This window comes from Podarcis pityusensis (genome assembly GCF_964106645.2).
Source record: "Podarcis pityusensis genome assembly, chromosome: 11".
Classification (NCBI taxonomy): Eukaryota; Metazoa; Chordata; class Lepidosauria; order Squamata; family Lacertidae; genus Podarcis; species Podarcis pityusensis.
In genome coordinates, this window is record NC_138036.1 from 38,509,961 (window position 1) to 38,654,139 (window position 144,179).

General features: G+C 42.2%; 1 protein-coding gene across 1 annotated transcript; it reads right to left on the reverse strand.

Annotated features, from left to right (window-relative positions):
* Nucleotides 1–21,448: 21,448 nt before the first annotated feature.
* On the reverse strand, nt 21,449–103,635 carry ST8SIA4 (ST8 alpha-N-acetyl-neuraminide alpha-2,8-sialyltransferase 4). The gene is made up of 5 exons (XM_080973029.1): nt 103,246–103,635; nt 92,129–92,260; nt 78,147–78,404; nt 67,348–67,641; nt 21,449–22,891 (listed from the first exon to the last, which is right to left on the reverse strand). The coding sequence occupies exons 1-5, from the start codon at nt 103,356–103,358 to the stop codon at nt 22,612–22,614; spliced, it is 1,077 nt and encodes a 358-aa protein (XP_080829155.1). The 5' UTR covers nt 103,359–103,635; the 3' UTR covers nt 21,449–22,611.
* Between the last annotated feature and the right edge of the window lie 40,544 nt (nt 103,636–144,179).

The window sequence follows — 144,179 nt, forward strand, 5'->3', positions numbered from 1 at the left end:
TGTCCCTGTTGACATTTCTTGATGTTTTAACACTTAGATATTTTCAAAATGACAGCCGAGTTGTAACACAAAGTCAGGAATGAAAATACCATGCTTTCAAAATGCATAAACAAGTCCTAATGTTTGTTGTATTATGAATATTTTATGTAGCATTTCCTAGGTGGAAGAAGCGGTTTGTGTTCTGTATCCCTACAATCGCTTGAGATTGCAGGTCATTAGCATTTTTGTTTTATAGAAGAGGAATATAAAAACTGGAGGGTAGTAAATTGTAAACACAATATCAGTTTGTCTAGGCTTGAAATGGCATTCGAATATAAACGTCCTGTTCTATACTCAAAAATGGGACGCCTTGAGGTCTTTAATATGGCAACATATATTCTTTTATATCCAACTCTTTAGATAATTGAAAAATATTCTGATCATTGAGTAGATTCAAAATGGGAAATCATCATTAAAGCACATGCAGTGTGATCCTCAGACTTACTTTGTTGGGGACAAAGTATACATGAGGTTGTTCACACAATTTGTAAAGGGTTCCAGTGATATGCTTGCCTCTAATAGGCAGGGTGGGACCCTGATTTGAACTGGGGCTATAGTGTGGAGAAAATGGTTAAAGCCCTTTTAGTGCTGCCAGCCCACCAGGTTCCTGATCCAGATATGGCCTCCTGTCTACATTATTATACTTTTAAGCAACAACAACAACAACAACACTTTATTACTTATACCCCGCCCATCTGGCTGGGCCTCCCCAACCAATCTGGGAGGCTTCCAACAGGATATTAAAAACACAATAAAACATCAAACATTTAAAACTTCCCTAAACAGGGCTGCCTTCAGGTGTCTCCTAAAAGTCAGATAGTTGTTTATTTCCTTGACATCCGGTGGGAGGGCGTTCCACGGGGCAAGCGCCACTACCAAAACAAAACAACAACACCAAAACTATCGTACCTGCTTAATAAATGAGTTTTTAGATCTTTCTACCCAATTCTATGCTGTAAAACCCATGGCAAGAAATTACAGTGGAAATCACTGCAAAGAATTAAGTGCTTTTTTAAAATCCCTCCTCCAAGATGTCTACTTTGCTCTCTTTCAGTCCCCATGTAAAGGCTGTTTTCTTTCCCCTTGTTTTCTCTGTTGAAGCTGATATTCTGTTTTATGTTACTGCCGGTGGTTTTATGACTGCTTTTGTTACATGGCATTTTGTGATTTGTTTTAGGGATTTATATTTTTGCTGTAAACAGTCCTGGACAATTAATTGAAAAGGTGGTACATAACTGTACTAAACAAATAGTAAATACACAGATAAACACATTTTCATAACAATGACGCTAGATAATGGGTGCTGGGATCTCTCATTTCATGCCAGAAAGTCAGTAATCTGAACCTTGAAGCCACTACCTGAGCCAAGCAGCAGTCAGAACAAATTGTTATGTCCCCCATTTCAGGTCCAACATCACAACTTGTTGTATTGGTGCATCATGAAGTAACCCAAGAAGTTCCATTCACACAATACTCTAGATCCCCAATGTGGACTAGAACTTTCATCATCTCCTGATAGCATGGCCAGTGGCTGGGGATGATGGGGTTGTAGTCCTAAAAGTTATGTACTGAAGTTCTCACCCTGGGCCAGCAGGGGGATACTGTAGATAGTTATGCAAATGAAGGATCGAAAGTGGCGTTCAGTGATTGGATAGTTTGTATACAAATGAAGGATCGAGTGTGACGTTCAGTGATTGGATAGTTTTAGAAAGTTACTACAGTTACATGTTCTGGAGCTCTATATAAGCAGGCTGACTGAGCCCTTCAGCTCAGCTCAGTTCTGGCCTCTGAATAAACGAGAGCTGTTTGAAGAATCACTGTGTCGTCTGATATGTTCGCCCACAACTTAACACTAAACATCTGGAAACCACCCCATTGGCTACCCCTGCAATATTGTGAAAGTACCCATCTTCATACATCTTTACAGTGCATTTCAAATCTTTAAAATCTTTCACATAGATGATTTCTGTAATCATTTACCAGATGCAGGATAAGGCTACAACACAAAGAGGTTTTTCTTAGGGCCACCTGGTAAATGCAGAGGATCGGATACCATTTGCTGTGTCAGCCATCGCAAAATGAGGTGTTACACTATCATCTCCATCAACACAGACACTCAGGTCCAAGTAGATGCTTAAACATTTATGCATCTCTTCTTTTAAAATGCTGTTGGTGTGCCCCAAAACTCATATGCTGGAGCTGCCCTGTGTCTTCTATAAAAACAAGCACTCTACAAACATCTCTGAGTTTGTATTGCATGTGGGGAACCTTCCCTGTTCCTAGAAGAAACCAGGGGAGCATCTATGTATGCGTAGATGCAGATGTACACAAGAGCTGCCAAGTTGTGGTCCTTGTTTCTTTCCCCACAGTGCTTCCCCAATTCCTCCTCCTCCTCCTCCTCCTCCTCCTCCTCCTCCTCTTCTTCTTCTTCTTTGATCACCCGTAGCCGAGTAAGATTGTCTTCCATAAATACGGTTTTAATAATGAGTCTGTAAGGGACTGTGGAGGCCAATTATGGATCCACACATCCTTCCACAGTGGGGACATTGGTTTCCGGGTGGCAGTTGATCACAGTGTGGATTTGCCAAGCATGTCTTCCATTTAGCACGTTTCTCCCTTGCGTCTTGAGTTTGAGTGTCTTCAAAGCCCATGACACTTTTGGTAAAGGCCGTTTTCCAATGGGAGTGCTGGCAGTCGTGTTTCCCAATTGTTGGTACTTATACTATATTTTTTTAGATTTGCCTTGAGACAATCTTTAAACCTCTTTTGTTGACCAAGAGGTTCCCTGCTTATAACATAGCACACTTCCAAATGCCACTAAAACACACACACATGCATATGCACACATAGTTTCCTGTAAAAAGTAATAATACGTCAACCAAAATAAACCTACTGCCTTTGGAGCCATATTTTGTACTGCCAAGCTGTAATCTCTTCCCCCAAAGTGCATTCCTTTTATTCAGCAGGTCACTGAATAAAAAAGAGAGACATCTTCAGACTTCAGTTGTCTTCCCACACATTGTGCTGTGAATTGCGGCAGATAGAATGGCAAGCCAGAAGCTCACACTCGCCCTGGTTGTCCAAGCCCTGCAACTTTGGCGTGCTATTATGTGACAACGGCTGAAAAAGCTATTTTTATATCAAACTACATTTCAGGATCACTCCATAGTAGGCTAAGATTGTAATCAGCAGTCTTATTGTTGCTTCAGCTGGAGCACACATATGTCTCCCCAAGATGCCATGTCTTTCTCACAGTCCCCTATGATACAACTCACAGCCGACAGTGCAATTATAGACTGAGAGCCAGAAATGCAATCATATGTTCAAGCCGCTGATTAAAAAGTGGATATTGTTTTGTTAGGAAGGCATCAGCTGCAGAGCTTCAGACGGGATATGGCTGCTTGCCTTTGAAAGGGTCTGATTCAGTTAAACGCAGATATCTTTCTGGAATACTAACTAAGGAACTGAGGCAGAACAGATTTATTGCTGATGGGGTCCTACAGACAGCAACATAAACGATGGGGCAGTAAAAGTAAATGAAAATACAATCAAAGTACTCTCATTTGAAGGCCACGTTATGTTAAGGTCTTATTAACACATGTTTTAATGTTGCATGAAACTTCCCCAAGCATCTTGTTGAAATAGTGTAGATCCTAGTGAAGCTGAAGAAAAGGCTCCTCACTTATTTCATAGATTTCTGATTCTGGGATTGCTGGTGAGCATATTTCATTCTGTATTTTTTTATCATCACAGTGGTAGGCCGAGACATTTTGCTGCCTGAAGTAGAGACCTAATGCTATACTTTCTAATTAGGGTTAGCACGTCTTTTTTATATAGTGCTAACCCTAACTAGAAACCAGTTATTCCAGATTTCCACCGAAAGTTTTTTTTTATGTCAGACTTTAAACTTTAATAGTATCACAAGTGTAGTCTGTTGTTGTTTTAAGAGCCAATTATACCACAAGTTGTGTCTCCTATTTATTTACTTTCACATAGTGTACAGCCTCTCAAGAGAGCTGTAAGAGTAATGAAGGCATAGCTTTTTCATATTGTTGTTGTTTAGTCATTTAGTCGTGTCCGACTCTTCGTGACCCCATGGACCAGAGCACGCCAGGCACTCCTGTCTTTCACTGCCTCCCGCAGTTTGGACAGACTCATGTTTGTAGCTTCGAGAACACTGTCCAACCATCTCGTCCTCTGTCGTCCCCTTCTCCTTGTGCCCTCAATCTTTCCCAACATCAGGGTCTTTTCCAGGGAATCTTCTCTTCTCATGAGGTGGCCAAAGTATTGGAACCTCAGCTTCCAGTGAGCACTCAGGGCTGATTTCCTTCAGAATGGATACGTTTGATCTTCTTGCAGTCCATGGGACTCTCAAGAGTCTCCTCCAGCACCATAATTCAAAAGCATCAATTCTTCGGCTATCAGCCTTCTTTATGGTCCAGCTCTCACTTCCATACATCACTACAGGGAAAACCATGGCTTTAACTATATGGACCTGTGTTGGCAAGGTGATATCTCTGCTTTTTAAGATGCTGTCTAGGTTTGCCATTGCCTTTCTCCCAAGGAGCAGGCGTCTTTTAATTTCGTGACTGCTGTCACCATCTGCAGTGATCATGGAGCCCAAGAAAGTAAAATCTCTCACTGCCTCCATTTCTTCCCCTTCTATTTGCCATGAGGTGATGGGCCCAGTGGCCATGATCTTCGTTTTTTTGATGTTGAGCTTCAGACCATATTTTGCGCTCTCCTCTTTCACCCTCATTAAAAGGTTATTTAATTCCTCTTCACTTTCTGCCATCAAGGTTGTATCATCTGAATATCTGAGGTTGTTGATATTTCTTCCGGCGATCTTAATTCCGGCTTGGGATTCATCCAGCCCAGCCTTTCGCATGATGAATTCTGCATATAAGTTAAATAAGCAGGGAGACAATATACAGCCTTGCCGTACTCCTTTCCCAATTATGAACCAATCAGTTGTTCCATATCCAGTTCTAACTGTAGCCTCTTGTACCACATAGAGATTTCTCAGGAGACAGATGAGGTGATCAGGCACTCCCATTTCTTTAAGAACTTGCCATAGTTTGCTGCGGTCAACACAGTCAAAGGCTTTTGCATAGTCAATGAAGGAGAAGTAGATGTCTTTCTGGAACTCTCTAGCTTCCTCCATAATCCAGCGCATGTTTGCAATTTGTTCTCTGGTTCCTCTGCCCCTTCGAAATCCAGCTTGCACTTTTGGGAGTTCTCGGTCCACATACTGCTTAAGCCTGCCTTGTAGAATTTTAAGCATAACCATGCTAGCGTGTGAAATGAGTGCAATTGTGCGGTAGTTAGGGCATTCTTTGACACTGCCCTTCTTGGGGATTGGGATGTAGACTGATCTTCTCCAATCCTCTGGCCATGCTGAGTTTTCCAGATTTGCTGGCATATTAAGTGTAGCACCTTAACAGCATCATCTTTTAAAATTTTAAATAGTTCAGCTGGAATATCATCACTTCCACTGGCCTTGTTATTAACAGTGCTTTCTAAGGCCCATTTGACTTCACTCTCCAGGATGTCTGGCTCAAGGTCAGCAACCACACTGCCTGGGGTATACGAGACATCAATTTATTTCTGGTATAGTTCCTCTGTGTATTCTTGCCACCTCTTCTTGATGTTTTCTGCTTCTGTTAGGACCTTTCCACTTTTGTCTTTTATTATGGTAATCTTTGTACGAAATGTTCCTTTCATATCTCCAATTTTCTTGAACAGATCTCTGGTTTTTCCCATTCTATTGTTTTCCTCTATTTCTTTGCATTGCTCGTTTAAGAAGGCCTTCTTGTCTCTCCTTGCTATTTTTTGGAAATCTGCATTCAATTTCCTGTATCTTTCACTATCTTCCTCGCATTTTGCTTGCCTTCTCTCCCCCGCTATTTGTAAGGCCTCGTTGGGCAGCCACTTTGCTTTCTTGCATTTCCTTTTCGTTGGGATGGTTTTAGTTGCTGCCTCCTGTATAATGTTACGAGCCTCCATCCATAGTTCTTCAGGCACTCTGTCCAGCAAATCTAAATCCTTAAACCTGTTCCTCACTTCCACTGTGTATTCATAAGGGATTTGACTTAGATTGTATCTTACCGGCCCAGTGGTTTTTCCTACTTTCTTCAGTTTAAGCTTGAATTTTGCTATAAGAAGCTGATGATCTGAGCCACAGTCAGCTCCAGGTCTTGTTTTTGCTGACTGTATAGAGCTTCTTCATCTTTCGCTGCAGAGAATATAATCAATCTGATTTCGATGCTGCCCATCTGGTCATGTCCATGTGTAGAGTTGTCTCTTGTGTTGTTGGAAAAGAGTGTTTGTGATGACCAGCTTGTTCTCTTGGCAGAACTCTATTAGCCTTTGCCCTGCTTCGTTTTGAACTCCAAGGCCAAACTTGCCAGTTGTTCCTTTTATCTCTTGACTCCCTACTTTAGAATTCCAATCCCCTATAATGAGAAGAACATCCTTCTTTGGTGTCATTTCTATAAGGTGTTGTAAGTCTTCATAGAATTGGTCAATTTCAGTTTCTTCAGCACCAGTGGTTGGTGCATAAACTTGGATTACTGTGATGTTAAAAGGTCTGCCTTGGATTCATATTGAGATCATTCTATCATTTTTGAGATTGCATCCCAGTACAGCTTTCACCACTCTTTTGTTGACTATGAGGGCCACTCCATTTCTTTAACAGGATTCTTGCCCACAGTAGTAGATATAATGGTCATCCGAACTGAATTCGCCCATTCCCATCCATTTTAGTTCACTGATGCCCAGGATGTCAATATTTATTCTTGCCATCTCATTTTTGACCACATCCAAGTTACCCAGGTTCATGGTTCTTACATTCCAGGTTCCTATGCAATATTTTTCTTTACAGCATTAGACTTTCCTTTCGCTTCCAGGCATATCCGCAACTGAGCGTCCTTTCGGCTTTGGCCCAGCCGCTTCATCAGCTCTGAATCTACTTGTACTTGTCCTCCGCTCTTCCTCATTTCATATATAGATATTAAAAAATCATGTTAACAAAAAAATAGCCTGCTGGATCAGGCCAATGACCCATCTAGTCCTGCATCCTGTTCTCACAGTGGCCAATCAGATGTCAATGGGAAACTAGGGAGCTGCACTCAAGCACTCTGTCACGGCTAAAAATTGGCCGCTGTTTCTTTAATGCTAAAAGAACTAAGTCAGCATGAGTCAATGACTCATGCAGCCTTTCACCAAATTGTACCTGTATATGTAGAATGGTCAATGTTAGTGTTAGTGGGTTGGTTGGATGGTAGAAAGCTGGTTGTGTATGGTGTGTGTAAAAGTTGTTGGTCGTGGTTGGAGAAGAAGACTTTTTAAGAATAAAAGCGGCAATGCTCTGCAAGAAGATGGATCCTCCTAACAAAGGGTCCATGTTGTGCTCGGCCCTGAAACACTTCCCTAAGCGGCTTGTGGGTGGGGCTTGCCCCGCTCCAAGCCGGTGGTGCCACAGTTATGCCAATGGCCTTTAGCCAATCAGCATCGTGGCAAGGTTCGGGGTTGGGGGTATCTATTTGGCAGCGTGATGTAGGGACCTCCTTTTGCTTTGCGCTGCCGAACACCCGCCGTGTTTGGGTCATGTTTGACCTTGCTTTGGATTTTGGTTGGTCACCTGTTTTGGAATGGGGGCCAGATAGAATTTTTTCCCAATGTGGCAGATTGGCTTTGGCCACTTGGTTTTTGCCTACCTCTTAGCAATCGTCACAACTTTGTAAGGTTTGGCGGTTAGACATTGGTTTAGGGGAATGTGGGGAGGGGAGGTGCGGCCATCACCTGCCCCTCCAATGAATAGGGTATTCCGTTAAAGGAATCTGGGGGTCTGGATCTCATCCGAAGCCCGGAGAGGGGCTAGGGCCATGCCAGGATCCCCGGGAACCCCAGGGGTGAGCACCAGTATTGACTGACGGAGGTCCCCCTGCTGGTTGTTTACCCTTCCAGGCTTCCTGCAGGGTGGGGCAGGAGCCAGATATAGTTTGATACCAATGCCTAAGCCAATACCAGTCACATTTGTGTATTTTAATAAAGTTGTGGCCAAAATTTGCCCATTAACATTTAAACTAAATTCTATCTCCACTGTGTCTTTATTTCCATTTGGGATGGGTTTTGGGGCTCGAAGCACAATACTCTTTCTCAAAGACTCTTTTGTGCCAACTAAGGTCTGAGGACTAGGCAAAGGAGTAAAAAGGAGGTCAGAACCTTTTCTTTTTCAAACACTGACACACTCTCCCCTTCTGTGATTTCCAGCAACTTGTTGCCTCCAGCTGTGGAGGTAAAGCATAATCATCATGCCGAATAGCCATTGTCAGTCCTCTCCTCCGTCAAATTGTGCAGTCCTCTTTTAAACCCATCCAAGTTAGTGGTCATCACTGCCTCCTGGAGGAATGAGAAACATAGTTCAACGATGTGCTGCATTAAAGAAATCCTGTATTTTATCTGTCCTAAATCTTCTGACATTCAGTTTCATTGGATGTCCGTGAGTTCCATTATTATGAGAGAAGGAGAAAAAAGTTTCCTCTCCAGTTTCTCCATGGCATGCATGTTATAAACTATGTTGGAAGCCACTCAGAGTAGCTGGGGCAACCCAGTCAGATGGGCAGGGTACAGTGCCGGATTTACGTATAAGTTAAACAAGCCACAGCTTAGGGCCCCACTCTCTTGGGCCCCCCCAAAAAAATTTAAAGGGGAAAAAACTGGATGCACATTTCCAAAATATAAGATAAAATAAAATAAAACTTACATACAGCAACAGTGTTTTGTGTTGTCTACACTCCTATGATGTAAGTCTGCTAGCCTGCTCCCTAAAATATCACTGGTTTGTTGTTGACAAAGGACAGCTGGACATATAAAGGGCCCCATTACCTTCAGTAGCTTAGGGCCTCATCAAACCTAAATCTGGCCCTGGCAGGGTAATGATGATGATGATGATGATAGATGTCCCTATTTTCATTGGAGAAATGCTGGAGGGTATGAAAGAGGGTTCTGAACTGAATCTTGTCATTGATGCACACCTCTAGTACCTAGCAGATAACTGGCATTACAGTAATTGTTTCAAAAATCACAATAGTGGTATTTTCAGGTATTTACATTTATATTTTAACCTTTCAAAACAAGAAATGTTCTGAGGTGAGGAAAGTGGCATTCTGGAAAGGAGTTTACTTTCTTATTTATGGCCCATTTCACACTAAGGCCAAAAATGCATTGGTTGAAACAGTAGCAGTGGTTTTTATACTGAGCTTTTTCACAGCAGTGTGGCGGAATGCAGGAATTTCATTCTTTCAAGGAAACTACTCGAGAATATCTATCCAGGTTCCTATAAGGAACAAGGGAAAATGCACATGGCTGGCAACCTCCTGTGGAGAGATGGCTCCAGCATGGAATGTGGGAGGCAGGGAGGTGCTGAGTGCAAAAGCACTTCGTATGGTGAAAACCCTCCTACACTGCCATTAAGAAACAGAAATTCTCCATTTAATTGGAGCTTTAATTGGCTGTAAAGTACCAGTGCATGATGGGAAAAGGTTGCAACAACATACTGCGGAATATACCAGCTACATGGATCAAACGTTTGAATTGAGATAAGATTTTCTTCGGCATGAGAGTTGGTTGGGGAGTGGGAAGCCGCCCATGGTTTGTTTATTTTAAACTTCTTTATATATCTATGATTCAACAACCCTCTCTGGAATATAAGATAAAAATATATTTACAAGTGAGGAAGGGACATTGGAGTAATATTGATATTAACAAGCAAAAGTGGAAACTGTGTGTGATCTGAAATGAAGAAAGGTGGGGGAGGGGAAGCTCAAGTATGACTATGTTGGAAAGACAGAGTAACTTCCCTCACCTTCGTTTATGAACAACAGACAAGGAAAAAGAGACTGAGATTTGTGTGTGCTACTGATGGAATGTAATCTAAGATAAATTTTAATTGGGCCATAAATTTATTGCTGGAAAGAAAAAAAATGGGGGATGTCATGAGAGTGCTGCAGAAATTCTGGGGGTTGGAAAGAAGTATTAAATCTTCAGTGTGTTCGAAAACTGCCCACCTTTTCCTAGGCTGAGGGGAAAATTGTAAAGATCTGCCATTCTGTCTACTAGCGAGACAGAATGGTTTCTAGCAGACTGCTGCCTGTTCTGAGACGTTGAAGCAAGGGATGGAGAGATAAGACGATAAGACCTCTGAGAAACTTCGAGATTCAGCTCCATCCCAAACCACAATGGAAGAAAACAGCTAGGAAGTGAAAAGGACAACACCATATATGGACAGAAGGAATCTCCATGGACATAACAGTTTTCACACACAGGGCAGAATAAAGATAATAGTTTGAGTTCCTCACTTAAAGCTTTAAAAATATATATACTGTAACATCATGAATGGAAATCATTAATTATGTAGCTGTTGACTAAGGGATTATTATTATAACTGAAATGTAACTGACATTAATTAAGATTATGGAACGCAGTAATATAAGATTGGAAATGCACCCAAATTACCATGTGGGGGGCGACTTTAACTAAAATGTGCTAATTGGAAGTTGACTGGCATTTTGATAATTGTATAATTTGGGAATTAATTGTTATTGTTATAATTTGGCTATTATTGGGGCTATATCGGAAAACTAATCATATACATATAAAATAAAAACCCCCACAAAACTTTCCACATGAATCCAGTTATTTTCATTCTTCTTCTCTTTCATTGTTGGCATTGCTCCTCATTCTCAGGCTACAAGATGATATGGAAATGTGGAGAACTTAGCTTAAAAACTGGAAAAATGGAAAACTGAGAGAAACCAAGATTGACATATTTGATCATCCTTAGTTAGGACCAATACAACTAACAGGAATGTGCTTCTCCCAGCCAGTAGCAGTAAGGACATTTCTTGTATTTTTGCCCTGACTGCAAGGTTGGCTCAAGACATATTGCTGCTGAAGAGATTTGCTGCAGCAAATGAATTCATTGTTTCCAAGTCAAGGTATATAGCGCCCAAGCCAATCAAGATATTATGACAGCTGAGGCAGGAGAAGAAAATGTTACACAAGGGCTTACTCCTCTCCCTGCAAGACAATACATGAAAGAACTAATTAGCTAGCCTTTCTCATCAACCTGTTTGCCAATGATGTAGCATTGATTATTACTAAATATGAAATCTCACTTTTGGCAGTGATGCAGGAACTAAAACTGTATGGCTCTGTTTTGGGCTTTATCGTAAATGTATCTAACTCTGATCTGCTAGGTATTCACACCTGACAGGAATTAAGAGCTAAATTACACAACATTACTGGACTTAGCACTGAGAAAACATATACAAAATATCTGGGTACACTGATTCAAAGAAACTTACTTTTACTTGAAAAGTTTAAACCTATTATTAAAGACTTTAAATTTAAAATGTGCTTGTAGTGGGGGGAAATCACACCCCAGGCAACCTAGTCATTAACTCCCCTGGAAATATAATATATACCACAGCTCATTGGCCAATTTTTCTTCCAAACCTTTAAATGCTCTGAAACTCCACTGGGAGAGACATTTGAACGATACTATAAATGAGGCTTCCTGGAATAGAATCTGGGAGAAGTTTTCTCTTAGATCTTCTTCAGATAAAGTGAGGTAAAACACACTAAAACTCACTCATAGATGGTTTATGCACCCATTTATGCACCCATTGAATAAAATCAATGACGCTCTCCCAAAAACTTGCTGTAGAAACTCTAAAAATGTAGCTTTGTTTGCCTACATGTGGCGAATTTGTCTTCTCATTTTGGAAAAAATGTTTTTTGTGAAATAAGTACCGTAAGTAAACAACAGGTAGCTCTCAGTCCCAATATTCCTTTATTATTTATGTTTGAAGGAGATGCTGAATAATTTTCATCTAAAAAGCTTATATTACAATTCACAATAGCTGCTCACTTGGCCATTGCCAGGAACTGAAAAACTCTAAATGTTGACTTATATAAAATGTGGCTGAATCAAATCGGGGACATGGCACTAATGGATAAATTGACTGGAAACTAGGTGAACAAAGAATAGAGAAAAGAGAGACGTTCCAGAACACATGATTTGATTTTTATTTTATTTATTTTTTAAAAAAATTCATATGCTTATACAAAGAGCATGACTGTCAACCACCTGCAACTCACAGCAAATTATGGACATATACTTTTATTTAACATCTCTTAGTAGGATGACTTTCAAATGATATCTTTTCTGTATCTCTTGTATGAATCTGTTCTTCCAAGTGGGGCAGAGAGGAGTTTATTGAATCTTATTGTTCTGTATAATATCTATAAAAGATAGAGTTTTTTAATATAAAAAATAGCTAGCCTTTCACGACACCCCAAATTAGCTCCTCACTGTGTCTGATGGTGGGCCCAGTCTTGCCCGAGATTTACAAAGCAGCCACAAAAATATGATTTGCATTATTTGATGGTTGTTGGTTGTAACTTTGTGGCGTTGCAGTATATTTTCTTGGCTGCATATTTTCTCTTGGGCATTATTTTATTACTTTTTGGCAGTATTCCTTTTGTCAAGCTCTGCTGTCACCAACAATGTGAACTTAAGATGGCGGTTTAGCATGCTGTGCACTCTGCGTAATAGCCCAGACCTACAGGAGCTCCTGAGAGAGAATATCACGGGCTTATTTTAATGAGGAAAAAAGATTTGCTATTAGCTATGCATTAGGAGCAAATTTGTGAACTGATAACCCTTGAGAGCAAAGAAAAACACAGAATGGTAAGAATTAATGTTAAAATAATTGTAATTTTATACCTGAATGGAGATAAACAGGTTCCACATTAATACTCTTATCTCATTCATGGACAGTGATGGATGGCTTTGTAATTTTTCCCCTCCAAACTAGCCAGCTACAATGAGATAATTTCTTTGAAAAAGCATTATGCACCGGAGAAGCTGTAGGTGGTGGGGGCCTCTGATTGAATCATGTATTTTAGAGGGGAAAGGCTACATTAATTCTCTAATTTTGTCAAATTAAGAGGTAGCTGAGGCAAGCTGTCTTTTTATGGTGTTCATGCATTTATCAGCCTAATGGATAGTTAAACATTTGCTATATAAAGCTTTGGTGTAAACAGATGTTTTGGAGTTATGAAAGGGACCTTGCACAGGCCAAATCAACTGTTGATTCTGGATTAAGATTTGGAATATCAGAGAAACATATATTTTTCAGGGTGATTCTTTAATCCTTGTTTTTGGCAGAATGAACTCACCCCTAAGCAGTGTCCATCCATACAATGATGAACACAGATAACACATCTCTTCCCCTGCTTTATGATATAAATCAGGCTTCCTCAACCTCGGCCCTCCAGATGTTTTTGGCCTACAACTCCCACAATCCCCAGCTAGCAGGACCAGTGGTCAGGGATGATGGGAATTGTAGTCTCAAAACATCTGGAGGGCCGAGGTTGAGGAAGCCTAGTATAAATTAACATATTGGTGTGGTGCATTAACCAAGGAGAGCAGAATTACTGTTTTCTCTGTGTTGTGGATCCCTTGGTAGTCCCATAAAAATAAGAGTAAACTTCTAAAACAAAAAAAAAATCTTTCCGATATACCATTGCTAGTAATTTAAGTGGTCCATCTGCTGTGTTCTTTCTGGCAAGCATTGAAAGCAAGATGATATCCAGAATAAGGTCAGGTGGTAAAGTGTTCCACAAAAAAACTTGGTAATGGACTCAACCAACACTTTTGCATGTGATGATTTCAGATTCTCAAGGGCTCACCTTGGACCAACCAGGCAAAAGTCTTCAAGCATACCTACCAACCATGTGTTCTGGTCTCCTAAGTGCTTAACAGCAAGAAAGTGAAGGAGGCAATCAATCAATCAATCAAATGCTGAGAATAGAAGCAAAAGGGAAAATTGAAGGTCAGGAAGATGATTCAGTATTCCAGTTGTTTTTCTGATCCCTCACATAAACAGAGGTATCAAACCAGAAAGGACAAAGAGGGCTTTTTCTAAGCATGTGGAAGGGTGCTTTCTAAGAAGCAATATGAAGGAGTCGTTTAGAAGACACTTTTGGTTTTACAATCTGAAGCCAGTATAGATACCCTGCTTGTTTATATTGGAAAGCATGGACGGATCATGATGGTAAGTGTGTGTGTGTGTGTGTGTGTGTGTGTGTGTGTGTGTGTTCACAGTGTCACTTGTCTCCTTGCAAGTAATGCTTCTCACACTTTTGCCTTCAGTGTGAAGACTAGCACAATGAATGTGAAGTCATGTGTACCATTTGATTGCAATGATGGCAATTATTTGGTAAAGACTTACACAGCTGTGCTCAGTGCAGAAAGCCCAAACTATGCAACTGCTTGCCCATATTTTCCTAATAGCAAATCACCATTATGCAATGGTGGCTGGTGTCCATTGAGATCAGTAGGGTCAAAGGCAGAGAAGTCAATAGTAGGTGGCACCAAAGCCAATGAATACTGGATAAATATGTTAATTTCATTGTATATTAGGCCTTAGAATTCTACAGAAGTGTTACAAAATCTAACAGGATTATTATTATTATTATCTATTAAATTTGTATATTGCCCTATAGCCGTAAATCTCAGGCCAGTTCACAACATTAAATCACAATATGAAAAACACAATATACATAATGGAAATAAAAGCAAAAATGAATCCATGATGCCCCCTCCCATAAAGCGTCTTCTCATTAAAAGAGAGCGCGTTTTGCGGATGGGGCCAAGCAAGACACCCTGTAGTTGCTAGGCAGGTTAGGATTGAGGGGCCTGGCAAGGATTAGTTGTTTGTGTTGCTGGGGTAAAATTGATGTTGCCAATTTGGGGGTGGGAACAGAGATTATTTAAACAGTGCTCACAGTGATCTGCTTTCTCTTTCGCTGTGGGCACCGGATCACCCGCCTGCCCTCCCTTGTTTTGGGCTTGTGCTTTGACCTTGCTATGCCTGTCATGGGGTCGTCTGCTTTGGGGCAGGGGCCCGGTAGGAATTTTGCCATCTGGCTGATTAGTGAGTGCCATTTGGTTTTTTGCCTACTGCGTAGCAAGTCGTCACAACTTGTAAGGTTGGCGGTTAGGCATTGGTTTAAATTGGTTGGAGGAGGGGTATGGATTGGCTGGGCCTGGCCCTCCAATGCTGCGGCTGCAAGGGAATTCCGTTAAAGGAATTCAGGGGCTTACCATCCTTTCATCCAAACCCCTGGAATTGGGTTTGGGCCACGTAAGCCCCTGGGAGAATGTGGGGAGAAGCTGAGGGTCTGTGTCGCAGCTCCAGTTATCCCCAATCTTGTTTCCCCTCACTGGCTTTCGCTGGAATCCAGGAGTCAGTGCTGTCCCCAGGCGGGGGGGGGGGGGGAGGACAGATAGTCATAACCAATGCCTAAGTAACCACTCACATCTTGTATGTTTAATAAAGTTGTGGCCAAAATTATGCCAAAAACCTTAAACATAAATTATGTGTGAGTTATTGGGGTAGGGGTGTTTTGGGGGCCCTCAGCGCGCAACACATTTAAAAGGCATCAAGTGTCAATCAGCCCTAAAGGCCTTGTTAAAAATGAATGTCTTTGCCTAGTGCCTAAAGGTGTATAATGAAGGTGCCAGCCAAAACTTCCTGGGGAGAGCATTCCACAAATGGGGAGCCACTGCAGAAAAGGCCAGTTCTTGTGTTTCCACCCTCCGGACCTCTCATGGAGGAGGCACATGAAAAAGGGTCTCAGAGGATGGGAAGGTTCATACGGAGAGAGGTGATCCTGATATGTGTTAATTTTCTATTTATGGCTTTTGGTGAAACGAAATTATTGTGTACAAAAACCTCAACAAAAGAAGTACTGGAAAAAAGTTTTAATTTATTTTACAGGTTGTACAAGTAACAAAGAATTAACAACAACTCCTGTACACAAAATAATAATAATAAAAGCATCAGACAAGATGATCCTGACAGAAGACATCTCAACAGTGCACACAAATGGGAGCTGAGTATGCCTGATAGCAGTAGTACTGTCCAGGAAGGCTGGTTTTGGCAAACTTGCTTCCTTTAGTATATACAGTTAAAACAATTGTGCTTTTGCCTATCCAGGGTAACAGTGCTCTTAAAAAGAAAAAAGAAAGGGAAGGGGGGGGTGAAATTGCACCAAGATCCAGAGATATGTGTCCACCATCTCAATCTAATAGGAGAAACAGATAATGAGTGTCTGTTTCATAGACCTCAATTTCTAATCCAGATACTGGAACCTTTTAGCCCAGGAAACACACATGCAAATACTTGTTTGTAACTGTCCCCTCCCATTGGATCGGAGCACATATTTTTAAATTATAATGAAACTTTCCAGTCTTTTAAAAAGTCAATTGCTCCATTCTTCACCCTGCAACACGTCATTTACAAAAAAAGAAAAAGGACCAGAGCTTTAGCAGTTGAGATACTGGAATATATACGGAAAGGCTAATTGTGAAATATATTAGGGGTGTGCCTCAGAACCAGAACCCCAAGTTGAAGAAGGGTGCCTTGGAGAGATTTTGAGCTTTTCAGAAGCAAAGCAGGCTCTGTTCAAGGTGTCATGAATAAAAATAGGCACCCCTGAAGCATTTCACGGCGCCTCAGCAATCCAAATGTCAAAAAATGCTGCAGACAAGCATCTGAGAAAAGCAAAAGTAATATCTCTAAGTGATGGGGAAATGGACAGCAGACACCATGGTGGGAAGGGGGCAGAGGAAGAGCTCTGCTATGAATGTCAAATCAAGATTATAATCAGAGGGAATGATTTTATCCCAAAAGTGAAAACCGTTTTGTTCATCTGCCCCCCAAAATAAATGTCACAGGTGCTTAACACAAAAGCCCCAGACCTATTCACCTGGAATTTGGTCGGTTTTTTTACCCAAAGGCAGCTTTCATATCTACAAATTTCAGAACTATTGCCCTCAAGACACTAGCTTGGGAGATTAAGGGATTCCTTTTTTACCTATCCTAAAACTTTAAGAGACATTCTTCTGAAATTTGGCAGGAGTAATACATTGAGAAGGGGCAATAGCGTCTGTAAATTTCTTCCAATTCTGCCCTCCAAATGAAATAATATAGATATCTCCAGCACAAAAGCTCGAAAACCAATGTGCTGGTAATTTTGAAGGGTCTATCCACTCTGGAGGGACTTTCATCCACTGTCAAAATGAGTTATAGCTGTTTTTAAATTTCCCAATAGTGAATTCAGATGGTGGGGTGGAGATGGTGGACTGGAGCACCAGGTATTTGGGTGGTCCTTGACTTGATGGTCCCTGAACTGTTTTCTGAAGGGCAAAACTGGGGTCTGAATGGAAACTTGTCGTCAGTGCACACACCACTATTGATTGTCTGAATAGGTGTTATCTCATTGGATAACAACCTATCTAAGCATTGTAGGATCTAAGAAGCTGCATAACTTCCACACTTGCTGAAGGCAGTGGGTAACCAGTATTGAAAGTTGCCACAAAGCAGACTAATTTGAATCCTCGCTTTTATGATCTTTCAAGGTATCAAATGTGCACATGCAAACATAATACTAGCTGGCAATTGCATTCATTTTCGTTTAGCTCCATTACATTGTATTTCTTTTTCGTGGGACGTTATTCTGGCATTGTTGAAGAGAGAGACTCCAAACTCAATTGAAACGTTGAGTAGTCTTCACATTTTAGAAAGGGAGTAAGAAGGAGAATCTCCTCAAAGGATAAACATGAATATATTATACATTTATCTTCATTAATCTGAGGAGCTCCAGAGCTCCAAACAAAAGGAAAAACACAAATTATAAAACACCGCTTTATGAATTACAAGTCTTCACAAGTAAAATTATCTGAATGAAAACAAATTCCCTTTCTTACTGTGCATTTCTAAAGAGACTGTTCCTACAGTTTTGCATTAAGGGATCAGATTTTAACTACTGGGTATGTGTTGGAGATAGTGCTGGTCAATTATGATTCTCTATCACAGTAGCTATTTGTGGTAGGAAACAAGCAACAAATATACGTTATGGAAAAATTATGAAAACAAAGTAGCCATTTATTCCTTACCTGTATTTGAACACTTTTAATTTTTTGCAATGTGATGAGCAAATGTAAATCCCACTAACTGTAACCTTGCCCAAGTTTCTGTAGGCTACCTATTTGACTCTTTAAGTTCAGGGACAGCCTTTTCCATCCTGGTGCTCTCCAAGTTTTTTGGACTATAATTCCCATCAGAGCCAAGCAACAAGGTCATGCTGGTTGAGGCTGATGGGGGTTGTCGTCCAAAACATTGGGAGGGTGTTGGGTTGTGGATGGCTACTCTAGGGCTTGATCTCAACGGGGAATGTAGATCTTAAATGGTAATAGTTTTTACTACTCAAGAGAAGAGATATATAGTAAAAGCTCAAGGCAAAGACACAGGGCAGGATGTGAGAAGTTTTTGCCAACATCCCATTGGTGAAATGCAGGGTTCCTGCCATTCAGGGAAAATTCCAGAATCTGTGCTCATGTAACTAAGAGCAGAGTTCTGACAAAGAAAAAAGAAGCTCATGGTCTCTGCATAATATGCAAACAATGAAGGGGCTGGAGGACCAAAAATGGCATCGCGCATAAAAAAAGACAGTTGTGACATCCGGATTTAAAATTACTGTCATTTTAGATTTTCAATGAAACAACACCTAAATGAAATGCTGAGCCAAACACTGCAACATTGTATTTTAAGCAGACCATTCCATCATTTACATCTTTCCTAGCATCTTTTAAATCATCCTTATTCTTCATCTAAGTGGCTTTTTTTCACACTCCCAAGTCTATGCACTTCTACTGAGAAGTAAGTCCAATTGTGCTCAGCGGTGTTTACTCTCAACTAAACTTGCACAGCATTGCAGCCTCATGGTGCAAATCCCATACATGTCCCCTTGAATTCTTCCAAGGTGCATAGGACTGCAGCCTCATTCCATTACATGAAAACCTTGCTTCTTCTTTTTTATGTAATATGATAGGCTTTCATCCACTTTCAATTCTATCTTTTCCTGTTGTGTTTATATTGAAAAACTGATATTTCCCTGAGATGCAAAACATAAAAGTGGTTTTGTTAACCAGTTTATTAGCCCTTTATAGACATGTGGAAATAGTCTAGATAAGGGGAGGAAAACATGACACAAAAGAATTAAGTAACAGGATTGAAGTTATGCCTGAGGATGAAAAAGGCACTAGTCTCAACTTCTTTAAGGTGATCGTGTGAAATCTAACACCTTTTATGGAAAATTAGTCTAGCTAGACTGCTCTAACATTACTATATTTCAAAAGGAAACATGCCAACATTACTATTATGGTCATTAAACAGCCTAAGGAACTTTTATTTTGGACTATTTTTGTGTGTGTGTCATCCTAAACACCATACGTTTTCCAGTAATATCTTCGGAGTTTACAGAACCAATCCTTAAGCCTACACTTTCCTCAAAAAATGTTCTTTCTCTCTGCTATGGGCTTCCTTTTGTAAGGAAAAGAATAGTAAAAATTAACGATAACAATGGCGAAGCTCACTGCCTATGCTGCAAAAATCAACAAGCAGTATTTTACTATTCATAGTTTCCTGGTGGGCAGGGGAAATCACATTCCTTTATGGGTTTATCCGTTTCATCCAATGTATGAATATCCTGATGAGAAAAGAGGCAGAATGCCACTGAATATGCACTCTAGGAAAAGGAAAAGAGAAGGCTTTTCCCTTCAGGTCTTGCTTGTGGACATCTGGTTGGCCACTGCAGCAAAAAGGATGCTGGACTAGGTAAGACTTGTTGGCCTGGTAGGTTCCTGCAGGAGCAAGATTATTCCATGCATTTGGGAATGGCATAATCAGCCCACCCTTCCTTCTACACAGCATTGTATCACTCTCTTCAGGCACTGGTCTGAACACATAAGGGTTAAAAGAGTAGTGAGATGCAGGCATGCACATAGGCTACACTCCCTTTGTCTTGAGGTCCCTCACAGACTATTATGCACTGAGCACTAAAACCTGTGCAGGTCCTGTCTGTTCCTTTAAACACACTAAATGTGTGAAGGTCATACGAGTGTGTGTGAAAAGGCCTCGAATATCTGAAAAGGGCTAAAATGAAGATTTATTCTGAATTTGTTTTTCTTCTGTTTTTTTCTTCTTCTGCTTCTATATGGCAGAAATCTGCAGGTGAAACCACATGAGAGAACCACTGGTTGTTTCCCCAGCATGCATTTCTGAAGTCACTCCATCAATTGTGCTTTGATACTCTAGATTTACAGCCATTCTGTTTACAACCCTTTTTGTTCATACAAAACCATTAATAATTCTCATTGTCTGCTGTCTCAGAACAAAAAACACAGCCCCATATAGAAAGTGGAGCTTCAAAGAAGTGAAAAGGCAAGGGAACTTGTCAGTGGTATTTTCACATATTGCTCATCAGGATGCTATAGAACAGGAATAATGCACATATTGTCCAGCACTATGAAGAATCTGCATTTTAAAAGTGGTTTTGTAAACTAAAAACAAAATCCACTATGCCAACTAAACTATACAGACTTTGACATTTCAATGATATTTATAACTTACATTAATTCTGATTAAATATCTTGATTCAAGAATATTATGGTCATAGTCTGATTATTATTTTTTTAAGGGAAAGCATCTGTTTCAGATTTTCAAGGCATATATAAAAAGCAAAGTCAAGTTAAGGAATTTGTCCTTCAAACAAAATCTAGACACCAAGTTAGCAGTAAACAAATAAACAAAAAAATGACTGAAAACAGTTTCTAAAGCAGCACAGCAACAAGTACTAAATTTTACACGTTTTCATCATTTGAAGGAAAACAAATCTACATCAATTACAAAATCAGCATAATCTTTGGTACCAAATGTAAGGGCACCTGCTTGTTAACAATATCATCTTCATAACAAAAATCTTGCCTTAAAGACAGCTCAAAACATCAGATTGTTTAAAAGTGCTAACTTGCAATTTAGCTTCTGTTAAGTTTGTACTTTAGGCCAGACTAAATGTTACGATAAACACACTTTCAGGAAAAAAAGTATGTTTAAACTACTTCTGTTTTGAAGAAAAAGCAACTTTGGGATCTGGAACACACACCTAGATTAGGACAGTATCCTGTGGAAAATTCCTTGCCCTTGCTGCAATTTGTCTCCTAAAGATAACAATGTACACTCTATACAAGTTTGTACACACCGTGTATTTCTTTTGGTGTTTTCCTAAATACATTCAGGAGCCATCAGCAGCTAGAGAGAAGAGGTTAGCAGAAAAATTACCGTATTTTTGGCTCTATAAGACTGACTTTTTCCCTCCTAAAAAGTAAGGGGAAATGTGTGTGCGTCTTATGGAGCGAATGCAGGCTCTGCAGCTATCACAGAAGCCAGAACAGCAAGAGGGATTGCTGCTTTCACTGCACAGCGATCCCTCTTGCTGTTCTGGCTTCTGAGATTCAGAATATTTTTTTTCTTGTTTTCCTCCTCCAAAAACTAGGTGCGTCTTGTGGTCTGGTGCATCTTATAGAGCGAAAAATATTGTAGTTTGGAGCCCCGATGTGGAATGTGTCACCAGTCCAGATTGTGACTACACAGCTGCTTTTTGTTCAGAAGTTTGAGCACACTTTTGTTGTGTGTTTATTGTAACATGCAGTTCACCCTAAAAGAAGCACCTAAAAGCAGTTGGGAGATCCTAAGCTTTTTTCAACAAGTTATACCATCCAGAACAACCTAGTGAGATGACCCTCCCCGCTCCCATTTCCCATACACGTCCCGACATCACCTTCCCCAGCAGAACATGTTCCTAGCAGTGGCTGGTGCTGAGATATAGGGCTGCGGGGGCAAAACCTGATGACTGGCTCTATGTGTTACTGCAGCAGCAAGTTGTCACGTGGAGGCAACTTCAGCTGCAATGAGTAAGCTGAGCAATAAGATGCAATGAAGATTTTGTTTAAAAAATAAGATCTTCTAAGACCACTTCTTGAAGATTACTTAAAATGTTCATAGTATTATCTTGTCAAAATCCCTTAAGGGGCTCCAATACGTAAACACCATAGAAAATGAATGACAATTTTAAAAACAGGGAGGAAAAAGAGAAAGGTTATAATACAAAGCCAGGGATGGCCCCGGCTGAAGGTATTTTGCTTGATGTTTGTGATGTTATCCACTGCTCTGCCAATTCCGCCTTGATTGTTGCTGCCAAATGCAAAGTATTTCCTTCAGGGCAGACCCCACCTCTTGGGTATTTCGTTATACAGCTGCCAGACTTTGTGTTGGCAAATGAGCAGCAAATGGACTATTTGCTTCTTTAACAGGTGATGAATGCATCGTTGGATCTTGTAAACACTACTGATTTTATACATTCAAGCTTTGCTCTTAGAGAAAGTGGCACTTACTCGAACCATTGCACTCAAGATTTAGCACTTCAACAGGTAAAAATGTTCGCTGGTACGGGAGTTCCGGTGCACTTCCTTGTTCTCCAATGGCTTGGTACAGCGCACAGGGATAAATCCACTGTTTTGATCCCACTGCTCTTCCATAAAATCTGCATGGCGAAGCCCATATCCGGCACTTCTCCTAGTCCTCGACTTGTGCTTTATTACTGCGCACACCGCCCCGTCGTCAATTTAAGTGCTCCTCTGTTATGTAACATACTTAAAGTTTTAAACTCTAATGGCATCCTATGTGGGCTGGCATTAGAAAAAAATCGATACTTTAAGTCATCATAATAGTGATATTTGACTGGCTTTCCATTTATATCCTTCGGGAAGGGCCAGAATCCATAGAGATGAATTTCATCGCAGAACCTCGTAGCAAGTGTGTACATGAGGAGTCCTGTGCTAGGTCGCTTGATGAAAACCTTGTTGGTCAGCCAATAACTGTAAGGGAAGTGAAAAACAAGAGATGCACATTTGATTATTCGGATATCTTGTTTGCACTTCAGCATGCACAACTCTCTCACTCTCTCTCTCTCTCTCTTTTCAAAATAAAATAAAATTATAACAACATTGAATGCATTTTGATAATTACAAATGTTATAATCACCATGGAGATGAAAGTCCCATCCTATTTCTGTGGCCCATCCCATCCCATTTCTGCATTAATCTGCTTTTTAATTTTTTAAAATAATTAAACCTATTAATGATGTATTGTTAAACATAGTTCCTTTTAGGAAACATGCTTGCAAATGTGTTTTCTATTAGAGTAAACTTTGTGTTTGTTTGTTTTTTAAAAAGGAGCATTTTGATACAGTTTTTGAGCTGAGAACTGCATTGGAACATTTGAGAAGTGAGAAAGCTGGTAGATAACAAAAGTTCAATCCAAATAGTAGCTGAGGAGGTGCAGAACAGGCCAATTCATATTGAAATCTAGAAAGACTGAATTACTCGCACATCACTAGTGGAGAAGTCCAGGAGGAGTATACGCTTGGCAGGTACACAGTTCAAGTATAAAGGCCACTTACCTCCCAAGCATATTACTATTTTAGCTTCTTCAATGATTGGCATTCTATTTCTTTTCCTGGGGGTGAGGCATAACACCTCCATATTTTTCTCTCACACGCACAACCCAACAAACCATCAGAATCAATTATGACTATACAGTGGTACCTCGGGTTATAGACGCTTCAGGTTACAGACTCCGCTAACCCAGAAATAGTACCTCGGGTTAAGAACTTTGCTTCAGGATGAGAACAAAAATTGTGCTCCGGCGGCGCGGCGGCAGCAGGAGGCCCCATTAGCTAAAGTGGTACCTCAGGTTAAGAACGGACCTCCAGAACTAATCAAGTTCTTAACCTGTGGTACCACTGTACATCTTGCTAAGTATGGATATGAGATCAATGGATCAACTGGGCTAACTTACAAGATCAGCAACAGTTCATACCCAACGGTTGCATGAGCTGAAGATACCTTGTCGTTTTGTCCCTTGCAGTCCTGTGTGGCCCTGAAAACATTCTTCCCAGGGCTGCAGGACCTTCCTGAACAAGCTATGTGGCAGAGGGCTGCAGTGTGAAGGGGGAATTGCCCATAATCAGGGGCAGAAATGTTGCACCAGTAAAGTGGGCACTTGTGATACAATATATACCTTGTGCATTATTGCTATCATCATCATTATTTGGGTGAATGGTATTTTCAAAGCAGTGAGTAAACACAGAGATTGAATTTGAGCCTTCTGTTGCTCAGCGGAGGAAAAGTGGAGGGGCAGAAAGAATCTGGAGTGAGCCTCCTTCCAGCTCAAGTGACCAGCTGACAGTGGCAACTGTCAATCAGGTGCTGTGTATGTATGCGATGAACCAGTTGCGACTTTTGAGATATGTGACTGGCTCTAGCATCTCTTTATAGCAACCATGCCTCCAGCCCCAAATTGAATCAGAGCCACCTTGTGGGAATTCCTCGCAGATGACCACAGTACAACAACAGTCAGGTTGTCTATCCACAGCAGTGACCAGAGGAGGAATGATGGCTAGATACACCAGGGTGCATCTGCAGCAGCACAACTGGATGTCTTCATCTGCCTCAACTGCAACAAAACATGTCTCTTCCACAGGGCTAGATTTAGGTTTGATGAGGCCCTAAGCTACTGAAAGTAATGGAGTCCTTTATATGTCCAGCTGTCCTTTGTCAACAACAAATTGTCATTTTTTGGTGTGTTGAACGTATGCTATATGGTAATTTACGGACCTAATAGGTTCATACACAACACAAAACACTGCAACCTCCAACAGTTTGACTTCACCCCAAAGGTGTACCCCTCCATTGTCTCCCAAGACAGACCAAAGCCAACTGGGTGAAGAAGGGTGTTAACCCTTCCCCCCACTGTTTTCATGTGCAAATAATTTCTCCTCCTACTCATTTTGGAGAAATGTACAGTCGTACCTCATGTTATGTTTGCTTCATGATATGTTTTTTCAGGTTGCGTCCCATGGTGACCCGGAAGTACTGGAAAGGGTTACTTCTGGGTTTCACCACTCGCGCATGAGCAGATGCGCAAAATGATGTCACGCGCATGTGCAGAAGCGGCGAGTCACAACCCGTGTGTGCGCAGACGCGCCGCTGTGAGTTGCGTTCTGCTCATGTTGCGAATGGGCCTCCGGAATGAATCCTGTTCGCAACCAGAGGTACCACTGTATGTGGATGCAGTATGGGTTCCCCAATAAGGCAAATAGCAGCTTGGAGGAAGAGGGGCATAAAGGTGGCAAGGAGATTGGATTTACCCACCCATCCTGTTGTGCTGCAATGCAGTCCATCATTACCCTCCACCATGCTACTTAGAAAAACAACAACTCTTAAGGGAAGGGTGATCAGTTCACAAATCTGTAATTCCTTGCTTAGTTTAGAATGATCAGTCCAGAACTCAGAACCAGCGTTTTGCTCATGCCATTCCCACTCTATGAAGGCTTAAGCACATGGAAATGTATTTGTGCAAAATAGAAATGATCAAACAGTATTATCTCTTTTGTTAATGCTGCGCCTCAGCCCTTCTCTGGTTTTCAGCAAAATCTCCTTCTGAATATAGCTGAATTTAGCAACAATTTTTTTATTTTTATTTTTTAAAATCTGTTTTGCCAGGCTTAGCTTTGGCTGTCATCAGTCACATGTTGGGCAGGTTTTTCCCCCTCTTCCAAAGCCTACATTAGTTGTGATTTGAAACCTCTAAAAAGCAAATGTTGAAGCAACAGTAGCAGACCTGGGGAGGGGATGGAATATGTGAAGCATTTGCTAATTTTAGAGTTATTTTCCTGTCTGTTAAGAGGGGGAGGAGGGAGGGAGAATCCTGACTCGCAGCAAATCCTTCAGTAGATAATTAAGGGCCACTTTTCTGGTATGCTATGAATAAACCTAAAAGAAATGTAGTCTGAAAACAGACACTGAGCCAAAACACTTGTCTTACCGAAGTTTGATTTTTATTCAAGCTTCTTACCATTTCACAAGTTCAACCAGGAGCTCTTTTGTTGTTGTTAGAAGCAGAATATGAGACACATAAAGCTATACATATTTTGGTTCCAGACTAGGCTCTGGACGCTTCCAGCCAGGAATTTATTCTGCAATCTCAGCAGCTCATGTATACAGGTTTTGTGGCATCATTGTCATCAAAATGCCAGGCACAACTCTTTTTTTTAATCCGGATTTTCCCTTACTGTGAAAAATCCAATTTGTAAAAAAAAGAAAAATCTATTATGTTGCCATAGTCACTGCTGGTGTGGGAACTCATTACTGGGGGGGGGGGGGCCCACCTCATTTTGGGGGCAGGATATGTGTGTGGCGATGTTTTGAGGGGTGTTCTCTAGAACTGTCCCCTACTCCCATTTGTTCACCATCAAATCACAGCCTATCCATTTGGTTTAGTTAGCCCCCAATACTAAATGATGTGAGTGTGACTCCGAATTGTGTATTTGACACCTACTTCCACCGATTGCTGCAATGTAATGGCACCTCCGAATTTCAACAACCAAGTTCAAAGGAGGATTTCCACACAGTAAATGTGGGTAACTGATGGTTGCCTCAAGGTCTGTAATCACAGTACATACACTGGCCTTAAAAAAGTTATTATATGGGGGTTTTCTGGAAGACTAATTTTGTCACCCCCTGTTTTTGTGGGGAAAATGTGTGATTGTCTGTCAACTGTTACGGGGTCCTTCAAGGCATTCTTGGGGACTTTTATACTGCCTCTCTGCTCCCCCAAAATTAAACAGCAGATAAATATAGCCAGATATCAAGCGTGTACAAAACCTCCATAGAAATGGGTCTTGAAGGGCCAAAACTTCAAGCCTCCGCTTTGTCCATTGTGAAAAATGATACCTACAAGGTGGTAATAGTTGCCTGTTTCTGGTGATCTTTTTTTTTTTTTAAGTACACATGCACAGGTACAGAAATAACATGTGCACTGGTACCTTGGTTCCCAAACGGTTTAGTTGACGAACAAATAGGCTCCCGAATGCCGCAAACCCAGAAGTAAGTGTTCGGGTTTGTTCCGGCTGTCGGCATTGTTTCTGGGGCCAATCAGCCAATCAGAAGCTGCACCTTGGTTTTCGAAGGTTTTGCAAGTCGAATGGACTTTCAGAACGGATTGAGTTCGAGAACTGTATACATGTCCAGAATGGGAGAAGGTGGAGGAGCAACAAAGTAACAGAGTAAAGACAAACAGTCAAGCTCCCCCTACTGGTGCAGATGGCAAACAGCAAAATAGCAGTGAACGCCAAGGAATGAGAAGAATGGACTGTGTGGATGCAAACACACCAGATGTACACACGGGGGGGGGGGAGGGAAATAGATCTGAACAATCCATTTGCTATATAAAGCTCATGTCAGGAAGCACTCCTCCAACACTGGGAGGAAACTCTGTTGGCAATTGTTCCTTGGTCCTACTAAAAGAGTTGAATAAAAGCACAGCGGCAGAAATAATGAAATAACAGCTGCATATATTTGAGACATTGTCACTTCGCCACTGTGTGCAGAAACACTACAAGTGTTAGAGAAATAGATTGCAGGCTTCTATAAATGTCCTGCTTGGACAGACGTTCTGATCATCATGTGCCTATAGTACAGAGCTCCTTCTTTGGCTGTTGGGGATGGAACAATGGTCCCTCTTTCAACAGGCATTGTGTGGGGCAGGAGAACCTCATGCCAGCACTGGCTGCCTACTGTACTGAACCTGCATTCAACCCTGAGCAAGGAAATAAAGAGCAGCAAGGAAATGGAACTCTGGATCCCAAGCAATTCTCAAGCAGAAGTTGCTTTGGGAAAGATCAGCTTTAGCCAGCAGAAACCAGAATCTTGTGATGGCTGTAGTTTTTTTTGTAACATGAACAGTCTCAGCTTTCCAGGAATGCAGTAGAATATGTTTCTATGGCTCAAATAACCCTGGCATTCATATCACAGGGAAAGAAGAAATAACCCAACCTCATTTTGCATCGTAGTCAAACAATTTACAAAAGTGGAGTTGGTCCCATGGAGCTGAAGCAACTTTAAAATGAAAGGTGAAGATGGCACACTCACACGCACTGTCCCATATACAGAAGTTTGGGTTTATCAGCTGGAAGTTGGTATCAGCTTCCTTCTACATGAATCTCATAGAGCATCTGGGATTTGCCAGATGCACTGCTCTGCCTTGGGCTAGCTTCCTTGGTTAGGCTGGTGCCAATGCCCAGTTTTCTTTGCTTGGACCCATGCCTAGAGTGAACATCTGCTGAGTTTTTTATTCTGGACTAGATTTCTAGTGCCTACTGCAAATTCAGATTTGCTATGCTGGCATATGCTTAGCACAACCAGTTCCAGCTTTTATTGGGTGCTTGCGAAAGAAAATCCTTGTCAGTAGGCCCTCCTAGTCAACATTTTGCCCACAGAGCTTCCAAAAACAAGACAATGCCTTTGAGAATGTACAAAATGTTTTCTCGCTTGCTTAAAAAAGTTATAGGACTGCCAAGTGCCAACCAACACCAACCCAATAACCTAGCAATAAATCCTGGCTCATGGTGTCCACATGGGGAGACACAAAGACCTAACTGGAGAAAGTATAGAGTGGAAGAAAGTGAGGCTGAGAAAGTCTCTGTCTTTGGCTACCATCAGCCTTATGGCTCAGCTTCAGGATTTTCCAAGTGGCAGCTGCTTCTAGAAACACCTTGTTCTTGTCAGGGAGTGGTGGTTGCAGCTCGGGGCGGCCTGCCCCTGGGCCGAAGCAGCCTTCTGGGCCCTGCACAGCTGGCAGATGATGTCATTTCCTCCTTGGCTGCGGGGGCTGTCAGAGCCCACCCATGGCTTGAGCCAATTGTTGGTGGGCCAAGGGGGCGTGGCCTGGGAAGCAGACCAGAGGGGAGACTTCCCCCCTCTGTTTTCAGTCTTTTCTACAACTCCTGATTGTGGGTGATTTTTAATAACTATGAAGAAATATCGGTTTGATTATTTTTAAAATAAAATTATGAATTGTTATTTGGGACATCATTGAAATGCCCTTATGAGATCAGAAATGTGTTGCCATTGAAATGTGCATTGTTCATGTTTATTTACTGGTGTAACTGACCATTTATCTTGTATATTGTGAGCTGCCATGAACACAATTTCCTTATAAAAAGGGGGTGAGACTTTTAGGGCTTGCGCAAGGGGACTTTCCTTTCTTCTCCTACTCTTTGTAGTCCTTCATGCCTCCTCAAAGGTGCTCTGGAAGGTGCCCCAACCCTCCAGGGCAGATTTGTGGCTGCATGGGAAGGAGAGAATGGAAATGTGTTCCACAAATGGAATGGTATTCAACTAAAACAGACTTAGAACAGACCCACTGAAATTGATGGGTCTAATGTAATCACATTCACTCATTAAAATATATGAGTGGGTGGCACACATGATGAACGAAATTTGCATTTTCTTGAAATGAATGCAGATGCATGCTGGCTCATCGCATCTGCTGCCAGCTTGGTTCACACTACCCTTTTCTCCACTTGGCTATGTACCTGTATACAGAACTGCATGAAGAAATTCAGTAGTTTTAGTTGACCCTTAGAAAATAAAAGAGGAAATGAACAAACAAAAGACACATTTCCCACATTCTGCACAAGTCTTGATGTGGTGATATTAAGCCAAAAGGCAGAAGCAAAAATAACGGCTGGCTACTTTATAAATGAGAAAGGAGCTCAGGCTCAATCTCAATTTCTATAAATCTAGGACACCTTGAAATTCACAGTGAAATTTTGCAGCTTCTAACCATCTCAGAGAGAATCCAAGTGCATCCAAGTAACAAAAATGACTTGAGGCATTTAACCTGCAGTTTAGAACTTAAATCCCTTTCCAGAGGCTGAATTTGTAATTAATCAGTCAATAACACATCTCATCCCAGTAAATCCCTGGCTTCCAGTTTCTGCTTAAATGATTTTAAAACTGACCTGTGGGTTTATTTGGCTTCTATGATTTGTTCCTAGATCATGCAACTGAACCGGTTAGTGAACAGCATTGCTGCCTAAGAGATCAGTCAAATCTGATTATTGGAAAATTGCTTAACCAGAAAAGTAATTGTTTGATTAATAGTCTGCTTGCACTGTTTCTGTCCTATGGGTGAGTAAATTCAGGTAATTCTTGGTCATTAAGAAATCCTGACATGGCAGTGTTTCTTTGAAGACACAGATTCTACTTATAGAAATCCTTCCCACCACAATTACCAAGACAATGACCCAACAGGAATTGGGGGTTGGGAGGGGGAAAGAAGCAGTTTGAGGCCTCAGTGGACATAAATTTTAACAGGCACGGAACAAGCACTTTAGAATTATCTGATAAAATGTCCCATTTAAAATCTCCTGTGCATGTGACCCAGCAATTGTTTTATCTGCACATTAGCTACTGACATGCACACACATAAGAAGCTGTCCACCATGCAGTTCCCAATCCTTGCTGACCATCTGTTAACAAGATGCATGAGAGTATATCTGGATGAGAACAATCTGGATTGTGTTGGGGAGGGAAGTAAAGGGCGCACATTATGCATGCCTTTAAATGGCTCCACAGCTGTTCATTACACATGTGTTATTTTCTCATAATGAAAGCAGTATTTTTGGAGCAGATCCTTTGAGAAAAATGATGGAAATGGTGTCATCTGTGAAAACTATGATTAGTAACAAAACTAAGTTTTCCAAGTCTTAAACATGGACACCACATTGAATCCATCTGTGTAAATGCAGTGGTGTGAAGGAGGAAGTGGGGCCACCTCACTTGCAAGAACTTGCAGGTCCACCTCAAGCAGATCTACTCTAGGCCCGCCATTTTTTGCCAGTTGTTATTGCCCATATGGCTGATATGATGAAGGATCAGGTTGGTGTGGCTGAAGCCATTGTGAGCTGTCTTCTATCTGTGAAACTTAGGGGAAACATAGCCACTTGTACACAAAGAGCTTTCCTTGTTGGTTGGCAACCACCATAAACATAGGCCACCTCGTACATCCTTGGATTACTGTACAAGCTGGGGAATGTCGGGGCATTATTGGAAGGCACTGGGTCTGGTCCCTGCCTTAAACATAAGACTATCAAGGAACAAAAGGAAGAATATAAACATAATAAATAAAAAAGAAAACTATCAGGAAAAGATAAAACAATCCAGCCTATTCATACAAAATAAGTAACAGCATTTGCTCAGCAATGATTTCACACTGATCTCACACCATTTCTATTTTTCTGGGTCTGGCAGTTTGAAGACCCTGATAACACATCAATTCATCAATCACCACAGAATGTACTTGTCATTTTGTCACAATTTGTTAATCTATTCAATGGACCTCAAGTAGTGCATTAAGTAATATAATTGACATCTGTCACTGCACAAGCCTCATTTTGTCTTTGATCTCATTTTCCCCAGGGGAAAAGACGTTTTTGGAAGAGTTTTCTTTATGTTATCCAAAGCTTGCTTACTCAAGATTAAGAGTGATATCCAACAAAGTTTTACTGAGAGCAGACCCACTGAAATTAATGGACCTAACTTAGTCATGTTCATTTATTTCAGTGGGTCTATTCTAGGTAAGCTACTAACATGGGTTTGAAACTACGGGAGGCAGTGGAAGACAGGAGTGCCTGGCGTGCTCTGGTCCATGGGGTCACAAAGAGTCGGACACGACTAAACAACAACAATTCTAGGCAAAGTTTAGTTCAGTGTTTCTCAAACTCGGGTCATCAGCTGTTGGACTAAAACTCCCATTATCCCTATCTAGCAGTACCAGTGGTCATGGTTGATGGGAGTTGTAGTCCAACAACAACTGGAGACCCAAGTTGAAGAAGCATTGGCTTTAGTTGAATACAACCCCTTGTCCCCTTAACTTCAAGTAAGTGTGCTCAGGATTGCACTGAAGGAATTTGTAGTGTTGCAGGCATGTCAAAGCAGGCATTCCTTCCACTTCAGGACTATTCTGCTGGCTAACAATGGAGGACTGGCAACCACAGATTACTGCTGCTCAGGCCTAGTGGAGATTTGTATCACCTTATCCCTTCACCAACAATAAATACTGGGAAAGTTAGGGTTCCTGCTGCTGATCCAAAGACATGGCAGAATTATCTCACCTTTGAAGAAGATGCCTGTTGCAGCACTATTTGAGTCACTACTCTGAGCCAGCCTCCTTTTAATAACACTGCCCAAAAGTATCCTTTTGAGGCCTTAAGGCTTCTTTATGTGCCTTCAATTTTAAAGCCTGTTTGAGCAATCAGAAGTTTATGAAAATAACTGAGACAAACCAACAATACACAATGAAAATACGTACTTCTCTTCCAGGAGGAATTCCCATTCCCATTGTCAACTTCACTTACATTCTGACATGAGTCTAAGGTGATTCTTTGAAAGGTGAGATAGTTTGCCAAACTGCTACACACCACCGCAGGGCCAAGGGTGGGCGGCCAGAAAGATTCTCTGCCCTGTGTTTAAGCACTGGGAAGCAAATCACTCAGCACCATGCAGGTGCATAGATGCTCACTTGGTAGGTGTCCTTGCTGATGTCAAGGAAAGTAAAGGACTTCTTCCAGGGATGCTAAGTACCTGTCTCTACTCTGTCCTCTGAGCACTTATGGTAAGTGCAGAAATTCTCATCTGGCTTTAATTGTCTCAAAGGGCTGGCTTGAGATCCCAATTAAGGAAACGTCTCAATGTTGCACATGCCTTCACTGAATGCAACTTGTGTATTTTTGCATATAAATAACACGTGAACAATACAAAGGAAGAAACAGACTCCACTGTGCCATACAGAATATCCGGAACCAGAAGAAGGGAATGAATAAGTGCGATCCACCATTAATGTGCCCGACACTATATGCAAGAATAAGGTCAAAACCTAACTTATAATGACCCCGGAGCAGCCCCACCAAACGGAGTGGGATCTATTTCCCAGAATAGGACTGTAAGGAAGACAAGGTTAAATATGCAGCCTGGACTATTTATCATCTGAAGTCTTATTCTTAGGAACTGATAGCACCGATTTATCCAGAGCATAGAAGATTGAAAATATCAGGCTCTAATGCCACAGGGTGGCTGAATGCGCCACATGTTGATGTTATTTCTGGGAAACACAAATGTCTCAGCGTGTCAAACAACTGCCATATGATATTTAAAAGAAGATGAAAAAGATACCAACAGTCCTCTACTAGTTTTCAAAACTATCTAGTTCCAGCATCTCAAAAGGATGCCAAATTCATGTAAATTGAACTGATGCTGTGCCTTCAATATATACAAATCTGTGTATATAACCATATGATCCGTATATGATCAAGTAATCATTATGTACAACTTAGCAAAGGTAAAGGTACCCCTGACCATTAGGTCCAGTCGCGGACTACTCTAGGGTTATAGCGCTCATCTCGCTCTATAGGCCAAGGGAGCCGGCATTTGTCTGCAGACAGATTCCAGGTCATGTGGCCAGCATGACTAAGCCACTTCTGGCAAACCAGAGCAACACACGGAAACGCCATTTACCTTCCTGCTGGAGCGGTACCTATTTATCTACTTGCACTTTGGCACGCTTTCGAACTGCTAGGTGGGCAGGAGCAGGGACTGAGCAATGGGAGCTCACCCCGTCGCGAGGATTCAAACTGCCGACCTTCTGATTGGCAAGCCCTAGGCTGTGTGGTTTAGACCACACGCCAATCACCAACCACAATTTAGAACTGATGTATAATAGATGCCCATTTTATATGCAAACAGTTTGTTTTATGAAAAAAATTAGGTACTCCACCTCAGACTTGACTATGGTTGACTCTAGAATTTTGTATCAGTCTTTCTCAAATCTTCAGAAATATAAGCAAGCCGATCATTCATTATCTAAGGGGAGAACTGAACCTGGTTGATGCGGTGGCACTGTGGTCTAAACCACTGAGCCTAGGGTTTGCCGATCAGAAGGTCAGCAGTTTGAATCCCCGCGACGGGGTGAGCTCCCATTGCTCGGTCCTAGCTCCTGCCCACCTAGCAGTTCGAAAGTGTGTCAAAGTGCAAGTAGATAAATAGGTACTGTTCCAGCGAGAAGGAAAACGGCGTTTCCGTGTGCTGCTCTGGTTTGCCAGAAGCGGCTTAGTCATGCTGGCCACATGACCCGGAAGCTGTCTGTGGACAAACGCCGGCTCCCTCAGCCAATAAAGCGAGATAAGCGCCGCAACCCCAGAATCATCCACGACTTGACCTAACGGTCAGGAGTACCTTTACCTTTTACCTCTCTCTGTAATGCATGCTGTGACATCACCACTTGTTCTATATCACTGCCTGCTTTTGCCTGGGGGTATGGAAAAGCATGTAAAATCACACCACAGAGTGCCTAAATATTTTGAAGAGGAAGGCAGATAACTCAGTTTGAGCACTCATGTTTCAAGCGTAATGCCTAGTTCCTCCCTAAAATGACAAATGAACCCATAATATTCCTCTGAACAGAAAAGATTAATGGGAAAGAATGCATTATCAATACAGCCTGCAGCAGTTAACAGGGAAGCAAGGAAAATGCAAACAAATACCAAGGAGAAAGTTTAGACACTTTTCTTCCCCTTAAAGAAAAAATATCCTGAGTCCAAGCTCTGTTGGTGAGATTTCATATGCAAAACACCAAATGACTGATGTGAATTTGAATTATGTTAGATGGGTGCTGGTGAAGTAAAATAGATATTGCTCACACTGCCATTATTGACTAGATTTGTTCTGACTAATCTAGAGCAATGCTTTGCAATATGATTCACCTTAAGGACTATTCAGATACTGCAAAATCTGGCATGGCACATGAGAGAAGAGAAAATTTTGAGCTGTGCTGAGGTTTTGACCGATTTTTTCCTCCTAGCAATTTGCATGGGGAAGTCCTAAACATACATCACCCTAAATAGAGGGGAATATAAATTTGTTAGAAATTCTCCAAATTGCGTTTACCTGTTTTAATGTTTTAAGGTGGGCGAGATGGGTGAATTTTTGTGTGTGTGTGTTATATCTGGCTCTGCAGAGAAGCTCATACTTTCTGGAACGCATTCCTCACAAGAGGATCTGTGGAAAAGTGGAAAAGCTTCCCTTGGTAGGAATGCAAAGATATTTGTTTAAGTTTAAAACAGGAGGTAAGGAATCCTAAAATTTAAGAGTAAGCACAGTCCTTTGTGTAGCCAAAATAGCACCATCTACACATAACAGGCAGCTATGAGCAGGTTTGGGGAAGCAGCCAATTTTAGAGAAATGCTGGTTAAATATTGAATGCCCAGAATGTACATTTATGCAACATAATCCAGAGAGACAATGCATCATGCCACACCATTTCTGATTCAAGAAGTAGACATTCCTGAAACATAATTTTCCACCTTATTACACTGAAGTCCCATGCTTGCATTGTTACTTCCTATTTAACAACTGACATGTAAGAGTCAGATTAGATGTTATTGGCAGTTGTAGATGAGGAACATGTAGATTGGTCAGCTGTGTATTGGAAGGGTAAATAAATTTAAGGAACTGTGGGGGAGATGCTTGTAAAAGCAAATATTCACAGTCATAAGAAATCAGCTCAGCACAACAGTATTTAAGGAGTGTCAAAACGTAGAAGGTCTGCCATGGACTTTCTAGCAATCCCCAACCCATGTCAACCTGGTCCTCTTCAGAGGATTATGTTTGATGAGAAATGTTGAACAATCAATCAATCAATCAATCAATATGGGGTCCAAATAACCGTGATACTAGTCCTGTGTGATCAATGGCACTATGGGCTTGCATTTCTCTTAACAGCAGCACTTCTGTCACATGGCGAACCATTTTTGAACCAAAGGTGACTTTCAAAAGTTATTTGTGACGTGCCATGCAGATCTCTTCAATAGGAAAAAAAATCAATGCCTAAAGCAGCTTTTGGATCCCAGCCTAAGTATATTTCAAATATTGCAGAAGGTTTTATAAACCAGTGCATTCCTTAAAAGCTGATTCATCCTTTCCTCAAATCCCTCCCCAAATCCCACTTTTGTTGTGAATCCGTTGGCACAGCCCCTCCCTCCCCAGTTCCCATGCCCTACTATAACTAAGCCTAAGCACATGCAGTTGAAATAAACACATCTGCTTTCTGCTGTTTATCCATGCCTCCCTTTCTTGTTTATTCCTGCTTCTTTTGATTTCTCTTTGTTAAATTATAGCAGGGGCGGGAAACCCTTTTCAGCACATGAGCCACATCCCCCCCCCCCCCCGGGCAACTTTCTGGGCACTTGTCAGTGGTGCCAGAGGCAACAGTGTGCAGAGCCATGAATATAACTTTGACCTTTGTACAGTAGACGGGTTTCTGCACACAATCACAGACCCCTCCCCACCCTCTATCTAAGCAAGCAAGGATAATTGTCAGAGTTCAAGGAAACATTCCAGCCAGCCAATGATGCTCAAGGAGGACATGAAGCAAAGTGAAAGGTGTGGCCAGGAGAAAGACAGTGTGTTCAGGGAGGGAGTGTGGCCAGACAGAGATGCCTGAAGGTTTGGATCTGGCCACGGGCCTGAGGTTCCCCTGGTTTCTAGATTGTTAGGCCCTGACTGCAGGTTCCATTCTTGTAAAACAACAATGCACAGTCATGGTACAATATAAAGCAGTGTTTCCTAAACTTGGGTCTCCAGCTGTTTTGGACTACAACTCCCATCATCCCTAGCTAGCAAGACCAGTGGTCAGGGATGATGGGAAGTGTAGTACAGAAACAGCTGGAAACCCAAGTTTGATAAACACGGATAAAAAGGAAGGAGAATAATCAACATACCCATACTTGTGTTTTCAAAATGACCCCAAAGTGATTTTTGTTGAAAGTAGCAATTTGTGAGTAGCAGAAGCAGTTTAGCTAGATATACAAATAACTATCCACACAATGAAACTGTCTATACATCTGAAATTTGATTGTGTTTAGACATGTGGAAGAGCTCTGTGTGCCTGGAATTTGCTCCCGGTTTTTTTTTTAACCAGCTTCTCAGTACAGTGGTACCTTGGGTTACAGGCGCTTCAGGTTACAGACATTTCAGGTTACAGACTCCGCTAACCCAGAAATAGTACCTCAGGTGAAGAACTTTGCTTCAGTATGAGAACAGAAATCGCGTGGCGGCGGCATGGCGGCAACAGGAGGCCCCATTAGCTAAAGTGGTATCTCAGGATAAGAACAGTTTCAGGTTAAGAACGGACCTCCGGAACGAATTAAGTTCTTAACCTGAGGTACCACTTTATCGTATCTGGACTTACTGGCTTGGTGGACCCAGTTCCAAAAAGTCCACCACCACACACTCCATATATGCAGCTCACTATCATGGTCTTTGGTTCAGGTCCAGATGTGTCACCCAAGTGACGGTTTCAGCAGCCAGTGTGTGCCAAACTGCACCACATGAATGTGTCAGAATAATGTCAACATATGAGCATTAGCTAAAGAGCATTCTCAAGTAGGTAACATAAAATAAGACAAACAGCTGTTTTATGCAAGGTAAAAACACACTGTAATAAAGGGAGAGAAGAGTCAAACATTCAATCTTCCTTTAATGACAAGTTCCACTCAGTGAATCAATACTACCTCCTCCTCCTCCTTCCCACTTTGACCTCAGTCAATGCTAAGTGTTTCTGCTAAATATTGCAGGAACAACAAGATTCCTGTTTGTAAAGCAGATATTGAATGAAAAGGCCATTAGTATGGCCTTTAATTTTATGTCCCCTGTTCTCCTACAGAACAAGAAGCTTCAGCTACTGCAGCTTTACAGCCAATTAGAACATGTAGCACAATCCTATGTCTGCTTAGGAGGAAGTCAGTCCTTACTAGAAAGTAAACCCCTTTGGAATCAATGGGTTTATTTTTGAATAAGTGTGCTTATCAGAACTGTGGCCTAAGCAGAGCTGGGCCAAGGTATTTTGCTGCAAGTCAATATGGCATTTCTCTCTGTTCCACATGACTAAGGCAACTGGACTGGCAGCTGAATCTTAACTGAACACTGGCGGTTAGGTATGGGCCAATCAATTTCAGTTTCTCAGTTTCCCACCCTTAAATTCAGATTTCCACATTTCCACTTCAGTTTGCAATCTTTTTTGGAGGGAACCGCCCCCCCCCCCCAGTCCTAATGAAAACGTGGCAGCATTTAATGCAGATTTCTCCTAATATACTCATTTTTGTATGCAGTTTTGTCTAATATGCACAAATGTGCAAAACATTTATATAATGCATTTTATATGTTATTTCATTTTTTAAAAAAAACACACACAAATTTTATATAGGTCATTTTCACTAATATATGCATTCATATGCACTCTTTAATATATGCATTTTTGTACACATTACATAGCTGAAGAATACCGCATTGCAATATTCAGAGAAGAGCACATTTCAAAAGAAGGCTGTGCTTCAGAAAATGTAAATTAGGCAGATTTGTCTATAAATGCACACTGATTTGAATTTCACCCTTATTCCTCCTTGTGGTTGTGTAATGTAAGCAAGTCACATAAAGTCAGCTAGATACTTTCTTCTCTGTATTTATTTATATTGCTGTGCTGCGATACACTGGATTTTAGTTTTGTTTATTGGGTTCTTTGTGAGGAAGAGCATGTTAGCAATAATTCAAAATAAATAAATAGCAAGATAAATGAGCTGTGTTGTAAGACAATCATATGTATGGACAATTCTAAGTTCTCCACTAACACGTGAATGTTCCTTTTTATTCTAGTGACATAGCACAATACTAACTCCACTTAATTCACTGTTAGGACAAGATTTCAATTTTCATGGTTCCTTCTGAAATTATTTTTAGATACATGTACCTTAAGGTTGCCTTCTAGTATGCATGAACATGTCATTTCACAATGGTTAGATGTGCCTCTATTTCTCTGCCAAGCACTAAGAGTCATCAGTTATGCCTTTTAGACAGCAATCTAATAGCAATTAAGAGATGAGTTGGGAAACAGTTCAGCAATGATCTACACCAATCATTTTCACACTTTCTAGCGTAATGGACAGGAGACAAAAATAGACTTATTCCTATCCCAGAAATTTCTTCTCCAGCATATTGTTTCACTTAGTTTAAAACTACTTTTGTAAACTCTTGCTGGCTTAGGAGCTTGCCTGGTAATCTTTGCTTCAACAAACAAAACAATGCTGTATTGTTTTTAACACTTAATTGGGAGCTGCCCTGAGTGGCTGGGGAAACTCAGCCAGATGGGCAGGGTATAAATAATAAATTATTATTATTATTATTATTATTATTATTATTATTATTATTAATAACTGGAGTGTTGTTAATGATCTTGCAGAGATATTAAGAGGGGAAAGTGAGAATAGGAGTTGAAATAATTTTGATTCGAGCAGACTCATTCACTCTGGTTGACTCACGCTGCAACCTCTGACCTAGAAACCTACTGTACTTTTTACTGCTGAACTCTCAGCCCAACAGTTTAAAATATGATTAGACTTCTATTCGTCTGAATTTTGTCTGCTCTAGTCTTATTTCCAGAAACAGTCAAGAAAGGCTTCAGGCAGAAGAAGTTTGGTTAAGCTGGTAATGTTGATATTGCTGGTTAAGTGTTCTGTTTCTGGAAGCTCTTTGTTTCTAAAAGGCTGAAATGTAAGCAGAAGCTTACCAGGTGGAGTAGAGCTCCAGTGTTACATTCCTGGCAGGTGGATTGTTGTGGATCATCAGTAAGGTTCACGTTGCTTAATAATATAATCAGGAAATATTAGGTTATAGGACTATAGGTCATATCCTGTAACTTAAATAATCTAGTGTTAAAGAATGCTTACAGGAGACCCTTTTAGGCCAGACATAAAACTAGCAAAGCTCATATTCGAGCCAGTTAAGACAATATATGTCAGGATGGTTTTGACACCTGCCCCCTCATATCACCTTGGCTTCTTCCCTTCCTTTGGGGCAATCGCAGAGGTAATCTGGGAAAGACTTTTTAAAGAAAGGCTTACTCTTTAAGAATGGGACGCGGGTGGTGCTGTGGTCTAAACCACAGAGCCTAGGGCTTGCCGATCAGAAGGTTGGCGGTTCAAATCCCTGCGGTGGGGTGAGCTCCTGTTGCTCGGTCCCTGCTCCTGCCCACCTAGCAGTTCGAAAGCATGTTAAAGTGCAAGTAGATAAATAGTTACCGCTCCGGCGGAAAGGTCAACGGCGTTCCTGTGCGCTGCTCTGGTTCACCAGAAGCGGCTTAGTCATGCTGGCCACATGACCCGGAAAAACTGTCTGCGGACAAACATTGGCTCCCTCGGCCTTCACAGTGAGATGAGCGCCGCAACCCCAGAGTCGTCCACGACTGGACCTAATGGTCAGGGGTACCTTTACCTTTACCTTACTCTTTAAGAATGCTTAAAAAGCTGTTGAAATGTGTTTCCACTATTACACCTACCACTAATGCATTTTTTTAAATATATGTTCTATGCTCTCATTTCATATCTTGTTACCCTGTAAATATGGTCCAATGTTTTAAAGCAAACTACACTTTTATAAAGTCCCTTCTCTCAAGTGATTTGATTCATATTAGTACAGCTGTACTTTCTTTATTGGTAATTCCACACGCAATACTTGAGAGTGTGAGAATTTGCTTGTAAAAAGAACATTGCAACAGTATGTTCAGGGATCCAGTTCTACATAGACTTGTCTGCTTAATGGCCCATGGAAATCTAGATTGTCAGGTTGCATGAGCATATTCTAAGATATACAGTGAGCTCGTGGAATGCACAGACAAGAGCTTCTTCCCCAGCTTGCAAAGAACAAAAATGTTCTCAAGAACTCAGCCAATGCTTATTCCAAGGAACCTCAGGGTTCCCCCAAACACGGTATGAAAACTGCATGACAAAGAGTGTAATTCATGTGTCATGTCAAGTAACTGTCATATGGCAAGACAAAGCATTTATGTATACTCAGTACACTTCAGGATGTCAAAATAAAAAAAAATCCTTCCAGTAGCACCTTTAAGACCAACTAAGTTAGTTCTTGGTATGAGCTTTCGTGTGCAAGCACACTTCTTCAGATACACTGAAACAGAAGTTGCCAGATCCTTCTATATAGTGAGAAGGTGGGGAGGGGTATCACTATATAGAAGGATCTGGCAACTTCTGTTTCAGTGTATCTGAAGAAGTGTGCTTGCACACGAAAGCTCATACCAAGAACTAACTTAGTTGGTCTTAAAGGTGCTACTGGAAGGATTTTTTTTATTTTGACTATGGCAGACCAACACGGCTACCTATCTGTAACTTCAGGATGTGTGAGACCAAAAGCATCAATAGCTATGGAGACACTGCTACAAGTTGTTTCATAGCTGACGACAGGGAAGTACCAGAGGCATTTGTGTTACTTGGCTGTTGGATTACAACCTTTATGTTACAATGTACTATTTTAAAAATATATATATATATATATATCTTACATTGTGAACACCGAAAGGAACTAAATATCTGGACACATAAAATGGCAACAAAACAAACCGAGAGACAATAAATATGTTTGCGATCATCATGACAAAGTTATTAACTGGTGGGTTCCACATGTGTGTGAGAAAGATGCACATATGTCTACGTAAATGTTTGTTTCAGCATGGTAGCAGGCCAAAATTAAATACATTTTAATAGGTAAAATTTTAAATTCATATGACCACTTTTCTTATCTATATGGGGGGGGGAGGCAGACAAATGTTTCCCCCCACTCTCGTAGGTATTTCCCTCTCCTTAGTTGTGTCAGCAGCACTACTGAAGCATCTGACTGAATGAGCAACATCCGACAGACCTTAAGGGCACGATAAATCACTCTGACTTGCATCCCCAGGACAAAAATAAAGTGTTCTTATTTTTCAAGAAAGAGGTTGAAATGTGAAATAAATGGGATATGCACAAGAGCACAACTGCATTTCTGCACATCTCTCATTATTTTAGCTGCTTTGCAGTGGACTGTTCCCTAAATAAATCCCTGGTACAAGGATGGTTTCATTTATTCAGTCATTTTAAAAACAACAACACTGGGTTGTAGCCAACACTGTCCTGTCATCCTCATAAGGACTTTCCACATTTCACCTTTCTCCTGCAGTCCTCTATGCCACCTCTCATGACATTCTAGAGGGCACCCCAACTCTCTCTTTTATGGGGGTGTAAGGGAATCAGCAAAAATTGTATCCCTCCCCCTTCCATTTTTGGGAATCATCAACTGGATCAATGAGCTGTCCACAAATGGATGGACAGCAATGGATATAATTCCCTAAAAATAAATGGATGACTTCAACAATGTAATTACACTGTATCTCAGTCTCATCACTCAAAATACTGGTCCATGTAAGCACATCTCAGAAGAAGATGGTGGAGAGACAGACTCACAGAGGAAACATATGTCCACCCTTTGCCCCTGAACCCCTTTGACAGAATGGGCAGGAGAGATACTATTTGGAAGCTGAGAGGTAGAGAAAGATGAGACCATTGGGGAAACCTAATGCCTTTCATTTGGCAGAGAGCTACTCTCTCCATGGAAATTTCCTTGCTTTCATTTGCTTTGGGGAGTTATCAGTGCCTTTGCAACATCCGTCATTGCAAATGTATGTGCCCTCTTTAAAAAGATAACCTTCTGTCAAGATGCGGGCATAGAATTTGGCAGCCTTAAAAAAGTAGTATTTTTTTCCTAATTAAAAAAAACCAAAAACCTGGTTGTTACTAATTCCCTCAACACCTTTGCTTTCCGTATTTACCTGAAACTTGCCTATTCTTATTAAAAATAAATATTTCAAGCATTGTAAAGACCTATGAAATTAAATGACACAAGCTGAAAAAAATTAGCAAGGAGCAGCACTTAAATTATTTCTCCACATACAGAAAAACATTTTTCTTTGGAGAATATGGCAATTAGGATTAAGGACTCAGGAATAGCATTGTAAATAATAAGAGTGTGGAAACACTCCCCCCCCCCCCAACAAAAGTGGAACTCCTTACATTGGCTATTCATCTGTAACTATGGTGCCTTAGCAACATAATTTGTTTCCCTCCCCTTTCCCTACAGAATGCATTAATTACAATGCTGAAACAGAATTATTTTTCATCATATATTTCAGAAAGAAGCACATTATCAAGCATTTTTATAGGGCAGTCTCAGCAACAACAGCATCCTCATTATTACATTTATATCCCACCTTTCCTGCAGGGAACTCCAGGTAGCATACATGGTTCTACCTCTCTGAGGTCAGCCTGAGATATCATGACTGCCCCAAGGTCACTCAGTGACCTTCAGGGCTGGGTAAGGATTTTAACCCTGGTCTGACACTCTTAACAAATACACAATACTGAGGGCATGTGGCCCTCAGCCCAATTTCAATAAATATTTTGCAGATTTCCCCTACACTTTTTTGTTTCCTACATTTTTTTGTTTTAATTGAGATGACTGGAAGAGAAACAGGTTTGCTTTGGGCAAGTATGGTAGCCAAGTTACCCCAAAAGGGGGAGCCAACTGTAGAGAATATTATTACACATATACATATTTGTTTCCATCTTAAGGGAGATGGATCGATGTGTGGTTACAATGGCACTGCTTTGAATGTGATTACCCATAATATTTCATTACCCACAAACTTCATCACGTGCACTGCACATTCTTCTTACTAGAACTAATAAAGCATTTTAAGAATAGTCATACTTTCGATTTCAGACATTATTGCTTCACACACCAACATTGCAGATGATCAAATCCAAGCACATACAATGTGAGTACAGAAGTGCCCTTAGTTTGAGGGCTCAAGCAGCAGTGTTGATTTAAAACAACAACATGGGTACAGTCATTTGCAAAATTCACTTGGACTTGTGTGAAGTCTCATGTTCACATGTAAAGCAATGTGCAAACACTATTACATGTTGCAGAGAGTAAGACTGCCTTTTCCAAGCCATAACCACATCACTCTCCCGACCCACTTGGGTTGGGCTAGGCCTGAATAGGGGAACATGTTCTCTGTATGTAGGTTCCTCACATGGTCTGAAAGCCCAAAAATATAGATTCCCGCCCCCCGCAACATGTGGAATGTGGTGGGCATATTGGTGAGGACTTTTATGACAAGGGAGGGGGCAGCAAGCGAAGCCCTGCTCTCTCCTTCACACAACGGTAACTGTGTGAAGTGCTAGTACTCAAATAGGCCTTTGAATGCCTTGAGAACGATGGATTCCTTTGAAGCTGTTCTGCCTATCTTTGCAAGTGCTTCAACAAGTGAATTCCCCTGAAAACGCTATGAAACTCATCTGGTTTCAGTGGCTTCAGACATTAATGACCAAGCCACACTTTGCGTATTTTCAAATATTAACATTTAAAGGGAGGCAAGTGCTTATAACATGCCTTTAATAGATAATATCATTAATGTCCAAGGCCACTGAGTTCTTGTTGCTCCCTCAGAGCAGTTATGTTTGCAGAACACAGCTTTTCAGAAATGCCTTTGGAGCTTCAAGTATGGCTCAGTGCCTCAAGCCATACCAGAATGCTCTCTGTGCCTGGAATTTTGTCACTCCTCATTATCTGCACACCCGCCCAAGCCTTCAGTAGTCACTGCTTTTCTGAAGTTCTCCTGCTTTGATAAATGTATTGTGACGGTCTCTCTGAGAATACTAGGATTATTGTTAAGTTAGGGAAGAGACTTTGATGACAGTAGGCACACGAATAAATTTTGAGAGTAGGCTAGAAACTGGTTCATGCCAATATTATATTGGAGAATATAACACACACACACACACACACAACTGTATGTGTGTGCACACACAAAAATTAAGCTACCCATCAATTTACTATAACTTCATGCATAGCAACTCAGTACCATTGTTGTTAGGCTAAATGTATTGCGACTTCTGGGTGGCATGAGTGCCAAACCCACTTATCTTTGCTTTGCAGTTCTCCGTACAAAAATAATAAAAATGAGAGCACAGTTCTTACCAGTACACTGTATGCATTTCTTTATGCACAATGGACTCGCTCTCTATACCAAAATATACTCTGCTCTTGCCAAGAACTGATGCTTGTGTAACAAAACAAAACAAAGAAGGTAAAACTTTACTTTCATAAAGAACTTCCATTAGTTTGTGGGAACATCACAGTGGGTTTTAAGGAGGCCCTTTGAAGTACTGCAGAACAAAGTTGCCTTCTAAGAATATTTTTTTTGGGGGGGGGGAGTTTCATATTTCTTTAAAGCATATCGGCTCCTTTAAGAACATCTGCAGGCAAGAGATAGTTCAATCAGCCTCCTGTCATATGATTTGCCAATGTGTACCAATGCCAAACAGCATATACTGTATGCTCTCTAGATTCTTGTAGTATAGCTGGCAGGAGTGTTCAAATGAAATTTAAATTACTTAAGTAAAGCTTAAATAAAGTGGTGCCATTCTATCAATGCATTAGGAAAGGAGGTGGGTTGATCAACTATTCAGAAACCGGTTTCTGCAAAGGTCGATGTCATAAATTAACCTTTCATCATATTTCCAGGCAATTTTATATAGATAAATAAATCGTCATCGCATACTTGAATACAGAAACATCCTTTTTGCAACATACACTGGCAGATTTCTTATGAAATAGATGATAATTGCTCTATCCACAGCCTGGTTTTTCAAAATAAGGGGGGGGGGGACTGCTTGCCATTCTTGGTGGCAGCGGCAATTATGGAATGGTGCGGGCTCTGGGAACGTGGGGTGGATGGGTATCAAAACCCTCCTGCACCATCTTAAGTAGGTGACCATCACTGTCTCTTGTGGGAGGAAATTCCATAGTGACTACCCCCACTTGCCCTCCATGGACTGTCTGGAGGAGCTGGGGGCACCCACAGCCCCCGGTATGAGACAAACCTCTCCGGGCATCCTCCAGTGTTGCGCTCCCCCGGGATCGCCATCAATCTTCATCCCAGTGCGCCCAGTGACATAGGTCGGCTGATCCTGTGCACGCTATTAATCAGCAGAGATAGCAGTAATGACTGGAAGTGTGAATCTGAGCATCCTAAGGATTTACTCTACGATATTTACAGGACAAATCATAATGGCATCTGTTCTCTTCTTCAGCAACAGAGAGAGCGAGAGAAAGAAAGAAAGAGTGCAACAGCACAACATGACAAAAGAGATAAGACGTAACTTCTGTCCTCAGAACTTTCCCAGCTCAGGGAACACAGACATGTGACACACCAGCCACAATGTTAGCAACGGAGAAGTGATTTGCTAACATGGACACCCTCTGTTGCTAAGAATACAACAATTGGGTACAATTGCTGGGTACAATTACCCAAAGGATTAAGTGAATGCTGGAACTGCTGTGGACAAATTTGCCTTTTGAGGAAAGGAAAAGCTGCAAAGTGGCACCACGCCATATGTACGGTGGGAGTTTAAGATTTTTAAATATATATGTACCTTGCTGACTGAACACATTATTGCAAAGTATAACAGAACAGAACCACACACCTTTGCAACACCTCAATCAATCCATACTGCTAGGTTGCAGATCTGAGGTCAGAGCCTGTAAACGGCACAGACTTGTGATTTTGAAGTAGATAAACACACATCAGGGACCTCCAGGCTTGTTTGAACTACCAATCTAAATCACAATTGCCAGATGTTAAAAGACTAGTGCTCTGTCTCGATTTCAGGGTGTCAGTGCTGTAATTCAGATGAGTTAAGAGTTGTGGAACTAACAAGCATGAGGCCAATCTTCTTGGAAGCATAAACGCTAAATGAAAGGCAAGTATTACACAAATATCTCTCAAGCCTATTTCAACCGATTATTTGCTCTGAAAACATGAGGCACTCACGAGTACAATGTGGGTATCCAATGTCCCTAAGAAACACAAAGCTTGTCTCATTCAGCTCTCCATCAAGGAGTGTTTTACACACACACAGGCATGCACAAACACATTACAGGGAAGTTCACATTGTGCACTGGAACGATAACACAAAAGAGGAAATGATAGCCCCGACATATGTGGCGCCGGACAAATACAAATGGCATTTGAAAAGTTGGTACTTTGATGAAGAAGTAAAGAAGTAAAGAAGTAAAGAAGAAGTAAAGTCGGTCATGATACATTGGGCCAAAGATTTTGGTTATAATATACAGTTAAAAGACTGGGAGAAATTGTGAAAACAAGGAATAAAATTTACAGCATGCAATGCTTTGAAAGAAAATGTGATGAAAATGATGTACAGATGGTGTATAACACCAGTGAAATTAGCTAAAATGTACAAAACAAGTAATAAATGTTGGAAACGTAAGGAAAAAGAAGGTACTTTCTATCATTTGTGGTGGGAATGTAAGAAGGTAAAAAGCTTCTGGGAAATGATATATAATGAGATGAAAAAGATGTTGAAATCGACATTTATAAAAAATAATAATCCAGAAGCATTTCTACTTGTAGGCAAGGATATTAATAGACAAGATAACAAACTGTTTTTATATGCGACAACGGCAGCAAGAGTATTATTGGCACAGAAATGGAAGCAGGAAGAACTACCGATGAAAGAGGAGTGGCAGATGAAATTAAAGGACTATGCAGAACTGGATAAGATGACAGGGAGAATTTGAAACCGGCGGACCAGAAATTCTTGAAAGATTGGAGCAAATATGTGAACTATTTGAGAACAATTGTAATCAATTGACTATGCTTGTAGGATTACAAGAAGTTTTGTAAGGAGAACTATATGAAATTTTGCAGGGGGGAAATTAGGAGAATGGATTTTAAGTTATGGACTATTAAAAGTAATAGTGAAAATAATGAAATGTAAGACTAAGTGATGAAGGCTGAAAATCATTAGACGTTGATGGAAGTCCTAGGCTTATAGCCAAACTGTTGTTTGGAGTGGTGCCCTGAACCCAAGATGTTAAGGGCCTTAAAAATAATAAAGGAACTTATCCAAATTAAAAAATAATAATAATAGGTCCCACACACAACTACCAGTGTTGCTCTAAAAATGGTATAACTTACACATATATTAAGTGCAAAAGAACTTTCTTGGGGTTGCATTACTTGAGGGGGATATGCATATACGGGAATCGCATTTCTGAATACAGTGGTGCCTCGCAAGACGAAAAGAATCCGTTCCGTGAGTCTCTTCGTCTTGCGGGTTTTTTCGTCTTGCGAAGCAAGCCCATTAGCGGATTAGTGCTACAGTACTGTATTAGCGGCTTAGCGGGCTTAGTGGATCAGCTGATAAGCGGCTTAACGATAAGCTGATAAGCGGCTTAACGATCAGCTGATAAGCGGCTTAACGATCAGCTGATAAGCGGCTTAACGATCAGCTGATAAGCGGCTTAGCATCAGCTGTTAAGCGGCTTAGCCATCAGCTGATAAGCGGTTTAGCGGCTTGGGAAAAAGGGGGGGGGAGGGAAAAAACCCCGCAGGAACATTTTCGTCTTGCGAAGCAAGCACATAGAAAATTCGTTTTGCGAAGCACCTCCAAAACGGAAAACCCTTTCGTCTAGCGGGTTTTCCGTCTTGCGAGGCATTCGTCTTGCGGGGCACCACTGTACTTCCCCTCATGAAAAGTTCCCTGAATTGACTTGTTCATTGAAGTATTGATAATCTGCACTTTCATTACCAGTACAAGAAGGCAGTACGCAACATACAGGTAATAAAACCAGTAAAAGCAAGAGTAAAAACATAAATACAAGCATCGATAAAACATCAGTAAATAATGGTCAATTAAAAAGAAAAAGAAATCATACTCCAAATACCTGTCAACACAATAGTTTTCAAAAGAAGGCAGGGACAATTCCCAAAGAACCTCTACAAGTAGGGAGTTCAGACCCTCCAAGTGTCCCTATTTTTCAGGAATAGTCCCAGATTTACAGAAGCTGTTCCAGTTCCTGATTTGATCCTGGTATGTCCCGCTTTTCCTTAGAACATCCCTATTTTGATCGGATAAATTTTGGAGGGCATGGAGTTATGTGAACCCTAAGTTAAGGAGATAAGTAACTGTCGCGCATGCGCAGATGTGCTAAATTATGCTTTGTGCATGCGCAGAAGTGCCAAATTGCAACTCACGCATGTGCAGACGTGCTGCTGCGGGTTGCAAATGTGCATCCCGCACGGATCACGTTCGCAACCTGAGCGTCCACTGTACAACCTTTAGAAAACATCTGAAAGCAGCCCTGTATAGGAAAGTGTTTCTTTTTTAATGTTTAATGATGTATTATGTTTTTATATATGTTGAAAGCTGCCCAGAGTGGGTCAGTCAGATGGGTGGGGTATTATTATTGTTGTTGTTATTATTATTATTATTATTATTGAATAGGACTGCTTTATTTTCATCAGAAGACAAAAGTTGGAGGGTTTGGGAGTTTCGTAGGGCAGGGCCAGCAACCCTGATGGTATGGTCCCTAACAGAGGCCAACCAAACCTCAGGGGTATGGGGAACCACCAGAAGGGCCCCATCAGAGGATCCCGGTGATCAAGGTGGAACATAAGGGATCAGGTGTTCCTTGTTCCTTAAAGTATTTGGGGCCTGAGTTGTTTAGGGCTTTTGTGAATTCACCCATGTGCCTTGATCCTGGTCCAGCGCTGCTCTCTCAGCAGTGGAATAACATGGTGCTGGCAATCTGCTCCTGTGAGCAACCTGGTTGCTGCATTTTGTACCAGTTGCAGCTTCTGGATCGGATACAAGGGCCGCTCCGCATAAAACCTGTTAAAGTAATCAAGGCTTGAGGTTACCAATGAATGAACTGCTGTTTAGAAAACTTGCATTTCAGAGGAAAAGTTAAGCTAATGCTCTTCTTCCAAATGTGCCAACGATTCAGCCAGGAAGGTTTTGACACGAAAGAAACACTCTAGTGTGCAATTTCCCACCTGCCTCCTGAAGGGAACAGGCACAAAAGCACTAAATCAAGTCTTTTTTTCCTGAGGTTGGTCCCCATTCTATTTTCCACCAGCTTTATTAGTTAAAGCAAAGAGAATACAGGCACACCCAGTGCTTTTTTCTGGGGGGACGCAGGGGTACACATACCACTAAACATTTTGTGAATCTAAGTTTGGCCTCATTGAGGGGCGGTATTTCAATATGAGTAGAAAAATGAGAGTACCCCTAAACATTTATCTATATAGTGGTACCTCATGAAAGGAACGCAACCCGCAGCGGCACGTCTGTGCATGCACAGGTTACGATTCACCACTTCTGCACATGTGCGTGACATAATTTTGCGCATCTACGCATGTGGCAAAACCCAGAATTAACCCATTCCGTTACTTTCGGGTCACCACGGGACGCAACCTGAAAAAACGTAACAGGAAGCAAACGTAACATGAGGTATGCCTGTATGAAAAAAAACCACTGGGCAACACCAATGACAGAAATTGCAACCCACCAATTTAGTCCTGCATCTGCAAGTCGGACTTTTCATTGCAGGAAAGGGTAGTCATAATCTCTGTCAGCAATGGGAGGCCTGTAAACATTTAGGGTTCTGAATTATAGACAACATGAGACCTGAGAAATGCTCACTGCTTCAATATAATTGCAAAGCAATGATAGAACTCTGGGGCTTAAATTCTACCCAGGATTCTCTTCTTTAGGCACACTGCTATGAATCAACTGTGGTTTGTATTCCTGATAAAATCACATATTTAATATTAATTTATCATGCCGCTAAACTCTGACCTCTTTCCCCTTCAATCAATGTAATGCAAAACATCCTTTTCAAAGCCCTATCATATCAAATATCCATTTACAGATGCTTAGGTTTTAAACAGGTTAGATTAATCAGATATAAAAGCTATTGATTTTACCGTTGTGTATCCCACTGGTGCCTGGGCACAATTGCCAGCCAGAAGAACCACAGTGCATTAATATAAAAGATAACCCTTTAAGCAAACAAAGGAAGTATCAATTATCATGAAAGCATAGAACTTAAACTTGGGAATCCGTCACAAAGCTGCCAGGATAGTATGTGTATAGTCCAGTATCAACAGCAATTTATTTCTGGCAATTTATTTCTACATTTATTTATTTTAAAGGCTTATATACTACACAATAAACAATGTATCCACGCAGTGATGAAAAATTCTTTGGGTGAGTCCAACTTTTACACGGTCACAAAAATTCTGTTCCAGCTGAGGATAAAGGTGGGCAATTGTGCAAGCAGAGCTTGATCTCCTATCCAACTTGGGATACAGGTGTGTAAACCACTGAGCCTCTTGGGCTGGTCACTCGGAAGATCGGTGGTTCAAATCTGTGTGACGAGGTGAGCTCCCATTGCTCTGTCCTACCTCCTGCCAAACTAGCAGTTCAAAAGCACGCCAGTGCAAGTAGATAAATAGGTAGCACTCCGGTGGGAAGGAAAATGGCATTTCCATGCGTTCTGGTTTCCGTCACGGTGTCCCGTTGCCCCATTGTCCTGTTCCGCAAGAAGCAGTTTAGTCCTGCTGGCCACATGACCTGGAAAGCTGTCTGTGGACAAACGCCAGCTCCCTCGGCCTGAAGCGAGATGAGCACCGCATCCCATAGTTGCCTTTGACTGGACTTAACCGTCCAGGGGTCCTTTTACCTTACAGGTGTGTACATTTACAGCCCCTAGCTGAATCTGGATTGCACTGTATATGGTATTGTTATCAGTTTTTCCATTATGCTTTTCAGCGTACTAAGCCCTGTACCATTTTTTTTCTCAATTTGGCTCATCCTCCCTGAAAATACAATTAATTTCTGTTTTCTGATAAAATCTGACAACTAGATTGCAGGCAGGCAGAGTACACATGTATGTTTCCTCCTCTAGTCTCAGACCTTAAAACCTTTTCTCTCTGTCCCCCGCCCACCCCACATTCTGAGCTAAGGCCTTGGTTACCTGGTTACTATCTCAGTCAGGAAGTCAAGCATGCTTGCAAGGCCAGGAGGAACTGGTGTTTTTTCCTCATCAGGCGCCAAGGTCTGACTCAGAACCCTACAGTTCACTAAGGAGCACCAAAATGGCTTTCGGCTTCCACACTTCACTTCTCTCTTAAACGGCTAAATACAGGGTGGGCCGTCACCTGGGGTATGTCACATGCTCCTCTTAGCAACTGCCTGGAAGAAGAGAGCTTTGTCACTGAACTTCTCTCAAGTATTTAGAAAGCAAACTTTGAGGTCATTTTTTTAAAAAAGAAAACTAATAGTAAGGTGCCAAATTCACTACAGGATGTCAAGCACTACCGTTCTACTTAATCAGACTCACAGCCTGATCTTCAACAAAATCAATGGAGAAACACTCCACAACAGGAGACAGAGAGGAAATATTGAAGGATATTTATTTAGTAACCAACACTACACTTTCGGAGCCCGATATGAAATTTTCAAAGGTGAAAGGAAAACGTAAGAAGCTGGATTATCAGTTTTCTGCAGCTGTCATCAAAACGTATGTCCTGCCTCTGTCCTCCCCACCTCCCATTCTTCTCCCTCATAGCCACCACAATTGATGCTGTACTCCAACTATTGCCAAGTTGGTTTCCTCTAGATGTTGTGAGCTCCTGCTCCTAATCAGCCCCAGTTTGCAAGGCCTGAGGTGGTAGCAGTTATGGTCCAGCAACATCTGTATGTCCATAAGCTTTGTTGGTGTGAATCTCTACTTTACATGCTATGCCATCTTCAACTTACACATGAGCACAACAACTCTGTACAAGCAGAACAAAAATTATTTCACGGCTCGCTGAAAATTCAAGGTAGAGGAATGAAAGTATCTTAACCCGAAACTCAAAGCAGAAGGCAGTACTTGGTTATCCATTTCTATTTTGGTAAGTGAGCACATAATGCTTAAGGTAGCTATTAATACATTTACCAGTATACACTAATTTGTCTTTCCCTTTGGAAAGTCTTAATTCTTGTTTTAATTAATGTATCTTTGTTCTAATGCAGATAGAAAGGTACAATGGAAAGAAGTTGTTTTCTTCTACATAAGAACATGACAATAAGTTTTGCATCTGCAATATCATAGGTTATGGTAGAAGGAACTCCTCAAGTAGTCAAACCATTTTATTTGCTGATAGCCTTTTAAACAGTCAGTCAGGTGCAGATGTGTTGCCATAGAAACAACTAGCTAGAGAGACCTTCAGAAGGAGCAGATAGACCTCCCCACAGCACTGACCTGGCTGGATGCCATATCTGTCTAGCAGGAGAATGACAGGAGCTGGGAATACACACGGCAAAAGTTTAGGGACACCCGTGCTGTGGGTAAAACCACAGAGCCTAGGACTTGCCGATCACAAAGTTCGGCGGTTCGAATCCCCGCGACAGGGTAAGCTCCTGTTGCTCAGTCCCAGCTCCTGCCAACCTAGCAGTTCGAAAGCACGTCAAAAGTGCAAGTAGAAAATAGGTACCGCTCTGGCGGGAAGGTAAACAGTGTTTCCGTGTGCTGCTCTGGTTCACCAGAAGCGGCTTAGTCATGCTGGCCACATGACCAGGAAGCTGTACGCCGGCTCCCTCGGCCAATAAAGCGAGATGAGCATTGCAACCCCAGAGTCGGTCACGACTGGACCTAATGGTCAGGGGTCCCTTTACCTTTACCTTGCTATAGTTTTCAGGGGAAGGGGCCTTCCTAGAGACCCAATGAGCAAGATATGTTAAAGTGATAATGCTGTAAGCTCTTCCCTTTTATGCTCTGGTTGTATATCAGTGTAAATAAAAATCGCATATCAAAAAGACACCACACTCTCCAGTGGCCTTCATTCCATGGAAACCCAAATCCCTGAAATGTCTCACTGCTTGGAGATGGGGGTGGTTTGTCATTGATAGTTTTTGCTTTTGAAACCTGGTTTTTTAATCAATATATTCAATTGAAATATTTCAGTGAGAGAACTGACCATGTGCCTAATCTTGTGCCTGGACCGGGTGAAATGCTGTTCTATGGAGCTCAGTGTGAAAGAGATGGCAGCCATGTTTTAAGTTCTATAAGGAGGAGGGACAGGATGTTGTTTCCACTTGTGCATTCGTGTGCAGTCTTCCTACTGCTGATGTCTGCAAGAAGAATGCCAGAAAGGAGACCTTATGCACACAGGCTAGGGTCTCATGTCTGACATTCCACTGAATGTGCTGGAGCCAAATTCAAAGCCAAAGAGTGTGGTCCCACTCCTCCCTTCATATGTATTCTACATGTGCGTAGGACTAACAAAGAAACAGCTCTTAAGTCATCTTTCATCTGCTCGCACTGTCCTCATATTCCAGGAAATAGTGAAGTTGTCTCAAGGTCTCACACCTACTCTACCTTCATCTCCTGTGCATTTTTTCGCCCAAGTGATAAACAGCTTAAAAGCTCAATATGTATCAGCAATTCTGTAGCAGTCTCTATTGGGTGTCCTTTCCTGATCTCATTTGCCTGCAGCAATTAACACACTCTCTCCAGAGCACAACTTCAAAAACCAGCTGGCCAAAATTTACATGATGCTCAGTCATCAACCTCATACCTAACTTGTTTTGTGGGATAAATGGCCACCGGAGATTGTCTTTCAGAAAAAGAGAGGGTTTCGCCTTTGGGGATGGTGTGGAAACATCTCGAGAAGAAGGTCCTTCATCAATGTGTGTCTGCATCTTAACTTTAAGTTTAATAATAGGACCAATTTCTCAAGGAACCATCAGATAGATAGGCATGTGTGTATATATGTATGTATCCCACCTTTCCACCAAGGCAGTTAGATGAGAGAAAAGGAATTGTACCTCTTCCTTTCTGAGTTGTCTGTTATGCTTGATGCCTCGAAACATGTACATTACTGAAGGGGGGAAAGGAGAAGAAGGGTGGTTTAACTGCTCTAAGTCTGGCAGCACAAGAATAATCCTGTGTTCCCAGATGTCTGGAAAGTGACAGATCTGGCTAAGAGTGGGTACCAGGAGACTGGAAAGCCCAGCACACAAAAAAGAAGAGGGTGGATTAGAGACCAGTCTTTAAATATCTTCCCACAGCCATATTCCTAAAGACACCCTCTGCCTTGAAAGAAAGAAACAATGGAATGGAATGGAATGGAATGGGAGCCAGTGTGGTACAGTGGTTAGAGTGTCAGGGTAGGACCTGGGAGGCCAGGGTTCAAATCCCTGGTCAACCATGAACCTCACTGGGCCACTTTGGACCAGTCACTGCCTCTCAGCCTAGCCAGCCTCACAGCGTTGCTGTGGATTAAATGAGGGATTAAATGAGGAGGGGGAAGAACCATCTACACCACCTTGAGCTCATTCTGGAAAAGATGGGACATAAATGAACCATCCAAATAAACAAATAAAGCGAAACAGAAAGTTGATGGCAATGTCGTACCTCTTATACACAGTCGAAGGATGGGATTCTTTTTTAGATAGAACCTACAAAGACCTATGTAAAAACAGGGCAGCTAAACTTCCTCAGATGGGTGATTTGCAGCACAGCCGTTAACTGAAGTTTTGCCAAAAAAAGAAAAAAGAAATTTCCCTGGAAAAGTAATCATAAATAGCCATCGTCTTCCTGAGCACATACTCAATTAAATTATTCCCAGCATTTGGTAGGAAGTATGGAGGCATAACGCTATTGTCTTTCACAAACTAGAGTTGGAAATGTAGTGGGGGGGGGGGGGAGAGAACAGGATACTCTTTGTGCAGTTCCTTGTATAGTAATAATAATAATAATAATAATAATAGTTATTATTCTCTGCAGACAACATGCAAATCTCTTGGTAGGGGAGCGTATCCGGAATCGGTTGAAAGCAGGCTCTTCTGATATAAAGGAATGAGTAGGAAAGTCCCAAAGGGTCCTCCTAGATTGCTGAAGGCGAAATTATAAAAACAAACAAACATCATGGGTTCCTCCATTTAAAATAAGGCATGCAAGGAAGTCCCTCACCCCTGGCAAAGTATAGGTGGCAGACAAAAGGACACAAAATATTCTCATGTAACAAAAGGATACATGTTTGCCCTTACAGAATTATCTCGTGTCTTGCCAAATAGCAGGACTATACAGGGCACAGTAGTGGTACTGAGACTCTGAAGCCTCAGTGACCTGTGGCTGTGTGAACAGAGGTGTGGCATGGGGAAGCCAAGGCCCTGGGCACACATTTTTGAGGGGGCAAAATTGAGTGCTCCCACGACAGGCACAGAGCTCTAGCAGCTGAAGCGCAGTGGCAGACAGGTTGGTCTAGTGGGTGGGTGGGTGGGTGGAGGCAGCGGGCGAGAAGCCTGTTGGAGGCGGGCTCCACTCTGCACAGACTCCATGCACCACCACCCCAACGTGCACCCCTACCACAGCTGCCCAGTCCACCAATGGGAGCAACACTTGCCCTGCCCCGGGTGCCAGCAATCCACACTACACCACTGTGTCTGAGATCCCTGGCTCAAGGCAAGCTGTCTCGTTATGGAAAGCTGTGGAGTATTAAGGGATACTACTATACATATATGTTATGTTCTTTCCACTGAATTCGGCTAGGAGATCTACATTCAAGGAAGTCTGTCTGCAATGCATTTCATGTCCCTAAAAACATCCATCAAATTCCTCTTATGTTTCACTGTTACATTTCTATCCTGGAAACTGGAATGACTTTGCAATTAACCTGACACTGAAGTCTAGATGCAGAAAGTAATAATTTTAATGTCACCTTTCAGCAACTGCTTTCAACTGTTAATGAACACTGCAGTGCACTGATTATCCCAATTATGTTTTCAACAATGTACCCACAATTATGTAACAAAATTTTGCAAAAACTATTTAGAAACAATGCACAAATACGTTGCGCAGTTATCTAGAGCACAGCTCTGATGCCAAAAAAAAAAAAAAGGGAATGAACACACAGCATTTATTGCAGTACAATAGTTACAACAAACTGTGTTTATTTGTCTGCAAAATAGTTTACTGGGCATAAACTATTGATCTTTCTAATCAGGAGAGGTACATAACTTAAAGTTAAACAAAGAGATTGTTTCAGATAAACATTTACTATTAAAATATATCATGGTGCAGCAACATAAAACAGGTTCTTTTCCATGGTGGCCCCTTGGTTGCAGAATTCCCTCCTCATTGCAGAAAGGCTAGAGTCAGCCTGACTTGCCTTTTGGTGACAGCTTTTATGGCGGGCACCTGATGTTTAAGCTGTAAATTGGTGTTTCATTATGTATTTTTTTATTTTAAATGTTATATATCTATACCAATTTCACATGCTTTATCTGATTTGTTATTTGTTTGAACAGATTTTTTTGGTTGTTTTAATGATACTGTATGCTCCATCATGTGCTAGTATCAAGAATTGATGAAATCAAATCAAATCAAATCAAATCAAATCAAATAAATTATTTTTCCAATTTATTTGTATATCACTTTTCAGCCAAAAAAGGGCTCCAAACTTCAAGCTACAGTAAGTCAACTCAAGGTCACACCAAAGAGCTCTAGATACAGAAGCGGATGCAAAATAATCTGAATATAAAAGGTTGCTGACATTGAAATTTTCATGCTTTGACTGCATGCCACTAATATCCTGAGCTGTATTTTCTACAAAAAGTAGAACAATGGGGCCATATGCTCAGCTGGAAACTTTGACATTACTGTGATTTAATAATAAACAATTCAATTGTGTGTGTTCAGGCAGTTTTTAGAGATAGAACTCATAATAAAATGTTATATAAAGACAGGGTGAAAAAAGAATTCTTTTCTTTTCCAGAGTATCTACTAAGCAGTTGTGTTTTTCAGAAGGTAAAACAAGAGTCTGTTAGACAGGCACAAAGGGACATGTTACTATCGGAGATAAATATTCCTTTACTCCAAAACAGTTTAATGGACTCACTTAGGCTATTAAATATAATACTGTCCTGTTTATGTGTTCCCTACTCAGATTATATCGATTTGAGTTCAGGTTGCTACTTGAGGAGATGTTCCTAATGATGTGCCTCTGGTAGAGCTTAAAAAGAAATATTCCTGCATTATTATTATTTTTAAAAAATATGACACTGGATTCATTTCTATGTATTAAAAAGTGCCATAACAGCCTCTGTGACTTTGCTGACTAACAGCCTCATCATTAAAATCTAATTAAAAAACAACAACACTCTTTGTAAATGGATGTTCTATGCAAATGTTCCTGTTTTAAATAAAACACAAGGCAGTGCCTGGCTGCTAATATGGATCAGAATGAAATAAACTGTTTGCAAATGTTAAAAAGGGAAGCTTTCCTTTACCTTCCAGATAAAATATATTATTTTATGAGGGTATGTCTTACATGTTAGCACAACATTGCTACTAAAGTGGCAATTGTTGTATCATCAGGACGTCATTAGAAATGATATGATTACCCACCTGCTATCTTGGTGGTATTGGAGACAAGTTCCTTCAACATTCAAGGACTTTCCTGATCTTTGGGCCATAGGTGATAATACTGCTAGCCTGCCTCTTAGCCTACACTTGGTGATGTGATCTACAGCATTTATATACTGCTTAATTTTTTTTTTAATCTAAGTACTGTACGGTCTACTATATATTGTTACACGCCACCCACAATCTCCACTGCAGTGTGTGATTCCAGAGAGTTCCAGGCGTTTGCTCAGGGGTTCATGTTTCCTTTGGAAATGGCACACAAATGTGGTATCTTTATGATATATGGTTTATTTGCACATATACAGTGGTACCTCAGGATACAGACGCTTCTGGTTACAGACGCTTCAAGTTACAGACTCCACTCACGCAGAAATAGTGCCTTGGGTTAAGAACTTTACCTCAGGATGAGAACAGAAATTGCGCGGCAGCGGCACAAGGCCCCATTAGCTGAAGTGGTACCCCAGGTTAAGAACAGTTTCAGGTTAAGAACGGACCTCCGGAACAAATTAAGTTCTTAACCCGAGGTACCACTGTACACAGCCTGAACCTGCTCCCAGCTTTACACTCCAAGAAGGTCTCGCTTTTCCCATAGGCACAATCCTCTCTGTTGCCTAGCAGTCTGCCCTGCTCTCCTGCTCACAGGTTAACTTCTAACCTTTCCTCTAGAGCACACCAGGGAAAACTGCAATGCTTTTTTTAATGCTATAACTTAAATTTATTGATTGGTAAATACAGAAAGAAAAAACAAAGAAAGAAATAAGCACAAAAAAGGAGGAAAAAAAATACAATTAATTGACTTCCCATCCATCCTTCCATGGTTTCCTTTGATTATGGCTACATATTCTAGTTTAACCAAATCAATCTTACATGTCTGCTCCCCTTCCCTGAGGGGCAGTGTTGTGGGAGGACATCCAGGACCACCTAGTGACCCAGCTGGAGTGCGGAGGGATGCCACCTGCATCATTGGGGTGTGGCCACTTGATGTTTAAACTGCAGCAATCTTACATCTTTATTTCCCTCCATAAAATTATAAACTTAACATTTTTCCAAGGACAAACTGCAGTCCTGGAACTCTGCCACAGGCCTTTGTTCTTTTACCCAACTTTTACCCAATGAGGGGCTTCACACATTTTCCGGCTGGCATAGACTCTCCGCTTTGTTAATCACCCATCCTTTTGCTCCCTTTGTTTGCTTTACTACTCAGTCATTTGCAGAGCAGCCCTGTGTTCCTTTTCCACTGTGCCACAAACACAGAGATCCAGCAGGCACTGCTACCACTACTGCAACTATTATCTAGCTCAGGGTTTTCTTAAGCTTGAACAAGCAAGTAACATTACCAGTCATTCACTTGGGAACCCTCTTCCACAAAGCCTGGGGTGGAAGAGGTAGTGGCAGCTGTGTCCATGCCCAGAGCAGGCATGTATGGACCTGAGGGGATTTGTTTTCCCAAAGCCTAAACTTCATCCCTTCAGCGATCAACGAGGTAAGACTAGAGTGCTTTTGATTTGTAGGAAGAACAGGCCCAAGGTGTCCCAGCATCACCAACAACGTCTCCCCAATGCTGTCTATAAATATGCAATACTGTCTATGCTAGTACCTTTGCTATGGGACAGCTCCCATGGTTTATGGACTAAGCACCTCCAATCAGTGTTCGAAACTGCCAGTGTTCTAGGTGCATTTTGCGACAGGAAATTTCATTAGCGCGAGCAGTTTCTGAGCTCTGGGCGCAGTACTGCGCCTAAGATTTCAGATTATAACTGTAGAGTGGTAGGAAAGGAGGACCTTTTTCTGCCTTCCCACTTCCAGCTACTCTCTGAAGACTGGAGAAGAGACCCTCTTAAGAATATTAGGGGAGTGGGCAGGGGAAGGACTAGACCATGTGAAAAATGAACATAATATTTTGGCTGCAGTTCATTCATTTTCAGCTTTGTATTATTGTTATTAAAAAAGCATGCCTGGACATTCTGTTGTTGCGCCCATAACTTAGGTTTAAGGTGCCATTAGCTCCTAGCTTTCATATCTGGCAGGTGTGAGGTATTGGCGGTGAGCGAGTGGCTCGTGTGGCAGTTAGGCATTGGATTAGTGGTGTGGGGGGGAGGGGAGGTGCAGCCATCACCTGTCCCTCCATGATCAAGGGTATTCCATTAAAGGAATCCGGGGGTCTGGATTTCATCTGAAGCCCGCAGAGGGGTGAGGTCCATGCCACGTCCCACCGGGAGCCCCAGGGTAGAGCTCAAGTTGATTGCCATCGACCAAGCTCCCTCTTTGGGTGGTTACCCTTACCAGTCTCCCTGCAAGGCGGGCAGGAGTCAGTTATAGTTTGGATGCCAATGCCTAAGCCAACACAGCTCACATTCTGTAATCAATAAAGTTGTGGCCAAATTTTGCCCATTAACGTTTAAACTTAAATCATGTGTCATTGTGTCTTTCACAGGGGGGTGGGCTGGATTGTGGCCTTTATGTGCAACCTAGGTTTAAGGTCCCATTTAGCTCCTAGCCTTTCATATCTCAGTTTCTAACACTGCCTCCAATGGTGAAGTGATGGCTTTGGAAAAGCAACAGTAATTCCTACTACTGGCCATGCTGTCTGGGAATGTTGTGAGTTGGGAGACAGCAATATTAGCCACTCCTGCTTTAATGGAAGAAGCTGGGGGCTTTCTGAATGCAAAGTGTGCACTCTACCATGGAGCTATGGCTCTTCTAGTCTTATCTGCACCTCCTTCCTCCCACAGTACGCAGAGCCATCTACTAACTGGGCATGGTGAGGGGTGGTCTAAGAGTATATACATTAGACTAACTTCCATAAGTTCGTATTTCCCACAAATCAAATTCATCTGTGTTTCAACAGTAAAGGTACCCCTGCCCGTACGGGCCAGTCTAGCCAGACTCTAGGGTTGTGCGCCCATCTCACTTAAGAGGCCGGGGGCCAGCGCTGTCCGAAGACACTTCCGGGTCACGTGGCCAGTGTGACAAGCTGCATCTGGCGAGCCAGTGCAGCACACGGAACGCCGTTAGTTTCAACAGTAGCACCCACATTATCTCCTCTTGGTGTTGTCGCGCAGCCAGTGATAACTGGTATTATCTAATGGGAACATCATAAGAAGCTTTTTCACAGCTTCCTCCCTTCTTCAATTAAAAGGCAAGGCCTCAGTGAGTATGTTGCTATTTCCTGACTCTTACACACACACACACCGCCTAGCAGCAATCTTCAGTTCCCCATTGTACTCTTTTCTTATGCCTCTGCTAAATTTGCATTCCTTAATTTGCCATAATTTGCTTATTAGATAGTAACTTAATGGCTCATGTTTTCAAGATCTTGCTGTGCTCAATAGCAGCTGAAGCCGACAACAATATCACTCCCTTTTGTCGGAAGAGCAAGATTGCTTTGACGTGCACAGATCATATTAAGTGCATACGAGGCTTGATTCATAATAGAATACAACACAACACTGTGCCTGTTCAAGCATTGCATCCCAGAGGAAATTCTCAACCCAGCATGAAGCGCGCGCGCACACACACCCCCTCTGCTTCTCTCTCTCTCTCACACACACACCTACTTTCTTCCAATGGGGAGAGGAAAGGCTTAACAAATGAATAGGGATTTGCAACATTTTCTGAAACAGTTTCCCCTAGGCCATACAATTTTTAAGTTCCATTATTTTTGTGGTCAGGGCAATATGTATGTAGTACTTTTCAGTTTGTTCTTACTGTTCTGCCCACAGAAAGTGTGGTACCCAAGAATCCAAGACTCATATAATATAATTTGATTTAAATATTCTTTAAAGTCAGCATAGCTTAATATGTTTTGCACTTCTAAGCTCTTACGGATGAGTGCAGATCAATTATAAAGGTTGCTGTTGTTGTTGTTAAAGGTTTCCATAACAAGAGAAGAGGATACACACACACACACACACACACACACAAAATGTACAATTTCATTTAAAATATTACATTTTTCTAAATTTTAACAACCACATAATACTCATATATTTTCTTCTAGGCAACATTATTTCTGAAAAGTCCTGTTGTACACTCTGCTAAATATGACACTAAAAATACTAAATATGTCCAATTAGGAAAAGGGAACTGCCTCAACCAAAGCCATGTTGACCCAGCATCATTTATACCCAACTGTAGTATCAACTCCATGAATTGTTCCCAATCAGAAGCATTTTTGTTAGGAATGGTAGGAAATGAAATAAACAGAAAAGACGACAAGCTTTTTCTATACACAGTAACAGCGGCAAGAATACTGCTAGCCCAAAAATGGAAACAGGAAGAATTACCGTCGATGGAAGAATGGAGAATGAAGTTAATGGAATACGCAGAACTTGATAAACTAACAGGAAGGATCCGAGGCCTACGAGACCACAGATTCACTGAAGACTGGAGTAAATTTGTAGACTATTTGAAAAGTATTTGCGATGAACAATTAACGTTTGTAGGTTTGCAAGGGGCTCTGTGAAAATAATATCAGAAATATTGTAAAAAAGGGAACAAGAGGGAGGAGGTTTTTAATAATAGGCAATATTAGATTAAGAAACGCGGAAGAAGGACTAAAACGGAGGATTTGCAGAAGAGCTGAGGGAACTCCAAAAAATGTATTTGTGAAAAATTGTGTTATGTGTTTTTATATTTTTGTATTGTAAAATGAATAAAAAATAATACAAAAAAAAGAATTGTTCCCAATCAGAGCCAGCAGGTTTCTCAGTTTTTCTAGTCACTGCATTCTTTTCCTATAGCACCATATCAGAAAAGGCCTACTTTTCAGTAGCAGCTGGTGTGATGGGGCAAAGATGTGGGACTGCACTCCTCACATAGGCATTGCTACAACTTACATGGACAGAACTGGGGCAGGGAGATGGCAACGACAGGGTTTAACAGATACCCAAGCAGGCCTGCCAGATGAGCTCTGCTGGTGTGCCCCATCACTGCTTTTAAACAAGAAGTTAAAGAGACACTTTCCCTCTGCTTAGCTAGGAAAATATAGGTCTTTGTGGGTTCATCTGGTGGCATAAACACTTAATTAGTGAACTCAGTACATCAGAGAAGGCTGGGAAAAAGAGGGGCAGGGAGACAAGTCCAAAAATGGGAGAGTAACACCAACCTATGCAGGTCCTTCATGAAGGTTTGGCTTCCCTACTCTCTCTCTAATGCCCCTGTACTTCTTGATTCTGGTAATATTTAATGGGATGGAGCAACCTTGTTCCATCACATTAAACAGTAATGAAGTAAGTGGCTGGTAGAGGTTCTGGCAGCCAAATATTCAGCATGCCAAAACTATTTTCAACTGGATCTTTTGCTGCCATGATGCCTGGTTGATAAAGCTTTGCTCAGCCAGGAGACAATTCTCTTCTGGCCATGGAAAGCATTCGTCAGCCAGGGAAGCTGGCCCATCTTTTCTGCCATGGATTTTCATCCAAACAGAATAATGTCAGTAAAGCTCGCCTTGCCTTTGGAGCATGCTTTTTATGAGTTCCTAAAAGACTTCCCTAAACCTGGCTCACGAAAACTTTGCAAGCATCTCTGAATTAAGACCATCCTCAAATGGCCCCCTATGGTCCCTTCACAACTGAAATTGAAGCAAGTACAGGACCTGTTCCAATGGAACACCATGACTCTCCCAAGAATTATAGAATCATAGAACTGCAGATTTCCTTTCCTTTCAGAAGGAGGCAAAGATCCTTGCTTTTTAGTTTTTAATCCTGATTTTTAATTCTGAAAGCCTGTCTGCTTTGTTGTTTGATGTATTCCTCCCCCATAAATGGCTCTGATGGTCTTAAATTCTCCCCTAACAATCCAACAGCAAACAAAATAACTGCATGACATACAGAATTTCATGTATAGGTTTCTTCCATCACTACATCTTTGAACCAGACTTTTAAAAACCCAAAAACCCTGCAACTGTTTCATTTCTGGTTTTTTGTCTCGATTTTTGTGCAGCTCCACAGGAGTCCTACCAGGTATAATGGCGGCAACTCTCTACCTCTGTAACTAACAGGTGATATGAGCTTATTTAACAGAGTAATCAACAAAGCTATGGGGAGCAAGGGCCCCAGAAAAGTGCTGCTGAAAAATGTTCAGATGCTAGAGTGAAAAGATCATTCATGTTGCTGCGTGGAATGTCACAGTTTTTCTTCTTGGGAAGATCTGAAGATGGGGAAAGTTGAATTTAAAAGACTGGCTTAAACATTACAGCTGAGTAAAAACCCCAGCCTTTTAAAACAGGGCCTGCATTTGAATCCTTTCAACTACTTGTGAGAAAAGTCACACAGAGAACAATTGGAAAAGGCATTCAGATGTTTGGCTCTACTCTCTGCTTCTGAGTGCAGTCTTTCCTTGGATGTAAGTATAATGCAAATATTGCCAGCATGTGTTATCAAGAACAGGGATGAGAGAATCTGTCAATTGTGGTTTCTCTAAGTTGCTCATTTCTCTAATCTTTTGTTCAGTTCTCCCCATTTCCATGTCAGCTGCCGTGAAAATTAATTAGTGCAAATTTCTCCAAATCCACACATTTTTGCAAAGCTACTTCTCCAGATAGAATGCATTCTGGTATGTCATTTTCATGAATATATGCATTTTTTTTGCACACTTTACCTTCACATAGGCATTTTTGTAGACACTGTACAGCCATTTCAAAGGATGGCTGTATTTCAGTTCATGCAATGTTTTGGAAATTAAGCATTTTTACCTTTAAATGAGAACTGAATCAAATCCTTCTCCCACGCTCAATCCCTATCCGAGTGGAAAGAAGTTGAACTTCTATCGATACTCTCACAGGAAAAATATGAAGGGTTTAGTTTGTTTGCTTGTGGGTAACTATAGACTGGGGAAGATGACGGAAAAGCTGAAAGGAGAGTTCTCTGTGGAAGTTAATGTATGCTTGATTTGTTTCTAGATTATTTCATTTTTTTAAAAAAACCATTTACTGCATTAGAGCTATTTTTTTTCAAAAAGATTGTTCATTTGATTGTTAGCTGTGCTTGTGTAATATACTTAAAATTTTGAAATGACTTGTGAACGTATGCGGATATAAGAAAGAGCCCCATCATAACAATATCAGGTACACTTGCAAAATGGACAAAACCTTCTGGTACATATTTAAAATGGTTTTAATGGGGTACATAGAAGAGCCCGTTGGATCAGGCCAATGGCCATTCTAGTCCAGCATCTTCTCTCATAGCGGCCACCCAGATTCTTATCGAAAACCTGCAAGCAGGACTCCAGCCCAAGAACACTCTCCTGTCCTGCCGTTTCCAGCAATGGGCATGTGGAAGCTTCTAACTTTGGTGGCAGAGCCAAGTCAATCTCCAAATTGATACAATGTTTTGAATGAGATTTAAAAGCTGATCTATACAAACGGTGATGGGATGCAGGTGGCGCTGTGGGTTAAACCACAGAGCCTAGGACTTGCCGATCAGAAGGTCGGCGGTTCGATTCCCCGTGACGGGGTGAACTCCCGTTGCTTGGTCCCTGCGCCTGCCCACCTAGCAGTTCAAAAACTCGAAGTGCAAATAGATAAATAGTGCAAATAGATACCTCCAGCGGGAAGGTAAACGGCATTTCGGTGCGCTGCTCTGGTTCGCCAGAAGCGGCTTAGTCATGCTGGCCACATGACCCGGAAGCTGTACGCTGGCTCCCTCGGCCAATAAAGCGAGATGAGCGCCGCAACTCCAGAGTCGGTCACAACTGGACCTAATGGTCAGGGGTCCCTTTACCTTTTTATACAAGCGGTGAACATTTCAGGTGCAACCAATTGACATGCGATCGCCAACACGTGAGTTATTTTGGACATGGAAGAGGGCAGAATGGGGGTGGAATGGGGCAGGCTTATGAACACACCCGACATGCACAGGGACTGGAAATGGAACCCCCCGCACAATATGGTCACCGCCTGGATTAGATTAATATTCAAACGTTCTATCAGCGAAGAGAATATTCTGTTGGATCCAGAGAAATGTGTGCTTAATAGGACCTTCTCCACCAGAGGCTCTTGGAGAAGGCTTCCCAGGGGATCAGGGGACATTGCTGGATGGGATAAAGCAGTGGGCTGAGAGGAAAAAGAGGGGTTATGAAAAAAAATGGCTGAGGGCAACCTCTGTTTTCAGATATTCTCTGCTCTCTCAGACCCCTGTGCCACAGCTCATGGGGGAGGTTTTCTGCCAGGGAGGAGGAGTATTAAAGTTTGCTTCTTCCAGTTTCTTATGCATGCATTTCTCTGCATCCAACCCACTACATACTTGACAGTTAAATTTGCATAGGGCACATATACTGACAGCAAGTTCAGTATGAAAATCCTATCATTTCATAAAGCATCTTCAATCCACAGGGTATCTCCCATTTAATAAGCAAGCAATGCTTAATGGACTGAAAAACCTGCTAATTCTAGCCACAAATATGCTATGATACCATTTTTTAAAAAAGAAAAGAGGAAAAAGCGAAACAGGAAAACACACAGCACAGCAATGCAGCACAATGAAGAAATAAATCCTAGAAAGAAGTGTCTCTAAGGAAGACTTAATACATCACAACAGACAAGAATTCGACTTTTGTGACAAAGTGACTAATGCAATTCTTAATGCATAAACAGAGGAACTAGGGCAATAGGAGCTAGACATGATTTTTACACAATTAGGTAAGCTGAAATTAGAATAGCAACTTTGTCTATATTTTCTAAATTGACACAGAAACTTTTGGGGAGGATTTAAAAAGAGGTACAAGAAGGATTGAGAGAAAAACAAATCACGAAGAGGTATTCCATGTCTGGCCTGTTAAGCTTATCCATTTTCTTGATTGTACAGAAGAATTATAGCTACTAAAGGCCTGTTTCAGAAAAAGAAATTTAACACATACAGCTGGAGGACAGAAACACAACTTTCAAATAAGAGTGTTTAATATTGGGATTAGCTGGTTCTGTTATAAATTAGAAGGTTTCAAATAATTCCTCATAAAGTGGCTCTGTCCCATAAAAAGAGGAAAGGGAGGTCACCAAATCAAATCATTGCCAATGTTTGCCTCTGCCTGGACTAAATGAGTGGGAAACGTTTTCAGGCAAACAAGCATGACTTTATCGAAAGCATACTCCATTGTGGTAAGAACAGAATTATCATAAACCTTTCCAGTGCTATTCTTTCACTCTAGTGAAAATTTTAGTTATGAGTTCTATTGTGCCAAGGACAGGCCAGTCTTTTCCAGACACTTACCCTCTGACAGCATGAATAAGTCTCAGTGATGGATAGGCAGTTCGCACTTTCAATTTATTCTTAAGGATTAATGCATTAACCCACTCCACATGCTTCTCTCCGCCTTTGACCATGAAAGCAGGGATCCAAAGGACACTGTCATTCAGCATGGATAGCCTATGCACAAATTTCTCTCTGTCACTCTCATTCCGAAAGCCTCCAAATGCTCTTTGTACAACTGATGGGTTCATGGTAATAAAATCTGATTTAGTCCCCACATCGGCAGCATACTCCACCACGGGAGCTAGATTGCACCTGAAGAGGAAGAGATTAATGGAAAAAAATAAAAAAATAAATATGAAACATTAACTCAGATAAAAAGGTGTGCGTGAAATAAAGGCTGAAAATGAACGTGCAAGGCTGTGGCGTCCCACATGCTTTCACAAAGCACTGTGTGGCATCTAACCATCTAAAAAATATTGGGTGAAATCCAGAAGCATCTTAAATCCCACTGAAATCAACAAGGACCTCTTACTTTATGATGCACTTAAGCAAGACGAAGAACAGCGTACCTGCTGAATGAATGGGCCACTGATTTAAAGTATGTTCCCTAGAAGATAAGCACCATTTTGATGAATGCAACGAACTTCTGAAGAATGTTTTATAGTTAGGCTGTAAGGAACTAACCAGTGCTCTTGAAATTAACACAGTGTTCATTTACTCTATAAGTACCACAAAGGGTTCTAGAGGAATTTGATTTCTCTGAATTCCAATGTGGACTAACCTGATCAACACCTCCCAGACTAATGTGTAAATCATCACACAATTATCCTAGGGGTTTTGCACTTCTCCAAGTTTTGTAACACAGATCTTGGCTTCAAAAAGTGTCAAAATGTGTTTAAAACCCACATTCCCCCGCAGATTCCATATATTAATTCAGAAATGGACAGAATGGGTTTATGGATGAGCACAGGCAGATCTGACACAGATTGGAATAGAAGGATTCATCCCTAACACACACTCACTCACTCACTCACTCACTTACACCCTTTCGACAGTTGCCATCAGGATGCACTGATAAGAATGCTGTCACAAGAACCATCAAATTAATCATTCTACGGCTGGTATTTCAAACTGTAAGGCAGCCCTGCTCACATATTTATCTGTAAAAACATGTATATTTTTATAAAATGGTTGCCATGCTACTTAGTTGACATAAACTGACTGCTTATTATCTGAACATTGTAAAATGCTGTCAAATATTCCATAAAACCTCAAATGCCATTGTATAAGTGGCAGCTTTCTATTTTAAAATCCCAAATGTGTTGCCATTTGTAAGCAAAGGCAGGCATGAGGGCATAGCAAACTTATTATACTGGTCACCTAGTATAACTCTAGGCATCACTACATAGGAACAGGGGTCACAGGCTGACATCAATAGCAAAAGGCTACTGAGGGACTGACCTTATTGCTTCCTATAGGAAGTAGGGACAATAGCCTCTCCATATGATTTGGCTGTCTGTCCTGCAAATCTCCTGCTAAGGATTGGATTCAGGTTTAGAAAAATAATTGCCATTTTAAAAAGCCATAGGTAACTGGGGTACATCTAGTCTTCTCAAGGCAAAGTGCCCTGTCCATATTCCCCAGGTCAGGCAGGATGGAGTTTGAATAAGAACTATTGCCTCCACAATGAATCATCTCAGACTGGGAGCTTCTACAGGATCTGGAAGCTCTGCCCCTTCCCAGCTCTCAGCCAGCCCTGATCTGAGCAGGTGCTTCCTCGGTTTCTCAAGTAGCCTTGCATCCAACTAGTCCATCCATGCTTGATGCAGCTCTGAAGTTCCTACCTGGTTCACCGTATCCTCTGCTCCTCTTCTGAGGAGACCTCAGGTTTATGGGCTGGTAAGGGCTGAATCCTGACAGTTCCACAATGATGGTGGGAGCCACTAAAAGGGCTCTATCCCATGCCACCACCAACCACGCTTTCATCCTAGATGGGACACAGATAAGGGCCTCTCCATCTCATATTAGGGAAGTAGGTAGGTTGGTACAAGAGGAGGCAATCCCCCTGGCATCCTGGACCCACCATGGTTACTTTAGTACAACTAAAGTACAACCCGCAAATCTCCACATAGGTTTTTAGTAATTATAATAAAAAATACATGTCCACAAGTCTTAAATGACTACCAGGCCGCAGTTACCTAAATGCCAAGTATAAGCTGAAGAATACTAGAAGCATTAGATCACCACACCCAACCACCTACTGCAAATAAGAGAATTCCAGATACACCTTAATCTTTACTTTCCCCATCTAAATTAATGTCTCTTTTACTCAGAAGGTAGAAGGAAGAAAAGCTTTCCTTTTCGTCTGCGCATAATAATATCTGGGCAGCTTTGTTATTTGAAATCTCAGTTGTTGTGATAATCTAGCCACCTCTCCTATTTCAAAAAGCACTTCATCTTACAAAACACTTCTGTAAATATTTCAGCCATTTGCAGCATGGTCCATTCCACCATGAGCACATATCTGAAATAAGTGCCATTCTTCAGACTGCATATTGACTCAAGGAAGCAGGTGCATGACTATAAATATGAACAGCAAGAGTATCAGTGATTCATCACTTCCTGTGAAAGACTGCAATGCTACTGATACCTTTGTTGCACAACCTTCCATTAATATGTTTATGGAAGGATTTAAAATGCAGTCTGTGAACAACCAGGAAACAATGGCAGCAAAATAACCTTAGAAAAATTTCACTATTTTAGCTAACATCAGTGTTTCACAATGGGAAAATTAATGATGCTTTTTTAAAAAAATTGCATTGCAACTAAATGAAAGAGAAACAAAAATTGGGAGTTCCTGTAGCTACTATCAAACATAGTCAGAAAAAGGATAAGGGTTCTATGTTGCCGCTTCTCTCCAGAGCAGAAAAATTCAGTACATTTTAGATATTGGAGGGTTGGAGGCATATACATATTTTAAGTGCACTTCTGCAAGAACTCCTCGTCAGGCGAAATAAGCAAAGCAAAGGGATGGAGAAGAAAAGCTGGATGATGTGAAGTCATCTTGAAAGAGTGTTAAGGTGGAATATGAAGAAGGTGGCAGACATTCAAACTACATAGATTGTGGGTGCTATGGAGATTCCAGGTTGCACCACAGCCTTTAGGGGGTGGGGGAGAAATACACAATGGCTGATTCCCCATCTCTGTATACTTATATACCATTCTCTTGACCTGTCTCCAATGTTAGGCAAAACACACGGGTTACTTTGTAGGTATCAGGTAAGTGGGTATTTATAAGTTACCCACAGTCAGAGAAGAAGAATTTCCCATTATGACAGAGCCCTCTCCCCTAAAAAAAGTATGAGTACTTGTTCAATGTTGTAACTTGTGCATAGATCTGTATCAAAGAACATTATACAGGGATGCGCTTTTTGGAAGCATCTGACTGGCCAATGTAACATACTGTATTTATGCTCTGTAAGACTCACTTTTTCCCTCCTAAAAAGTAAGGGGAAATGTGTGTGTGTCTTATGGAGCGAATGCAGGCTGCGCAGCTATCCCAGAAGCCAGAACAGCAAGAGGGATCGCTGCTTTCGCTGTGCAGCAATCCCTCTTGTTGTTCTGGCTTCTGAGATTCAGAATATTTTTTTCCTTCTTTTCCTCCTCCAAAAACTAGGTGCGTCTTATGGTCTGGTGTGTCTTGTAGAGCGAAAAATACGGGCCTTAAGCCACAGCTCATAGAACCACTCTCTACCTCCCAGCACTTTCCCTGCTTTTCTTTATATATATATCATTGCACAAATTTGCCTCTATACCATTCTTCAGAAGCAGAGAGCTCTTTTCAAGGTTTTCCGTGTCCAGCTATTTCATGAGTTACACTTTTCCAGCATACCCTCCCGGGTTTTGTTCTTCCATACAAAGCCTGTGGTACATATGCACATATTGCTGTGTTAAAAGTGATGAGATTAACTAAAAACAGACTCTAAACCCATTTGCTATTTTACTGGTCTTAGCCTTACCAACGAATACTTATGGGCCAGACCAATACAGAACTTAAACTTCAAAGTTTCAAGTGTGCAGGCACTGACACTTAGGATACAAACGAACATTTTATTTAACAGTTCATGCATGCAGCAAATCATAAAATTAGTTATCTCTTAAGTTTTTAAGCAGGCCATAAAAAAACAACAGTTATCATGAGAGATCAAGAAATGGCTGCAAAAAAGATATGAATCGGAACACCCTATTCAGCTACCCTACAGATAAGGAACCCAGGACTCTCCATTCATTGTTGGACTACAACTCCCATGACTGCTGACTATTAAACTATGCTGTATGAGGCTGATGGGCTCCAACAACATCTGGAGGGCCACAGGTTCTACATCTCTGAGCTAACCTTACTAGGACTGTAAGTGCAAGCTGTTTGCCTAATATATATATCAGGCTTCCTCAACCTTGGCCCTGCAGATGTTTTGAGACTACAATTCCCATCATCCCTGACCACTGGTCCTGCTAGTAGGGTTCATGGGAGTTGTAGGCCAAAAACATCTGGAGGGCCAACACTGAGGAAGCCTGGTATATATCTTCTTGTTATTCTGGATTTTGAAAAAGAGGAAATATATTTCTTTCCTATTGACACTCAATAGCCAGTCTGTGTGACTCTGAGGCCCTGATACCATGAGCCAACTGCAGTACGTTCTTCTGCAATATAGAAAGCTACTAAAATCCATCAAAATTTTATTTTGCATTTATATTTTGAGGTTTCATTAATGTCACTTGACAGTCCCCACTTTCGCAAGCGTGCAGTATGTAAATCTACAGGCATGAGGCCACTCATTCTGTGCAGAAACAAATTTAGGAAAGTGAATTTTATCTTTTTACAGTACCTATTTATGGACAGTGTGTTGCTTTGCTAAAAACAGTGGCAGTTGTTTCAGCATGCTGCAATTGATTAGTTTGAGGAAGAAAGAACAAAGTGGGGGAAAGAACTCACATTCTCAGTTCTTAGTTGCATGAAGGATGCTAAACATAGTTCTCAGATTGTTTCATCTGTTGAAGCCAGTAGTTTGTAAGGGCATGAAAAAAATAAGCAAAAGGGATATATTTAAATTTCAGGGGGAAAGAGAATATAAGGTAGCCAGTTTCACCCGTGTTTCACCCAAGTCTCTTGAGAGTGAAAGCCTCTCCAGTCCTGCCATCTGGTCTTTAGGCAAGATTAAAAACCTGCCTGGTAAAGCAATAAATTTTCAGACTATATGAAGAACAGGCTGAACCACTGTTTTCTTTTTTTAACAAAAATGAACATTTTTAAAATAGTTGTCACTCATTTTAGTCTCTCATTGTTGATCTGCAAAATCTCATCTCTTTTGGAGGGCCAACAACACGTTCACTCATTCTTTTTTTTTTTTTTTACAGTGACTTTTTCAGTTTTGGATATAAAAGGGTCTTTGGGGACCTGCATGGCCTTTCATGTGACAGCTTCAAAGGCTAGTTTTTCCATGTGAATAACAGGTAGCAAAAATAACACGGCATAAAATAATGATTGTCATCCTTGATCTATACATCTACCTTCTGAAATTACTCTAATGCTTTCTGTAGGAGAGACTGGAGTGTTTGCTTTAACAAGCAGATGTGGCCTAGACACTTTATTCCTGGGTTGTTGTTTTTTAAATCTACAATCCAGTTCTTCAAATCTACATACACATTATCTTTCTATCTGCTTTGCTATGTCAAGATTATACAGATAATACTTATATGTCCATGAGACTACCAGCTGGAGAGCTAAAGATATGCTGCATGGAAAATATACCGTACATCCACAAAATATAAATGTAAGATGTTGGGGTATAATCTGCAACAGGTATTGTGGAAATTGCAGAGGTACTGGGAATCAGAATAGTGCATGATTTAGTACAGCAGAGGGGAACTTAAGGCCTGCGGGCCAAATTCTGCCTGCCATGCCACCCCATTCTCCTCCAATAGTACATTCTCCTCCATTGAAGAGCCATGAAACTTCAGAACCATGGGCAGCAGCTGCTATGACATTTCTGACCAGCCGCTTACAATCAGTACAGGGGATTGTCGCTTTGTCTCCTTGGTGTTATATTGAATTCTAGGTATGTTTAGTGATAATAAAAATGTAAGCATACTTATTAAATATGACCTAGTTCAATAGTGGTGGGACACGGGTGGTGCTGTGGTCTAAACCACTGAGTCTAGGGCTTGCCAATCGGAAGGTTGGCGGTTCGAATCCCCGCGACAGGGTGAGCTCCCGTTGCTCGGTCCCAGCTCCTACCCACCTAGCAGTTCAAAAGCACATCAAAGTACAAGTAGATAAATAGGTACCGCTCCAGCGGGAAGGTAAACGGCGTTTCCGTGTGCTGCTCTGCTTCACCAGAAGCGGCTTAGTCATGCTGGCCACATGACCTGGAAGCTGTCTGAGGACAAACGCCAGCTCCCTCGTCCTATAGAGCGAGATGAGCGCCGCAACCCTAGAGTCGTCCACGACAGGACCTAACGGTCAGGGGTACCTTTACCTTTTACTAGTTCAATAGTATTTTGTGAAGCAGGGATAAACTACTTGCTTGGAATTACATAACCAACAAGTTACCATCTTTTTGCATGCATGCTTGTTCTTGAGTGATATTTAGACACGGACATAATGGGCTATATTCAACACTGCGTGAGCACACAACAGAACTTCCCTCCTTCTCCTCCTCTCCTTGCATCCCCCTTAATCTTCTCCCTAACAGATATTGAGGGTTTGAGGTGTGGTGGTGTCTGCAATCAAGAGGAAAGGGAAGTCCCACTGTACGAGTGAAAATCTGTTGCGCAGGCAGAGCACCAGTGTTGGTTGCAACCAAATATGCTGAAGACCAATTTCCTTTATTCAGAAGGGATCTGTTACTTCCTGAATCTTGGCTAAGCATGGCTATTTTATGGGCCTTCCTCCTGAGTCAAGAAAGCTTAAGCCCATCTAGACATTATACTTGGCCATGTGGCAGACACTAAGACTCTCTCAAATAATACTAGCAAGTTTCTCCCACCATGTAGAAAGCAATGGCATCATTAGCTAGCACAACAATGCCACTCTATAAAAAAAATTAAAAACATTGACCACTCATCACTCTAGAGAATGAAAAATATGGCTTCTTCTGAGGTACACAGGCCACTTAAGGAATCAGGTTTATTAAACTCTGCCTGCATAATAGTGGGCAGGAAATTTGATGGAGTGGAGAAAGAGAGGGAAAAAGAAAGTATATCTAAACGGAATCTACAGAAGTTCCATCTTTTGACTTCATCTCTGTGTTATTTCACAGTCTTATGTTACATTCCTGTCTACATACATACAGGTTTATTTGTCCTCCCTTACGGCTTTTCACATATGCCTGATTCAATTCTTACATTGGAGCCAGAAGAGCAACAGAAAGTCAGTAGCTGATTTGTGCTCACACTAGCAAGGATGCTCTAATCAACTGAACAAATGTTTGATTGCCGTTTCTGGTGGGGGAGTGCAACATTCCTATCATTTTATTCATATAATTCATCAATAAAGTCAGTTGTGACCTATCTGATCAATTTAATGGTAGGTATTTCAGCTTAACTATATAGTTAGTTCTTGACTGAATCTCTTGCAAGAGAGCATGCAGCGAAAGCATGAAGTAGAACCATGCCATTTACAGATGCACAGAGACTTAGCAATAAATTTTCTTATCTTTTGTATTACAGACTGCTTCCAGAGAATTGCCCTAGGAACAGTACAGCAGTATTTTTGTGCTATCTTACAGAAGAGCAAGATCTATCAAGTCTAGCCCCTTTAAAAATAGAAATCCAGATTCATTTAATAGAATATAATGAATGCATACATTGCTGATTTCAAATACTTCGCACACGGCATCCTTGAATATCCTATACTATGCATTCATCTTGCTTTAGCAGATTCACTGCTGGATAAATTGGAATTACTCTGCAGATATTAAAAGTTTATACATCCCTGGATTCCAACATGCCAACTATAGCAGTTAACTTGACTAACACATTGAGAGACTTGTATCCAGTGTATTGAATGTGATATTATTTTCAAAATTGAATCCCAAGACAGCTGCCTGTATTATACTTTTCAGACAAGCAATCACTCCTGTGAGTCTGTCCCCTTTCTGAACACATGCAAATAAGAAGAGCATTCCCAGATTCTGGCTAGAAGGAATGGGTCTGCATTGGTCACAGATGAAAGAAGAGTAAATCACAGGGCATTCCGTGTCCAAATAGAGCAATATGAGAACCTAAGTTAGGAGAACAGGTGGTGGCACTAATAAAAGACCCAGGCCTCAAATATGCTATTCCATGGATAGGCAGACTAAGGCCCAGGGGCTGGATCTGGCCCAATCGCCTTCTAAATCTGGCCTGCGGATGATCCGGGAATCAGTGAGTTTTTACATGAGTAGAATGTGTCCTTTTATTTAAAATGCATCTCTGGGTTATTTGTGGGGCATACAAATTCATTCATTCCCCCCCCCCCAAAAAAAAAGTCCGGCCCCCATAAGATCTGAGGGACAGTGAATCATAGAATCATAGAATCGTAGAGTTGGAAGAGACCACAAGGGCCATCGAGTCCAACCCCCTGCCAAGCAGGAAACACCATCAGAGCACTCCTGACATATGGTTGTCAAGCCTCTGCTTAAAGACCTCCAAAGAAGGAGACTCCACCACACTCCTTGGCAGCAAATTCCACTGTCGAACAGCTCTTACTGTCAGGAAGTTCTTCCTAATGTTTAGGTGGAATCTTCTTTCTTGTAGTTTGGACCCATTGCTCCATGTCCGCTTCTCTGGAGCAGCAGAAAACAACCTTTCTCCCAGTGGACCAGCCCCTGCTGAAGAAGTTTGCTGACCCCTGTGCTATTCTAATATAAGCTCAAAAAATCTACTGTATATGCTTGTGAAAGACCTTAGATGGAGTCGATGGATGAACAGCGCATGTCTTGGAGTTATTTAATGTTTGTTTCACTTACTGTTTCTTTCACTGTATACATAGAAAAAGCAAGCACCTTTTAACTTCTTTTTATCTTACATGCTTTAAGGTCTAAAACTCTTAATAGGTATCATCCCATCTTAACAAATGATTGAGAAAACATCACGTTTAGCATGTAGACTAGGGAGTGTCTTGTAGGGTTCTGGGTGTGCATTCTTGATCTTTTTAAAGTCCCTTGATCGAGGACAGCATTCCGCAATTAAGAAAAGAAAGGTGCAGTAATATTTTGAGATATCATTCCATCTCTCACTGCACTTAGTCCTGGATGTACTTATCAGTGATGAGAGGGGGCAGAGGTTCAATCCATCAGCACTTTCCACAGCGAAATCCTATGCATGATTTCAGTAACGCCAAGCTAAAATAGCATGGGGCATATTTCAAGAAAATGTTTACTTCCCATGAAACATACAGACTTTTGTGAAAGCACGGGTACTGTTCTGGGGGGCAGAGGGGACAGGACATCCAATATGAGGGCATGGGTCACCATGACCAAGGCAATCTGGCTGTTCTCCCCTTGCCCCAGCCAAGTCACATGTAGATGACTAACTGGGGCAGAATGCACAGGGTGATGAAGCAGCAGTATATTAGGGCAACAATAGCAGTAAATAGGTGCCATAAATGTGCAAAGAGCAAGTTTTGAATTTTTCACAGACATCTTCATTCTATAGTCTGACACAACAACATTCACATCAAAAACCAAACCTCACAAAAATGAGGCACAGCAACAATTCACACTGATTTCAATAGTGTTTACTTACTTACACAGTAAGTACTTAGGTCATAGCCGTCAACTTTTCCCTTTTCTTGTGAGGAATCCTATTCGGAATAAGGGAATTTCCCTTAAAAAAAAGGGAAAACGTTGACAGCTATGACTTAGGTATACATACTCAGAAGTAAGTCCCACTGAACTCGAGCCTTCATAATACTGAACTTGCTTAGGACTGCAGACTTAGGCCCACTGATTTTGATACAAGAGCTGAGAAAATGCTATTCAGACAAACGGAAGTGGCAGGATCATGTCCGTTCTATTAGGCATGGAAAACTGTGACTTGCTAAAAGCATAGTGGGCATAAACCATATTCCACTCAAGCCAACAGCAAGACTCAGATTGATTTTTAATGGTTCTGGATGGCACCCAATGCCTCGTATTTTCAACTAAAAATTGTTTTACATTCGTACGTGACAGTTTATTAAACAGTGCCCACAACTCCTTTCAATTTCTCGCTGACCTTTGACAAAGTAGAACACTTTGTTTTGGACAAACTAATTATTTAAACTAAAATATATGAATACATTTGCAGATGCAGTCAGAATATATTTTCGGTGTGGCACACAAGGGTTTAGATGTGTGACTTCCAATTCCCTTAATGGGAGCTATCTGGCTAATCCTCAATGCATTTCACATAAATTGTACCCCATACAGTGCATATATAATAAGTAAAGGTGGTGATTTTCTGCTATGACTATTGGCAGGAAGGAGAAAATGAAAACATTTTCATTTTGCAGAGCCAGCTTGCTATTGGAATAGTGATTTTTGCCTGCATAAAGAGCAAAACCAGAACCTACAAAACAATATTACAAATCTCACTGCGGTCTCCAACAGTGCAAATTCTCATTTGCAATATAAAAGACGGACCTATTCTTTTTATTGTGAAATATATTTAACTCTGGGCACCACACAGTGAAAGTTATCATTTAGCAATTCCAAATCATTGTTCCAAGTTAAAACATTTGTGTTCATTACTGCTGAAGTAAAAGACAACCTGTCAAGTGAGAGATGAATGCTCACCTTATAACAAACTCGTGGTTGTCAATCTCTTTTCCACAGCCACTATCAAGGAGAATACCAGAATTTCCTACAACAGCACATGACTTAAATCGGCGGTTCTTCATTGGTGAAACTTCTGGAAGAAGACTGTGTAAATCCTGAGAAATATTTAGTGTGCGGCGTCTGTCTAGCACGTAATGGATTACATCTCCTGGCTTGAAGCTGCTTTTGACTACTGAGACATCTCTTTCTGCATCCAAGAAACGAAGAATGTTCTTCCTGTATTGAAAACAAGAATGCAAATTTATGATACCTCTGCAAGATATACAGTGGTACCTCAGTTTCCGAGCATCTCGGAAGCCAAATGTTTCAGTTTTGAACGCCGAAAACCCGGAACTAATCGGTTCCATTTTTGAACGCTTTTTGGAAGTTGGACAGCTTCCGCTGAGTTCCTCCCTCCCCCCCCCCAATTTTCTCCACTGAAATTGCAGACCACCCATTGTGCCTTGGTTTTCGAACGTTTTGGAAGTCAAACAGTCTTCCGGAATGGATTATATTCGAAAACCAAGGTACTACTGTATTCCAAAAGAGTAGCCTGTTGCTTGGAGCAAAATTGCAGCGTAATCTTGCATGGACTTTTAGAAAGGTTTACATGCAACATCAAACCATGGCTTGGTACTGATATCCAAGGCGAGTGCCACAATTGAAGATTTCCAATTTGAAAGAAATGAAATGTTTTGCTAAAACCAGGAAGGAATCACCATAGGGAAATCAGGAGGTAAGGGCAGCAATGAGAATCCTTGATTGTTCATTCATAAGAAATAAAACCAAGCCATGATTTGGCATTCCAACCTCAACCACCCTTTCACAAATACACTTCATCCATCTGATCACACTAATTCTGGCCTCCTCAAAGTTAGCCTTCAATGTGCAACATCACTTTCCTTTTTCCAGTAACAGCTGAAACATCTCAAAAACAAAACAAAGCATGAAAACTGTTACTTTGTGGGTTTCATTAAACCGTGATGAGACTGCATTTGTAAACATATGATTTAAAAGCCACCACTTGATTTTAAAATGTCAAAGCTCAGTTTCCATTGATCCACCTTTACTGATTTTTTAAATACAAGAATATTGATTATTATTTTTAAAATCAAAGCAGCAATCAACAGTTCTAGAGCAAGAATCAAGTTCAATAATATTGTTGAGAAAATAAATGTAACTCGTGGAGCCCAGGCTCAAAACCAGCATGTTTATGGTTTCTAATCAATAAGGCACAATAAAAAAACTCATAGAAGTCAGCAGCAACATGGTCATTGATTTTAGCAGGGTTATAATATTCTAAATTATAGGCTCGTATGAAATTCTCATCTTATTAAGTAATTGTGTGAAGAAAGAGATAGGTGAATTTAATTCTGGTCTGGCCACTTCCACATTTCTACCCATTTCCTATTCAATCTGCAATTTTTAAAAAGTCCTCTCAGAGTACATATGAAAATGTTCATGCATTTTTCTCTCAAAATGTTTCTGTGAATGCATATTATGATACATTTAAACACCAGAGGACTATATTGCAACATTCCGAGAAACAGAAAATCCCAGGGATAACAAAATTTCAATATGCACATTAGTTCCAGAGGTGCAGATTAGTGCACTGTTTATGAACACAAGGCATGGATACATGCTGGTCGCATTTAAGCTAATCCTGCACATTAGCACTGAGGCCTAAACCAGGAGTTCCCAAACTGTGGGCCCTGGACCACCAGAGGTCCTTGAGTACCACTGAGGTGACCCGTGACATTTCTGTGGATTTGGGGTTGAAGACACGAGATGGCACAGCCATTGTATTAAATATTCAGCCGCTCTGGGAAGATGAGAAAGATTCTTCCCTTCTGCCCTGAGCTAATTGCACAATTTCTTCTGCTACAATACACACAAGCTATCCACAGCAGTGGTGCAGCATTGGGAGGGGCACAGGGAAGATTACCCCCGGTGCAAAATTGTCAGGCACACCCAGTGATGCCTCAGTAAAACAGCTGTGTGCTTCCATTGCTGGGCTCCGTTGAGAAACGGTTTCTCCATGTGAACCAGGAAGTGACCTCTCCAGACAATGGAATAGCTCTTCGCATCTCTGCAGCTGAGATCTCCTGGGTGACGCAGACACCATTAGGCAGATCAATGCGCAGGTGTGCTCCATCCGTTTCCCTCCCTCCCCCATTTGTGTGCGGCCCCGGAAAGTGGCAACCCACAGTATGCCACTGCTCAGAGCAACTAAGGTCTCTGAAAGAGAAATGTCTTTTTGAATACCTTTTGATATTCCAGACATCTATAAATTAAAGACCAGCCTGAGATTTCTGTGAGAACAGGCTTGTGAGTCACTTTTTAGGAAACAGACAGTGTGCCCCAGGAGACTGTCTCTCACACACATTATCTCTTCAAACACAATACACATCCTGCCCACCTGATAAATGTCCCATCACGTAGAGATACTTAAGGAACATCTATGTCTTAGCACAGTTATTCCTTTCTTCTCCCTTGGCACCTTAGTAATTAACATCCTACTTAGAAGACAGCTTCACAGCTAACCAGTGGCTTATCCTCTACCTTTAAAGTTGTCCCCATAACTCCAGATTGGCCTACAGACCTAACAGAAAATTCCGCACTCTAAATCATCCTTTTGAAAAAGAGGTGCTTATTCCATGAAGGGGGTGAAAAACCACTCATTCAGGAAAAAGAATGGGACCCATGAATTCATGACAAGAGACTAAAGATTATCAATTACTACTAATAAATTTTACTTTCAAAAGGGTTATTGAAATGGAAGCATTTCTATGATATGACATAGCATTTCCCACAGAACGACACTGAAAGTAACATTGAGTTTTTCATAACTCAACTTTCCAAATAAATGAGGCCAATAAACAGTTAGGTAGACATTGAAAGGCGGTGGCTTCCAATGTACTGCAGAACTAACTATATGTAGCCTGTCTGCCAGCTGGACAGAATATGTGGGTATTTCACATCACTGGGACACCCCCCACCATCCTGCATCTCTGTCGCTCACCCCCTTCCCTACTGCTAACCCCTTCCTCACCCACCTGCTCTCCCCCTCCTTCCTTTCCCCTCTCTTAGGGTTGCCATATTGACAGACTTACCATTCGCGCAGAGGCTTCTGCTTGCTGGTGCCTCACTGAGCAGGCTCCGCCTCTCCCTTTCAGGCCTTAGGCCTCCCTCCAAATGGCCGTCAGCAAGTTGTATCCAGGAGTAGGCCCACCGGCGGCCCCCAAAGGCTGCTCAAGCCATGTCAGAGGGGTCATGGCCAGCAGCTGCATCGGCAGTTGCAATGGTGGCTGCGGCAGCTATGTCAGCACTGTGGCCTCTGCAGTCCTGCCCGGGCCTTCCCCAGCAGCAGCAGTGGCACCCCTAACAATAGCTGCCAACGTTTCCCATTTTTAAAGGAAAATTCCCTTATTCCAAATAGGATTCCTCGCAAGAAAAGGGAAAACCGCATTGAGTAGGACCCGAGAGACCGTAGAGCTCCTGCAGCTGCGTCCCCTTCCACACTTGAGCAGCGATTGGGGGGGCCACTGCTGCTGGGGAAGGCTCAGGCAGGACCAGAGAAGCCGCAAAGCAATGAGCCTTCCTCCCTGGGCCAGATCCTGGACATGTCCTTGCCAGTGATCACTAGGAGGCCTGAAAGGAAGAGGCAGCTCCACAGCGGAGCCACTCAGCGGCCCAGAGTCACCCCCCGGCACCAGCAAGCTGTAGCCTCGCGCACATAGGGTCTGGCAAACAGCACAGCCAGGAGTGGGCACTGGAAAGGAGTGGTGGAGGGTCTCAGGAGGTGGCAGAGGGATGCTCCTAGAGTTGTTTGGCAGGGCAGGAAGCCTCGAGTTAAGCTTAAGATATTGATGGATGCTAAAGAAGGAGGTGGACCTGCTCTGCCAGACCTTTAATCTTTGTTGTGAACCATCTGCCTTTTGCTGGTTGAGAGAATGGTTGCTTCTTGAAAACACCGAAGTGTTGGATAATGGCAGACGAAGTTGATGGACTATAGGGAATTAGCGGAAATGACTGGCAAGATCCGAGACCAGGGTGAAGAGTCGGTGGAAGAAGATTGGAAAAAGTTTAAAGACTATTTATAGAAATATTGTAAAATTAAGGATTGTTAGAAAAATGTTGGAATGAAATTACATGGCTTTAGTAGAAATGTCATAAGGAATTAAGTATAAATAGATTAATAGAAAATTAAAGGAAAAGTATGGCAAGAATGTGTTAAGATAATTATAGAACAGAAAACAGAGTAAGATGGAAAGGAATTGCTGAAACAAATAATAGAAGTAGAATACAAAAAGGGAGGTGTGAGGAAGTCGCTGGAAATAAGTGAATGAAATATAAGATATTGAAAATGTTTGAGGTGTTTTTAAATTGTTTTTGTTTGTTTTTGCTTGATTTGTTATTTGTATTGTTTTTTTCTTTCTTTTTTCTTTTTCTCTGTGTTTGTAGTGCTGTATTGGAAATTTTGAAAAAGTAATAAATATCATATTTTAAAAAAAAATGGAAAGGAGTGGTGGTGGTGGTGGTGGAGCTCCAGATCCCGCTGCAGCGCTTCTGCTTCTGGGGCACAGCCGCAGTGCAGAAAGGCAGTGGAGAGTGGCTGACTCTGAAGAGTGCCTGCCCTCTCCCACCCTTCAGTGGCATGTGTCTGCCCCCACTCCCAAAGAGCCCTGACATTTCATTTAAAAAATAAAAATCTGCCCAGGTGGGCATGCTGCCCCCCCAAAACCAGGACATGTCTGGGGGAACCCAGATGTATGGCAACCCTAATAAAGAGCGCCTGGTTCTCAGAAAACAAGTTTGTTCCCTTGAAGTCAGGGTAGCTGAATAGGAGAAGCTGAGAGAGGCAGATAGGTTGGTGAATGATGTCTTTAGAAACATGACAGCAGTGTTCACCTCCCATAGTAACAGTTCCTTTGCTGTCATGAAGAGTCAGGCCACATTCACACCGTGATGCCACTTTAAACAGATCCCCCCCAAGAATTGTAGGAGCTGTTGCTTGTTAAGAGTGCTGAGAGTTGTTAGGAGACCCCCATTCTCCTCAGAAAGTTACACTTTCCACAGTTCCCTGGGAAGAGGGGTTGACTGTTAAACCACTCTGGGAACTATAGATCTGTCAGGGCAATTGGTGTCTCCTAACAACTCTCCTAACTATTCCAGTGGCTCTACAAACTTCCTAAGTGTGTTTGTTCATTCTGGGAAAGAGGGAAATGGCATCGTAATATCATACAAGCCATAGTCAAAGCTTCAAGTCACAAAGAGATTTCTGATACTTGGTTTTACAACAATGAGGATGCTACACTTACTTTTTAAGCCTAAGGGAACTGAGCCATGATTTTTGGAACTTACATTTCAGTAAAATAGAAAAGGAAAAACACATTCCTTAGGATATTGGTGTAGATTTGAAGCCGTGCTGGAGAAGAGAATATCTGACAACTGAGCTTGTGTGACAACATAGTAATGAAGCAGAATGGGATATATTAAGATGCAAAGTGCCTAGAGCATCAGATAAATGATAAGTCAAGGCAAAGGTTCCCTTTCCCTGATTTTTGCTTTTCTGAAACCTAAAGACTATTTTTTTAATCATATTTTTAATCTTGTACACAGATGGGTTTAAAAGCTGCTCATGCCTAATATGCCAAGACCATCAAATATTGGAGAAAACACATTAAGAAGGAAATGAACTGATCTAAATGCACTAGAGACCTGAAATAGGACAATACATGAGATAGCAAGAGAACTGTGTAGGATTGCCAACTCCTGACTTATAAACTTCCTTATAAAGCAAGGCTTGGGAACCTATGGCTCTCCAGATACTGTTCAACTCCAACTGCTATCAGCCCCAGTCAGAGCGCATGAGAGTAGGAGTCCATGCTATAAAGGGTCAGGCATACTAAACTGAGTTGCTCTAAACAGAGTCAGGCCAAGCACAGTATTGCCCTAAGCAATCCTTGTGGGAATGATGGGCCAACAGTCTGCCTTGTCAGTTGGCAGGGCTGGGCGATATATTGATACACTGTCCCAAAGCGGTTTGAAGTCCATATCGTGACATTGGTTTCATAATTTTTGATCTGGCAATATATCGTGAATCATGGTGTGTGTGTGCATGCGATGCAAAAAACCACGAAGCCAGTCAATGCTTCTTTCAATTTCTGCAGCTCCTGTTAACTCTGCCGGGTGAATTCTCCCCTGCTTCATGCAAGGGGCAGCAAATCACAAGAGCAGGCACTGGCAAAAATCACCAATGCCTCTACATAAAGGTAAAAGTAAAGGGACCCCTGACCATTAGGTCCAGTCGTGGACGACTCTGGCGTTGCAGCGCTCATCTCGCTTTATTGGCCAAGGGAGCCAGCGTACAGCTTCCGGGTGATGTGGCCAGCATGACTAAGCCGCTTCTGGTGAACCAGAGCAGCACACGGAAACGCCGTTTACCTTCCCGCCGGAGCGGTACCTATTTATCTACTTGCACTTCGTGCTTTCGAACTGCTAGGTTGGCAGAAGCAGGGACCAAGCAATGGGAGCTCACTCCGTCGCGGGGATTCAAACCGCCGAACCTTCTGATCGGCAAGTCCTAGGCTCTGTGATTTAACCCACAGCGCTACCCATGTCCCTAATGCCTCTACATAGCTCCATCCTTATTTTAGACATTGTGATATATGTATTGGTATATCCCGATGCTTAGCTGGTGATGTATCACGGTGTTGAAAATCAGATATCAGTCCTATCAGTAAGATGGACCATTGATCTCATCTAACAAAATAACCCATATTTTCTTAGAGAAGAAGATCATAGGAAGCTGCTTTAAACTAAGTAAAGACCACCAATCTCACAACCCTATCTGGAGATGCCTAGGACTGAACCCAGGATCACAACACACAAGTTTTAACACCGATCTGTGGCTTCTCCCCAACTCTAAGGGAGCTCCCGTGCTTCTTCTGACACTGAAACACTGTTGAACACCCCCCTGATTCATAGTTACACAGAAGCCTTACATCTGTGGCTTTTCGAAGGAGGAAATGAGGCCTATTGATATAGCAGAACACCTGCGCAGCATCAAAGATAAGTTTCAGAGAAAACCTTATCTCTAGATCAAGTTATGAACAGAGCACAGGCCTTTTTGCTTTGCAAGCTGAAGCACACAGCACAGCTTCTCAAAAGGCTCACAGAAGGCAATGACTTTTTGATCTTTTAATCTTGAGAGCTGCTGCAGCATGGTGGATACGAGCTAGGAAATCCCCACAGTTCACCTCAGATTCAAGCTTGCTTGTGGTTTTGGGCAAGGCACAGTTCCTTCAGCCTACCGTCTGCAAGATGGTGATGGTGATAAGCATGCTGTCCTGTCTTATGGGGATGCTTTAAAGAGTTCCAAGGTCATGCATTTGAAATGTGTAAGTCGCTGCAGCTAATCAGCCAGACCCACAGTGCAGCCAGCCTTACACCCTGATTGACTTGCAACCCAGACCTCTCATGGGATGTAAAGTTTAATTCCCTTGTCTGGTTAGCATTTGGGCCTTGACACCCATATAGAAGTTATACTGGTATGACCAGAAGGTGCTGAGTATCCCCACACTGCTAAGTACATTTGTACCTTGGTTTTCAAACAGCTTAGTTCTTGAACGTTTTGGTTCCCAAACCCTGAAGTGACTGTTACGGTTTGTAAACTATTTTTGGAAGCCGAACGTCTGATGGGGCTTCCGCGGCTTCTGATTGGCTGCAGGAGCTTCCTGCAGCCAATCAGAAGCTGCTCTTTGGTTTCCGAATGTTTTGGAAGTTGAGCGGACTTCCGGAATGGATTCCTTTCGACTTCCAAGGTACGACTGTAGTGCCTTCCCCTGGCATTTGCAAATGCAATGCAAACAACTGTGGGGGAAGGAGGAATTGCACGTGCATCTGCACTCACTCACGTGTGTCCCAGATCACATGGAAGCCTTTATGGATTCAGCTATGCAGAGACATGCAAAAGCCCCCTCTCTGCAGATGCCTGCACTGTAAAAGGGAACAACATGCAGCGGGTCTACTGGGGACTATTCACAGAGTAAAATACAGGATAAAAACATGAAAATAAGTAAAGCAAAACAGCAAAACAATAACCAACCCTTCCTACAGACACGTTTAAAAGGCTGTAGAATATTAATCAGCCAAAGGTCTGGTTGAAGAGGAATGTTTTCGCCTACCGCCTAAAGAAATCTCAACTGGGCTGACAAAGTTTCCAAATGAACGGTATGCAGATATTTTAGAAGTTGTCTGTCTTGCCTCTATCTGGTTTTCTTAAAAGTAGCTTCTGTAGCCAGAAGTCAAAAGAAACTCACTAAGTTTCTGCCTGGGGGGAAAGCTCCAAGCTGGTTCTAAAGCCTCTAAAAGTATTTCAACAAGAACACCCATGCTGTTGTTCAACTTCAGATGCAACAAACATGCATACACAAGACCTTCATTCTCTACTGAAATGCTGCAGATTAACCGGCTTGTGTGCAGCCAGTCTTGGGTAAAACAGCTAAGTACTCCATTAAACGTTAGTTTCTCAAAACTGCAGAGATCTTAGCAATGCAATACGATGTGTAACTACTCAGAAGCAAGCCCCATTAAGTTCAAGAAAAAGTGTGCACAAGATTGCAGCCTAAATTACCTTTGTTTCTAATTGCACATTGCTATGCAAACATGAATGGGGGATAACATTATGTTCTGAAACACAGAGAGATACAGCTCCTGCATACTATAATGAAAAAGGAAGTTGTGCAGAAAGCGACTTTTTGTTGTTGCTCTTGATCTTACAATTTCAGTTTGACTGTTTATATGAAGAGGCTACATTAAGAAAATAATTAAGGCATTCCAACTGTCCTATCTTCAGCATCCAAATGAAAGAAATTTGTGACTTTTAACAATTTAAGGTAATGCTTTTCATTAAATGAAAAATGCACCATTTAACTTGATCGGCTTTTTGTTTTAACATATTATTTCCTTTTTTAAAGGCGTATGCTATGCAGATCAGAAGTTTAGTACGTACCCCTATAACAATGCCAAGAAGACAAACGGCCCAACAACTGCTTTACGGAGGATGCATTTAGGAAAGCTCCCGTATTTTGGAGTTGCAGTTAATTTATTGTGAGGATTGAAAATGGAAGATTTATGTTTAGATTCTCCTAGGAGTTATTGATTACCAAAAGACAAATGGCCACTATTATAACTAACTCCACATTATTTTATTTATCCTATGAGGCACCTTTGTAAACAAAGCCTTCACTACATTGATCATTTTTCTAACAATTGAAATCACTTCCTCTGAACAGAATAGGTCCCAAATAATAAATCTGTGAATTGTTTTCTTGTTTTGTTTTTTTACTTGAACCCAACCTTTGCAGCCTGGGCAGTTATCTGGTCTTAATGCTTTAATTTTTATTTATTTTATTTTTTGTCTGAATGATGTCACTGCACAGAACTGCTTACAATATACATATGGGTTGTATGAAGACTTTAGTCCCAGTGATAGCTAATGCTTCTGATTCCCTCATCTCCATGAAACCTTTAATGGGGACGGGGGATAAAGATCAACAAAAGTCACCCATTCCCAGCCAGTAACATCCCTCCACTGGATGAAAAGCCTTCTATAAATGGAAGGCAAAACTTCACTCTAGCCCAACACATGACAGAGACTCATAGTGGCTTAATCCTATAACCCCAATCAATGGAAATCAGCACCCATTGTAATAGCACCCATTAGGGGAAAGTGCATCAGGTCATAGTCTCAACCGAGAGACCGTCTGCACATACACCAAGCCATCACACAGTGCTGCAGAGCTGTGCAGTTCACACATCACAGTAAAGCATACTTAATGGTAGTGAATTTGGACTCTTGCTCCTCCCCAACATCACACTGAGGAAACAAAGCACAATGCATGGCTTATCATTACTTTCAAACTCAGGGGCATGTTTTCCTCCCAACAAACCATAATGAAAAGCTGGGAGTTGATTTTGGCTCATCTACCATGTTGATCACAACCTGGGTTGATCACCCAGGGACGTGGGTGGCACTGTGAGTTAAACAACAGAGCCTAGGACTTGCCAATCTGAAGGTTGGCGGTTTGAATCCCCGCAATGGGGTGAGTTCCCATTGCTCGGTCCCTGCTCCTGCCAACCTGCAAGTAGATAAATATGTACTGCTCCGGCAGGAAGGTAAACGGCATTTCCGTGCGCTGCTCTGGTTTGCCAGAAGCGGCTTAGTCATGCTGGACACATGACCCGGAAGCTGTACGTCAGCTTCCCTGGCCAATAAAGCGAGATGAGCGCCGCAACCCCAGAGTCGGTCATGACTGGACCTAATGGTCAGGGCGCCTGGGGGGCCACCAGGTGGCGCATTGGAAGATGGCCGACAATAACATCTCTCCGACCCACATGAGGTAATTAAGAGGCTGCTATGGGAAGTATGCAGTCTTCCCCCCCCCCAAGGATATGGGGGGGACTGCCTTGCCAGCGGTGGCCACAATGCACCCCCAGATTCGAGAGAAGGGGGTGCGCCGGTCACTTGGCTAAGCCCTCGGTGCGGTCGGCTCTTCCCGGACGCCGTCTCCAATTTGCGCGTGCTGGCTTGCTTTAACACGAAAATATAATTGGAAATATATAATTGGAAGATGTTAAAGCACATAAGTCAAGCAAAGGTCGGGAGATAAGACTGCTGATTAATGGATCTCTGGGATTGGAGCGGCGGGCGAAGACAAATAAATCAAGAGACGAAGCGCCATTAAGAAATGGGTATGTTTGGAGCTAAGAAGGTGGGGTGGAGGAAAAAACTTTTCTTTATCTTATATGAGCATAAATAATAACCCTCCGCCCCAAAGAAAAAAGAACCTCTGTATTTTACTACACAAGCAGGAATCTAAAAACTGTGTGGGATGAATTAATGATGAATGAAGAGAGGATTGGTAAAGATCGGAGAATGGAAAAATTTTATGACGCAGTTTTAAAATGGCGTCTCGCAAGACAGGCTTGTTTAAGAAAGACGGGGGGAGGAGAACCAGGACTATTTGAAAGTGAACAATGTTTGGAATTTGATCTTTAACCTGGCAGAGCCCTCTAGGAGATATTTTACAAGCCTGGGAAAACTAAAGGGCAGACCGAAGATAAATTTTCGAAGGAGGAGTGGAATGGCGGCTGTCCCTATGAAATATGACTTGTGGAGTGCGTAAAACCCACGCAGACGATGTTTGTTCTTAACCTGCCTGTGAAGATTATCAGAGATCGCAAAGAAAGGAATATATGACAACAACAAGAAGATGAAGAAAGTAAAAAATAGACTATCTGGATAGAACTGGATAGAACTGTTTAATTAAAGCAGTAATAGAAGTGATGTTTGGATTCTCGTCCGGAGCTTGATGTATGGGTACCCCCAACAAAATTGAAAAATTCGGCTGTATAATTTGGAATTAATGTGATTTGAAATAGTGTGATATGATTGGCCTGTTAATAAAAATTGTGTTTTTTTAAAAAAATGGTCAGGGGTCCTTTACCATGTTGATCACAACCCCTTGTTCAGACAAAACGCTAAACCAGCGCTAGCGGCGAGGAATGGAGCGGGCACAATCAGGCCATGCATAGTAAACCATTAAGTTTGGTTTACCATGATGTGCTCACACCATCACTGTTAAGTGTGGCAGGAGTAGTGACTATGCTGTAACATCCAGGTGAGCTGTCACTTGTCAGGTCCAAGATGCTGTGATAGGTGCCATGCAACAACGTGAGGCAATGTTTCTTCTGCCACTACTGATCTGGACTGCCTGGTTACTGATACGCCATCTGTTCACAATGTCTACAAAGGAGAACGCCTGACACGCAGCTTTAGTCAAGATATTTCACACCTATCAATACCCAGCAATGATCGACTCTCAATTCTACAATTAAGTTTAATTATGCCAAATGAACAGATTGCTATAACGGAGTTTCATTTTCAGCCCAGTCTGGTTTCTTTTCCAGAACTTTGACTTTTGCAAACTGCTTCTTGTGTGAAGGAGAAAGGAAGAGGCTGAAAGGAGGTAAATGAATCCATAATGGCAGGGATTAAAAAGATGTCTGCTGACAGCAATCATGGCTTGTGTCCTTTGAATTGCCAGCCCCCTACTGCCTTTAAATGGGCAACTCCTCCTGGGATACAGCCATCCTGTGACTGACTCAAACTGGCTTTGAAACTAAAAGGATAAGTGGGACCCACAAACAAAAGGTTACTGTGTGCAGTGATCCAGTTTGGGGTTCCATACACACAGCTATGGCCTCTTGTAGGACACTCCACCCCACTCTGTTTTTCCTCACCCTGCTGCCCCCACATTCCATGACCAATAAGCATGCTCAGTTCTGCTTATTCATCTGTTTGGTGGGTGCTATAAGGAAATGTAAGGGGAGAGTAAAGTATTTTTGGTCTTTTGCAAACTTTGAGGTTTCTCCAAGTCAGCCAGTACTTCCCTCTTGGGTGGGGATGCCCAGTCTTGCCTACACAAAGATCCACATCCAGAAAACTGAACTTTCTTTTTCTTCTTCTTCTTCTTATATTTGTACCCTCTCAACTGACTGTGTTCCCCAGTCACTCTAGGTGGCTTCCAACAAATACAAAAGCATAATAAAACAACAGTCTTAGTCTTTAGTATTGCATGAACTATCAATCCCAGATGAAGATATGACCAAAACACACTTGAAATCCGACCCTGAACCACCTTTAAAAGATACACGCACTAGCCTTCCCAGAGCAAAGGGTTTGAAGGCTCCCAGCACAGCAGAAAACAGTCCTTAACTGCCCTTAAAAATAACCAGTAATGGGCAAGATCATAGTAAAACATCAGGCTGCACAATGCCTGGTGGCCTGCGTCCTGTCCAGGGTAAAATCTGCACCACTAAGAACTGATCGTGTTTACTGTAGGAGTAACCAAGGTCACCTTCACACCATACATTTAATGTATGATACTGCTTTAAGCAAGAAAGAACCATATGCTAATATACCACCCCAAATTTTGTCACTTTATTCCTGCAAATAATGGGGTTGCAAGGGAATTGTTTTCTGGAATAAATTAACATGGAAATGAGAACTAAACTCCCACTATATTTCATTAGATTTCCAGAAATGGTTTCCATGAGAAAGCTCACACATATAGCATGGAAATTAAATTAGGAGAAAGGAATAAACCAATGTGTGGATGTATCCAGGGAGAGACTTGCAGCCAGATGTGAGACCCAAGACTTCTCACTTTAAAAGATGTCCCTTTTCCTTCTCACAGAAGAAAATGGAACCCCCCCCTCCCCAGCCCCGTTCTGCCATTGTGGTTTTAGACTGATGCAGCGGAAAACGAAAGATATGACTCAGAGACACAAACTCTTCAAAAGCAAGCAACTACACTTTATTTTAACAGAAGTGATTTGCTGATACTTTTTTCTTAACCAAGTGTGTACAATGATATTAGTAAGATCAGAAAAGAAAAGATCAGTCAGTCAAGTATACTGAAATACAAGTTGTCAGAATCACTGTTGGCCGTTTGCTTTTACAGTGATGAAACAGTGGGATCATTCACAGGCGAAGCCTTCCAAGAGCTATCAAACTAGAGGCCTCCTGCAGATTTCTTTTAATGCAACTTTGCACATATTAATTAGCCGTATGCCATTAATATCATTTTTGTGCTTTATTATACAGCACATTGAAATGCTGAGACCAATCCTGTCAAACTTACTGGATGCCACTATACAGACCCTATTCTGCATGGAGAATTTAGTTTAATAACGGATTCAGTTTTGACTGAAGGGATGTTCAAAATTAAAGAGACACCTTTTACACTGGAATCTCCAAACTTTTGTCTTCCACACTGGTAAAGACCAACAGCTGTAAAGAAAGACAGATTTGCCAGTCCTCACTTGCATATACCCAGTTACAAGCTACCACAATGTATAAATGAGTTCTGTGCGTTATTTAAGGTACTCACCTTATTTCCAGTACCAAGGAAGAATTGATTTTCCATCTTTCTACGGAATGCTGGAACATTGAAGAGCCACTCTTTTGGTTTATTTTATCAGAGCTATTGACCATTGATCTACTTAAACTTAGCTCACCGTCTCTGAAAACACAATACAAAAAGAGAGCGTTAAAAATTAGCTTGGTACTAGCCATCAAGAAACCTTTTTTTTCCTGCCCTATCTACATCACAAACAGCAGTGGTGTTTTATTTATATCCATGTAGGATCGTGGCTCTGCACCAAGCACCCACTGGATCACTTCCTACTCCAAGGGTGACTGAGAGCCACCCTTTCAGTTTCTCACAATGCCCTGGGGCACCTTACCTGGTGTCATTTCAAGGTATTGAGGAGAGAACATGGGAAGAACAAGGCAGGTGTCAACATCACCACTACAGTGGTACCTCGGGTTAAGAACTTAATTCGTTCTGGAGGTGCGTTCTTAACCTGAGGTACCACTTTAGCTAATTGGGCCTCCTGCTGCCGCCGAGCTGCCAGAGCACGATTTCTGTTCTCATCCTAAAGCAAAGTTCTTAACCCGAGGTACTATTTCTGGGTTAGCAGAGTCTGTAACCTGAAGCGTATGTAACCTGAAGCGTCTGTAACCCGAGGTACCAGAGTACCAGGTCTGGAACGCTAACTGTTGATACCAGACCTATTTATATGTTGAAGGCCAACAGTAACCACCTGCCCTGTGATGAGGAAGAAGTATGTCAAGGAGGCAGGCACAGACAACATCAAGCCGTGCTCTGGCCAAACTATCTATTTCTTTCCCTGCCCCCTCCCAAGTTTGCATGTTATCTTTGGGCTTTAAAAATGTGTAAGCCACCCTTGGGTGCCTTGGCAGAAAGACAGTATATAAACACAATGAATAAATATGTTTGTGGTGGATATAGTCAATGAATAAATCCTTCTGTACTCATTGTTGGGCCTGGGCAACGTATCGATACATTGCCCAGGACTAGTTTGAGGGCCAGAGTGCGATGGCACCTTCACTTCACAGTATATCACAGGTGGGGCTTGCCTGCGCCTGACTCCCTCTGCTGCCAGCACCCAGAGAGAAGAAGATGCATTGGCCCCATGAGGGGAGCTGAGGCAGTTTCACCCCAGCGCCTCGTGGGGCCCAGGACGATGCAGCTTGTTCCTCTGTCCACTTTTCAACATTGTAATGTATCACTATATCACGATGTTTGGCTGGTGTTACACTGCGATGCGGAAAAGCTGATATCGCCCAGCCCTACTCATTGTGAAATTTACTCAGATGAAGGGCTGTAGGTTAGTGGTAGAGCTTCTGCCAGACTCAATCCCCAGCATCAGGTAAGGCTGGGAATGTACCCTGTATGAAACTTTGAAAGGCCACCACCAGTCAGTGTGGCCAGTACTGAACTCGATGGATCAATGGTCTGACTCAGAATAAGGCAGCTTCCTATGCTCCTTGTCCTACAGAGATAGAATTTACCAAAAATCCTATCTCTTCCTTCAAAGAAACAAACTGTTTTCTATTTGGCTGAAACAACCCTCAGAAACATTTGCCCCCACCTTCCCAAGAGACATAAACTTCCTGCTAGGGTGTTGCCCCTCAAGCCCTCCAGCATCACTGCATCCTAAAAAATATTAGTTTTTTGCCCACAAAAAGCTATTGCTACAATAAACTGGTTTTTCTTTTCTCTTTTCTTCAAGTGCTATAGGAAAGTTGGCTGTTTCCCTGCTGTGGTAGAAGAACAAGGCTGTGTATTTTTTAAACTTTGAACATCCACTAGATTCTGATAGATTTCTGTAGGTAGCTTCTACATTGTGTGAAAGATTACATAACACACAAAGTGAGGAAATATCAGGAAAAGCAGAATGATGTGAAGTGTGAATGCTGCCAACGTTGCTCTGGGATTGCAGAGCAGAAAGGAAGCACACTCTGACTTCGGACATTGGCCAAGGGGACCAAAGACCACTGGACGATTGAACTCCTAGGAAGAATATCATGGAATGGAACAGGAGAAACCAACATGGTTTCATTCATCAGCCAAAGAAGGAGCAGCTACAAGAGACTTGCTTTCCTTCTCACTGCCAGGAAGAATCCTTGGCTCCGACAGTAAATTTTCTTGGGAATGTAGAAGCAAAGGAAAAGGATACTCCAGCCCATTCATCTGCCACAAAAACAAAGAGCCACCAACCACTAGTCTAGCAACAATACCATTATTAAGGGATGGGAGAGAAATTCAGTTATGCTTGCATTTTATTGTGAATCTTGCCCAGCAGCATAACTCCATTGTCTGTTTCCTGCCAACAAAATGTGTTCTGAAGCCAGTATGTTGCTGGCTGACAAACTTTGATTTGTTGTATTTATGGCTTGGTGTTACGTGTAAACCCAGCACTTTTCCCAAACCATAGTTTGTTTCACCATCACACCACAGGTGCTTGCCAAATTATAATGACATGAGACAACAGCAGCTGGGAAATGATAAAATTCTGAGGGGAAAACAAGCCATGATTTGTTTTATCACCCAAGAAACAACTTGTAGCTAGTATTATGTGTGAACCAAGACACTGCATATGTGAAGCTGGTTGAGAAACTGACACAACTTCCACAGTGAAAACAGATGCAAAGAACTCATACAGCTATTCTGCAATCTTGTTATCTATTTCTAAATCAATGGCCCCAAACTTGAACTTACATTTTGACAACACAAACAGCAACTTTCCAGTTCCCACCTTGATGCTAAACTGTTTTTGAAATCTGGCTGACTTCTTCCCTTGGAAATTCACGTCACAATAAGCTAGCTAAGTCTCCACTCTATATTCATGCCCTCACCAGCCAAACTGGCAATAGTAGAACTTACTCCCAAGCCTGCATAGTATTGCAGCAGAAGCCTATAGCATGCTAACAGGCTGTCTTTTGCCACAAGAGACTAGCATGGCCTCGCTTTCTGAAATTATTCTGTATGAAATCATTGGGCTGGGCTGTATGAGTAGGAGTCCTGTTTGGCTTGCTTCCTAACAACGTACAAACTTCTTATTTTCTTATTTTCCTTTATTAACCACAGGAGGCAAGAGTCTCATGCATTAGGCAACACAGCTGTCTCTCTCTCTCTCTGCATTCTAACCTGAGCAGTTCTTAAATTCAGAATGTTTAAAACTAGTAGAATGAGCAAGAACAGGTAAGACTGGCCTTCCTACCTATGGAAAGCTCTTCCTACCAAAAAGACCTCCTCTTTCTTATCAAATACCTACATGGAATATTTCTTTGCCAGTTGAGAAAGTCCAGCCACTTCTAGGGAAGCACATGGCAGGTCTAACTACATGGTCCATCTAGTCTAGTATTGTTCACTGTGACTGCCAGCAGCTCCCAAGAGAGTCTTCCCTGTTACCTGCAACCTGATCCTTCTAACTAGAGCAGGGGTCTGCAACCCGCGGCTCCGGAGCCGCATGTGGCTCTTTTACACCTTTGCCGCGGCTCCGGGGCGGATACTAGTGAGGGGAGGAGGCGCATTGTGCTCCCCAACACTCCCCACTGTGGCGGGCGCTGTACTGGCTGTGACGTCACATGGTGGCGGTGCGTGTGTTAGACACGCACCGTCCCGACGTCACCTTCCCGCCCACCCGCCCGCTACATTGTAAGGGGCATGTACATTGGTCACTGTTTTGAAGGGGAGTGAAGAACACACACACACAAAAAGGTAACTTGTTAATTTAACATTTATTTCTATGAGGAGGAGTAATTCTGAGGGGTCAAACAAAGAAATAATAAAAAAGTGACAAAAAAGTTATTTTTATAATGACGAGTTTTGCGGCTCCCAGTTTTTTTTTTCCTTCGGAAATGGGTCCAAGTGGCTCTTTTTGTCTGAAAGGTTGCAGAACCCTGAACTAGAGACACTGGTTATTCAGCCTGGAACATGAACTGTGGTGCCTTCTCCAAACATTCACTAAATAAATAAATAAATAAATAAATATACTTAGGGAGGGAAGAAGAAGAGGAGGAGGAGTTTGGATTTGATATCCTGTTTTATCACTACCCTAAGGAGTCTCAAAGCGGCTAACAATCTCCTTTCCCTTCCTCCCCCACAACAAACACTCTGTGAGGTGAGTGAGGCTGAGAGACTTCAGAGAAGTGTGTCTAGCCCAAGGTCACCCAGCAGCTGCATGTGGAGGAGCGGAGACGCGAACCCGGTTCCCCAGATTACGAGTCCACTGCTCTGAACCACTACACCACACTGGGATTCAAGTTAATGTCCTTTAGCAGTATACCAGCTGTGCTTGTGGAATGACTTCTGCAAAAGAAAGTGCAGGAAGCCATCACAGTTCATGTGGCTGGTTACTCAACAGATTACTTTAGCCCTAATACTTCCTGTTGCACAACCAGCTTCTGCTAGTTCAGCTGTGGCACTGGAGTTCATACTGCTCAACCACTTTTATTGCCTTTCCACTAGCCCAGCAGCTCCTGTGTTGGCAAGTGAAGGAGAACACCAAACCTGGGTCTGAACATCCGCAAGCAGCCTCTCATCAGCAGATCGCAAGTCACTTTAAAAGTCAGTGGAATTCTGTGCGCTACAGGTAGAAATCTTTCCCAATACATTGGTATGCATAGAGGCTTTAGTTTGCTCAAAAGCATCCAGGAACCTGACTATGTGAAGAAATTATAGGATCAATGATCATACATTAATATATACTGGATTTGCACCTCATCCGATATGCAGTATTGATTTACAGCTAAGAGTGCCACCTACTGAAAAACCAAACGCGCTTTACTCCTCACTTCAGACACAATTATTTTTGTGGGATAGGGAAGGTTTTCAAATTAAAAACCATGGTCTTTAAAGTGTCATGCCGTGAAGAATAATTATATGATCTTCACTGAACACTACGTATATGAATCCAGAGGGAAAGAGCAACATCAAGATTCATTACAAGATGTTTTTCCGTCTTCTAATTCAATACGCAATATATTCCAAAAAGCCCTCACAAAACAACCATCACTGATTTTCCCTCTTTATCCTCTGCCGCATTGCAATATACACTGAGAGAGAGAGAGAGGGAGAGAGAGAGAGAGAGAGAGAGAGAGAGAGAGAGAGAGAGAGAAAGAAAGAAAGAAAGAAAGAAAGAAAGAAAGAAAGAAAGAAAGAAAGAAAGAAAATGCATTAAATTGCAATGGAAAGGATTCTTGCTTGTGCTGGACTAAGTGTAGCCCATTAGAACTTTCAGGAAGTGAATAGCATGGGGAGCAGAGGTTGGCTTTTCGCAACGTTTTTGTCCCTAAAAGTGCTAATGCTTGAAATACAGCAGACCCAGGAGCTCACAATTTACTTGGAGTGCCCACCAACAGATTTAAAGTACATTAAAGCAGCCTTAAATCTGTTGTGGGCACTCCAGGTCCCAACTGTTTATCATTCAGACATTTCTCCAAATCCCCACTCAAGGAGATGCTCTTGATGCATTTGGTTCATGTTTACTTTCACTTTGTCATTTAAAAGACATCCTTTCAACCAGCAAAACTGTGACACTGTCCTTGGGATCTCAGCAATATCTCATTGCTTTTAAATCCCACTGGGACTTCAGTGTGCTTAATGTTAGCTGGATCATGCCTCTCTTACTTGAGCTACTGGGCATAATTTTTATGACCCCACCAATGTTTTTAAGCAGAATCTCTCTTTATGTATTGCTTAGAGAGCCAGTGTGGTGTAGTGGTTAAGAGCAGTAGACTCGTAATCTGGAGAACCGGGTTCGCGTCTCCGCTCCTCCACATGCAGCTGCTGGGTGACTTTGGGCTAGTCACACTTCTCTGATGTCTTTCAGCCCCACTCACCTCACAGAGTGTTTGTTGTGGGGGAGGAAGGGAAAGGAGAATGTTAGCCACTTTGAAACTCCTTCGGGTAGTGATAAAGCGAGATATCAAATCCAAACTCCTCCTCCTCTTCTTCTTCTTCTTCTTCTTCTTCTTCTTCTTCTTCTTCTTCTTATTTTATTCACCACAGCAAAGCCTTACCCTAGTTTAAAAGCAAGCTTCTCTTATCCTACAAAAGGGCAAGCCAGGCTTAGCTTTAAACCCAAGGCAAATCTAGTAAGACAATTCATCTAGACGCATCATCCATATTATCAGCAGTCAGCATAACACAACACTCTTAACACAAGAAAGCATGCTTTGCTGTTTGTGGCAAGTAGGCAGAGCATACACAGAACAAGAATGTCTTTCCAGATTTGTTAGGAAGTTGTCCAAAAAGTAACTCAAGTGCTACTTCGATGGTCCATAGGGCTATATATAACAGCTGCATAGAAGAAGGGATTTTAACCCATGTAGATTCTCACGCAATCTACACTTGCTTGAAATTCCTTCTCCTATACAACTATTAAAGGGGCAGGAGTCATTGCTTCGTCTGCATCGAGCTACCCTATGGTCCACTCATCCCTGAACTTGACTTTTACAGCCTGATTCTAAGCGAGTTTACTCAGAAATAGGTGTCACTGAGGTCAACAACTAAATGAACAGAACACAACCCTGGAATGCAAGCTGACAAGCTATGGCTGCAGGATTAGGACCAATGCCCTGACCATTGCTTCTACAACATCATATGTACATTCTACAACATAAAGGATATTAACTTTTAAAAGACAAATCATAGAAGCACACCGTTAAAACTAATTGCTATGGATGTTTGTTTCAAAAGGCTCTTGCACATTACTTAACCAGAAGTCTAGAGTGAGGGATACCATGTAACATTACTTCTCAAATAGCAGGTCCAACAGTTTGACTTGACCTCCAAAGTCACATCATCCATTGTCTCCTGAGATAGGCAGGTGTCATCATGCCAAAAACAGTACCAGGTTCAACATCTGCACCACATGCAAAAAAACCAACGTAGGTTTTATATCTAGCAGACAGCCTTTACTGAGATTAGGTATCTTAGTAAAAAGGGAAGTCTTAGTTTCTTACACCAAGTTGCACTACAAAATATATCAAAGGCAAACAGAAGTTTGGAGGCAAGCTATGACCAAAACTATGCAAGAGGAAATAGTGGTTATTTCATTCAGAAGATGCTAAAGCTGTCTACAAACGAAATACATTTATTTTACTTCAATGCGTTTTTATTTCATGTTATAAAAATAGGCTTATTTTCCATGAATTCCATAAAATCTTTCAAGCAGATACTAAATAAGCATTTAAAGAATTACTGCAGCAGATATAAAATGAGAAAATGTAAACGAAGGATGAATATATGCCGATGCTCCTATTTGCAATATTATTTAGCTGCAGCTCTCTAATAAGCCAATCATTTAAACAAATATTTAAAGGACTTGGAAAGAAGTTTCCTGGTGTTCATAGAACTTTCAAGCCAAGGGCTTCAGACTGGAGAGCTAATAACAAGATCCACTATTCTGGTTAGTAAACAAGAGGCAGGTGGATTGTTGTTTTCCTCTGCCCACAGAAAAATGACATCAGCATACATGATCCAGGAGAAAGCTAGCAGGGGAGCAAAAGGCTTTCCAAAAAAAACAAGAGTATTGATTGCTCCATTTACAAGCAACAAGGAGACAGGGAATACAGACTCCAGTTTTGCTGTGATTTAGGGCACATGTGTTTCACAATGTGGTTGTGGTTTTTTTGTCACAGATGGAAACAAGATTAGCTGCAGCTCCACTGAAAGGTCCCATCACCTTATGCAAGTCCTTGCCCTGCCAATTACATCTTGTAAAGTTAAGTAGCATCACAAGTACCCAGCAAAGAGCAACCAACTCTTGATTCTACATCTCTGCCCGTATTTTCCCTTCTCCTGAAACCTTGCAGTCAAAGGATGGGGAAAGCACATGGCCTTTACGAGTCTAATAGTAAAAGGGTATTAAAGAGATCTTGTGCACAGAAGGTCGTTTTAAAAGCTTTGGAGGACCTCCCCCCCCCAAAAAAACCCCCTGATATGCACTCATCCTATGCTTTTAATGCATCAAGGGCTCTTTCAAACTGTCGCTATTATCAGGTGGGATTCAATCATATAGTGGAAAATTCAGGTGTTACAACTAAAGCCAATTTGGCACTCCGCAAAGTCAGAAACAACGGGGGCGGGGGGGAATGTACTGCAGTGTGGGATAATGTTTTTGGTTTTTTGCACAGTCATATAACCTCCCTGCAAACAAAACTGGAATGAATCAATAGATCACATAGGTCATCTAAACCGCCTGCAAATGCTGGACAGAAACACCAGGTTGAATGCCAAATAAACAGATCACCTGGAAGCAAGCAAAGTTTGGACAGGAAAGCCAACAGGGATGAGAACTTGTGATACTCTAGAACCCCAACTCTCATCAGTCCCAGCCAGCATTATCAATGGCCACAAATAATGGGAACTAATTCAAGTAATTGAACCACAAGTTCCTCATTTCTGGGTAGGAATGAGTAAATAGCCTCCAGAAGTCTTATCTGGGAGTTTTTGATTTTGCAAACGAACTCAAAACAGGAAGGATGGGTGAAAAATGAAAGAAGGGTTCTCTGCACAGTGTGTTACCCCCTCCAGAGTTGTAATGAGTGGACTAATAGAGGAAGAGGCCTCGTGCTCTATGGGTTGCGCAAACTCTTCGCGGGAGACGAGGAGCAGGAGGTTTCCTATCTAGCTGGTAGTGGAACAAAGAGTCTCGTCTTTTGTCTTTCGTACACGGGAAGCCAGCACCGATCTAAAGCCAAGCGGAGAGCCTTTTCCTGTTTGTGCAAACCTCGCAAAACCGCCGCGCGGATTTTTAGGCAGAGGAAGTGCAAAGGCCCCCTCCCCCGCCTATTTTTCTTCTTTTTGCTCGCGGAAAAGCACTGCCGAGGGCTGGCTTCTGCTGCTTGCGTGCTCTCCGCTGGGAACCAGTTGTGCGCATCTGGCCTGGCGTAGCCCCGGGATGCAAGCGGCAGGCAGGAGAGATGGAGGCAGCGGAGGAACCCCAGCGGTGGCCAGTCAAACGTACGCGCCTCCCCTTTTTGGCACGGCTGCCTAGAAAGCCGTGAAGCCGAGAGAGACAGAGAGAGAGAGAGAGCGAGCGCGCCAGCACAGACTACACGATCCGTAGCTCGCCGGCAAATTTTGGAACTGGGCTCAGGTGCGCAATGATGCCGCGTGGGAGGGGCAGCGCCGCGCGCGATCCTAAACGCACTGCGCATAAACTTCAAGGCGTCTATACAGGTGCAAATCCAACTGAATCTCACGGGGCTTACTTACTCCCGGGTAAGTGAGGGGTGTTGCAGCCTTCTTGGAAGCATGTCCCATTAGACTCGAGGAAAGATGCTGCGGGGATGAGGCTGCCCATACAGAGAAGGCGATGCCCTCTTGCACACGCTTGCCTCAGGCAGCCTCCACTCCCTCCCTTCTCGGAACGAGGCGCTACTACTTCGCCTAGCCACGCATGGAAAGGCGAGGGAGAGGGAGGGAGAGACAGGCAGAGTGACCGGCTGCAATGGACAACGCGCAGGAAGGATAAAAAATCGCACATTGGATGGGCAGAGGGTTGCAGTTACTCCTAAAGGCTTGCTTTTCTTCTCCTGCACAATGATCCATGCTGGATTTCCTAGGCGCCTCATATACCCTCTCCACAGCATCTGTGCAAGGCAAGCACACAAACACACATCCCAGCTCGCCCCACGCCAAACCAGCCTGCTTGAGCATTAGCTATTATTGCCACGCTTGGAAATGCTTGCAGGCGTCAATGAAATAATGCAGCAACAAATACCCTCCGCGGAGCTATCAAAGCTCTCCGGTTTGTTGCTGCCGCCGCCGACATAAATAGAACAACCTCCAGATTCCACCATCCCCACCACTCCCTCTCTCTCCTTGGTGTAGCTAGTTCGGCAAGCCTGCGAAAATCAAATAATAAATTTTAAAAGTGGGGTTTTTGTTCCAAGACTCAGACAACTCTGCAATGATACGATTCTATGATTCCAAAGCAACTTTCCACAGCAGGTTTTAAAGCTTTTAAAAACGAAACAAAAAAACCAACAAAACAACTCACCACGCTTGACAGACGAGAAAGGACAACAAAGCCCTAAGTGGGAACCCGCACGAGACTTTGGGGTTTTTGTTTTGTTTTTTGGCAATAAAAAAGAGCGACAAGAAAGAAACAGATGGGGATCTTTGTCAGAGATGAGGCGCGAGTTCCTGTAGCGAATCACTGACAAACAGGGAGAGAGACTAGTATTTAGAGTCCCAGGGAACTTATCCTACGTGCCATTGAACTAGCTAAGAATAAAACTTCAAGGGGATCAAGAGAGGCCGAAATCTCAAACACGCTCGCTAAGAAGCAAGTCCCGTCAGTGGGACCTGGAGATAAATCGCCTTTCCGGCCTTATTATCCTCCTAGTCGACCCATTCATTTCATTCTGAGGGTAACTAGCGAAGGGTAACTACTTCGAAGTTAGCACGCTTAGGATCGTGCTGCGCAACAGCTCTTGGAAGGCTCACTCCCCTACTGTGGGCGGGGTACAAGGGGGTCTTATGAGGAACGCTGCTCTGGGACAGCAGAGAGAGATGGCAAAGCCCACCATCCTGTGCACACTTACTTGGGAGTAACTCCCAGTGCACAGCAGGCAAGGATCCGGCTAGGAGTTCCGGGAAAAAGATCGGTGCCAGCCAAACTCCGGAGAAATGCCACTCCCCCTTTATCAACACAGAAACATAACAGAGCCGGCGTGACACCGCTTTCTGCATTGCAAACCTCCCGCTACTTTCGTACCAAAAGCTAGAAATTTATTTATTTTCTAAAAAGCAAAAAACCGCACCCCATCCCTTCGCTTTGCTCAGCTCATCAATTGCAAATTAACCCAACCGGCATTAATCATTTGAGACCACGGTTTTTTTATGCCCCCGCGATTTATTTCTGCCTTTTGCAAGGCATCTCCTCCTGGATCCCATTGGAACGCTTAATTAGGCGGCGGGGGGGGGGTGTTGTTCTCAGGCTACAGATCAAAGCACGCGAACATCATCAAAAGGAGGCAGGTCTGATGAATGGGAAGCGGCGAGGTCCAGGGGGGCAAGCCGAACGCGGCGCTTGCATCTTACCCGCTCTTTCCCCCTTGGTCAAGAAAAATAAAATAAAAGGTGTGCACAAACAGACAGACATCCAGACTCTTTGCATTTACCCGTTGGCTTGTGTCTCCTGGTGCTCCTCCGTTCTCGCAATCTCTTTTGTCTTGTAAAAAATCAGGAGGATACTTATCGTGCAGATAGTCCACCTCTTCCGAATCGAACGCATGTCTCCTTCCTCCGGCAAATAGGCGTGCGCGCGTTTGTGTGTATGTTCCTTCTGTTTCCTTTGTTTGGCAGGATGGGTTTTGAAAAAGGAGAGGAGAAAAAGAGCAAGGGATCAAATTAAGGACCAGCAGCAAAAAATCAAAAGCCGGCGGGATGCTGGAGGGATCAAAGGCGACGGCGGCGGCTGTTTCCCCTGGGGAAAGTCCTCTTGCCCACGCGCTCCCGCGAGCTCCTCGCTCCAGCCTCTCCGCGCTCCTCTCACGCTGCCTTCCAGTTTAGGTAACAGCAGAGGCGGCAGCCGCCAGTCTCCGGGGCGTCACTTAGCGCCGCCCTCCTCCTGGCGGTGAAATGATGAGCCGAGCCCGGCCAATAGGGGGCCAGAGGAGGCGGAGACGGCGCCTGCCCGAACTTTAAAACAGCTCCCGGCTCGGAGCTGCCCGGCAAAGCGGAGAGGAAAAAGGATCTCTAGAACGCGAGCAGCATCTCTTCCATCTAAGGGGTTGCAATTCAGTCCCGGGGCGCAGTTTTACTCGGAAATAAGTTGTAAATCAGTGCAACGGGGCTTAGGGAGCGTGCGCAGGATTGCTGCCTTGCACTCGGGAGGAATGATCCTTGCTTGCAGCTCGCTGCCCGGTTTTGTTCGTAGAGACCCGAAAGATGTGAACGACAACTGATGGTTGGAGAGGACGCATCTGAAGTCCGACCCCTGTAATGCAGGAATCTTTCGCCCCAAGTGGGATTCGAACCCACGACCCTGAGGTTAAGGGTCTCGTGCCGAAAAGCTTGTGCTGTCAACGCAGCCTGGAGCAGACTCACGGCCGGGTCTGTGTTATATTGAGGTGCAGTAAGTTATGGTGCACTGTAAGTACAGCCCAGCCTCCATTCTCTCTCTCTCTCTCTCTCTCTCTCTCTCTCTCTCTCTCTCTCTCCCCCCCCCCCCCATCCCAGTAGGAGAAATCCTTCCTTGGAGTTGTATATAACGGTGTTCAATAAATGTATCCGTGTGCGTGCACTTTGAATGTCAAGCTTCAACAGACAACCCAGGACGGGTTTCAAGGGCGTTTTAGGTTGGATTAAGCTGCATTCCAAACTTCCAGGCTGCTTATAGCTGGGACTCAGTGGTATAGGAAAACATTCAAAGACAAGTGAGCAAATAATTCAGGCTCAAAGGCTGGGCCATTCTAGAAATGCCTACCCCAATTCTTCTTGCTTGAGATGGCTGGGGATGTTAACTGGACAACCGTGAGGCAGGGGTGCCAACTTGAATAAAATATTGTGCTGGTCCAGGTAAGCCCCACCCTGCATAATTGACAACATGCAGTGCTTTTCTCCCGAAAAAAATGGTTAGGGGTACTCTCATTTTCCTACTCATATTGAAATACTGCCCCTCAATGAGGCCAAACCTAGTTTCACAAAATGTTTAGGGGTATGCATACCCCCTGTGTACCCCCAGAAGAAAAGCACTGATCACATGACACAGTGCACACACACCATTTGAATGGGAATGCCCATCAACTTTGTGGGGGCCCACCCCGCTCAAATATTTTATTTCTAGGGTCCCCCACAGCCCCTGTAAATTGGCTCCTATGCTGTGAGGACTATTAGTAGAGTCTGTGATGGGTGCATCTGTGTCTTAGATTCAACATAAAACCCAACCAGAGTTCAGCATTGCACACACTAGCCTTGGACTGACGCACACTCCTCTCCCTTTCTCTACTGCAGCTGCAAGAGGGAGGAGATGGGAAGCTTTGATTCTATTTTCAACTAACCACAGTTTCTTGTTCCATCCAAATCTGGACCAACTGAGATAATTAATAGCTATTGATTGAAATAAGCCAACGTTGAACCATGAATGATAATTACGCCTTCTTTCAATAAACTATAGGTGGCACCGACCATAGTTCCTAATTTAAACAATAAGAAACCAGTCAACTGAAAACAGAAGCAAAAGTGTTCTGTCTCCTCCTTGTGGCCATGCTCTTGCAGGTAACACTAAACTATGGTTTAGCACAGGGATGACCAATGTGGTACTCACTGGTCGGGGATGATGTGAGTTGCAGCCCAATACATCTTCAGAACACCATGTTGGCTATCCCTGATTTAGCATTACTTCTGAACCATGGCATAGTTGAGTAGTAAACACATGTATTTTGAGTATTTGTTGCCTGCATTTTCAACTTTAATTCAAAATAAAATTCCACGTCAAATTATATAGCTAATCTAACCAGTGACATGTTTCTGGAGCAATTTTGTATATGCACTTATAAGAGTCCCATTGCATTCATACACAAGATATATGGTTAATTTTCAAAGATAATGTTTATTTCAATTCAAAACGCATCTGCTGAAGGAAAAAATAATCCAGGCAGAATAATCTACTGCACAAGCCATCTCCAAACTCAGCCTATAATAAAATCAATAATAGTTCTCCAAAAGCTGTGAAATATGTTTGCTTGCGTGGGTGGGTGGGTGTTACTTGTGAAGTGGAGTATCCCAACAGATGTGTGACTCTGATTTTTAAGTTGTGTTCCAGTGGTGGGAAGGTACAAAAGTGACAAGAAATGGAAGCCCTGTTTCCAAACAACACCAGTTATTTGATAGCAAAGCTGACTATTGAAATATAAATTATGTGGCTTGTGTCAAACGAATCATTTCTATGTATGAATGCTAAATAGTTCAATTAAAGGAATGAAGACACCAGCTGAGAAAAATCCAGTTTCATGGCCGTTAAAGATGACACAGTTTGCTTCATGAAGTGGTCCTGAAAGAGCAAATGTGAATAATAGAAATAATTGTACATTTAAGCTATTCAAATTACAATGTGCTAATTAGCACAGCCAATGTGCGTTTTAGGGTAGGCACTCGTAAAAAAAAAGAAAAAGCATTATCATGCAAAAGCCTTAACTGCACTTCTATTACCACATTTTATTGAACACAAATAGAGGCAGTTATTGCATAACAGTTAGTGTTGGACTAAGAGCAGAGAGAGCCAGGTTCAAATCCTCATTTGGTCATAAATCTCACTGAGTGACCTTTGTTACAGATAGGTAGCCGTGTTGGTCTGCCGTAGTTGAAACAAAATAAAAAAAAATCCTTCCAGTAGCACCTTAGAGACCAACTAAGTTTGTTATTGGTATGAGCTTTCGTGTGCATGCACACTTCTTCAGATACACTGAAACAGAAGTTAGCAGATCCTTATATATAGTGAGAAGTTGTGGAGGGGTACATCACTAGTAAGGGACGCGGGTGGCGCTGTGGGTTAAACCACAGAGCCTTGGACTTGCCGATCAGAAGGTCGGTGGTTCGAATCCCCACAATGGGGTGAGCTCCCATTGCTGGGTCCCTGCTCCTGCCAACCTAGCAGTTCGAAAGCACCTCAAAGTGCAAGTAGATAAATAGGTAGTGCTCCGGCAGGAAGGTAAACGGCGATTCCGTGTGCTGCTCTGGTTCGCCAGAAGCAGCTTAGTCATGCTGGCCACATGACCCGGAGGCTGTATGCCGGCTCCCTCGGCCAATAAAGCGAGATGAGCGCCGCAACCCCAGAGTCGGCCACGACTAGACCTAATGGTCAGGGGTCCCTTTACCTTTACTTTTTTTACATCACTAGTAATCACATACAGCTCCCAAGTTAAAACAGTTCAACACATCATCAGAGATCTACAACCTCTCCTAGACAATGACAGTTCTCTTTCTCAAGCTCTGGGAGGAAGACCTTTCATTGCCTACAGACAGTCACCCAATCTTAAACAACTCCTCACCCACAATAATACAACAACCAGACTTAACATGGACACCGGTACCAGAGCCTGCAATAAATCCAGATGCCAACTTTGCTGCCACATACACCCAGACAACACCATTACTGGCCCCAACAACATCAAACATACCATCTCAGGATTATTTAATTGCTCATCTTCTAACATTGTGCATGCTATTAAATGCCAACAGTGCCCTTCAGCTTTCTATATTGGACAAAGAGACCAAACCCTATGCCAAAGGATAAATGCACATAAATCTGACATCAGGAATCACAAGACAGAGAAACCAGTAGGAGAACACTTCAATCTCCCAGGACATTCTATACAAGACCTCAAAGTAGCTGTCATATTACAAAAGAATTTCAGAAATAGACTGGAAAGAGAAGTTGCTGAATTGCAACTTATTACCAAACTTAAAACAATGGAGAGACCTGGTCTGAATACAGACACTAGATTCTTATCTCATTATACATGATAAAGCTATTTTTGGCCATCTCATCCCTTGCTTTTTCCTGTAAGACCAATTGCAGTTGTTAACAGTCGTCAACTGGTTTACCACACCTATCAGCCAATCACCCATTCCCACCACCCTTCTGAGTAATACCCCTCCCCACCCTCTCACTATATATAAGGGTCTGGTGACTTCTGTTTCAGTGTATCTGAAGAAGTGTGCATGCACACGAAATCTCATGCCAATAACAAACTTAGTTGGTCTCTAAGGTGCTACTGGAAGGATTTTTTTTTATTTTGAGTGACCTTTGGACAGTCATTGGACTGGTTTGCACATAACACTAAGCCATGATTTACTAACATTTTACACACATGGTTTGTTTGATCATCCAAGCCTAGCTCTGCAGCTTAACATAAGCCACGGTTTGTTTAGCTTACAAAGCTTGTTGTGTCTTAACTATAGCTCAACATAATGTGCAAATGTGACCCCAGTATCTTTATTTTATTTAACAGGATTTAAACACCGCTTAATAATCAAAACCCCTCAGCAGTTTACATAGAATATACATTAAAAATACATATAAAAGAAGATTTTAAACACAAGTTGATCTAAAAAAATGACAAAATATTAATGAAATCAGCTGTTTTAAAAACGCATACACTATAAAATAAAATTAGCTATTAAAATGTCAGATGTACACATCTGAGTAGGCTTGCCAGAGCAAAAAAGAAGAATTTTAGCCTCCCCTACTTTACTGGATGATTGTGAAGATAACATGGCTCATTGCTCTGAGCTTCTTAGAGACAAGCTGGAATAAGAACGTAATAAATCTGGGAACCATGCCCACCTCAGTAGAAGGGGTGATCTTCCAAAAACCTGGTGTGGCTCCTTCTGGATTCTCACAGCTTTAAGCCAATTGTCACACGCTCAAGTGGGTTAAAACACCCCCAAGGCTGAGATTGCTTGAACTTTTGAATAAAGAGAGGGAGCACCTCAATAAACAGGGCATGTTGGAAATGGAACACCTTTCTAGATTTTTTAGCTGTACCTTATTTGCTAAGAATTAGAGAGAGCTTTCGTCTGGTGAATCATAAGGTGTACGGCTTAGCAAGGTTGTTCTGCGTTTTTAATAAGCATGGATTCTCTCTTGTCATTTTGCTAGCAATCCTCTGTGGGAAGCCCAACTTGATACTGTGGATTAGGATTCAGAGAAGGAAGCTTTGCATTCGAATTTGTGACAACCATAGTCAATTTTCAATTGTTGTCAGATAAGAGAGCCCCCAACCTCACCCTCTTTTTTCGGTTTGGAATAGTGGCTTTTTGTTTCGTAAAGAAGCATTATTGTGCTTTTTAAGAAAGGCTGTGTGCTTTCTTAGGCAGATTCCTCCTTTTAAAGGAAAAAGGGGAAAAAGCGGAGCCACATTCCAAACATCCTCCAAATTAATTTCCCAAAACATCAGCTAACTCTTAAGACAGGCAGCTTACAGCACCTGAACTCAACTCCCATGATGCTTTTGTAAACCCTCTCAATTTGCAAATGAAGCCCTCCCGAGTATGCATACAATAACAGTGCTTTCTCCAGGTGGCTACTGTTCAAGACAGTTTCTCCCCCTCTGTGGCTTACAGTGCAGTTTCTGACTCTTGAATAAATAATTCAGCCACCCTGGAACCATTCTTTGCTGATGCAACAGACAAATGATTATAGGTTGCACAATAAACACCTCCTCTGTGTTACAGCAGTCCCTGTTTGGACTTTTGTCTGTTATATATACCTGTATTTTAAAGAGGGCTTTACTGAAGAGCAACTCAGCCATTTATTACTACTACTCCAACTAAACTACTACTACTAAATTATTATTATTACTACTAATAATAATAATTAATAGATTAATTTAGGAATCTCCTTTTCCATTAAGCCCAAGGCAATTTATACTGAATTTCAGCATCTGACCAACTTATTGGGGACATCAAGCTCTAACCCTTTAAAAGCCCCCTGTGTTTTACTATGAAACAGCTCTTCAGATTTCTCCTGGCACCCATTTCACTGCAGAGTTTGTTAAGATGTGTGCCCTCTGGTTGGTCTGAGCAACCAGCCAGAGTGTTTTCAGACTGATCGAGTAAATTTATATTATCGGCTGCTAGATTATTAGTGTTAAGATTTGTGTGCTAGGGGAACCTATACTTATGTGTGTAATAATAAAGCATTGGAAAGGGACTGAGTCTGTCTTTTGTGGGTCAGCCAGGCAGTCTCCTTTGGTCTCTGGGGCAGTGGAAACATCCATAATCCTGACAGGATAATACTCTCTCCAGGCTTCAAGAGCTTGCTGGCTGCACACAAGATGCCCAAGTAAGTGCTGCAGTGAGCAAGCTCGGCTTTCCTTTTGTATGTTTTCTCAGGAGAGTGCAAAAAGGCCCCATACGTCTGACAGAGGACTTACGGTAATTTTTGTAAAGGTATCAGGCATGTCCCATACCTTCCAACATTTCTCCGATGAAAATAGGGATGTCCTGTTCCAAAACAAACAAACAAACAAACAAACAAACAATATATTTATAAATAATAACATTATTTATACTGTTGAGTTGTGGGCGAACATATCAGACGACACAGCGATTCTTCCAAAGAATTTGTAAGCTGGAACAGAACTGAACTGAGGAGCTCAGTCAGCCTGCTTATATAGAGCTCCAGAACAATCGTAACTGTTGCAACTTTCTAAAACTATCCAATCACTGAACGTCACTTTCGATCCTTCATTTGCATAACTATCTACAGTATTCCCCTGCTGGCCCAGGGTGAGAACTTCAGTACATAACATATACCCTGCCCATCTGATTGAGTTGCCTCAGCCACTTTGGTGGCTTCCAACACATAGAAAACATTAAACATAAAAAGCTTCCCTACACAGGGCTGTCTTCAGATTTCTTCTAAAGGTGGTATCTTATCTCCTTGGCTCGGGAGTTGCATAACTCCATACCCTCCAACATTTCTCTGATTAAAAATAGGGACGTCCTAAAGAAAAGCGGGACATTCTGGGATCAAATCAGAAACCAGGATGGCTTCTGTAAATCCAGGACTGTCCCTGGCAAATAAGGACACTTGGAGGGTCTGAGGTTCCATGATTGGCAACACAACACGATCATCAGCACAACTGTGAGGAGCCTTATTCAATCTGAGGGACATACTCCCTCATGAACAGCCTTCCAATGGCCCTGTGCCAGTCATGGACATGGCCAGAGGCAAATACTGAGAAGAGCAGCAGATACATAATTTGCCCATGTACAGTAGGGCACATACCAGCCATAGAAAGGTTAGAAGTTTCTGCATCCTTCTTCCTGCTCCGTACAAAAAATAATAATCCACAATCCATCTAGGCAAGCAGAAGGTATTACCACAGCTCAAGGACATATTCCAACCAGTATTATAGGAGGACATGGAACAGGAGAAGTAGGGTGGTGATGACCATGGATATCCACATGGGGTAAATTCCCAGATTCCTACCTTTCATTGAAAAGAGACATGTTTCTAGCACTTGTGGAACCTGAGATATAGGGCAATGTTCTTATTTCTCTCTCACACTATTGTCTCCTTTCAGTGTTTTGCTGTGGACATGGATGGGTATAGTCTGAGGAGGGTTAAAAAGGTAAAGGACCCCTGACAATTAAGTCCAGTCGCGGACGACTCTGGAGTTGTGGTGCTCATCTCGCTTTACTGGCCAAAGGAGCCAACAATTGTCGGCAGACAGTTTTTCCGGGTCATGTGGATAGCATGACTAAGCCGCTTCTGGCAAAACCAGAGCAGCGCATGGAAATGCTGTTTACCTTCCCACCGGAGTGGTACCTATTTATCTACTCGCACTTTGATGTGCTTTTGAACTGCTAGGTTGGCAGGAGCAGGGACCGAGTAACGGGAGCTCACCCCGTCGCGGGGATTTGAACCGCCGACCTTCCGATCGGCAAGCCCAGAGGCTCAGTGGTTTACACCACAGTGCCACCCGTGTCCCTCTGAGGAAGGTTATTGTCTGAGAAATGTCCCCAGGGCAGATAGAAAGACATGGAGGGTTGCATTTGGAGCCGGAGCCAGAGTTTCCCCACCCTATGTCAGTACACCCTATGTCAGTGGGAGAAAGGGGTGATAGGAAGATGAAGCAACCGAGGTGCTGTAGGAGGTTATGAATTGCCACATTTAAAACACACAATCCCGATTAAAGGAAGAAAAGAAGAAGAAACGATTCAGTGGTTTCTAAAAATGAGAAGGAATGGCAGGAACTGTGTTGGCTTAACTTTAGCAAAATAATAACAACAAAGAGATACGGCTATATTTTTCTGTTGGTTATACTAGAACTAGGCCTTGAAGATGTGCAGTTAATGAGCCAGATCCCTAAAGAGTGAAAAACCCAGTTCTAGGTCTCAAACACATAGGGTTGCATTCAGAGTTTTAATGCACACAACCAGGGTTAGTTGTACTGAATATTATCTTTTGGCTGCCAGAAGTTTCCAACAAAAGTGAATTAATCACCAACGTATCCCATGACTGGAAAAGTTTCAATCAGAATCTTAATCCTATTATTTTCAATCTCCCCCAGTGAAATGGAGACTGTATTTTAAAATATCCTGTTAACTTAAAGCATGGAAATGTTTAAACTGGCCACAGTGATAAAAGAGGTATCAAAGTCTTTTAGAAGCTATTCAGTACTGAAATATTTTTTCCCCCGTCAGAGAAAAATAAATACTGTATCGTCTTCAGAGCACTTTTATAACTTTTCAAATACCCTTTTATTAAGTACAACTAGGGAAGGTTGTACTTTCTTCCTTTATAAAGAACATTTATCTTTTTTAAAAAATAACAAATTCTTTTTGCTTATTTCTTAGCATAATTATGCCTGTCACATATAAATACTTCCTTTGATGGAGGAAGGCATAATATTAGAAGCAGTTATAGTTGAACGCAGTAGTCCTTTTTGAAGCTAACACGACTTAACAAATTGGCAGCATAATTTGAACTTTGACTTTTGAAATATCAGTCCTTAAAATCCATGTTTGACTCGTTCTTCTTGCAAACACAGTTGATGAAATGACCAATGAGGAATATGCTAATATTCTTGTAGCCCAGTAGTGTCCTGAATTTAACTGTTAAGCCAAGCAGGACCTAATACCAGGTCCTGAGATATCCCACCAAATCCTATGTGTGCTTAGCTGGGGTAGAAGGTTGGGGAGGAACACAAGCAGAATAATATGAACATAGCAAAAAGATAAGACCAGCATCTACAGAGACACTGTGACAGTCCACAAATTAGGGACTGCTGAGAACATTGGTCACATGCCACCAGAATCAGATCTTTGGGTGGGACATTGTCACTATGCTAATTTCCTAGCAAGTGAGTCCTACCAGGAGGAATGATGCAGTTTACCTGCCTACTAGAGATGGATGAATCTGTCATTTTGGGGGTTTTCCTCGGTTTCTCATTTTTCCAATCTCAAGGTTGGTTCCCCCCATTTCCTCTTCAGTTTGAAAAGTCCTGATGAAAGTTCATAAGCAGAATATACACATTTCTGCATGCAATTTTGCACAATCCCGTATACACATTTTGTATTCCTAAGACATTTGGTATTATTTTTTTCACTAATATGTGCATTTTACACACACTTTACTCAAGTAGATGCCCTTCTTTTGCACACATTACTTGGCTAAAGAACTATATGGAAAAATTCATAGTAGTGGCCATTTGTTTCGGTTCTGCATTCATTCCTTTAAAACACCACCGGGAAGTGAAAGTGGTGGTACTATGGTGTCCTGTGCAAAGCCAAAATTTGGTTGTCCCCTCCCCCCTGGTCCTCGCACTGCCTTCCCAAAGGTGGGTAAGGAGGTGTCCGGCTTTGGGAAGAAGCTACGAGGGCTCCGGCAGGGTCCTAGAAACCTCCCACCTCCTTCCCAAAGCTGGGAAAAGCAATATATAGGGCTTTAGGAAAGTGGGGGACTGTGTAAGAGCCTCATGCCTCCTTCTCAAAGCTCAGTGCCTCACTCACTGGGTTTTGAGACGGCGTCCCCTCAGCTCAGCACCTAGTGCATGCAAACTGCTCACACAGCCATAAATCTGCCCCTAGAATATATTCATATAAGCAGTATATAATTTTTGCTAAATAATCAGACGACTTATAAACCCACCGAGCACCCAATGAGGAAGGCCAGCTATAACTAGGCCAGGGTGGAAGGTGTTGCTACAACAGGAAATGATAATAAACTAAGTCATGAGCAGTATTAACAGACTTTTCAGGGCTTATTGTGCATACAGTGGTACCTCGGGTTAAGAACTTAATTCGTTCTGGAGGTCTGTTCTTAACCTGAAACTGTTCTTAACCTGAAGCACCACTTTAGCTAATGGGGCCTCCCGCTGTCGCCGTGCCACCGGAGCACAATTTCTGTTCTCAACCTGAAGCAAAGTTCTTAACCTGAGGTACTATTTCTGGGTTAGCGGAGTCTTTAACCTAAAGTGTCTGTAACTTGAAGCGTATGTAACCCGAGGTACCACTGTACAAGGTATCCAACCTTTCCAATCTTTACCCAGCTTTGCACAAACTGATACGAATCATAAGGAGAAACACTGCTTGCCAGACAGATGGGGCCTTTCAGGGATCTTTGTTGAGTGTGGAACCATGCTAATCAATACTGGAAGGGTGTGCAATGAAGGGGGGGGGGTGTTATTACCAATTCCTGCCTAGTGCCTAGAAAGAAAAATGAGCCACATGATATGTTATTTTAGTGGAAGGTTATAAGGTTATCAAAATCCCATTTAAGCTAGGGAATTGCTCACCCTGCCACTGTGACCTCCAACATTACCCTCTACTCCACCTAGAAGAAATAAAATGGTGGCAGTTCTCCCAGCCTTGAAGCATCTTGCTTTGCAGTTAGTAGCTGTGTTCAGTTACTAATCAAAAGAGATTAAACTGTTGCTATTTTACTCAGTAGATACAAGTCAGATTTGGACGAACCTTAAGAATGCTAAGTGAAGGATAGTGGCCCAGGGCCTCAGATGTCTGAATAAAAATACCATAATCTACCTCCACATTTTTTAAATGGAATTTTTTATTGGGGGGGGGGGGAATCTCCATTACATATAACTTTTAATTATTTAAGCCTGAACCGTTTCCCTTAGATTTGCTACCATTAATTCTCTAGTCCAACTTTGCTGGAGGAAGAATCTCACATCTAGGGTAATGTTTCTATGCTATTCCTTCCAAGGGTTGCCAGGTCTTCAGGTTCAGTCTGAAGTTTCAGAGGTTTAGCCTCCTACTCATGGTCTCCAGCAGAAGTGCTAAGATGTAACAGATTAGAAAAGGAGCTTGCATTTCCCCCTCAGGGCCTTGCCCCATTCAAAAGTTTAAAATGCTGCTGTGTCCTTAGGAATGTAAGAGCCCTTTTGGATCAGACCAAAGGTTCATCTAGTCCAGTATCCTTTTCCTCCTTGACCAGCTAGTTTCTTATGGAAAGTCCATGGGCAGGAAATGATGTTAATGCCCCTCTCCTCTTGTTCCCCAGTAGTGCTATTTTTCTAGAAAAAGAGGTGCTCGAACTCACTATGAAGCCTCCCTTGCAGGGCTGTCTTACCCATAGACGCTAGTGGTGTGGGGTGCCAGGGCGCCATGTTCTGGAGGGCGCCAGGCGAGAGTCCAGGGAACACTGAACGAGCGCGCTGAGTGAGCGAGAGTGCATGCGCTGCTCCCGCTGAGCATCGGCTCGGTTTTTTTCCCTTTAGCCTGCAGGCACCGAATTCTGCGGGGCGCCAGAAGGCTAAAAGGGGGGGGGGGAATGAGCTGACACTTGGTGGGAGCGGCGCATGCACCCTCACTCAGCACAGGCCCACTTGCTTGGTGTGCTCACTTGCCCAATGGTTTGAGGCGCAGGCGCACGTGGTGCCCCGCCTGCTAGCTGTCTTCATCTTTGAGCCGGGCATCAGGTACCACAGATCTCCACAGGGCCGGCTCCCCTGGCCCACTTGCCACCCTCACCTGCCTCCGCCATACTGTGCCAAAGCAGCGCTGCGCCCAGAGCCTCCACCTGCCGTGGCCACCATGCCATAAAGTGGCCAACTGAGCTGGGAGGCGCCACGTCTAGCCTCTGCCTCTTCCCCTCCGGAGGAGCCGCCCTCCAGCCGCTGCCCGCCTCCTCCAGCCCCGCAAAGCTGGGCGTGTCGCCGGCAGCACTGGCCCCTCCCAAGAGGCTTCCTCCGCTGCTGCTGGTGTTCCCTCCCTAAAAAAAGGTCTGGGAAACGGGGGGGGGGGCACGGGGCGCTGGAGGGATCTTTGCACCATGGCGCCTGATATGCTTAAGATGGCCCTGCTGCCTTGTTCTCTTAGAATGGCAATGGCGTCCACCTGAAAGGTGCTGGAACTGAGTTCAGGCAAGTTTTGACTGAAATAAAGGCCTGCTTTTCCACATAAAACTGCCTTTGAATTTGGAGGTAGTTCATAGCCACCATGAATATCCCTAAGAATGCTGTTGCATTTGCCACCTGATTCAATCTCTATCCAATGCACCAGGTGCCACTCTGTGCCCAGAGTGCATAGAGCTCTCCAGGTGCAGGGCTGAGGTAGTAGTCCTCAGACATGAGCTCTGACCTACTTCTCCCTCACCAACTTACAGCACAGGAAATATTTATTTATTTATTTATTTATTTATTTATTTATTTATTCACCAATCAGTTTTATAGACTGTCCTTCATCACTTCAGTAATCCCAGGGCAGTTTCCAACATGAAAAAGCAGCTAAATTTAAAGTACATTTCAATAAAACAACCAATAGGAATCAGTGTGGTATGGCAGCAGTCTAGAAATCAAGAACAAGAGTGACTCTCATGGACTCACTCCTATTGTCTAGGAGAACAGAAATGTGTTTATATTAAAGTCTCTGCCTTCAATGCCTCCAGGGAAAGTGAATTCTAAAGCCAGGAAACCACAACAGAGAAGTCCCTATCCTATGTTGCAACGTAATGGGCTAACTCAGTTATATAATCATAATGTAACCTTGCCATTAGGAATTGGATTTGAACCAAGAAATTACAACTATACCATTTATAGACCAACCATTTCAATGGACACTCATATTTAAGCTAAATCAAGTTAATGTCATCAAACTCTAGGGGACGAAATCAACCTAAATCTAGATAGTCAAGCTTAAATACTTAGCATATCAGGACTGATAATTGGGCAGTTAAGTTACACTACATGTAAGATTGCAAACATGACAAACCTTGATTCATCTTTATCCTTCGCCCCCCCCCCCCCCCAAGAAAATGTTTGGAAACTTGACTGTTCTTTTTCTTGAAGTTAGTCATATTGGAAAGATATTTGAAGGGTATATTTTCTGCAGCATTATGCGTGCGAGGACCAGAAATTCTAGAGATATGTAATACATTAATTTGAGAGTGTGAAAGAAATTATAAATGGATCAAGGCACTTTGAATTTCAAAAAATACTATGATCTGTGACAGACATGGCAAAGCTAAGTCATATGAGCAGTCCATCAAACTAATTACAGACCTGATGATGTGCAGCTTAGGAGTTGAAAGCAAGATTATTGTGAAAAATGAACTTGACTTTTCAAAGAACAGTGAATATTTTTAGCCTAATGAAAACTACTTTCCAAGTAAAAGTGTGAGTAACAAAATGGAGACTGATGCTCACCTAATTAAAAAAAAAATGAAGACGATCCTGCAGAGATGATAATGTACAGGGCAAATCTTCAACTGAACATGATACTAGAAGAAGTTGGGGGAAAGACGTAAGATCTTCCTCTTGAGACATTTTCAATGACAGAACTGTTGGTCATTCATATGGCTTGGCCTTGCCTTCGGCTACCATATTTCAAGTCTTCTCATCTTCCTAATCTTTTCTATATCTGAATCTGGCCCATATGAAATTTGTTCACTGCTCTGAACTTTAACTTCAACCTCACCTGGACCACATACCGTACTTGCCCCTGTTCTTTCCTAGCTCTCTCCTTCCAAACATGCACTCCCTCTATGCCGTCATCTCCACAAAGTTTTTAATGAGGATCCTAAATGCCTTAACTAGGCTATTTTCCTATCCAGGAACAAATTAAGACACACTATAAATAAAACAATAAGAAGAGGGGAAAAGCCCACAGCGTCCTCCTCCGTGTTTCGAGCCTGCTGTGAGACCTATTGTGAAGTTGAAGCTCCATTTGTCAGGCGTTATGCTAGAGCTCTTATGGTGGCGGTGAGATGCATGTCTACTGAATGTTCTAATTATTCAAGAACTGGCTGATAGATAGTTTTTGACTCATCTGTATCTGTGTATCTGTATCTCCGAGGCTAAAAAAGAGTAGTTGTACTGTATAAAAAGATATTATAAAATACAGGAACAAACTGTGGGAAAGTGAGCATGATGGCTGTTAAGAGGGTCAAAGCTACAGAATGTTTGTGGGTTCTTCCAAACCACAATAACAGAAGTTCAGTGAGCATGTGTGCCACATAGGAAGAGGTTCCATCAGGGCCAAGAGGATGCTTGTGTGGTCAATGAGCAGATTCAAAGGTGCTATTAGAGTTGCTGATGGGAAAATAGTCTGTTATGGGTGATGGGAGTTGTTGTAAGAGTTCTATTTGACAGAGTTTCAGTACTCAGAGTGGTTGAACAACCAACCCCTCTCCAGGGAATTCTGGGAATGGATGCTCTGTGAGAGGAATAGGGGTCTCCTAATAATTGCCTTCACCCTTAACAAACTACAGTTCAAATAATTATTTGAGGGGAGCCAAGGCTTTTTAAAGTGGAATGGTATTGCTTTAAATGTACAGTGCAGATGGGACCAATGTTTGGACTATACCAATTTATACAGCTCAGTGACATGAATGCTCTTCCATTCATAGAAAACTCTATGGGTTCTTCTCTAGCCTTTTATACTCAATGAATATATTTTTTAATGTGTAGTCCTCCCCACTGTGGTTTGAAGGGACACAGATATATGCCTAATTGGGCAATAAACTGTTAAATAGCAACCAAAATATTATATTTGCTCATAATAAATCTATTCAAGTCAAATGCTATTTGCAGTTTGAATTGTGATAAACAGCTATAACTTTTTTTTAGGTCTAACTTCTTCAAACAAGCCTGCAAACTTCAATTTATATATACTCGAAGTCTTCTTTGAAAACCTCAAAAACTGTTGAGCATCTCTACGAGGCAAAGAGAACGCATTTCATTTTTCACTTCAATGAAAGTTGAGTTGCCTAAGCACTTTGGACGAAGCAGTGAGTTTATCTGTGTCACACACAATCCAGCCTTATACGCATACAGAGTTTGAAGTGTTAAACTTACATCATATTTGAGTTATCTGTGCAGAAAAACACCTGGAAAAACCTTTCTAGTTAAATTGCTTATTTCTGGGTTGTTGTTTTTTTAAAAAAGTAGTATTATTAGCCTTCATGTGTAAAGTAGGTGTCCCCGCCCCCCCCCCTTCTTATCTCCAAAACAACTCAACAGATTTTTTAATGAAACTTTTTGGAATAATTCACTTCTCTGCTGAGAATTTGTAGGACAAATATTCCTTTGCAACAGTTATGCTTGCATTTTAAGAACATTTCAACCAGCTGGGGCTAGCATTTGTCACCCATTTATTGAAACTTTGTAAATTAAGGATATAGGATTGGTGTAAAAGCTGATATTTATTTAAGGTAGATATTGTAAATGAATTTTAAACTGTTGTCTTTTATTAGTACATTGTTAATTCTTTTTGTTGTTATTATTTTGATAGAATGTTAATGTTAGCATATTAAAAGGAAGCTACTTCCCCCTGGATTCATCCCATTGTGTTTCTGTAACATTTAAATAGTGTGATTGCCAGTTCAGGAACTAAGTCTGATGGCAGTGGTTTCATATAATTTTATCCCCACCAGAACCCTGTCAGGCAGGTTAGGCTGAGAGAGGGTGTTTGGTTCAAAGTCACCAAACTACATTTACAGTATACATTTAAAACAAGATGATACCAGTTTAAACAGTCATGGCATCCCCAAAGAATTCTGGAGTTTGTTAAGGGAGATGCTAGGAGATCCAGAACTACAATTCCAGAGTTGTTTAACAATCAGTCCCTCTTCACAGGGAACTCTGGGAATTATATCTATTTGAAGGGAACAGGTGTCTCTTAACAATTCTCAGCATAAAACTACAGCTCCGATAATTCTTTGGGGGAAGCCATGACTTTTTAAAATGGCGTCATAGTGCTTTAAATGTATGGTGTGAATGTGGTGCCTCTGAGTTTTATGGCTGAATGGGAATTTGAACTTGGGTCTTCCTGGCACAACTGTATGCTACCTCTGCAGCATCCTATTTTTCATGCAGCTCCAAATTAAGCAAGGATTCCTTGTGTATATTGCCCTACCTGGATTGATGCAATGATGTTTTTCTCTATGTTTACTGTACCAAGAGGTAACTGTGATGTTTACATCCCAAATGGCTGCAAACTACACTACACAGTGGCGAGAAATAATTTACCAGAAAGAAATGAAACTAGCATGGGCAAGAACTGCAACTCACCTCTGGCATAACATGAAGACTAACAGGAAAATATAATTTACCCTGCAGGGATATGCTGCAGAAAAACACTTGCGTGCACAAACTCTCAGTAAATGTTACTTGCCACTTTCATTAAAGGTAGTATTATATTATGGTTGTATGATCTTATGGCTCTGGTATAAAAAGAAATATTAATATGAAAGCTTTATTAAATCTTGGTAGATATGAATGAACTATTTAAGCAATTAGACAATTTGCATGTTCAGACCCAGAGACCTCCCCCCTAAATAAAGACACATTTGACTCAAGTTTTAGTTTTGGTTTTTGGCAGAATTTAGGCCACAACTTTATTGCTTACAGAAAAGTGAGTGGTTGCATAGGCTCTGGTTTGACTAGCTCTGTACACCCTTGCAGGTAGCGCTGACCCCAGAGCTCTATCATAGGTCAGCCAAGGGTGAATACCTGAGGCAGATGAAAAGCCTGGGAACAGACTCTGTTCACTCCCCAGATGCTCCCCTGGACTCAGGCATGGGCACAATCCCCAAGAGGGGGTTGACCAAGCCAAGTGGAGTCCCTGGATTCCTTTAATGGAATACCCTTCACATAGGGATGGCGAGACTGTTCTCGCATCCCTATCACATAAACCAGTGCCTATCCGCAACCTTACAAGTTATGATGAATTGCTACGTGGCAGGTGAAACTCAAATGGCACCAGCCAATCAGCCAAGTGGGGAAAATTCCTGCCATGCCCCTGTCCCAAGGACAGACAACATATGACGGCATAGCAAGGTCAATCGCAAAATGCCCTAAAATTAGGGAGAGGTGGACGGGTGTTCCGTGCATGAGCCGGAAGAGGAAGCTCTGGGACACATGCATGGGTTTATATAGGTCCCTCGATCCGTTTAGACTGCACCCCATTGGTCAGATTAAACCCAGCAATGAGGGACCTACCAATTGGGTGTTGTGGCTATGCAATAGAGCCACCCACAACCAGGAGGTCAGTCTCCAGGTCTCACCGCAACACGTGCCCTCTTTTAGGGAGGACACGATTAAAGAATTATAACTATTTTCAATGTAGTATATGTTTGTGTGTGTGTATATGTATACAAAAAAGTGTGTATATGTTAAAAGACGCCTGCTTCTTGGGAGAAAAGCAATGACAAACCTAGACAGCATCCTAAAAAGTAGAGACATCACCTTGCCAACAAAGGTCTGTATAGTAAAAGCTATGGTTTTCCTAGTAGTGATGTATGGAAGTGAGAGCTGGACCATAAAGAAGGCTGATCGCCAGAGAATTGATGCTTTTGAATTATGGTGCTGGAGGAGACTCTTGAGAGTCCCATGGACTGCAAGAAGATCAAACCTATCCATTCTTAAGGAAATCAGACCTGAGTGCTCACTGGAAGGACAGATCGTGAAGTTGAGGCTCCAATACTTTGGTCACCTCATGAGAAGAGAAGACTCCCTGGAAAAGACCCTGATGTTGGGAAAGATGGAGGGCACAAGGAGAAGGGGATGACAGAGGATGAGATGGTTGGATGATATTCTTGAAGCTACCAGCATGAGTCTGTCCAAACTGCGGGAGGCAGTGGAGGACAGAAGTGCTTGGCGTGCTCTGGTCCATGGGGTCACAAAGAGACGGACACGACTAAACGACTAAACAACAAAATATGTATATAAACACTATACAGTCTACGGTATAGCCCTGCATATTTTATCTGAAATCTTAAGAATGGCCTTCAGAACTTGGTAGTTTTCCTTTGCTTCCTTTTAAATTCCTCTTCTAACTGAATTCTGTGCAATTTTGCTTTAATCTGTTGCTTCTCCCTATTCTGTTTTTACAGTTATTAATTAATTAACTAAAATATTAATATTGCACCTTCCTATATGGCAGCAGGAGCAAAAAAACAAAACAATTAAGACAGATGAAGCAAAAAGTTGCTAAAAGTAGCACATAAAAACAGTGAAAACAGTTTTAAAAGCTTTAAGATTGATCCATTAAAAGCCCTGGAGAATAGAAAGGTATTGACTCAACGTCTGAAGAATACCAGTATCAAGTTCGTTTGTGGAAGAACTTTCACATCTGCAGTTCCACCACCGAAAAGACCCTGTGTCACTAGACAACTAACGTTGGGTTGCTGGGGGCATCCAGAGGAAGGAGATCTTAATTAGGATATGGGATGCAAAGGTGCTTATTGCGAATTTGTGTATTTGTGTATTTGACAAAAAAGACAAACAACATATAGGCACAAGGAGCTATCTTATATCAAATCAGGCTATTGGTTCATGTAGTTTAGCACTATCTACACGAGGTGTAGGGTAAACCCTCCAGATGTTATTGGACTCAAACTCCCATCAGCTTCAGACAGCATGATGGGAATTGTAGTGTGACAACATCTAAGCAGCTATAGGGTCTTCATCTGCAGCTCATGAAGAAACACCATGGCTGAATAGCAGTCTTAATCAATGCTGTACAAAATATTTGGACGAGACTGCATTTTTAAAGTAATAGGACTTCATCTATGTGAACTTTACAAGGCTGTCACGAAATAAAAAAAGTACCCAAGATGGTTGTTTTGATTTTTGATTTTTTTTGAAGAAGAAGAAAAAAATCAATGACAGCTAAGTTGTAGATCCAAGAGAAAGGATATATCAGAGCAAAAGATCCAAGAGTAATTTTTGCTTACCATTTGGAAGTGAAGGACAGTAATGATTTATGACATTTTATGACATTTTACATGACATTTTACAAAAAAAGAAAGTGCCATTTTATGCATGACATAGATTCATATATGTAAATGTAAGTTCCTCAGTTATGCATCAGATTTCCCCAAATCTCTTGTGAAATAACAGTCAGCGGCTAGAGCTTTCTGCCTCTGAAAGTTCAAAATGTGTGACTGATTAATTCCGATTGAAATGGTAAACCTTTGTCTGGGCTGTCCCACTTCAAGCTCCAGTTGAGGTTGACATAATTACACCCCACTAAATATAAATTGTGTTCCACATATGTTATGGAGGTCTACCTTATGCCTCTTCTCTCTCTGCCATCTAGTTTTCTCCCTAGAAGGATGAATTATTGTGAGAATGTAAGAGTGAAATGGGAGCTTTGGACAGGCTAGACGAGGATTGTAGCAGCTGACTCCTGAAAACTCAGCAAAACTGTGTACAGAAAGGGAGTAGCAATCTGTTGCTAGATCTTACTTGCAGAAAGCCCATATATAAAGATGGGTGTGTCTGAGCAAACTGAGTGATACAAAGCCCCAAGTCTGCGCTCATGACAACTCAAAGGTTAATAGGAATTAATATAGTCTGTGAGAGGGGGAGGAGCATGTTAAAAAAAGAGATCCAGGATCTCACCTGCTAGCTCCACCACTAATCTCCACAAGTTGATTTAAACTCCTTCTTCAGGTTGCATCCAACGTCCTTCACCTAATCTGGTGGCAACCTTTAACCTACGGTAATATCTCTCTGTGTCTTTGTCTCTCAAAGGTAAAGGCGGGTGGCGCTGTGGTCTAAACCACTGAGCCTCTTGGGCTTGCTTATCAGAAGGTTGGTGGTTCAAATCCACATGACGGGGTGAGCTCCCATTGCTCTGTCCCAGCTCCTGCCAACCTAGCAGTTTGAAAGCATGCCAGTGCAAGTAGATAAATAGGTACCACTGTGGTGTGAAGGTAAACAGCATTTCTGTGTGCTCTGGTTTCCATCACGGTCTTCCATTGCGCTAGAAGTGTTTTAGTCATGCTGGCCCCATGACCCAGAAAATTGTCCTCAGTCTGAAAGCAAGATGAGCACCGCAACCCCATAGTCACCTTTGACTGGACTTAACAGTCCAGGGGTCCTTTACCTTTTACCTTATCTTTGTCTCTTTCTGTCTCTTCACTGCTTTCCCAAGTGCCAAGTGAATGTGGATTCAGGATTGTGCTGGAGGAGCAAGAGGAACAGGGTGTGCTTTTGTTCAGCCTGGTGCTACAGATCTGGGGTAACAGAGTTTGGGGGTGCAAGGGCACCCATAACTGCTAGAGTTAGTGAATGTTAGGAATGAATAAATGGTAGAATTTAGATAGTACTTGGAGTATTGAAGAGAAGATACTTTGCCAGTGAAAAATAGGACGAAGTTTCTTTTCCAAGCCAGGGCCACACCTGGGATTGAAGTCAATAAGAAAAACAAAAGGTGCTGAAAGCAAGACATTAACCCATCAATAGAAGCCATAATCAGGGCAAGAGATTCTCTGCTGTTGGACAGAGGGAGGAGTTCTCATGTTTACCATGCGTGGAGAAAGGTTTAGGATTTCAGTTTCCATGATGTAGGAAAACGAGAGGGAATAGACACAGGGGAAAAGTGTTATTTTACACAAGGCTGGGTGTTATTTTTCTGGCAAGGGGTCTTTGGGAAAGAGAAGGTGGGAGCCAGAACTCCAAGCAGAGGCCATGTGGGGCAAAACCATCTTGGCAGGCTGGATTGGAAGCACAGAGATGGCGTCCAGGGTTCTTTGGACTCCAAATCAACCCAGTTTTAAATAAACCCTAATTCTTAAAGCTGCTAGGCTCCTCTCTGCCTTGATTTCCCAGTGGAAATACAACCCTGGATAAATGCCTGGAACCCCTGGAATCTCATGCAGACATGCAGCAGAGACTGGGGTTGCACATAACACTGGACTTTCTTTGTTCAGATTTTCTCAAATATGGAACCTTTTAGTAAAGAATACTGTAACCAAGGTCTGAATGATCTTATGCTAAACATTACAGTAATTTATTCTGCACAATAGCATAGGTGAGATATCAAAAAAGGCAAAAGTATTAATATAGAACATGGTTTTAGCATAACAGTTACTCACAGTTTTATCATATACTACCAGTCTCAAAGCTGACAGCGACTAAGACTTGAAAATCCTTTTACTATAGTGATGCTATTAAGATACAAATATTTATTGGTTTTGCCTTAAGTATTGTGCCTTGCTTGGGATGCAGAGAGACAGATATACAGCAGTTTCTTACCCAGCAGGGATTCATTTTGCATAGAAAATCCAGAAGGGCTTCTCTGCGTGCTTGCCGTTCAGAGTCAGGAACAGAATAGGAGAAAATGAGAGAAGAAATATGACACAGTCTTTAATTCAGCAATATGGTTCTTTCCTAAAGCATTGTGTAATTCAGCAATACAATTCCTTGGAGTCGTGCCTTTTTATTGGGGCTATGAATGCACATTGTCAGGTAAAATCAGTACAAATTGGCCTCAAGTCTTCTGATACTACTCACAAAACTACTTGCATCTTCAGCTACTTCAGGTACTCCTACACCTGCTTCTGCCAGTGCTATTTAAATATACAGTCAGCGCATACAAAGGCAACTGAAGGATCAGTTTATGTCTGGTAACCATTTACTCATGTGCAGGGGCTGATCTACTATGAAACTAATGAAGCTTCAGCTTCAGGGCCTCTGATGCTGGAGGGGGCCCAAAGCGACTTTATATAGAAATATAGAAATACTTTATTGTCACTGTACCACTTGTTTACAGTGAGATTAAACGAGTCCCCCCCCCCCCAATCTCTCAGTCCTTGTTACACTCTGTGTGCTGTCGTATGACCACCAACCCCGAACGTCAGCTGCAATGTTGCTGTCTTCCATTCAGCAGTCTCACGGCCCACGGGTAGAAACTGTTATTTAAGCTGTTGGTGCAGCTTATCATGCTTCTATATCTCCTGCCAGAGGGCAGGAGATTAAAAAGGTGCTGGCCAGGGTGTGAGTCATCCCCGCGAATGTTCCTCACTCTTCTGAGGCAACGGTCTCCTGCGATGACATCTAGCAGATTCAGGGGACAGCCCATGATATTGTGTGCTGTCTTCACCACCCTCTGTAGGGACTTTCTGTCCATGGCTGTCAAACCAGCGTACCACACCGTAATGCAGTATGAGAGAACACTTTCTATCGTGGACCGATAGAAGGAAATCATCAGTTGCTGTCTAGCATTTGTTCTTCCACAAGACCCTAAGGAAATGAAGTCTCTGTTGGGCCTTCCTAACTACCTGGGCTGTATTGACCTTCCAAGTAAGGTCTTCACTAAGATGGACTCCCAGGAATTTAAAGGAAGAGACCAAAGTGACTTTAGTTCACATCGCTTTAAAAAACGGATCTAGTAGTTTGAGTTGCACAACACAAATGAATTAATGTTTTGTTGTATTTATTTCAACAATCCAAAAGTTTGAGAGTCAGTAGTTGTCAGATGTTGTAGAGGTGGTTGTGAGCAATCCAACTGAAGAAAATCACAGTGGTTACCCAGACCACGTTGCTGGTTGCAAAGATGGTTGCCCCCATAACAGTTCAGGGCCCCAAAAATGTAGGTCCACCACTGCTCATGTGATTGGCAATGGTGGTAGCAGAAAGAGAAACAGCAGGAGCAGATATAGTAGGTGTTCCCCCTGAAAGGAGTATATGAGCACCTAAATGCAAAATATTAGAAGCAACATTTAAATGGTGCTGTTAGACCCAGGGCTAATAATTTCTCAGATTTCAGAGCAGTCTTTAAGCTGTTGAAGATGACTGTTGTAAAGAAGAAAGTGGATCAGCTCTAGACATTGGAAGCACATAAAGCCAAGCTTCTTGAGGAATGGTTGAAGAAGCGGAGAAAAGAGGAGACTGAGAGGAGACATGATAGCCATCTTCAAATACCTCAAGAGCTGTCACATGGAAGAAGGAACACACTTGTTTTCTCCTATTCTGGAGGGTAGGACTCAAACCAAATGCTTCAAGTTACAAGATAGGAGATTCCGACTAAACACCAGGAAGAACTTTCTGGCAGTAAGAGCTGTTCAACAATGGAGCGGTCTGCCTTGGGAGACTGTGGACTCTTCTTCCTTGGAGGCTTTTAAGCAGAGGTTGGATGGCCATCTGTCATGGATGCTTTAGCTGAGATTCCTGCATTGCAGGGGCTTGGACTAGATGACCCTTGGGGTCTCTTCCAACTCTGCAATTCTATGATTCTATGAAAAAGGCATCTTAATCACCTTCAAGATGCCTTACAGTGATACTGCCCACCTATCCACCAGCCGACATCACAATGGTGGCAGGTGGCCCATTTTCACATGCACAGTGCTTTGATTATCAGTTGGTTATCAGGGCTTCAAAATACCAGATAGGGCTCTAAGCAAGCACAAATTATCAGCAGCTTCTAAGGGCCTGCAAAGAGCAGCAGTGCACATTTAAGTCCTAATGAACAGTTTATTGTCGGGGTTTCAAAGCACCCTGCAATGTTTTGTGCAAGCATTGGCAACAGCTGATCATCAGTACTTGCAGACAGCCTTGCACAGTGCTTTGAAGACCCAACCATCAGCTGATTGCTGGGGCTTCAAAGTGTCCTGGACAGCTCTAGGAAAAGCACACACAGCTATGTGGAAGCTTTGCAAGTGCTGCGGATCTGTAGTGTCCACCCACCTGCGTTTGCATCTGTACTTTTTATTTTTTTCTATGGAGGAGCACTCAATTATATGAATTCCCATCTTCAGTACAAATTTCATTTACCACTACATCTGTTGTTTGGGAAAAGTACCTCATGGTTATGCAGAAGTGCCTTGGTTTTATTTTTCTGTGAGCCCATATGCTGCTGTAATTGAAACCTGCAGAGGATGAACCTGCTCAGATAAAATCTGCTTAAATAAAAACGTATTTAGTTTTGCAAATAATCAGCTGATGGGTTTCATCAAATGTACCTAGTGGTATAAGCATAAATGAGCGTGGCTGCTTTGATCTCAATTAAAGTCCATTAAGATTTTGAGGGGGGGGACCAAAAACAAATTTATAGGCAAATTTATTGAGGCTGATATCCAACGTTAGCCATATTCAGGCAGATGCAGTGAAATCAATGAACGGGTTTGTTCTGAGTATGAGTAGCAGGAGTGTCTTTCATAAGGCTATTTCAAAGAACAGCATACAAAAGTGGATAAAAGTTTGCTTAGTAAACTGAAGTACTCACTTCAGAAGATGAAGCCGAAGCAAATAAAATGTTAGCTCGCCCTGTTCCATAGCATTTCTGTCTCTGGAAGTCAAGGGGGGAACTTCGGTCAGAAAATGATTTGATTGCACACTACAAAGATGTTGCCTTAGCTGCTGCTGATACGTATGTCACTGAAAATGCAACTCTATATGGTTAGTCCATCTGTGGAAGTCAAGAAAACTACGGGGCATTTCTTCATTCTAGGCTGCCATTATAGGCCATTAAATAGTGTTGTTGCCCCTCATTGGCTTTCAACCTAGACTTCCATATGTGGCTGAAAAATGTATATAAATATATGTCATCCTATTCCAGCTGGATAGAAAACCTGATGCTAATTTTCAAACATCAGAAATCATTGGAGATTTGAGGAGTACCACCAAATGCACAGAGTTGAAAATCAAGCAGGAATCACAATAAATACTTTATGTAAATGATGATGATGATGATTTATTATTTATACCCCGTCCATCTGGCTGGGTTTCCCCAGCTACTGTGGGCAGCTTCCAAAAGAATATTAAAAACACGATAAAGCATTACAAACTTCCCTAAACAGGGCTGCCTTCAGATGTCTTCTAAAAGTCAGAGAGTTGTTTATTTCCTTGACATCTGATAGGGTGTTCCACAAGACAGGTGCCGCCACTGAGAAGACCCTCTGCCTGGTTTACTGACTTCATTAAATTGATAGGTAACCTGTCTCGTAGGGGGCATTTTAGGTCTTAAATCAGTATCTGTATTTATTTAATCGATAGTTCTTATTAAGAAAAGAAAGCAGTGACCCAAGGATGAATTCCAATATAAACAACCCACTAAATAAATAAATAAATTCCTCCCTGAAGAAGAGCCTGCTGGATCAGGCCAATGGTCCATCTAGTCCAGCAGTGAATCACCAGTGAAGACCTATTCCTCCAGTCCTTATTCTGCAATGCATATTTATGTGGATGCTGTTGGTGGTGGGTTTGAGGTTATAGACCATAAGACAGAGAAGCAGAGGCATTATGCCTGCTACTGCAGGTTCTTGGGGAATGAGCAGTAAGTAGTTGATGGCACTTGTCATGTCTTTCCCCTCATTCCACCTCAGGTCCCTTTGGTTGATCTAGCTTTCTGCAAAATAGTGTTCTGTGCACCCCACTCTCTGAGTGGGTTGAGACTTCCAGGGTTACTGTATTTACCCAGGATTCAATTTCATTGAAATAAAGGTTAATAATAATAATAATAATTTTATTATTTATATGCCACCCATCTGACTAGGTTGCCCCACCCACTCTGGGCAGCCCCCGACAAAATATTAGAAACACAATAAAACATCAACCATTGAAAACTTCCCTGAGCAGTGACGACTGTGGTGTCTTCAGGACCTATAGTTTTATTTACAACATACATACAACCTGCGCTCAAAACATTAACACCCCAACACATTATGCTTCCCCATTATTTTTCCAGAAATGTCCCAAGCCACAACTTTGGGTCCAGCACACAGCAGGCATGTTTCTATCTCTCCAGCTTCCAGCATCAGCTAGACTCACCTACTGTTCTCCATCCTAGGCTGATGTGGCATCCAGCCAGGTGTGGTGGGAAAAGGCTCATTCATTTGTCTCTATGGCAACTTCTTTGAACTTGGAAATGGCAGCACTTCACATGTCTGGAAAGGGACCCATGAGTGTCACCCAGATTGACCCATCAAACCCATAACACTCATCTTCTTCCCAATAGCACTAGCAGTCTGCAGGACTGAGGAGTCTGTTATAGAGACAAAGGAAAAATTGCTCAGTCTTCCTTCCTCTTATTTCAGTTATTGTAAAAGCTGCCTTTGTGCAATCAGAAATTTCATCTCTTGGACTCAAACCAGGTGACCACAGGTTGCATCAGAGTCTTAGGTTGCAGCCCTCAGATTGGTTTCTCAGGCATAGCGCTGAAAGAGTCAATGGGCTACTCAAGATCAACAGGTAATGAGTCAGAGCTGTTATTGGTTTGGCTCGGGGCAGAAAGGTTACTCTTGTCAAGGAAGGCATCATGAGGGGGAAATGTTAAAATTCCTGTCAGAGCAGGAGACAGAATGCAAACAGTAATCATAACCTGTCACTGTGAACAGAACAATCTGTCCAAGTGAAATTCCATAGTTGAATTTGTCATTGCAAGATTATAGCCAATGTAGTATCAAGAACAAAAAACCCCAGTTTCACGATGTCTTAAATGTATGACTTTTCAGATGTCAGGCTGAAAATGAGAATGCTGACTATCTCTAAATGCATGAATGTCATAACAGAGAGAGCACAAAACCAGGGAATATAATGAAGGAGAAAGAACTGTAAAGCCAGTTCATATGCCTGATGTTCTACAAGGAACACATGAAGCTGTCTTCAGACATGTCAGACTAGTGCTCCATGTATTCTGACTAGCAGCAGACATGTCAGACTAGTACCATGTATTCTGAATAGCAGCAGGACTGCAGTCAAGAGTCTTTCTCAGCCCTGCCTGAAGACACTGAGGCTTCATCCTGAGATCTTGGGCACACAAATGATGTGCTTTTGCACTGGGCTACACCCCTTCCTTGTAGAAATTCAGAAAGGGTTAAATGGATTATCAGTTCCAACACCTCTCTGGTGGGCGTCATTGCCATTATAAGAGAACAAGGTAGGCGTTCCTGCACCTCTTTTTCTAGAAAAATAGTTCTTCTTCTTCTTCTTCTTCTTCTTCTTCTTCTTCTTCTTCTTCTTCTTCTTCTTCTGGAACAGTACAGCCCTATTTTCATCGGAGAAATGTTGGAGGGTATGCACTTTAAGCCTTTTGTCTCTTAGGAGCTTCTTCCATATGTTTGTCTATGAATCTGGCATATTGAATTTGCCCTTTCTTTCTGTAATTATAGGGTGTTTTTATGAGATGTAAAGGAACCCCCCCCCCTGCCAATAATTTTACAGTGCTAGTCTCCATGGTACACTGAAAGCTTTCACACTGTGTGTATGTGTGAGAGAGAATGTGAACCAGTGCTGCAACTTTCTTGAGGTAATTCTTTAGACTGAAGCAAAGGATGATTAGTGAAATTGGTTCATTTTAAGGCTGGAGTGACTGCCCATCAGCTTTTATGAAAGGCAGCCATACCAGGGACATATGCTTCAGAAGCAATTACGGTGTCTGGAGATCCATAATGCACAAGCTGTTGTCGTCATTTCTGTCCCCCCCTCCAATTATCCTAACACTTGCATTCCTTCCCACAATTTCTTGCCAGAACACTTTCAGACTCAAATGTACCTGGGCTAAGACAGGTATTTTCTAAATATCTGGGTCAGTTTCTAGATTTCCTTCACTTGTATTGTGCATCCTTTCTGAAAGTCTGGGTACTGTCTGTTGGTAAACTGTAGAGCAGCGGTCTACCATTTTAGGTCTGGGGGCACATTTGGAAATCTAAAAAAACTCACCAAATGCCAATTTCATAGAAGAAAAAACTGGTGATAACATCAAGTTCTTAGAATAGATTCAGAGAGTCAATAGGTAGAGCCTGTCTGTCAGAGGTGCTGAATTGCACCCAACATTTGGAGCCATCACATGAATAGCATGCATATGTGACGCCATGTGCTTTGTACGATGTGCGTTGGGAGGAGGCCTATAGCAAAAGGAGACCACTACTGTGGGACCTGGAGAGGCCTGCCAACAAGAGGCCTGTTGGGGCCCACCACTGTGAGGCCCTGCAAGGTCCAGCACTGCTGTGAGGCCAGATGAGGCCCACCACTACTGTGGCAATGCGCACCAAGGCCTGCCACTGCAAGCCTTGTCACCGTGGTGAGGCCCACCACTGTCTGCCTCCACGAGGCCTGTTGAGGCTTGCGGCCGCAAGGCCCAGCAAGACCCACCACCACAAGACCCAGTGAGGCCCGACCCCTCAAGATTGGGGGTGTAGCAGGGCCAGTGGCACAATGGATAATGCCTCTGACTACAGATCAGAAGGGGGGGCTCAGCCCCGTCCCAACTGTGGGGGCTGAAGACACGTCAACCCTATAGAGTTGGCGCCTTTGATATCTGCTGCCATTTGAAGGAGCTGCTCTCCTCTGTGAAAACCCAGCCTCATTATAAGGACAGATTCTTCTGCCATCCAATAACCTGATGGTTTCAGTGACCTATTGGCTGATGCCAATTCCGACCAGAAGATGATTCACTCATTCACTTTGACTTTTGTGGGGGCAAACTGAACTGTCATTTCCCCCCGTAGCCAGTTGTTTTCTGTCCTATTGCTATTGTTTTATCTTGTATTTCATTCTGTATTGTGAATCGGAATGTTAATATGAACTACTTTGGGATTGCCTGGGCATGGATGAGCCAAAATATTAATAATAAATAAGATTATTAAAGCACAAGGCAGTCCTGAATACGGCTGTCTTCAGTACCAAAATATTGGCGCAATGATTCCCAAGCATTTTGAAAATTCCAACAAGTATGTTGGCTGTATTTTATTTTTTGCAAAAAATGTTGGTTTTAAGAACTTACTGTGATTTCTTCTTTTTAAAATAAATAAATAAATCCATGTATGCATGACTTACATTTAGCAATGCATGTGTCTGATAATGCTAATGCACTTGGTGTTTCAAAGAGCACTTAATAAAAAAGAAACTTCAAATGGAGCTAAAGTTTTCACTCATATGTCCCCTGTGTATGAATAGAAATTGAAGTGTCATTTTTCATCTAGGTGAAAATGACAAAGTATCAGAAAACAAGATCGCAGTATTTTTCTTGTTTTATTTTATTTATTTATTTTAGAGAGCTAAGTATTTCTGAGAAGTGGCAGGCAGCCTCAGAAATAAAATATTCCACCCCTCACAAATAAAAACTTCAACTGTGGCAGAAAAAGAAATAAGCAGCATGCTGCCCCTCCAATTCACATTGAGGGGGCTCTTCCATTTGAACTAAAAACTATGCTTACGGTCCTGATGCCTAGGGACAAGAAGTAGTGAGTGACCCAAAAGGAAAGAATTGCAGAAGGGAAAGCACCCCCCCAAAAAACCCCCACCCACTCTCCCTTTGCATTTAAAACTCTGAACACACACACTTCCAGACTGTTGCTATTTTGGGGGTAGGAGTCAGTCTCATACCGGCAACTTCAGGTTGTGCAAATCTTGGTGATTAGGAGGTCTTGTGTAACAAACCCACTTTTTTGCTGTAAAGAAAGTGATTGGGAAATACACTGGAAATTGTTGGATAACACTGTCTTTGAAGCCACATCCTTTAATGTCTCTGCAAATAAGTCTGAATAAATGTTCACCAAATAGCCAACTTTGTCTAAATGCCCTGTAAACAATTCAGGATGAATTTTCAGCCAGAGTTGAGCAAGCCCAGATCCTTATGGGCAAACCAGCATGATATCTCAACAGCTCTGTCTATGAATAAGGTTGAAATACTCTACTTAATATCTGGAGGTTCAACTGAATTGCCTGGGTTCAGCTTGGGGAGGGGAGGTGGTGCTAGGTACAGAAGCAGGCTTATGCATGTACAGTCGTACCTTGGATCTTGAATGCCTTGCGAATCGAACGTTTTGGCTTCCAAACACTGCAAACCCAGACGTGAGTGTTCTGTTTTGCGAACGTTTTTTGGAAGCCGAACGTCTGATGTAACGTCTGCAGCTTCCAATTGAGTGCAGGAAGCTCCTGCAGCCAACTAGAAGCCGTGTCGAACAGACTTCCAGAACAGATTCCTTTCAAGAAGAATATATGCCTAGCCACTGGTCCCATCACCTCCTGGCAAATAGAAGGGGGGAAAATGGAGGCAGTGAGAGATTTTACTTTCTTGGGCTCCATGATCACTGCAGATGGTGACAGCTGTCACGAAATTAAAAGACGCCTGCTTCTTGGGAGAAAAGCAATGACAAACCTAGACAGCATCTTAAAAAGCAGAGACATCACCTTGCCAACAAAGGTCCATATAGTTAAAGCTATGGTTTTCCCAGTAGTGATGTATGGAAGTGAGAGCTGGACCATAAAGAAGGCTGATCGCCAAAGAATCAGTGCTTTTGAATTATGGTGCTGGAGGAGACTCTGGAGAGTCCCATGGACTGCAAGAAGATGAAACGTATCCATTCTTAAGGAAATCAGCCCTGAGTGCTCACTGGAAGGACAGATCGTGAAGCTGAGGCTCCAGTACTTTGGCCACCTCATGAGAAGAGAAGACTCCCTGGAAAAGACCCTGATGTTGGGAAAGATTGAGGGCACAAGGAGAAGGGGACGCACCCTTGCAGGCAGCGCTGACCCAGGGCACCAGCATAGGTCAGCCAAGGGTGAACACCCGGATAGGCAGAAAGCCAGGAACAGGCTATGTCTACCACCCACATGTTCCCCTGGACTCAGGCACGGGCCCAACCCCCTCACAGGGTTGACCAAACCATTGAGTTCCTGGATTCCTTTAACGGAATACCCTTCACATAGGGACGACGAGAGCGCTCCTCCATCCCTATCACCTGAACCAGAGCCTATCCGCAAACTTACAAGTTGTGACGATTTGCTACGTGGCAGGCGAAACACAAATGGCACCAGCCAATCTGCCAAGTGGGGGAAATTCCTGCCATGCCTCTGTCCCAACGACAGACAACACACGACGGCATAGGAATGTCAAGCACACAAGCCCTAAAAGTAGGGAGAGGTGGGCGGGTGTTCCGAATGCACGCACCAAAAGAGGAAGCTCTGGGTCATGTGCATGGGTATAAATAGGTCCCTTGAACCATTTAGACTGTGTCCCATTGGCCAGATTGCACCCAGCTTCAAGGGACCTACCAATTGGGTGTTGTGGCTATCCAATCACACCCACCCACAACACAGGGTTTTGTTGCCAGGTCCCACCACAACACATGCCCTCTTTAAGGGAGGACCCGATTTGTGAACACAGAGGCTGTTGCACAGAGATGGTCCCTCTCTCCCATCCAAGAATTGTGACTTTGTGCATGGAGTCCTGTCCATAATTCACCGGATTTCTGGGCAAAGAGTATAGTGGTTGGCTACATTCAGAACTGGTCAGTAAACCTATATTTTTTTAAAGGTTCTGGTACACTCCTTTGGATTGAATCACATATAACTAATGACAGGCTTTCACTTTGATTTTACAGTTTAAAGCCAAACAGAAACATTCTGACTGCCATTTCTTGTATAACAAAAACAGTTTTCTTTTCTATCAGCTGACAGTACGATTTGTACCTGAATAATTAAAATGCTTCCTAGATAGTAAAAAGCCCAATAGTAATCCAGACATAAAGATGAACTGCAAAAAATATTCAAATCAAGAAGAGTTCCCTGTTGCTATGAAAGCAGTGAGAATAGTTCCCTTGAGGGAAAAACACACATTACTTACATAGGGTTAATCTGAAAGAATAATCAATTTGGTTGAGGTTAATGAGCATGTCACTAATATCAGAAATCACACTATAAAAGAAAGAACAAGAAGAAAATATAGCATCAGAAATTTACGTGTTTCTGTGCTTTGCTTCTCTCCTTTATAAAAACATAGTTTCCACCTCAAGCCTGTCACTAAATATTGACTCAACAAGACGAAGGCACCTTTCTATTATTATTATTATTATTATTATTATTATTATTATTTTGCCAAATGTTGGCAACCTCACTTCTGACTCAGTCAAACAAAAAGACGTATTTTTCAGTGTTGTTTGTTTCATGAAACCATTATAGGCTGCAGGGGAGGAAGGAAATGGATATAAAGATATAGTGAAAATAAGAGTGCATGATCACCCACACCCACACCCACACACCCCACAGAGGAGCAGTATAGATAAAACTTAAAGGTTCACCTCCCTTATTTTCGATTTTGTCTAAGTTTCCCTGTATGTTATCTTGCAGGGTTTATCATTTGCCTCTTTTGCTGCAAGACAGAAAGCTATGCAAGGTATAGATGTCTTTGGAGAAAATAAATAGTCCTGCACAGAACTCATTTGGCATCTCTTTCTATTTAAATGCACTGGTCCAGCATCATAAAGCAGTTTGGGCTTGATTTATTCACCTCTCATATGTTAATTCAGAAGATGGGTGAAAGAAGTGATTTATTTTGATAAGGAGTTGCTCCAGACATCCAAGCAGTTAGATGTTTCAGTATCAACAGTTCTAATCTTTCAGAGCACCAGGATTTTTTCCCCTCAAGGCAAGGCAGCAAAAGGAAGGAAGGAAGGAAGGAAGGAAGGAAGGAAGGAAGGAAGGAAGGAAGGAAGGAGCAGTGTTGAATCTCAACCTACACCTAAAATGAGGAATAGCATGGACTATACCTGTAATCCTGCAGTTCTGCAAATGATGTATATAAGACAACCGGCAACGTTTGAGGAATCTGATTCCATTTACCACTTCATTGCACAAACAACACCATAAAAAATAGAACAACCAAGGGTGTTTCCACTTGGAGGGTGAATTTCTGCATGGGCCACTGAACTATCACGGACAGTTCATTTGCAGCAGTGTTTTGGATTATTTCTTACTTATTTGATTGTCCCTGGAAAGGGTAAATCTGAATTAAATGGACAAAAATACACATGGGTGCTGCAAAAGACTTGCATGCACGAGGAGCACCAATCCCACAATTAACACCTCTCTGGAAGCTCTTCAGTGCTGTTTGCTGGGCAGCGTGAACCATACTTCTATCTGAATTCCATTAAGTTAAACAATCGCCATGAAGGCCTAAGTAAAAAGTCTCCACTGTTTGCCCAGTATTTAGATTTACACGGAGAAATTAGTGCAGTGATGTCATACTACAAGGACTTTTTTTTAGCTTTCATGTAGCAGGGCACTGTCTGGGTTTCAGAACACTGGCAACCTACTATACTTCAGACAATCTTTTGGCTCTCAGTCAAAACTGCTCTGTCCACTGGGCAAACGAGCTATTTCTCCCCTTCATTTGCCAAGCAGCAACATCACCAAGGGCTTGTGGGAAGCAGGTAAATGGAGTGGGGAAGGAGGTGATGATTATCTTGATGCTGTCATGGAGAGAGGCAGGAACAGCAGAATTCAAGAAATGAGACAGAGCCAACTTGTATGAACATATGCAGTCGACTTGCATTACTGGCTTCTCTAACCCAGTATTCACAACTTTCACTCTGCAAGATCTCAGTCAATGAAAGTTCCTTCTCAGCACTGCTGCCATTTTAACTGGAGATACTAGATAATGAACCTCGGCCAAAACTGTGCACTGCCTCTCCTTAGTTCCTCGGTCCAGTATACCTGAAAGAGCGTCTCCAACCCCATTGTTCAGCTGAGGTCCAGCTCCGAGGACCTTCTAGCGGTTCCCTCATTGTGAGAAGTGAGGTTACAGGGAACCAGGCAGAGGGCCTTCTCAGTAGTGGTACCTGCCCTGTGGAATGCCCTCCCAGCAGATGTCAAGGAAATAAACAACTACCTGACTTTTAGAAGACATCTGAAGGCAGCCCTATTTAGGGAAGTTTTTAATGTTTGATGTTTTGTCGTGTTTTTAATATTCTGTTGGGAGCTGCCCAGTGTGGCTGGGGAGACCCAGCCAGATGGATGGGGTATTATTTCTTCTTCTTCTTCTTCTTCTTCTTCTTCTTCTTCTTCTTCTTCTTCTTCTTCTTCTCCTCCTCCTCCTCCTCCTCCTCCCCCTCCCTAGATTTCCCAAATGTGTCCGTCTTCATGCTATATTTAGAGGATGGGGTGAGAGAGAAGGTGCTGGCTGTCCACACCACAGTTAAATTGCCCACAGCCACACCCACCCTGAAAGCTGATTGGCTGGGGCTGTCCCACAGGGGGAAGAATCCCAGCAATGATGATGCAGCCAGAGTGACGAAGCAGAGAGGTGGCGTCCCTCCATCTGTTAGGGAAAAGATGAGTGGACTTCTTAAATCTGTATTGTCCTTTTGTAATGTAAAACACAGGGACCCTGCCTGCTGAACCAAAGAGGAAATACACCAAAACTGAGATAGGCTAGAGAAGACCTGGCACTGTTCTGTGCTTCCCCAGAGAGGCCAAGCTCACATCTTGAGAAAAATTGAGAATGCTTACTAATACTTCATTACTACCCTCTAACATAACACAGGGGTTCCCTCCTTATTGCCAGTCCCTGAGCACTTAGAATTTGTCAGAAATGCATTAGTATAGAATGGTGTACATATTCAACAACTCCTTTCGGAAGCTAATTTCCTCTTCTTGTCTGTTGCAGAGAGACAAGCAACACTATGAAAGGGGAATGACTGGTGCTGTTTGCTGCGCGCTATAAATGACATATTGGTTTGAATTCCATTTTCTTTTAAGAACTCAGAGCAGGGGGTGGGAAGTACCCATTTGGATCCCATTTTCTCTCAAGAGCTCTAAACTATGCTCCTAAGAGGAGAATAGCTATCCTGAAAGAGGTGTAATTTGGCCTCTTTCCTTGAGCACATTAGGGCCTTTCAGACATTCAGTATGGATGAAATGTATACGCATGAGGGTGGAGTGGAAGCAGTGGTGGCCTCAGTCCCCGGCCTGCATGTGTTATAGGTATAACACAAGTGTGCACCTTTAGGGATCTCTCTCTTTTAGCATTTTTCATTGTATGGAGAGGTCTCTGCACGTCAACACTTGGCAGTAGCAGAAGGCATTTGGAAATTCATCTGAGTTGCTGTTGTTTATTGGGAAGAAGAGGCAGAGGGGCAAAGCAGTGGCCAGATCAGCTCAGTGTGAATTCACTGGCAGAGCCAAGCTGTCCCTCACGGTGGTGTGTTTGCACCACAGCAACCTTCTCATTGTTTCACCACTCCCACACTGCTGCTTGGTAGGCAGCAGCATCTCAGCTGTTGGGAGGTCACTTGAGTGCCTCTGCCCCACTATGCCATCCACACAATGTCATAGCTGGACCATTTTGCTTCCAGAAGGTAGCAAAATGTGCTTTAGAAAGTACTTTAGAAAGCAGGCCAATTCATAATAATAATAATAATAATAATAATAATAATTTATTTATACCCCGCCCATCTGGCTGAGTTTCCCCAGCCACTCTGGGCGGCTCCCAATCAAGTGTTAAAAACAATACAGCATTAAATATTAAAAACTTCCCTGAACAGGGCTGCCTTCAGATGTCTTTTAAAGATAGGATAGCTGCTTATTTCCTTTACATCTGAAGGGAGGGTGTTCCACAGGGTGGGCGCCACTACCGAGAAGACCCTCTGTCTGGTTCCCTGTAACCTTGCAATGAGGGAACTGCCAGAAGGCCCTTGGCGCTGGATCTCAGTGTCCGGACTGAATGATGGGGGTGGAGACGCTTCTTCAGGTATACAGGACACTGTTGTACAAAGGTTTTCTTCAGAACTTCTTCAGAACAAGTCTGCAAATGATGGGTTTAGAGCCTTGTTTCTACTGTAGGCTAGTTGTGTATTCTGCTTTACAGAGGACAACCCTCGATTTGAAGGGATGTCAGAAGACACTCCTCTCTTTGATAAAATCCTATTTGAAGGGTGGTCCAGTTGAGAGACCCATTAGAACAGGCATAGGCAAACTCGGCCCTCCAGATGTTTTGGGACAACAACTCCCACCATCCCTAGCTAACAGGACCAGTGGTCAGGGATGATGGGAGTTGTAATCCCGAAACATCTGGAGGGCCGAGTTTGCCTGTGCCTGCATTAGAAGGTCGAGCAAAAGCACTGAAATAGACCATCAACAATTAGCACCTTGGCTAGCATACAGGTCACCTTGTCAGATATGATGACATGTGTTATTAAGTAATAATAACTATTGCTAAATGTGCACCCATACCTATCAGCATCTGTAAATTTTATGCAGATCTGTACCTTCCTTTTTGTTAATGCATTTACTCTTTTTTGTAATGTATAAATACCTTGCCTGTGTTTCTGTCTAATTTCTCCTCCGTAACCATTCATTTCAACCTAGCTGAATGCCTGAAAAGCCTTTTTTGATCAAGTCTAATGCACAGTGAAAATTGTTCTGCCCTTTGTTAGCTATCATCATTATTTTTGAAAACATGTAGGTGATGTCTCTTGTTTTGTATTGAAGATCTACGATGATGGCTATTGTCTCTGGTGCTAGTAGAGCAGGGGGTGGTGTAATGTGAACAAACAGGCTTGTCAAATGGATCCTAATAGCTGAAATAAAGAAATTAAAATGTGAGATTCAAGAAAACTGGTAAGCGATGAAAAGCCTAATATCTTTTTTCATGGGTTAGCTGGAACTCATGGATGTACTGAAGCAGAGTACACCATCACTGCCCATCTTGTAGGCTGTTTGCTTTCTGTGCTTGTATTGGACGACTACTGTGGGAAAAGATTTCCATGATGGCATTTAATAGCAAAGGCCTGATGCACTTGGGGAATCTGATTCTTTCTCTGATGGGAATAGGCAGGGGGTCTAACTCACAATCATTTCAGCTGCACAATAATTTAGAAGCTTTGGAAGAAATTTGTTTTCCCTCTTTCGGCAACACTTCACGCAGAGAGAATTCTCCTGCACTAGATAATGTTAATTCTGTAGTTCATAATCTTGAGTAATAAGGGTTGCAAGGCACAATGCTAATAGGTTCAGTAGCATTTTTTTTTCTCCACCGAATTTCACGTCGTAACCACAGGGAGGGGAGCTTTCAAATTAATTGCAAATAAGGTACGGCACAAGGTTGCTTTCACTTACATCTTTGTTGTTCAATTAGTATATATTTGATTGTTGCTTGAGTCCAGCTGCAATAAAAGCTTAAAATTGGCTCCATCCTTCCATATGCATCCTTCCTTTCACTGTAAAGGGTAGAACTCAACAGGGCAACATTTTTAGATTTCATATGCTTTGACAGCAGCAGTCCTGACTGATAGCATTGGTCAAACATTCAACCTCCAGGGAAGCAGCTTGTCTATTGCTTGTCTTCTGCTTCACCCCAGTGCAGAACAGAGGATTCTGAGACGTGTTTTAGATGCACTCTCAATTAGGCTCGTAGGCTGTGGTTTTACCTGGGGTGTGTGGGGTCTTAGAGAAGGGCTAGTACCTCTGTTGGTGGACACATTGTGCTCCTTCTGGGGTACTTTGTCCATCTCTCACCTGTGGCTCCTAGAAGCTGTCAGCATGCAACAGCAACCACACCTCAGGAATGGCTTTGACTGGTCGGCTAAACCAGGTGAGGGTAGCTGATGAGTCTCAAACCCTCAGTGAGCTAGGGACTTCCCTTGGTTATCAATGGCAGTTGCTACGCAGGCAGAAGCAAAACCCGATTAACAACAACAAAAAGGAAGTACAGCTTTGTTTAATTTTTATTTAATGGATTTTGTGTATTGCTTAATTTAAAACAAAAACCAAAGAAACCCCACCCAAAATGAAGAAGAAGAAGAAGAAGAAGAAGAAGAAGAAGAAGAAGAAGAAGAAGAAGTTGTACCCCGCCCATCTGGATGCCTCCCAACAGAGTATTAAAAACACGATGAAACAACAAACATTACAAACTTCCCTAAACAGATGTCTTCTAAAAGTCAGATAGTTGTTTATTTCCTTGACATCTGATGGGAGGGTGTTCCACGGGGCGGGCGCCACTACCGAGAAGGCCCTCTGCCTGGTTCCCTGTTACCTCACTTCTTGCAGTGAGGGAACCAACAGAAGGCCCTCAGAGCTGGGCTGAATGATGTGGGTGGAGACACTCCTTCAGGTATATTAAATATTAAATACAGTGGTACCTCAGGTTAAGTACTTAATTCGTTCCAGAGGTCCGTTCTTAACCTGAAACTGTTCTTAACCTGAAGCACCACTTTAGCTAATGGGGCCTCCTGCTGCTGCCACGCCGCTGGAACACGATTTCTGTTCTCATCCTGAAGCAAAGTTCTTAACCCGATTTCTGGGTTAGCGGAGTCTGTAACCTGAAGCGTATGTAACCTGAAGCGTATGTAACCCGAGGTACCACTGTATATATCTTCATGTGAAACCATGCCTCTGTTGTGTCAGTCGAGCCCAGAGCACAAGACACCAGCATTCATGAGCAGTGAGGTGGAGGGGAGGAATAGCAGGTCGGTCTAAAAATTGCAGATAAATTGAATGATGGTGACTGTGGTTTGGCATTTTTCTGATCAACCAGCCCCCAAGTCCATTTGCAGAGTCTTCTGTACTCCTCAAGGGTGAAGAATATGGGATCTGGACTACATTGCTAACTACAGGGGATCAGAAGAAATTGCTTCCTACCCCACTGTAACATCTCTCTAATTAATTTTGCATTTTTTGTGGGTTTTAGTTATAAGCCATTTTATATATAGCCTGCTTGCCAACCAACAGCATTCCATTTGCGGACACACTTTATATATGAAATAAGACCACAATACATATTTCTTTTGCAGAACATGTAAATTGTTAAAAGCCACACTGGATTTAAGTCCAGTCGTACCTTTTTTCTCAAACTTAGTCCGTTCTGGAAGTCCGTTCCAAAACCAAAGCGTACCAAAACCAAGGCACGTTTTCCCATAGAAAGTAATGCAAAATGGATTAATCCATTCCAGACTTTTAAAAACAACCCCTAAAACAGCAATTTAACATGAATTTTACTATCTAAGGAGACCATTGATCCATAAAATGAAAGCAATAAACAATGTACTTCAGTTACACAATCAATCAGTAGCTGAACTGGGTTCCACACAGTCACAAAAACAAAAAAGAGCCACAAAAATGCAAAATAAATAGCAAAAACAGACAGACCTCAGTGTAACACTCAAATCAGAAGTGTGACACTCAAATCGGAAGTGTGGCACTCAAATCAGAAGTGTAACACTCAAAACGAAGCATGTTCAGCTTCCGAAAAAAGTTCAGAAACTGGAACACTTACTTCCAGGTTTGCAGTGTTTGGGTTCCAAGTTGTTTGAGTACCAAAGTGTTTGTGAACCAAGGTACCACTGTATCTCTACCCTTGATATTGTTGCAAAACTAAATCCTAATGAGTCTTACACCAGGTAAGAATGTATAATTTATTAACAGTTTTGGCAAGAATAGATTTTTTTTTTTAAAGAACTGTTTTTCAGCTTACAGAGATGCTTAGTTAACTGCCCTATGTACACCTTTTTTGAACCATATCAGAATTGATCATAGGTGAAGTGTGTCCTTCACAGCTCTTTAACGATAACACTGGAGGTCATTTGCTGGGACTTTTACATTCCTTTTCTATGCAGGAAAATTCATCTCTGTGTATCCAAGGAAGGCATTTTCTGCTTTACTTCCTATCAGGAAATTAGGTTCAGAACTCTTCAGCCATGATCAATGGCAAAAATCAGCCATGGAAGAGAATGAGATGACACCACCAATTCTATGTACTATAGTGAAACAAGAAAGTAAAGCTTCTGTCAGCAATTCAATTTCCAACCCTCCTTTCTACGAAGTATTTTAAACTGGCAATGAACAATTCATTCCCAACTAAGCGTATCTACGATGCCTAAAGCTCGAAGCAAATCTTTTTTTTAGTTTAATTTCCAGAGAAGCCCATTAGGCTGTCTCTGTGTAACGGGATTTTCCCCCCCTAAATGACTCCTTGAGGTGCTTCCTCCTCCTTCATTTTACTACAAAAAAAGGTTTATTTATTTACAGTGAAATATTACAGGCTGACTCCTCCACTCTTAATAGAAAATGCACAGTTGTGTCAAGGAAACAATAGATTATCTATGCCTTTTAGGCATCAAATTGTCAGGAGGAGGAAAGTGCACTGCGATAATGTGCGGAGGACCCATAATCCATGGGTAGGCTTGTCACTGGGATTCGTGAGTTATTAAATCCCTGGGAAATCAGTCCTGTTACAATGTGGAGGCAAAGCGAGTTTGTGTGGAGATTAAATGTGTGAAGGGGAAGGGCCATAGCTCAGTGGAAGACCATCTGCTTTGTGCACAGAAAGTCCCAGGCTCAATCCTGGCATCTCCAGGTATGGCTGGGAGACAGCGCTGCCTGGCCCCTGGAGAGTTGGTGCCAAGGAAAATGGACCGACATTCTCACTCATGTTAAGGCAGCTTCTTGTCTTCCTGATCAGGGGCAGATCTACTATGAAATTAATGAAGCTTCATGGCCCCTAATCCTGGAGAGACCCCAGAAGCGATTTTAGTCCATATTGCTTTTTTAGGTCTAGTAGACTCAATTTGAGTTGCATGACTCAAATTGATTTTTTTTTTGGGGGGGGGGTTGTATATATTTCAGCAATCCAGAAGTCT

Coding starts and splice junctions, on each gene's coding strand:
- ST8SIA4 (XM_080973029.1), bottom strand. CDS start 103,358: ATGCGTTCGATTCGGAAGAGGTGGACTATCTGCACGATAAGTATCCTC. Junction 78,405..92,128: donor TCCTTGGTACTGGAAATAAG/GTGAGTACCTTA, acceptor TTTTCAATACAG/GAAGAACATTCTTCGTTTCT. Junction 67,642..78,146: donor AACCACGAGTTTGTTATAAG/GTGAGCATTCAT, acceptor CTTCCTCTTCAG/GTGCAATCTAGCTCCCGTGG.